The following is a 126,145-nucleotide window of genomic DNA, read 5'->3' on the forward strand; positions in this document are numbered from 1 at the left end:
GCAACAACATCATTCAGTATCTTCCCTTTCATTTTCTGGTCATTGATTTAGAATGTCTGACAGTACATAATTAGTCATTGGAGATAGTAAATCAGGGTGTGTGTATAAAGCAACAACAATCATATATGGAACTACAAAACAAACCATGAGGTCAGAGAATGAAAAAAATGTGACAAGGAGCACTTGTTGCCATACCTACCCCTGGTTTGGTGGGGTTGATAGGTGGAGTTTGTCCTACACCTGAAATATAAGCTGACCTACAGGTAGCCAAGAACTCATTGAAGGAGTTTTCTTCCTTCTCTCTCCTTTTCGTTCTCACAAACTGTTCTAAATATAATTATGCCAAAGTTCAATGTGCATAAGCAAGGGCAATAGAGGAGTAGTACATTATACAGCAGGTTCATGTTGCAGATTATAACTACTGAGAACAAGTGAAGCCACACACCTGAGAAGGCAATAACACTAAATGTGAGTATACACCTTCCTTCTATTTTTAAGATCTAGAGGGGTAAAAGTAATTTAATGACATAAGACATTCTACAAAAAGTGTTGCTGTCTGCTGAGTTAATTTACAACTTCACATAATTGCTTATTAACCCTGGAAAACAATAAGGAAAAGAATATTCCTAAACTTTCCGTCACAAGGAGCTCTATTTTTGCACTTGCGGTGTCATGCTAACTGGCAAATAAAGAATCTTAGATTTACAAAAATGTAATGGTTTTGCATATAATTTTAAAGAGACCCTGTTTGAATGTACAGTGGGGAATACATACAGTATTACACCATATTTAGACATTTGAGGAAATGTTTTTGGCTCAGTGATGTACTATACATATGTCAACATCAGATGGAGGACATATCTAAAAGGTTAGTCACATATGCTCGTTGTGAAATCTCCTAATTCCTGGATTAAACCAACTAACTACCGTAGCTCCAGTGAGAATGTTCTTGTTACTGACATTTGTCCAAATGCCAGTTAATGCTTGAACTATTCCTGAACTGTGTTACCTACTGTGTCCTAGTTTGTTGCCATTGACTAACATTGTTACTTCTTCTTTTTCAGCCTCACTGCTTGCCATGCAAATAGGGTGACAAACTACCAACCAAAGAGAACACACTTAAGACCAAGATGACCACCAAGAAGGCAGATTTCCAGCGGAGGATTGTCTCCAAGGATGGACACAACCAAGTGCGCATTGACAATGTGGAGGGCATGGTAAAGCTCTATCTCCACGACATCTGGACTACGGTGGTGGACATGAAGTGGCGCTACAAGCTCACACTGTTCTCCTCCACCTTCGTCATGACCTGGTTCCTCTTTGGCGTAATCTTCTACTTCATCTGCATGGGCAACGGTGACTTCAAGGGTGAGCTGCTGTCCAACCACACCCCGTGCATCATGAATGTTGAGACCCTTACTGGCGCCTTCCTCTTCTCCCTGGAGTCGCAGACCACCATTGGCTACGGTTTCCGCTACATTACCGACGAGTGTCCGCTGGCCATCTTTGTCCTGGTGGTCCAGCTGGTCACCACGGGCCTGGCTGAGATCTTCGTGACCGGGGCCTTCCTGGCCAAGCTGGCACGACCCAAGAAGCGGGCCGAGACTATCAAGTTCAGCCAGTCGGCGGTGATCTGCCGGCACGATGGCAAGCTATGTCTGATGGTGCGTGTGGCCAACATGAGGAAAAGCCTGCTGATCCAGTGCCAGCTGATTGGCAAGCTGCTTTCGCCCAACGTGACCGAGGAGGGTGAGAAGACTCTGATCCACCAGACAGCTGTGGACTTCTACATGGACTCATGCGGGGAGTGCCCCTTCCTAATCTTGCCCCTCACATTCTATCACGTGTTGGATGAGAGCAGCCCGCTGGCGGGGCTGACCGCTGAGAGGTTGCGGACACGCGACTTTGAGCTGCTGGTCACCCTCAATGCCACCATGGAGTCCACGGCAGCCACGTGTCAGAGCCGCACATCGTTCGTTCCCCAGGAGATCCTGTGGGGCTACGAGTTCAAGCCCGTGCTCTTCAGCACCCCCAGTGGCCGGTACGTGGCCGACTTTAACTTCTTTGACAAGGTGCAGTTAAGCAGTGACCCGACACTCCTCAGCAACAACACAGAGAAGCTGAAACTGGAGGAGGTGTACAAGAAGGAATAAGGGAGGACACACAAACATGTTGGACACACTGGTAACGAACATGATACACTTTAATTGTTGTTTTACCATAGTTACTGTCTAGAAACAATTTGGAAATATACCCAGCTAGCAAATTTGGTTCCTTAGAAGTTGTGGGAACGTATGTTTTTGGTTTCACATTGGTTATGGGAACGAAGCCATATGTTTCCATAAGTAAAACATTTGACCTGTTCTGGGAACATTTATTTTTAGGTTGCAGGAAGACCCTGAGAAAGTTTTACTCTGGTTCCTTTAAAGTTTTTCTGGGAGGTTTTATTAAACCTAAAACCTAAACCCTAGCTTATTTTGGGTTAATGTTTTTGAACTCCAAGCATTTCCTTAAGCATTAATCATGCAAACACATATTTTTTATTGTGACACAGCATCAGTGGGATTTGAACCTTTGATCTTCTGTTTTCTATCCATGGAATTAGTCCACTGCGCCATCAAGAAGGAGCTAACATGGCATATTTTTTACACATACATACAAAGCTGTTAATTTTAGTATGCTCATACACACCTAATTTCAAAGGAAACGAGAACTCATTAAGATCAGACGTGGCCAATTAGTGGCCGAGGCCAACACACCTGAACACACTTAACAAGATACAGGCTAGAGAGAGTTTTGTAGATGCTGAGAACAGAATGTATATGTTTTTAAATATCAATCTTAGAACATTCTCTAAACGTTACAAAAGTTTACTTGAGGATTTGGATAGAATGTATTCTTAACATTCTCTGGACATTTTGAGAACATGACTTTAAATATAACCATGAGGAAGCCTGTAGGAAACATTATACTGAAGTCCTGAAATTCCCACAGAGTAACATTGTTTCTTAATGTTCTTGGAAGAATTCGATAATGTGACTTTGAACATGACCATGACCACACATTGACTCTGTACCGGTACCCCCTGTATATAGTCTCGCTATTGTTATTTTACTGCTGCTCTTTAATTACGCCTTCCTTTTATTTGTTATTGTTATTCATATTTTTTTAAACTGCATTGTTGGTTAGGGGTTTGTAAGTAACCATTTCACTTTAAGGTCTACACCTGTTGTATTCGGCACATCTGACTAATACAATTTGATTTGATTTGAGGAACTGTAATGCTGAAGTACTGAAATTGCCACAGAAGATCGTTGTTTCTTAACATTCTCTGAACTATTTGAGAACATTCCCAATGTCAAACCAGTTGGAGAACGTTTCTAAAACATTACCACCATTAAAATGAAATGTAACCATGTTTGAACTTTTAGGAAACGTTCTGTTAAAGTAATGAAATACCAAGAAAATAAGTTCCTTAAATGTGCTGAGAATGTCCCAAAGAAACTATCTTGCATCAATCCCAGAAGGTTGTGGGAAGGTTGTTTCTAAAATAACCATAGGACAACCACACTCTCAACAAGCTCTAATAACCAATAATAAATAATTCTCTAATAATAAATAATTCTCAGAACGTTATGTGCTAGCTGGGCATAGTACAGAAATATATATGTTTGTATAACTCATAAACCTAATGAGTGAATGCTGACAAATTTACGCAAAATAAATAATGTACCTGATCAGTGTGCATCTGGTCAGAGTACATTCATGTGCTGTGTACCGTATATTTGGCATATTGTTTGTATTTACAAGCTTTATAATAGGAGTATATGGACATGCATTCAGAATAAGGACTGCGTCTCAGGTGCTGGTGTTTGTGTAATTGAATTTGTGGCAGTAACTGTATTAGAAAAAAAATATGGAGGATTCCAGGAAAACAGAACAAGATGTTGTTACTTTTTATCACCCAGGTTGTATATTTTAATGAATTATACATATTTCACTCAAAAGGTAGATGGGGATATAGCAAAACTAGTTTGAGATAATGGCTGTGTAATGCTTAAAAGCTGTGTTCCATCTGTATCTCTGAATAAACCATTGGCTTTCAAGAATATATGATCCATATACCATAATGAGATTGAAGGGATGTTTTATCTATAAAAAAGCTCTAGAAGATTCCATTACCCCCATCCCACACTGCTCTACTCCTCATCTCTTTTGTTGTGGCAACACTCAGGGTAGAGCCAAAGGAGGTTTGTCGTTTGGTTGTTGGAACACATCGACTGTGTTGGGTCAAAATAATGGGGGCAACTCCTCTTTATACTGCATGCAGACAGGGCACAATAACACACAATCTGTCACCTTCCGAGACAAGAGAAGACAGCACTTTGGTTGAAGATACTTTATTAGAAATGACACAGTATAAAATCTATCAAAGTATATCATTTTTATGGTCCCTTTAGTAAACAATCTCAGTATCTCAGTCCTGTTTCTCAGCTTACAAGGCTGGCAGCTTATAAGTGTTCTACCCAAGCCTGCATCCCATAAAATAATACTGAACAGGTCTGAAATGACTTGCCTGGCCGACACAATCAGTTTTATATTAGTATATATAGTTTATGTTGTAAACTGTTTACAGAGCATAAAGTTCAAAGGCCACAACTGCCTTCTTTAGTCTATTTCAATGACTTTTTTGTCACTATATCTATTATAAAAACATTGTCTGTGTCTTTGGCTGGCTGAGATCAACTCGTAGTGTATATATTGCATAAGTTATAAATGTATCATATAAAAAGAAATATAACACTGACTTGTATACTTCAATCTAACAAACGCACAGCGTTCGCGACTCAGAAAAACAATAATACAAAATTGGAACTTTGTAAAATCTCTTCAGCTGAACTGGGAGTTTCTGTGGTAAGTCACTGTGGTCAAGAAAACTCCTCCTTCCTTATAAAAAGATTTGAGGTCGCACACAACATTTTACGAATCGTGCTTAATTCCAGTTTTTCAAAATTTCCAAAACACAGATGAATTGATTTCAAGGCACTCTCTTTAAGAATAACAGTCAAGTAAATCAATCTTCCCTTTACGTTCAATAATGCCATATGCACTACTATGTAGTATAATAATACTGATAAGACATAAGGCAGTTTATATCCAAAGGAATAATACTTAATTTTTCACATATTTCAGTGTCTTTCATGATCCGCTGTCCTCTCTGATGTTGCCCCACCTTTGTTCACAAACAGTCTGTGAGTACATGCATGGTCATGTGACATGACCATCTAGCACACATCTACCTAAGGTGTTTCCTGCTGGTGCTTGTTTCACAGTTTACTAAAGCCAAGTTTAGTACTTCTCCCTACTTCCTCTGAAGTACACACTCATCTGCCACACCACACCCCTCTCCACACTTACATCTTACTTATCTTGCCTCATCATTACAGTCTTTGATATGTTTACTTCATTAAATAAGGTAGTTTAATAGTTTTAAAACATATATAATAAGTAACTGTTCATGCAGCTATTGTATTTTTGGGGTATATTTAGCGACCTTTATAAAAAGGACATGATCATGTTATATAATCCACTGATAACTCCCTTTTAATTCTACTCAAAGACTTATCTTTCACTGTTCTCAGAAGCTACATGTCTCACAAGGCCCTTGCTCATAGTAACGTCCACTATTGCCCTTTTTACATTTACAGTTTTCCCTCCTATCATCTTATAGCGACATGTCTGTAGCCCTCCTCTTAATCCTTTACAGAACCTTGAGTTTCCTCACCTGCTCATGCCCTAGACTTACACCAGTTACCCTACCTCTACCAAATTTCTTCATTATTGACCCTGCCCCTGTTATTGTTTGGTTCTGACACTATCCAAACAGAAACCCTTTGTGTTTTCCCCGTTTCTTCCTCCAGTTTTAGCATAGCAAGATGCCCTTCCCTTGGCAGGTCTAATAGTACGTGCCCAGGTGGGAGGGCATGTGAGCGCCTGGGTGCCGGGTGTTGGGGTAGATACCTCCAGTGGGAGAGTTCCAGTAGGGGTTGGGACCAGCAAAGAAGCTGGAGGAGTTGACGGGTAGCGCTTGGGGGTGGGGCGTGACGAAGTTGACCTTCTGCTGGTGTGTATGGTAGGTGCTCATGTAGGACAGATCGGAGGGGTACTTGTACATGGAGGACTCTGGCGGGTGGGGCTGCAGGGCCTGGGCGATGCCGTGGAAGTCAAACTTGTAGGCGTAGCGCTTGCCGTGCACCTTGGTCATGATGTTCTTGTCGTAGTAGTAGCGCAGGGCGCGGCTCAGCTTGTCGTAGTTCATGTTGGGCTTGCTCTTCCTCTCGCCCCAGCGCCTCGCCACCTCGTCAGGGTCGGTCATCTTGAACTCGCCATTGGTGCCCTCCCAGGTGATGCAGCCAGAGTTGGTGCTGTCTGACAGGAGCTCCAGCAGGAACTGCCACAACTGTATCTGTCCCGAGCCTGCAGGCAGAAAAGGTGTCAACACAGTTAAAATTACTAATACAGGCCGGGATTCAAACCGCACTATGTCGACATCGCACTGCACTTCACTTTCAAAGGCAATTTCCTTGATGTTCACGATCGCATTCAGGGTAAACGCTGCGGATGTCAGCTCAAGCGTAAATTACCTTTAAAGCTCAAGAGTAGTGCGATGTCGGCGGATTGCGGTTTGTTTGAGTCCCGGCCAACGTCTGGACAGAGACAGGAAGTCAACAGGTGTAACAGTTACTTATACAGTCGGGACAGAGTCAGGGAGTCAATATTGTAACAATTATAATACAGTCTGGACAGAGACAAGGAATCAGCACGTAATTATTTATAATACAGTCTGGACAGAGACAAGGAATCAGCACGTAATTATTTATAATACAGTCTGGACAGAGACAAGGAATCAGCACGTAATTATTTATAATACAGTCTGGACAGAGACAAGGAATCAGCACGTAATTATTTATAATACAGTCTGGACAGAGACAAGGAATCAGCACGTAATTATTTATAATACAGTCTGGAGAGAGACAGGTGGTCATCACCATAACAACTACATACAGACATGTTACAGTCAAGACCACAACAACAACTTATTGCAACAGTCACCACCATAACAGCTGCTCATATAAATGGTTCCTTTGTTAATTCATTTCTAAAATCGTACATTTTATCTAATGAAGTGATAATCACTCACACCATCCATAAAACTCACCGGGGTTTGCCAGCCTGCTGCTCGTGGGCCCCAGGATCTGGTAAGGATCTAAGAAGGGAAAAACATTCACATTAGAAGGAGAAAATATTTTATTCAGCTCAATCACCATCTATTTCAGAGTACTGTTCAAGCAAATATCTTACCTAGCTGAGGCCTCTGCTCCTCTGTTTTGGTGACAATGACTGGGGAGGGCTGGGAACCTTGAGGGATAAAGTTCCCAAAATATTAACAGGGGGTTGGTTTCCTTGAGGGCAATGTTCCAAGTGTATACAGTGGAGAAATATATTATTATCTTGAGGTATACAATTTCCTGTTCTCTGATTCTGCCCAGCCTGTTTTGTTTACGTCTAGTCCACAGGCTTGTAAAGATGTACCCTCTTAAATGAATTGTGATGTACGTTGACACATTTCCCAATAGATGAAAAGCAAAGAGAGTGCCATCTTTTGACAAACGACTGATGTACAGGACATTGTGACTCCTTACCTTTGGTGGAAGACACAGCTTGTGTAGGCCATCCAGCTCTTCTGGCTGCTTCATATGCCAGGTCTGTAAAATAACAGTAATGACAAGTCAACCTGCTGCCTGCAGTTATGAACCTTACCCCTAGATGGCCCTATGATAAAAACAAAAACATGATGTGAAAAAGGTGTGGAAAAGGTGTGTTGACACCTTTTCTGCCTGCAGGCTTGGGACAGATACAGTGCATTTCAGTGGGTCACCTCATCGGGTCACCTCTGAGGTGAGAGTGGTTGATTGCCAGAAACGTTCCATAATACAAGGGGCCTAAACACATAGGCACAACTACTGCAGTCTGGAGGATTCTTTTAAGGGCAGAGGATGCTTGTGTTGAATATAAACAAATTAAAGCACCTCTAAAATATTATTTTGATGAACGTCTTTTAAACACCTTTGTATATGAGTATTTTTGTACAATAATCCAAGTGTAGTACTTTGTCTGCAAGGTGTGCGATTCCTTGTTTCTCCTTTACCCATGTACTTTGCTCCTCTAAGTGTAATTGGATATGCTCACAGTAAGCTCTTATGCCTCATCTACATAAACTTGTAGGAGTGATGAATCACCCACCTGGCCTAGTGGAGACTCTGGGGGAGTTGTCAGTGGGATAAACGGGAGTGTTGGGGAAAATAAAACTTGCACCTCCTGTGGAGAGTGAAAGAGAGGATAATTAATGAATTACGTAAATTATTATGTAGCCGTAATGTCACAACTTTTCATGACACATTGACTGAACGTTCCATATCCATGTGGGGAGGGATTTCGTGCAGCAAATGGGTAATTACAGCACTATGCATCAACGTTAGACTTTAGCACATGCCTTCATCTACGCTCTACAGCCACAATGCATTACTGCACCAGCATACAGTAACTTCTGCACCACATAACAAAAACACATTAGAAATAATAACAACCAGTATCAGATTAGATGACTTGATGCATAATCTGATAATCATATGAATACAAAAAAAGCAGTGTGCATGTACAGTATATAAAAAGTGCACTGTATATACATAGGTGGGTACTGTGTGAGTGTGAGGATACTGTGGTGGCGGGAGCAAAGCCAGAGGTAGAGAAGGGGGGGCAGGGGTCTCCTTACCTGTGTTGCGAGCATGCATTAACCGCGGGGAGTTTTGTAAGGCTTTGTCAACATCATCGGAAGTCAAGTGAGGAAGTGGAGCTGAGAAATAAAACATTCTTTTGAAAAAGAGATGAACCAAAAAAAGAAAACAGCTCAAAACAACCTATGATGTGCAAGGAGTGATGCGTTGGGGGGCGTCAGCCATGATAAACACAGACCTTTAGCGATGCACTAAGGTAAGGGCTGCTCTCAGAACTGCCATAGAGGCAACATTCAACAGGCAAGGAGCAGTACAGGGAGATAGTGGGTAAGGAGAGTGGAAATGGAGTGGGAAAGAGAGAGCGAGAAAGAGAGAGAGCATGTAAGTGTGGAACACATCGCCATAGCGAGAGGGGAGACAATGGCAGGGAGGACCAACCCAAATAAACAGTTAATCACTCGTGCCCACATTCGTCTGTGAGAATCCATCGCTTTTCCCAATTTCCCCTCCTCCAGAGTAAATTTGGCGAGCGTGTGTACACACAAGGGGGAAAGAGGAGCAGAAACCATTACCAAAAACAAAAGGAGGAGAGGGCATTCTTCCTTTCCCTCCCATCACTAGTGTTTTTTCCCGTCGAAGAGACCTCAAATTCAAAGCCAGCCACCGTCAGGGTCTGTGAATAGTGTAGGTGTGCCTACCCACTCCCTTCAGACCATTTTACATCTAAAGCCAAACGAAAATAAGTAGGCCTATTGGCAATTCTCTCTTATCAATTTCAAACTGCCCACAGTATTTAAATGAGGGGGTGGGAACTGTTGATTGCACTAAAAGGAATGTATAAGAAAAGGTCATTCAAAAGATTTTGATGAGATGTGTTTCAAGAGAGCTTCAAGCACAGGATTGTGGAATAACACAAACAACAGCCCAGTTCAGAACGTGGTGGTACGCAAATCTAAACTCTGGACTCCTCCAGCTATCTGTCTGTCTGTGTGGTCTGTGTGTCTGGCTATCTTTCTGTTTTGTTCCTCTCTTTCTCCCATCACTTACCTCATCTGTACATCTGTGGCTAAACCCTACCAAAACCAACACTGATATCAAACAAACAAAACCATTAGCAGTCATCATGAGAAGAGTAATGGTTCATTGGAAAGTTGTCTGCACGATCAAATGGAACTTGGACTACCCTATTATTGGAGAGCAGAGAGAGACAGACTATCAAACATACACATAATCTCAAGAGTCTGACAAACCTTCTCCAATGACTATAAACAGATACTTATCTTAAGAGGGGTGTCAATTAGGACTTTGATGTAGTATATCTACTCCTCTTCAAAAACATCTTAATGATTTTATTATTGTTATACTACTGCCACCATTAATCCTAATACTACTATCCAACTACTACTACTGTCACATCTACTGCTAACAATTTAAAAACTGTGTGTGAGTGTGTGTGTGTGTGTGTGTGTGTGTGTGTGTGTGTGTGTGTGTGTGTGTGTGTGTGTGTGTGTGTGTGTGTGTGTGTGTGTGTGTGTGTGTGTGTGTGTGTGTGTGTGTGTGTGTGTGTGTGTGTGTGTGTGTGTGTGTGTGTGTGTGTGTGCGCGCAAGTGAACGAGCATGTGGATGACATGCACAAAAACGTGTGTGTGTAGAGGGGAGGTGAGGTGCAGTGGACAGGAAAGCAGGCCTTGGAGCAGTGAGTCATTCAGCCAAAGCAGCAGAAGCAGCAGCAACAGGGACTCCTTCACCAGGTTGCATTCTAATCTGTAGTCAAGCAAAATAGCTGAGGCCCTCTGGAGTACGTCAGTGAGAGCTAAGTTTGATTCACACAACACACAGACAGGACTACTGAGGCTCGCTACTGGAAGGCTACTGGACGGCTGCAGGATCTGCCCTTTCCCCTAACTTTAACAAGCAGACACTTTGTTAATGGAACAAGTGTATCATGTATCTCACACTCCCCTTTCTCCTTAATAATCTAGGCAAGTCTGGTTTTAGAGAGCCAGAGTGTGTACAGGCTTTGGTTTCAGGTCAAAATTTAAAGCACCTTATGCCTGCTTACCTTATAACCCCCCAGGACAAGTTTCCTACCTTACCCCTGGTATAGAGGTAAAGACTACAGACTACAGCAGCCCTTCAGTAGTACCCCTTTGTAGCATTTCTCTTTACCACCTGCCAACGCATTGTGTTGGTCAGCTGGGGAAAAAGGACAGAAGGCTGGAGCACGGAGAGGGAGGAGAGGAGAGAGGGATCATGAGGAGGAGAAGGAAGATACTAGACTCACTCTCTCTGAGGTAGTGCAGGTGGGAGAGCAGGATGTCTGCGTTGTAGCTGAGCGTGAGCCTCTGGAAGTCCTCCTTGCTCATCTTGCACAGGTCCTTGCCGTCCATGTTGTGGAAGAGAGCCACGTCCACGTCCAGCAGGCCATACTCTTTAACTGCCCACTCCAGCCACTGGCGCACATGCTCCGTGGACCAGAGTGTGGGATCTGCAAGGCCATGGACACAACATAGGAAGGGGGATGTGTTAACACTATAAAAGGGGTAAGATGCAGCGAGTCGCAATATTTAACTGGAGCAACTTATCCCACCACAGAGAAAAGAGAATGGAAACTCTCGAAGTAAACTCTCACGTTTATACTTACTTATTTTCTTACAGTTCATACTTACTCTCATTCTTTATATGATAATAGTTGAGAATACATTTGCAATTAAACTGGTTTTAACAACCAACATTTTATAAATAAATGTTCATTTGTGCAAATACAGTCCAATTACATGAGTACTGTATTTAGAATGATGACATTCTCTTTTCCAGAGATAAGACCACTGTTACCAAACACACACACACCTAACAAACTTAACAGGATCCAAAAAACAGCTGACAGGTACAGAAACAAACCACACTGTCGTCTGGTCCTCCGTTCCAGCGATATTTAACAATACCTGTAACTCTGTATCTGTGTCCCAAATGGCACCCTATTCCCTACATAGTGCACTACTTATGAGCAGAGCCTTATGTGCTCTGATCAAAAGTAGTGCATCATATATGGGACAGGGTGCTATTTAGAACACAGATGTAACCCTAGCTCTCTGAGAACGAGACTACGAGCCTCTAAATATTTTTTTTTGGGGGGGGGGGGCTGGAAGCCAGAGTACTTACACAGGCTCAGAGAGCAAGGGGCAATGGTAACTCATCCCGCGCAACAGAGACACGAGGCAATGATCAGTTGGGCGAAGGGGAGGCTGGCCAGCACTCGCTCTCCTCAGCCCTCAGGTCTGTCTCAGTGCAATATTGGAGGACTTAACCATCCAAACAATATAGTGGATGTGGCATTAAGCAGTGAATGCACTGTAATGCAGATGGAATTCAGATGGGACAGAAACTATAGAGGGGTGGACTCAAGTACTACATATTATAAACCGGTTGGTTAGAGCCCTGAATGCTGATTGGCTGACATCCGTGGTATATCAGACCGTATACCACGGGTATGACAAAATATTTATTTTTACTGCTCTAATTACGTTGATAACCAGTTTATAATAGCAATAAGGCACCTCAGAGGTTTGTGGTATATGGCCAATATACCATGGCTAAGGGCTGTGTCCAGGCACTCCGCGATGCATTGTGCCTAAGAACAGCTGTGGTATATTGGTCATCCAGTATACCACACCCCCTGTGCCTTATTGCTTAATTATATCATAGGCAATACACTTTTACATAACGTTTCTGTATTCTCTCCAACAATATATTATTCTATATGGCAGAGATGTTGGGTGGGGCTCTAGGGCCTCTTAAAATGCACTAAGCGGTGCATTGCGCATCATATTAGGAACATGTATTTGAAGTTGAAATGCCCTCCCCAAGTCCCTATACCAAAATATCAGGAATGTGTTTCCTATACGTAGAGCAGAGAAGCCAGTTTAATATTGACCTCCCATTACATTCCGTGGAGCAGTGTGTGGCTATTGTCCTCTAAATTAACAGCAAAAACAGGATGTTCTTAACATGTCGCGTCATTGTCCTTGTCAGCTTCAGTTGGAGAGGAAGTTGCACTATGCCAGAAAAACTGTGTTGCACAACCTCCAGATAGAGAGTACAGTGCCCCGGGCAGTCAATGGACAGGTTTGTCTTTGGGAAAATTACTCTAAACTACGTTTCTCTATGGTTATTTCCCATTGGATACATTACTGTGGGGCGGCATGAAGCCTAGTGGTTAGAGCATTGGGCCAGTAACCGAAAGGTTTCTGGATCAAATCCCAAAGCTGATAAGGAAAAAAATCTGTTGTTCTGCCACTGAACAAGGCAGTTAACCCACTGTTCCCCGGTTCGCCGTCATTGTAAATAAGAATTTGTTCTTAACTGACTTGCCTAGTTAAATAAAGGTTACACTGTGACAAAGGCTAACATAGTATCTAGTGTGACCTTTGGTTTGAGCTTCATGTACACTATGGGTCAAATGTTTAAGAATATAGGTTTTTCTTTATTTTTTACTATTTTCTATTTTCATCAAAACTATGAAATAACACATATGGAATCATGTAGTGAACAGAAAAGTGTTAAACAAATCAAAATATATTTTAGATTTGAGATTCTTCAAATAGCCACCCTTTGCCTTGATGACAGCCTTGCACACTCTTGAATTCTCTCAAACAGCTTCACGAGGTAGTCACCTGGAATGCATTTCAATTAACAGGTGTGCCCTCTTAAAAGTTAATTTGTGGAATTGATTTACTTCTTAATGCGTTTGAGCCAATCAGTAGTGGTGTGACAAGGTAGGGGGGTATACTGAAGATAGCCCTATTTGGTAAAAGACCAAGTCCATATTATGGCAAGAACAGCTAAAATAAGCAAAGATAAAAGACAGTCCATCATTACTTTAAGACATGAAGGTCAGTCAAACGGAAGATTTCAAGAACTTTGAACGTTTCTACAAGTGCAGTCGCAAAAACCATCAAGCGCTATGATGAAACTGGCTCTAATGAGGACCAACACAAGAATAGAAGACAGAGATACCTGTGCTGGAGAGGATAAGTTCATTAGAGTTACCAGCTTCAGAAATTGCAGCCCAAATAAATCCTTCACAGAGTTCAAGTAACAGACACATCTTAACAACAACTGTTCAGAGGAGACTGTGTGAATCAGGCCTTCATGGTCGAATTGCTGCAAAGAAACAACTACTTAAGGATACCAATAATAAGAAGAGACTTGCTTGGGCCAAGTAACACAAGCAATGGACATTAGACAGGTGGAAATGTGTCCTTTGGTCTGGAGTTCAAATTGGACATTTTTGGTTCCAACCGCTGTGTCTTTGTGAGACGCGGAGTAGGTGAACGGATGATCTCTGCATGTGTATTTCCCACCGTAAAGCATGGATGAGGAGGTGTGATGGTGTGGGGGGGCTTTGCTGGTGACACTGATGTTATGTTAAGGCACACAACCAGCATGGCTACCACAGCATTCTGCAGCGATATGCCATCCCATCTGGTTTGGGCTTAGTGGGAGTATCATTTGTTTTTCAACAGGACAACGACCCAACACACCTCCAGGCTGTGTAAGGGATATTTTACCAAGAAGGAGAGCGATGGAGTGCTGCATCAGATGACCTGACCTCCACAATCCTCCGACCTCAACCAAATTTAAATGGTTTGGGATGAATCGGACCGGAGAGTGAAGGAAACACAGCCAACATACGCTCAGCATATGTGGGAACTACTTCAAGACTGTTAGAAAGCATTCCAGGTGAAGTTGGTTAATAGAATGCCAAGAGTGTGCAAAGCTGTCATCAAGGAAAAGGGTGGCTATTTGAAGAATCTCAAATATAAAATATATTTTGATTTGTTTAACACTTTTTTGGTTACTACATGATTCCATATGTGTTATTTCATAGTTTTGATGTCTTCACTATTATTCTACAATGTAGAAAATAGTAAAAATAAATCAAAACCCTTGAATGAGTAGATGTTCTCAAACTTTTTTGTGTAGTTCACAAAAAGTGTATTCATTAAAACCCCTATGCACGGCCTCTTGGGATGCGCAGTGGTGAAGGGCGCTATACTTCAGCTGCGCCACCAGAGACTCTGGGTTCGCGCCCAGGCTCTGTCGTAACTGGCCCTGACCAGAAAGTCCGTGGGGCGATGCACAATTGGCCTAGCGTCGTCCGGGTTAGGGAGGGTTTGGCCGGTAGGGAAATCCTTGTTCTTGCATGACTTTCAACTTTCATCTCTCCCGAGCCCGTACGGGAGTTGTAGCGATGAGACAAGATAGTAGCTACTAAACAATTGGATACCATGAAATTGGGGAGAAAAAGGGGTAAAATTCACACAAAGAAAAAAAAAAAAACCTATGCACATAGGCCAGGAATGTATTTATTTTTGATACATCAAGAAGTGACTATCTAATGCAGATCTATGACTTTATATCAAAGAAAAAGGTGTAAATTCTGAAATATTTACGAAGTTAGCACCTAATTTCAAAGGTGCTTTATTTTGGCTATTCTGATACCTCTTTTTACCCAAAAAACACAGCACAGCCTCATGGATGTTCCAGTCAGGATTCAGTGCTGTATTCTAGGTGTGTGTCTTTGAATGGGGAACTGATAAGAATACTTTTCTCCCATTTGGCAGGGACTCACATCCCCCCTCCACCCTGCTCCTTACTCCACCCAGTTGGACTGACACCATAGGAAACCGTCTAGACAAGGAAAAGCACACTCTGCAGCAAAACGCTGGGGCTTCTGTGCTGCAGTTAACAGGAAGTCTCTCCTTGTGACAGATGAATGTATGTGAGAGACATGAGGTCCCCTAATCGAAAGCAGTGAGCGACTCACATGACTGATTGGGACTGGTATTGAAGGCTCCTTTAACCGCAGAGGGCAACGCCCTGCTTCTCATTCTAAAGCAGGTCCTCTTTAGCTATGTTTACATGTGTACATAGGACACATGAGCTCGTGAGCTAGTTCACATCAGACGAGATATCCATTTTTATTATCATCTCAACTGAAGACAGGTGAGTCGACCCAAGGTAAATGAGAAGATCTAACTAAGAGCTTCAGCTGTCTAAAGAAAAGTGTTCTGGTGTTCAAATCACTATGGTGTCATTTGATGTGTTAAGGTGCTCTGTTACCTGCGGGAACAATGACGCGGCGCTCATTGGTGGTCATGTTGGGGGGAGCGATGTGCTTGTCCTCCAGGTAACTGCTGTAAGTGACAGAGGTGCTGCCCTCTCCTCCAGTGGACAGCTTCCCGTTCTTCACCACGCTGCATTCGTCAGGAGAGTTTCTGTCAGGACAAAACACAGAGGGGAGGAGTTGGGTCAGTCACAGGAAGGCGCAGTCATCCACATATGGGTGGAGTCAATCCCAGAGGGGCGGAGTCAACCACACCTGCAATGCTCATCAAGACTATTGGTTTACCTAACTGGTAACAATACACTGGAACATCTGTTAAAAGACTGTTTATAAACCATTAGTCATTTGTTTGTAAACCGTTAGTAAAATGTTGGTTGGTGATTATCTATCTGAATCTATGTATTATCCCATGCATTCATGTTGACCCAAAAATCTCCCCATAACATTGCTAGTGTGTGCCTTGATGCTCAAACAGAGGAGACCGTGTAATTGTGATGTCAACTCTCTTCCCACCACAGATTGCGAAACAAAGTATTCTCAGATTTTTCATATCTATCATTCCAATCCATTATTCTTTCAAATATCCCAGCTATGGCTGCAACCTGTGCCCCACAGCTCTCCTGAAGCCACATTAAAAGACAAATCTCCACTAAAATAAAGTGGAGGGAGGGAGGCGTGCCAGGGGCCCTGGGCCCCATAAGTGACCCCATTCCAAATGACTCTTCTGCCATTATCATAGCTTCTGATTCCCCTGGGGTGCGGCCACCAGATGGGATGGATTACCCATGGAATGTCATATAAATTCATATCAACCTGTTGTGGCCAAGATATGAACCATTTTGGAACCATTTCTTGGAATCTAAGTCATGTGTCAACCAACTGTTGGCCTCTCCTGACCCAGCCTTGATGGAGAATATGTCCTTGCCACGGGTACAGCCCCCAGATGCATGTGATTTGGGAATAGCTGTTTCAAAGTAAAAACACATAGAAGTGATTTATTCTCAGATCTGCTGGAGGAGGGATTTTTTAATCCAGTCGTATTTCAATAATCTTAGTCCCAAAGATTACAGTAACTATTTTATGCCACTTTCATAAAGAGACATTTGTACTTCTTCTGTGAATTAATTGCCTATACTGCTGTTAGTCTCAGACTGTCCATTGACAAAATGTTGATGGCCATTTATTTTTCCTACAGGATTATTCTTATAACCGGAATGGTCCAGTTTCCAGATTGTAATGTTAACATGAGACTTTGAACTGAATTACCACATTGCTGCAAAGTGGACCACCTTAAATACCTTGTTTTTCACTTGGCAGAAATTCTGCCTCCCAAAGGCGGTCTCACTTGTGTCCATAAATGTTAGCAACTTGACTGCAGAAACTAGAGACCCCATTCAATGGGGTTCAGAAGGTCAACATAAAAAATCAGGTGAAAGCTTCACTACAAATATTTCTCGTGGAAGACAATAGCCGCTTTCAGCCAAACAGCATAACCTGAGTGATTACCTTCCTCTTCCCAGAAGATGGAACTCTCATCATTAGGGAATCCATCATTAAGCCATAAAGATATGGTATCTGGATCTACGAGTTGAGCAAGGGGTGAGAGATGTCCAAGGTGTGACTTGTACTGAAAAGTCCCTCGGAATTTGTCTGATTGAAAAACATTCTGCCAGTTTGAGTTTGACAAAAAAAATTGAAAAGAACGTCTGATACTAAGCCAAAATAAAACATTAAATATGAACAGGAAATTGGGGGGAATCAATGGTCTTATTTACTATCGCAACCCTGTTTTAAGGATCAAAACAAGCCTAGACCAATTAGTTTTATAGAACATTTGCTCATGCACAAATCATACTTTACATGCATTCCCAAAATGTAATGCACAACGCCCATACTTCTACAGTTTTTATCATATTTCATTTCAATCAATACAGAGAGAGCGAGAGAGAGAGAGAAAATAAGAATAGAATTCATCTTTGCTAATTCAAAATGCATGCTTTTTTCTTGCGTCCCAGTTTCAGAAGAAAAAACAAGTATCTTTTTCAACTGGAGAGGGAGACAACGAGATTTCCTTTATGTAAACAATTTAAGCATGATTGAGGTTAACAGTTTGGGCAGAAGATCATACTACTGCACCCTTCCAAAATGTTATTGTGAAAGTATCTGATGTTCATTTGACTATGGAGAGCAGCCATGTCACCACATGTGCTGTTCAAAAAATATCACAAGAACTGGGGATGTTATCTATTATTGTGAAATGAATTGAGATTGTATTCAAAGGGCGGCGACTGTGGTAAATTTGAGCTAATTAGCCAAAACAAATGAACTATGTTGGGTTAGAATGTCTGATTGAAGATGAACGCAATGGGATCGATGGAAAACTAGTATATCTGTGTGTCTACTGTGGAAGTCTCCTTGTCTGTGTGTAGACATATGCATTTGTATGTGATGCAGCGAAGTGCGCTGCAGTTCAGCCCTGATTAGTGTGTGTGTGTGTGTGTGTGTGTGTGTGTGTGTGTGTGTGTGTGTGTGTGTGTGTGTGTGTGTGTGTGTGTGTGTGTGTGTGTGTGTGTGTGTGTGTGTGTGTGTGTGTGTGTGTGTGTGTGTGTGTGTGTGTGTGTGTGTGTGTGTGTGTGTGTGTTACTCTATTGTCTCCCACCCAGTATGAGTCACCATCAGAGGCTTACGGAGGCCAAGCAACTATAAACTGCTCTCCACTGGGCCCAGACACATGCTAAAACACATTCAACCCTCTATCACTGTAGAGAGAAAGAAAGAGACAGATACAGAGAGGCAAAGACTGGAGACAGATATCAAGATAAGAATGAGCGAGAGAGAGAGACATAGAGAGGTAGACAGAAAGAACAAACAATCCAAGGGAATCCTAGCGTAGAGGAGTGCAGGCGTCTCGTCGACCTTGTCTTGAAGCTAACTTGTTCATTGTTCTCCAGTTTTGGGTCAGCTAATTAATCTGCCAAGAGGTTGGGCTCCCGGGCCCACTTCACTTCCCATAAACCCTGCTGCTGCTCACTAAGGGTACTGGGTGGGGGGTGATGGAGGGGGGCATGGGAGGGGAGGTCCACAAACCCATTAAATCCAGATAATGAGGGTAGCCTCAGGACCCATGCTAGCCCCCATGTCAACATTCCCCGTAATAATTTCCATCGCTGAGGCTATCTGTCACCCAGCTGTACCCTTACGCTACCTCCCTTTTCTAAAGCTTCAGCCATAAAACCCCCATTGCCATGCCATGTAACACAATCTTTAAGATTATCAACTCTGGAAACTAGGACCAAACTCCTGGGATGTCGGAGTGCTTTGGAACACTCCGGGTTGAGCTTTGGGTCCCCAGATGCTAGCATACACATGGTGTGCGCACACACAGACACACACACACACACACACACCTGTCTTCCCCCCTCCAAACACACACATACATTTATGTGGCAGTACAGTAGGCCTCCCTCTAGTAGCCTAGTGAATGGAGGGGAGGATGGTGGTGTATGCAGGAGCAGCAGTGCTGTCTGTGTTGATCTCCGCTGTAAATCTTCCTCTGCTCCCTGACTCGTCACTAATTGGAACAATCTTTCCCATGTCTCACCGCCAGCTAAATAAGGATGGAGGGGGGGTTCTTGCGCGTGCGAGATGTGTTAGAAATATGAATGCAGTGGCGGTCCTTCTATATTTTTTTGTGGTACAGCTGTTTTGAGTTTGGGTTTCCAACAGCAGCAACTCTGTCTTGGATTGGGTCTCAGGCAGCTTTGCCAGTTTTTTTTCACCCGCTGAAAACCTCAGTCAAGTTCCTCGTCTGTTTGGCAAGTAGCTTGGCTGCTGGCTGTTACTGTGTAAGCCAGGCGAGACTCTTTACTATTGATGGGCGTAAACAGCAGACGTCCCTTTAACTGACTCTATACCACCGCATTTAATTTTCTGGCCCCGTAATTCAAAATATTTACATTACGACGTTCGATTTCAGGCCGCATCGACCCACTTGTTTAAAGTACATTAATAGAAATGCAGACAATAGACAGGAAATCAGGGCCAAAGGCAGCCTGGCTGCAGCCCAGTGCACAGTGGACCCCAGGGTGTAAAGCACTGTGTCAATTCGCCCCTTATAATGCTAACACTCTCCAGAGTTCACACGATATGGGCCAGACATATGTAAAAGTGAAGCTAAAAGTGGACTGCTGTACCTGTTGCCGTTGACCTGTCCACTGTTGCACTCCATCTTGATGGTGACGCGGGCGGGCGGCTGGGACAGCCAGTCCTGCTGGTGCACCCTGGGGCTCATCTTGGCCGTCTGGCCGTACTCGCTGGCCGCCGCCGCCGCCATCTCAGCCTTGGCGTGGTGGGGCGTTCCGTAGGTGCACTCGAACAGCGACTGGTCCTCACTCACCACCGACAATGCTTCCTGTACGCAGAAAGAAAGAGCAAAGACATATCCCTCTTAGATTTCTATTACAATCAAAGCTCCATTCACTTGGTTTACAATCAACTGGTTCAGATTCATTAAGTGTGGATTTTGGCATGAACCGAGTATGATTGATTTGTGATCCTAGGGGCTCTGCTCAAATTGCAGGTAATTTGGGACCGGTCTGTGATTTAAACCCTAAGCTCTATGCACATATGTGGTGGATATAACATTAGATTGCAGTCTGATGAATACCTCCTTGTGAGATCATTGTTTTGTGGGTAAAATGGCAGACAGAATGACCCCTGGAAAACTCACCTGAAAACCAGGCCCCCTCATTATAGAGGGATTACCATGGCCAGTAAATGTGCTCCAGTTTCATTCACTTCTACCTGGGTTGAATTAGAGCACAGAAGTATATGCTATGATTAAACCAGCTGGGTGTCTACCAGGCTCTATATGATCGACAACATGGGCAAATAGTACCAATATTAACCAACCTGACCCTCTAAACTACCACATGCTAACCCTCTTGATCATTAACGTTTCACAGGCATTTTGTCCAACTTTTTGTCTTCCTCACAGGACAATTTCTACATCCTGGCATCACAGGTCTGAGGTAAGTTCACCCGGTGCCATCTAGATGGGATAGGCCTCCTAAAGAGTCTGGGTTACTTCCTGTAATTTTTGGGGATGTTTTCCCCTTTCTTTCCTTAGTTGTACCCTCTATTTATACAGGTTATTCATATTGAAATTAAATATATTTTACATCAGAAATCTGTTAGGTTCCCCTGCTAGCCACTGTCGCCCAAAGCCTGCTTTAGGGGGTTTACACTTTTGATTTCTAATTAAATACTCTGTGCCAATGGCATAAAAAAGTTCAAAATCAACAAACATTTTATTAAGTGTTTTATACTTTCTCAACTGTTCAGTTATTCCCTATCCCAAGACCCCCAATATAGCTGTAGAAAGACCTGATAGTTTAAAAAAAAAAATCCAGGTATTCTTTAGGTTATTGGGTTAGGTCAAGGCATTCTACGCATATTCAGCTATTCTTGGGGGAAATGTAAATTGAGACTCTACTTCAACTTTCATTCCAACATCCATTTGTTGTGATGTCAGGAGACCACAGTGCAGACCACACTCATGATTATCTCATCACTGGGTATACTCCCTCTAACCACAAGGCCTCAGTCAGGTCCCCATGTGTCCTTCATCCAAGAAAGATGGAATCATATGCAATACAAAACACTTTTAGGATTTGTACATTTAAAGATTACATGCATGTTCTAGCCAAGGAGTTAATTAAATCTTGATTAATCTAGTGTTTATCCTTCATTTATTTCAAAGCCATTCCTGTCTCCTCCCATCAACCTCAAATGAATGGGATCCAACGGTAAACATCCATTCAACACCAATGACTAACACAAACACATATTTTCCCACAAATGCCATGACATGGCAACCTGTCTCTAATTTTCCCAGTATTGTTCATAAAATCTCTTAGCCAAATCCTGTATTGCTACATATACCTCAGAGGGCTTCCATCTGAGTCAAACACCAACCCTTCTCTTCTTTTTTTCCTCTGAGCTCATCAGCCCTCCTCAACCTGCCCTCCTCTCTCTCTCTCGTGGAAGGAGTGCCCTTCCAACATCTCGGTGTAAGTGACCCACCCTGATCTCAAATCACTTAGGAGGAAAAGGAAGCTGTGTCGGAAAGCAGATTAATCTAGTGGGGACTGGTCCTCCCTGATATGTCAGCTGCAAACCACATTACAGAGCAGGCTCGGATCATTGACCGTCATCTGAGAGGGGGGTCCAGGGGTTAGAGATTGAGGAGAGCAGAGCATAATATACACGAGGTGACCCCAGCCAGCATGAATAAGGGGCACACACACACAGCTTTTGTTCACCCAATGCAAACAAAACAAAACCACATCCATTCACAGCTAATGTTCAGCCACACAGCTCCATACTTCCTGAGCTTTGATCCTATGGAAAAGACCATAACGCCAGGAACTGACCAAAAAACAACCAAAAGATAGGCCACAAAGAGATCCGTCATCAATCACAGCTGGGATTTCTGATAGATGTGTAGCCATCGAGTGCCATTTTAATGCAGTCTGTTTACATTGTGTCTGGGAACAATTTACAGATTTAGGACTTTAATGTGATCACCCTGTTGCACTGAGAACTTGCCTGAAATGTAGAAAATGCTAAACTTGTACTGTATTTGAGGTTTAAAAAGGCTTCAGAAGTTTGTAATTTCCACTATGAAAATTCAGAGTTGATTTACCCTTATAAAAAATGTATCAACCCCTACAAAAATGTCCACTAATTATAATCCACATAATAATTCACATTTCTTGTTGCTGTAGGACTAGTATTTTCCTGTAGTAGCAAACTGGATCAATTTAAGATCCTACAACTGTAAACACTGGAAACCAGTTATAAAATATTTGGCCATCCTGAAGACAACAGAAATATGTGACAAAATAACATGACACTAAATACTAGATTTGGCGATCACAACATAGAGAAGATTCAGATATTCCATAAACACCAAGACAAAATGAAGCAAACATAATTTGCCTTTAGATTTAAACTAAACTAGCTTAGATCACAAGAGTCTAGCCAGGTCTCCATCTTGCCCCAACTCAGTACAGTACATTCCTCTAAGGTCCATTATTCCTCTTCTATGGAAAGTGAGAGATAATTTCACAACCTTAGTGTCATGGTCAAAGAAAATGAACACAGAATTAGGCAGGGAAGAATGAGGCTGTGCTGAGCCCAGTTTTCCTACCGAACAGTGTCCACCATAGAATAAGTCATATAATGTACACATTCAGGGAGGTCCTCTATGGGAGCGTGTAGTGGAGTTCCAGGGGCTGCAGCATGGCCGTCTGGGTAGGGAAATGAACTGCTGACCAGAGGGCAGCTGGTTCAAATCAGAACTTGAGCCCCTCTGAGGCAGTATAGTAAATTACCCTCCATAAATATTGTGCTTTATAAGTGGAAATTGGTATAGTACACTTAATTTCACCTCATATAATGTTGTGTATATCACATTTAACAACAGTCAAAATCATGTTAGCCTGAGCTGGTTTACAGTACTTTATGGTGGACATTTTGTCCTAAAACAATTCTTCCTAAACATGCTCCAGTGTCTCCAGGGTCATTCTGACCTTATAAAGTGACATAGAGAGCCATATTCAGTGTATGAGTAGCTCTAGTCCTGTACTCCCTCTCAATGGAGCCATTGGACCTATTCATGGAGAATGTCCCAGGCAGCCTTCCCAATGAGACATGGTGTGGTGTGGCTGAAGACAGGAAGCTCCCCTTCTCCCAGCATTTCCTGTGTTTAAAGTTCCTTTTAGGGGGAGGGATATCGGGAGGTGGGGAGCGCATAACAGGAAGTGGTCATCGTTGTCATTTTGATTGTGGCTGAGATTTGGAACACTAATGGAGTTGATGGCCAGATGAAGAGAGGGAGAACTAGAAAGAGGGAGTGGGAGGGAGGGAGGGAGTTCGCCCTACAATTTCTACACAGCAGGCCATTGGGCAGTTCACCGCAGGTTGACGTTTATTTTAGTCTTGTCCTGGAGGCAGAACTGAGCAATTTCCCCTTAGATAGGCCAGCTGCAACATTGGCAATTGTAATAATTCACTTTTTGATCTAAAGGGTTAGGGTTAAGGTTAGGTTTGAAATCAGATGTCATGGCTTTGTGGCTATGAGAGCTAGTGACCACTTTGCAGGGCTGCATCCAGAACAAGATGCAATAACATCAGTAGTGCAGGTTATGGCCTTCAATCGGGGGCAGCCATTCTGGATGTTGTTTTAGCAGCTCCCTCCCTGATTCCACCAATTAAGACCACCTTAATTTTCATTTGGTCAGACAGGCAATATTGGGGTGTCCTAATATGAATTGACAGAGATTTTTCAAACGGGAAGAACCCCTGTGTTACATTTCCACGAAAGCCGTTTTGTTAGCATTGAAAAGCAGTCTGATTTGTACATGACTGCTGGAAAACATGTTTTGTTTCGCAATAGGATACCACAGAGAGAATGTTTTTGCCTAGTAGAGATCCTATGATGAATAACTTCCAGGGGCCTTGATTTGGCAGTAACATGTGTTATGGAGAAAGAGACGGAGCTTATGTGTGAAACTATAGTACAGGATGAAACGTGGAACGGCAAAAGCCTGGAGAGTTTCAATTTGAAAAATTATGGGTATTTTTATTTCCATAGGTCAGTGACAAAGGTTGGCCAGAGCCTCAAACCTCACAAAGACACAGAGGTTGGTTGGCCATAACTTCCTGGATCCCCCTCTGGTATGTGTATTACACACACATATACACACTATCTGCATGGTTTGCCTCAGTTCTGTCCATAGGCGGGCATGATAAACTGTTTTGTTTGTGTCCTGATATCCTGATGTGGTTGACTCACTGAACTGAATGCTACACTCTTCATTGTGTAATTAATTGTACATTGTATTAAGTGTATTTCTATTTTTTTTAACACATTTAGGACTAAATAAGTGGCTATGGACCAGCAAAGTTAACAGGTTGGTCTACCAAGAACATTTATGATTGGTAAGGGATGAGATCTGTTCTCTGATTTATTTCTCCCTTATGTTCTATGAACATTGCTTTCTAGGTGTGTACTAGATCACTGACCCCAGGTGAACTGTCTAAGATGATAGACTGTCCACTGGTGCCATAACGTGTCTTCAAGCTGAGAATAGTGTGACTAGTGTGACAATATCAAAACAACATGACGCAGCTTTTCAGTTGGTTGCCTTATGCTCATTTCAGCAAAACTATTCCCCAATCGTCTTGTGCTATTGTGACAGAGAGTATCTATGTCAGTTGTTCAGAATACTCTTATAGTCATCCATAATAATCTCAATCAGGTGCAATGAAGTTCGCCACCACCAAACCTGTTCCACAAAAAGCCAGCCAGTGCATTGAGAAGGTGTTTATAAACAGTAGTCACTCTCCTCTGCCTGGGACTTCAACTCAACCACGGTCCCAGTGCCACAATATCACGGGTCACAAAGGAGCAAGCTCCCTCGACAAACATTTGGGTTCTACTTCCAAACTGTACCTGTTTGCATTGAATACCAGCAAGACAGCTGATTATGTAATTATGGCTTCCCTGCTTTTGTTTTATTGCTCACACTGTGATTTGGCTGTAAACATCTTGTGCTGCCACTGGCAGACGCAGAGGGTGGAAATATTAGAGCACATGTTGAATTAGGTTTGCAGGTGACTGACTCCCAGGCAGGACTCTAAATTAAAATATGTAATGCGTAGCACTGGAGCTCCCAACTTTAAAGTTAGGAGCACAACATAAAATGTAGGAGCACCAGAAAAAATATTTTTGTTATATTGATTGAGATATAGCCTATGAGTTCCAGCTACTTATGAAGCATGTTGTGCCCTAGATTATTTGATTATTATAAAAAGCAAAACATGCTTTTGTCCTCTGTCCATTGTCTAATTGGTGTTGTTACAGTAACTACACAAGGGTAATTACTTGATAGACTAACACTAGGATAGCCATGTCAAAGTATTAACTATTTACTACTACTAGTTACCATTCATTTTGATTATGATGTTAACATAGGCAGTAATGCAACGATAACAGTAGCATGATAAAATGTCTTCAGAGAATTTAAACCTCCCATTATTTCAGTTCCTTCAGCACAGGATTGCATTTTTAATTTCAAAGTATAATTTTCGCAGATGGTTCTTTGACAAGACAAATACCTATGACCACCCCCCACAAAAAATACCAATACATAAGAATGCAAAACAACTGTCAATTTCTTTTTCTTATGCTTTTTTGTAAAGGTAAAAATATCAACATCAAAAACATAATAGACGTTAAAATTGGTGCCTCTCCATAATGGATCAAATGTTCAAGAAATGTAAATTCCGGTTTGTTTCATTTGTTTGTAAGACAAGCCAGGTCAAATCAATTCAGCGTCCGAAAGAACGAAATTTCAGATTTTGTCATTAACCCAAAGATTTTTGAAACCGTACAACCCATCCGCATAGGAAAAAGGAAATTTGCAAGGAAATCTTGTCGCACCTCTATGGCAGAAGGGTGTTACCCTTCGCTTGCTTGGTCAGTGTTTCTTTAAAGTGCCACGAAAACTAAAACAATGCCCAAGCACTACAGAAAATAACCAATAAATAGCCAAAACTTTGGCGAATAAAGAAAAAAAAATGTACTTACCTTAATGGTGCTGGCCATATTTGTTCAGGACCTCTCAGTCCTGGTAAAACACACTGGTATAAATTCTAATATTCTTTTTTTCTGGACAGCAAGCTAGTTGAGGTTCCACTAAGCGGTGTTTGGAGCGGATGAGATTGTGCTAACGTTGGGAAGTGAAGTCAGCCAATAGCAGGAAGAGGTTTCTATTGGTTCTGGCCACCGCAACTCGAAGAAACAGGATATTTGGGAGAGAGGAGATAAGAAGGGCTAAAAACAATGTTGTTATTCTTGATGTGTGTTAGTAGTTTTTATTTTTAAGTAAGGAGGGGTAAGGTTGTAGAGGGGAGACTAACTAAAGGCTGATCTAAGAGTAGGTTCTCTACTGAGGCAGGCAGATGTGATGTGTGTGTGTGTGTGTGTGTGTGTGTGTGTGTGTCACACACATAAACCGGTGACAGGATGCAAATGTCTGATCATACGATCCATACTTGATACGCTTGCCTGCCATGTGCCTTTATAGATGGCTACAGTGAGTACAGCACCAACCTCTCTTGCACACAGCACTCAACACTGTTAAGATAATTTCACCACTTTAGAAAAAGGGGCATTTCAACATTACTACACTTAAACCATTTTTAAAATCAGGTTTAAGTATATTCCAGTATAAATTAACCTTTCTAAACTCACTTAAATAACAGGTTACATGTATGCGTCAATTTAGTAGGCTACCTGCATAATAAACAGAAAAACTGAATGTCCACACAATGAATGAATATTAATTGAATGGAGAATGAGATGTGAGCAGCCCGGCCCTCCTTTCTTCGGGGGGTCTGGTTGGGTCTGGATACTAGAGGTGAGAAAGCAGCAAACCTGAGCAGGCCTGATAAGGAGGTGAAGTCAAGGAGAGAGTCAAAGAGAAAGTAAGAGAGGAAATCAGAGCGCAGCCTGACATCCTGCTGCCGACCTCTGTCAAAACACACCCGTGACTGACCACCCCTGGTCCTGTACGTTGATTACACACACACATACAAAACACACACACACAAACAGGCTGGGGCAGACCCACTGCACTGTGACCTCTGACCTGTGGCCACTCTCAGGTGTACAGTTGAACCACAGTTCAGACCAGAAAGCCCTCGAGGTAGTACTCCATTCAACTGACCACTGTGAGGCTCAGGGCCGTAGCCAGGGTCAAAAATTTGGTGTCCTTATATGTAGCTAAAGCCGTGAGGTTCACAGTGTTTGTAAACCAATCGTGGCGTGGCATCATATCATTTACACAGAGGAATTTTTTTCAAGATGGCGTAGTAGTAGGACGTGTGTGTTTGTCTTTGTCTTATCCCGTGTAAATAGCCAGTCTTTTTCGTATATATCTTCATCTCAATTTCTATCTACGAACTAAATATACTTTCCTGCAACCCGCCTCACCCAATGTGGTATGGATCAACCTCACCCAGAGCATATCAGACTGCTTCTCTCTACCACATCACCGGATTCCTGCAGCCCTGGATCATTACACCGGATTATCACAGCTAGCTAGCTGCAAACGAGTGGATACAGTTAGCTAACGCCTCTGTCCCGAAGCAAGCACCAGCTAGCCTTAATTTATTTATTTTTATTTCACCTTTATTTAACCTGGTAGGCAAGTCGAGAACAAGTTCTCATTTACAATTGCGACCTGGCCAAGATAAGTAAAACAAACAGTCAATAATACAGTAGAAAAATAAGTCTATATACAATGTGTGCAAATGAGGTGAGATAAGGGAGGTAAAGGCAAAAAAAGGCCATGGTGGCGAAGTAAATACAATATAGCAAGTAAAATACTGGAATGGTAGATTTGCAGTGGAAGAATGTGCAAAGTAGAGAGACATAATGGGGTACAAAGGAGCTAAATAAATAAATACAGTAGGGGGAGAGGTAGTTGTTTGGGCTAAATTATAGATGGGCTATGTACAGGTGCAGTAATCTGTGAACTGCTCTGACAGCTGGTGCTTAAAGCTAGTGAGGGAGATAAGTGTTTCCAGTTTCAGAGATTTTTGTAGTTCGTTCCAGTCATTGGTAGCAGAGAACTGGAAGAAGAGGCGGCCAAAGGAAGAATTGGTGTTGGGGGTGACCAGAGAGATATACCTGCTGGAGTGCGTGCTACAGGTGGGTGCTGCTATGGTGACCAGCAAGCTGAGATAAGGGGGGACTTGTAGATGACCTGGAGCCAGTGGGTTTGGCGTCGAGTATGAAGCGAGGGCCAGCCAACGAGAGCGTACAGGTCGCAGTGGTGGGTAGTATATGGGGCTTTGGTGACAAAACAGATGGCACTGTGATAAACTGCATCCAATTTATTGAGTAGGGTATTGGAGGTTATTTTGTAAATGACATCGCTGAAGTCGAGGATCGGTAGGATGGTTAGTTTTACAAGGGTATGTTTGGCAGCATGAGTGAAGGATGCTTTGTTGCGAAATAGGAAGCCAATTCTAGAAATAACTTTGGATTGGAGATGTTTGATGCGTGTCTGGAAGGAGAGTTTACAGTCTAACCAGACACCTAGGTATTTGTAGTTGTCCACATATTCTAAGTCAGAACCGTCCAGAGTAGTGATGTTGGACGGGCGGGCAGGGGCAGGCAGCGATCGGTTGAAGAGCATGCATTTAGTGTTACTTGTATTTAAGAGCAATTGGAGGCCACGAGAGTTGTATGGTATTGAAGCTTATCTGGAGGGTTGATAAGTGTCCAAAGGGACAGAAGTATACCGAATGGTATCGCCTGCGTAGAGGTGGATCAGACTCACCAGCAGCAAGAGCGATATCATTGATGTATACAGAGAAGAGAGTCGGTCCAAGAATTGAACCCTGTGGCACCCCCATAGAGACTGCCAGAGGCCCGGACAACAGGCCCTCCGATTTGACACACTGAACTCTCAGAGAAGTAGTTGGTGAACCAGGTACTACGCACGCCTGTGAAGAGGGAACGCAACACCCTGCTACAACTCAACTCCCCATGAAGTGAAAGAGGTATGGGACTGTAGGTGCGAGTAAAGATGACAAAGGCAGAGAGTGGTACCGTTTACAAGGAATTTATTCTGTCACACGGTAATAGGGGGGAAAGTGGCTGGACGGAACCAAAGCAAAGAAAGTAAATCTCAAAGCCCTTTCTCCTACCTAACCTGCCTACCCACTATTTACCTAATTTAGCACCACCTGGTGCCCTTACCAAAATACAGGGGGTGGTCCGCCTAGGTCTTACCTAGTGTGCCTAGACAGTGAATATACTACGGGTATATGTATATGTCCGCGGGCCTCTTGCCTAAGCACTCCCTAGTTACCTTCCCCTTCCCCCCTGGGAACAAATGAAACAGAATTTTACAAACAATTTCACAATCAAAAACAGTGCTTTTGTCACCTTAGTAGGACCGGCTACAAAATACTGGCAACAAATTATACCACTGCGCAACAACAAAAACAGGACATACTAATCATCTCCCTCTGAGAACAACCAACACATTATATAACCCACAGCCATCAGCCTCCTCTCTCAGCAATCATCTCTCTATAGCACAATCAAACTCTCTCCTGAGCAACAGAACACTTGCTTATATAGCTTCAGAAGGAATTGATAATTGGAGACAGCTGCGTCCTGACGAGGGGGCGGGGTCAGCTCTCCAATCAATGGGGGCCAACCAATCAGCTGCTTGGGGAGAATTCAGGAAGCCTAGGGAACGTAACACCAGGCGAGGCAATCATTTGAGAAACCAAGGCTATCAAGTCTGCCGATGAGGTTGTGGTGATTGACAGAGTCGAAAGCCTTGGCCAGGTCAATGAATATGGCTGCACTGTATTGTTTCTTATCGATGACGGTTAAGATATCGTTTAGGACCTTGAGCGTGGCTGAGGTGCACAAATGACCAGCTCTGAAAACCAGATTGCATAGCGGAGAAGGTATGGTGGGATCCGAAATGGTCGGTAATCTGTTTGTCGACTTGGCTTTCGAAGACCTTAGAAAGGCAGGGTAGGATAGATATAGGTCTGTAGCATATAGGTCTGTAGCAGTTTGGGTCAAAAGTGACCGCAGCTGCTTTCCAATCTTTGGGAATCTCAGACGAAAGAGAGGTTGAACAGACTAATAGGGGTTGCAACAATTTCGGCAGATCATTTTAGAATGAAAGGGTCCAGATTGTCTAGCCCAGCGGATTTGTAGGGGTCCAGATTTTGCAGCTCTTTCAGAACATCAGCTGACTGGATTTGGGAGAAGGAGAAATGGGGAAGGCTTGGGCGAGTTGCTGTGGGGTGTGCAGTGCTGTTGACCAGGGTAGGGGTAGCCAGGTGGAAAGCATGGCCAGCCGTAGAAAAATGCTTATTTAAATTCTCAATTATAGTGGATTTATCAGTGGTGACAGTATTTCCTATCCTCAGTGCAGTGGGCAGCTGGGAGGAGGTGTTTTTATCCTCCATGGACTTTACAGTGTCCCAGAACTTTTTTGAGTTTGTGTTGCAGGGAGCAAATTTCTGCTTGAAAAAGCTAGCCTTGGCTTTTCTAAATGCCTGTGTATATTAGTTTCTAGCTTCCCTGAAAAGTTGCATATCACGGGGGCTGTTCGATGCTAATGCAGAACGCCATAGGATGTTTTTGTGTTGGTTAAGGGCAGTCAGGTCTGTAGAGAAAAGGGCTATATCTAATGCTGGTTCTACATTTCTTGAATGGGGCATACTTATTTAAGATGGTGAGGAAGGCATTTTTTAAAAATAACCAGGCATCCTCTACTGATGGGATGAGATCAATATCCTTCCAGGATACCCCGGCCAGACCTTGAGCTAGCCTCGAGCTAGGCCCATATACCAGCTAATTCTTGGGCTACAATACCTTCTTTGCCAATTGGCCTGGACCCTTTATGTCGACACGGAACCCTGCAGATCCATCACGACTGGACTGCCGACGTGATCGCCCGATGTGGTCTTAACAGGCTAATCTGTTACGATGTTGCCGAAAAACCGTCTACTATCCCCGGCCCACTAGCTTTTCTGAACGCTGTGTCTCCTGCTTGCATAGTGTAGCAGTGACTACTGAACGGCACCCTGACTCACCTATTGCTGCTCTTTTGACCCTATGATCACTCGGCTACACAGCTGATGCCCCCTGGACTGTATCAATAACATGGTACCTCATTTTGTTTACCTGTCGGCCCCAGCCTCGAACTCAGGTCCTGTATGTACCTAACTGACCCGCTCTGCCCATTCATCGCCATTTACCCATTGTTGTCTTAGCTCTCCTGATCAACACCTGTGATTGCTTTATGCCTCTCTCTAATGTCAATATGTCTTGTCTACTGCTGTCTTGGCTAGTTCTTATTGTTTTATTTCACTGTAGAGCCCTCAGTCCCGCTCAAAATGCCTTAGATGGCTCTTTTGTCCCAACCCACACACATGCTGAGACCTCACCTGGCTTAACTGGTGCCTCTATCATCACTCAACGCCTAGGTTTACCTCCACTCTACTCACATCCTACCATACCATTGTCTGTACATTATGCCCTGAATCTATTCTACAACGCCCAGAAATCTGCTCCTTTTATTCTCTGTCCCCAACGCACTAGACGACCAGTCCTTATCCTACTCCTCCTCTGTTGTTCCTCTTGTGATGTAGAGGTTAACCCAGGCCCTGTAGCCCCCAGTTCCACTCCTATTCCCCAGGCGCTATCATTTGTTGACTTCTGTAACCGTAAAAGCCGTGGTTTCATGCATGTTAACATCAGAAGCCTCCCTAAGTTTGTTCTATTCACTGCTTTAGCATACTCCGCCAACCCTGATGTCCTAGCCATCTTTTCAGAGTTTGTACTGTTAGGTGACCTAAACTGGGATATGCTTATCACCCCAGCAGTCCTACAATCTAAGCTAGATGCCCTCAATCTCACCCAAATTATCAAGGAACCTACCAGGTACAACCCTAAATCCGTAAACACGGGCACCCTCATAGATATCATCCTGACCAACCTGCCCTCTACATACAAATACTGTCTTCAACTAGGATCTCAGCGATCACTGCCTCATTGCCTGAGTCCGTAATGGGTCCCCGGTCAAATGACCACCCCTCATCACTGTCAAACGCTCCCTAAAACACTTCAGAAGCAGGCCTTTCTAATCGACCTGTCCCGGGTATCCTGGAAGGATATTGACCTCATTCCATGAGTAGAGGATGCCTAGTTGTTCTTTAAAAGTGCTCACCATCTTAAATAAGCATGCCCCATTCAAAAAATGTGAATTAAGAACAGATATAGCCCTTGGTTCACTCCAGACTTGACTGCCCTTGACCAGCACAAAGACATCCTGTGGCGTACTGCATTAGCAGTGAATAGCTCCCGGGATATGCAACTTTTCAGGGAAGTCAGGAACCAACATACACAGGCAGTTAGGAAAGCAAAGGCTAGCTTTTTCAAACAAATTAGCATCCTGTAGCACAAACTCCAAAAAGTTATGGGACACTGTAAAGTCCATGGAGAATAAGAGCACCTCCTCCCAGATGCCCACTGCACTGAGGCTAGGAAACACTATCACCACCGATTAATCTACAATAATCGAGAATTTCAATAAGCATTTTCCTACGGCTGGCCATGCGTTCCACCTGGCTACGGTCTTCCACCCGCCCGCTCGTCTAGCATTACTCTGGACAGTCCTGACTTAGAATATGTGGACAATTACAAATACCTAGGTGTCTGGTTAGACTGTAAACTCTCCCTCCAACATCTCCAATCCAAAATTAAATCTAGAATCGGCTTCCTATTTCACAACAAAGCATCCTTCACTCACGCTGCCAAACATACCCTTGTAAAACTGACTATCCTACCGATCCTTGATTTCAGCGATGTAATTGACAAAATAGCCTCCAACACTCTACTCAGCAAATTGGATGTAGTCTATCACAGTTCCATCCGTTTTGTCACCAAAGTCCCATATACTACCCACCACTGCGACCTGTATGCTCTCATTGGCTGGCCCTTGCTTCATATTCATTGCCAAACCCACTGGCTCCAGGTCACCTATAAGGCAGGGCTTTACCTAGCAAAGACTTATCTCAGCTCACTGGCCACCATAGCAGCACCCACCTGTAGAACGTGCTCCAGCAGGTATATTTCACTGGTCATCCCCAAAGCCAACTCCTCCTTTGGCTGCCTTTCCTTCCAGTTCTCGCTGCCAATGACTGCCAATGACTGGAAATTGCAAAAATCACTGTAGCTGGAGTCTTATATCTCCCTCACTAACTTTAAGCATCAGCTGTCAGAGCAGCTTACACAGCCCATCTGTAAATAGCCCATCCAACTACCTCATCCCCATGTTGTTGTTCTTTTCTCCTTTGCACCCCAGTATCTCTACTTGCATATTCATCTTTTGCACATCTACCACTCCAGTGTTTAATTGATAAATTGTAAATATTTCACTACTATGGCCTATTTATTGCCTCACCTCCTAATCTTACTACATTTGCACACACTGTATATAGATTTTTCTATTGTGTTATTGACTGTACGTTTGTTAATCCCATGTGTAACTCTGTGTTGTTTGTGTCATACTGCTTTGCCTTATCTTGGCCAGGTCACAGTTGTAGTATTTTGTACCAAAACCAACAAACATATGATAGCACTTTTAACTTGTGTTACAAGTATTATTGGTGGGTGTGCATTTTTGGGAATTTCTTTTTTACGGTCTATGGGTGTACATTTTGTAAGACTGAAATGTTGCAATTATTTTGCGTATTGTCTTTCAACAGATGATCACAAGATGTACCCAAATAGCATTAAGTAAAACAGGAGGATGTTGTGTTGCTCAAATTGTGCTGGTTTTCACAAGTTTCTGCTGTTTGTTGTTGCATCACCAAATGAAGTAATACTATGAAGTGTGTGAGAATCTCCAACAGCCAAATTAGGCCTACATCTATAGTCTTTCATTTTATTTCAGTTTTCAGTCTCTTTCTCTCTCTTTCTCCCTCCTCCCCCATCCATATCTCCTGTTGTCTGACTGGTTTTATGGCCTCCTGCAGGAAGTCTGTAGGATGTGACCCCTGTTCTCCTCTCACACTAAATCTAGGCCACCCAACAATGCTGACACACACACATGTACACACGCACACACACACACACACGCACACACACACACACACACACACCTCAACCATCCCAACCCTCCACCTCACCAAATCCCACCCATCCTACCTCTAGTACCCGTCACCCAATACCACCATACCCCCTCCCTCCCCTCTTCCATATACATCTCCACCTTATCTCCCTCACCCCATCTCCAGCCTACTCTCCATCCAATCCATTTTCGGCATACCCCCAGTCACCCCCCTACTCTTGTACCCTCCACCCCATCACCAGCAGTCATGATCTGGACGTGCTAACTCCACAGGGGGCTGGGAAGCCATGCTTCTCCCTCTCATAAGAATGTCCTGTACTATATGCTCACAAACACCTTTCTCTGGGACCATCTATAAATACAGCAGCCTCCGACGGTGCTGGGCTTCACCCCCTCTAGCCCTGCTCCCCACAACACATCCTCTACTTCAGAAGATCCGGGGGAGGAAGCTTCAGTATAGACTTGTGTCCGTAAAGAGACATATTGATGGTCTTGGAAAAATGCTTGATGTCACAATTGAATGTCTTGTTGTATGGGGGTTAGTGTGGTGGCATCTGAACAATAGAGGAAGAGTGTGAGGTGCTTGGTCACATGCTGGGTATTTGTGGATTATGGAGCATTAGGGCACAAGGCTAATACATAATCCCCTATTAACGCCTCCATCTACAGGCAGCTTGGCGAAACAGCACCCAGTACACAGGCAGCGTTCCTAAGATGTGTCTCAATCACAGGAGGTTGGTGGCACCTTAATTGGGGAGGACGGGCTCATGGTAATGACAGGAGCAGAATCAGTGGAATAGTATCAAGCACATGGTTTCTATGTGTTGCTCTGTTTCAGCCATTATTATCAGCCGTCCTCCCCTCAGCAGCCTTCACTAGTCTCAATGGTATGCGTCTCTGAAAAGTCGTCCATGTAAGTAGGTGAGGTAAAAGTGTAGCCTGAGAGAAACATATTTACATTTCAGCCCGTGTTAAGGCTCTAACGATCTACCTTTCTCTCTTTCTCCCTCTATCAATGAATGATTCCCACTCTGAATCAAGCTACATAACTTATTCTCTGTTTACCTCCTACTGGAGCTTAATAGAGCTTCTCCTTTGAACTTCATCTGATGTAAACTACTGTAAACAGTGGAAGGTTGCTCTCTAACGTTCAACCTAATGGCCAGGTATGTGTGCCTCTTTTGGCACAGGGATCATAAACTCCATTAACAGTTGGCTGGCTCCTAGAGCGCCACCATCACTGTCTGGGAGCGAAGGGTTGAACAGATCTTAGTCTGTGTGCTGGTAGTCTGCCTGGTGGTCTAGCTGTAATAGCCCTGTGGGGAAGCAGGTTGGTCACGAGAGCGAGAGCAGGAAACCAGCATCCATCCCTCCACCCTCCGACGTACACTACATGCCCGGCGGCCACCGGCTTTTATGGAGATACCTACAGCATGGGTAGTAGTACACCTATTGTGATGCTTTATAAGCGTGTTTATGACCTGTCGTTAACATTAGTAAGGGCTCCTAAGTGGCGTAACAAATTGTGCATAAACAATGTGCAGGTTAGATTACAGTTCATGCCAAGTATTATAATTCTGGAACGGACGACAGAGTTAATGGTTATATCATGCTAGTCTGCATTGGTTTTCCTATTTACTGCAGCATTACTTCAGCAGCAATCACAATAAAAAGTAAAGAAGTTACCTCCCGGTTGGCACAGTGGTTAAGGGCGCTGTACTGCAGCACCAGCTGTGCCACCAGAGACTCTGGTTTCGCCCCCAGGCTCTGTCGTAACCGGCCGCGTCCAGGAGGTCCGTGGGGCGACGCACAATTGGCCTAGCATCGTCCGGGTTAGGGAGGGTTTGGCCGGTAGGAATATCCTTGTCTCATCGCGCACCAGCGACTCCTGTGGCGGGCCGGGCGCAGTGCACGCAAACCAAGGTTGCCAGGTGCACAGTGTTTCCTCCGACACATTGGTGAGGCTGGCTTCCGGATTGGATGTGCGCTGTGTTAAGAAGCAGTGCCGCTTGGTTGGGTTGTGTATCGGAGGACGCATGACTTTCGACCTTCGTCTCTCCCGAGCCCGTATGGGAGTTGTAGCGATGAGACAAGATAGTAGCTACTAACAATTGGATCCCACAAAATTGGGGAGAAAAAGGGGTAAAAAAAATCACACAAAAAAAAGTAAAGACGTAAAAAATACTTTCTGCCCCGGATCTAAATAAACAACCGCCCAGGATCTAAATAAACAACAGCCCAGGATCTAAATAAACAACAGCCCAGGATCTAAATAAACAACATTTCAGAGAATGTGCATCAAATTTAAGAGCAGCTTTTGACTCTCGAAAGCCAATGTGTGAGAGCTTTGAGCTCAATGCATGAAATGCACTGTAAGAAAAAAAAAGTTATCAACATGATTTGCTATTAATATATAAAACAAAACCGATGTGCATGTATCATTTCCATTTAAGAACAGTATCATATACACAATAAAATATGATGACAAATTAATTCTAACCATTAGTTTCCCTCAGGCCAGCTCTTTCTCGGTTCTTAACCTCAGTAAAACGCTGACTGAGCACGGTCATCCCGCCAGCCCAGAAGTGTTCCTTTTGAAGCTGAAGAAGTGAAAGGGGACATTTAAGGATCACTTACATCTAAACACAGCCTAGCAGTATCCTGCAGCAGCACTGCACAGATGCTCATTTAGCATTCCACAGCCTCCTGTAGCATTGCCTTCATACAGGGGGAGGGAGGGAGAGAGAGGAGAAAACACCATATGATTTGAATTAATCACCGTGGCCAGACAGTTATATTAAAAATAACATTTTTTCCCCCTGCTTTCGGTCACAATGGTTAGTCTGTTGCTTGACAAAACACTGGCCTGAAGCTGACGGTATAATGGGCTATGGGCGCTTTCTGTTTTTTTTTCTGGCAACTCACACAACCGTCATGCGTTTTCTATTTGACAGGATTGGACGACACAGGGAACCAGTCACAGCACAGGCTGTATGGACCCTGCCCCTGAAGTGATAGGATAAGGTTTTAGACACAATACCTTGCAACTTATTCCTAATACAAACAAGGTTTTGTACACAGTAGGTTTGATCGACTGATAATACAACCTTGCACGTGTCCTTCCACCTACATTGATTTAATAGGAGATATTAAGCCATGGCTATTTCAAAATAAGCACAGATCAGGCTTTTCTATGTATACCCCATAAAAAGTGTCCCAAATATGGCCTTGCAGGTCACAGTGTAGGCCTGATGTTTGCAGTCGAGAATAATAGAATAATAATAGTAATAATAGAAAAGGGCTCAAGTAAAAGTCAACCAGTATAAACCTACTTGAGAAAAAGTCAAAAAGTATTTGGTTTTAAATATACTTAAGTATCAAAAGTAAATGGAATTGCTAAAATATACTTAAGTATCAAAAGTAAAAGTATAAATAATTTAAATTCCTTATATTAAGCAAACCAGACGGCAAAATGTTTGTATTAAATATATTTTATTTTATTTACAAATAGCCAGGGGCACACTCCAACACTCAGACATTATTTACAAATAGCCAGGGGCACACTCCAACACTCAGACATTATTTACAAATAGCCAGGGGCACACTCCAACACTCAGACATTATTTACAAATAGCCAGGGGCACACTCCAACACTCAGACATTATTTACAAATAGCCAGGGGCACACTCCAACACTCAGACATTATTTACAAATAGCCAGGGGCACACTCCAACACTCAGACATTATTTACAAATAGCCAGGGGCACACTCCAACACTCAGACATTATTTACAAATGAGGCATTTGTGTTTAGTGATTCCGCCAGATCAGCGGCAGAAGTGATAACCAGGGATGTTCTGTTGAATTGGACCATTTTCCTGTCAAAATGTATGATGGAGGGAGCATCATGGTTTGGGGCTGCTTTGCTGACCCAGGGCGTGGACAGCTTGCTATCATCAACGCTCCGGCACCCTTTACTCTGGTGGCATTGTTTTGGTTCAAAAGCCCTGGGAGGTGCAGACAAAGGATCCGCTTTGGGAAAGTCGTATTCCTGGTCGTAGTGCTGGTTGTGCTGGTAAGTTGACGTCTCTCTGATATCCAATAGTTCTTCACGGTTGTATGTAATGACACTTAAGGTGTTCTGGGCTAACATGTTAATCATGTGCCTATGAACCTGAGTTGTGCCTATGAACCTGAGTTATACTGTTTTGCCCTAGTAGGAAGCCCACTGTGAGCAGTTCATCCTCAGCTCAAATATAAATATCGCTGTCCAGTTTACCTCTGATAAGCCTCCCAGTAAAGCAATAAAAACAATCAAGAATCCCAGGAAAACACTAAAAATAACCCACATTAACATGTGTAGCCTAAGAAACAAGGTTCATGAAATCAATAACTTGCTAGCAATATAAATCATTCATAAACTGGCTATCTCTGAACCTCACTTAGATCATTCCTTTGATTATAGTGGTTACAATACATCATTATAGCATCTATAGAAGAGACAGGAATGCCTGTGAAGAAGGTATTGCTGTTTATATTCAGAGTCATATTCCTGTAAAGCTTAGAGATAATATCATGTCAAATGCTGTTGAAGTAATGACTACAGGTTCACCTGCCTCACCTAAAGCCTATTCTTGTGGGAAGTTGCTATAGACCACCAAGTGATAACAGTATCTGGATAATATGTGTTAAGTGATTGAGAATGTATGTATCAACAGAGAGGTATATTTACTAGGTGACCTAAATATTGACTGGCTTTCATCAAGCTGTCCACTCAACGAAAAGCCTGCAACCTGGTTCAGGTTATCAGTCAACCTACCAGGGTATTTACAAACAGAGCATGAACTAAAATCATGCACTTGTATTGACTACATCTTTACTAATGCTGCAGAAATATGCTCTAAAGCAGTATCCACACCCATCGGATGTAGTGATCAAAACATAATAGCCATATCTAGGAAAAACAAAGTTCCAAAGACTGGAACTAAAAGAGTGTATAAGCGATCATAGAAGTGGTTTTGCAATTATTCCTATGTTGAAGATGTGAAAAATATTTGTTGGTCTGATGTGTGTAATGAGGAACATCCTGGCGCTGCACTTGAAGCATTTATGAAATTTCTTCTTCCGGTTACTGACAGGCATGCGCCCATAAAGAAACGGACTGTTAAAATGGCCAAATCTCCATGGATAGATGATGAATTGAAAAATGTAATGACTGAGAGGGATGAGGCTAAGGGAATGGCAAATAAGTCTGGCAACACAGCAGATTGGCAAACATACTGTGCAGTAAATTGATAAATCACGTAAGTTAACAAAAAGAAGAAGAAACTATACTATGGAGCAAAGATATGACATAAAAAATGATAGTGAAAAGCTCTGGCATACCTTAAATAACTCAGCTTCATCGAGGCTGTTGGCTCATTCATAACAAAGCCCTTTGATATGGTCAACTACTTTAATAACTTTTTTGTTGACAAGATTTTAAAAACTTAGGCATGAAATGCAGACAACAAATGCTGAGCCCTCGTGTTCATGCATAACGGACCAAAAAATGACTGACAAGCATTTGAATTATGCAAAGTTAGTGTGGAAGAGGTGAAAAAATTGCTATCTATAAATAAGGACAAACCACCTGGAACCGACAACCTGAATGGTAAATTACTGAGGTTGGTAGCGGAATAATTTGCGACTCCTATTTGCCACATCTTCGTTTCAAGCCTAGAAGACGAAGTATGCCCTCAGGCCTGGACGGAGGCAAAGGTCATTCCGCTGAACAAAAATAGCAAAGCACCCTTTAACGCAACAGACGTCATCAAAGTGCACAACAGAACAGTGTACTGTCTACACTCGGTTAGTTGTTTTTATGAAATAGTTTTCATTAAATCGTGTTTAATCATAGCTAAAGTTTGTATTGCTATGGGTTCAGCGATGCGGTCAGCCTTTACGGCTGGGACCGCAAGTTTGTGTCCCAGATTCCTGTTAAGTAACAGTTAGCTGCTGCCACCATGGAAACGGAGCAGGCTAACGCTAGCAGTGCTAGCCTAACGGTGTTTATATCCACGGCTGGGAACAAATGTTTCAGGTGTGAGATGATTTCCACACAATAAAAAAGATTAAGATAAGGTGGAACTGGAAAATGGACAGGGATTTGTCTGCCCTAAATCAGCTTGCATCACCATCAAGCAGCTTAGGGAAGAGATCCTCCGGCTGTTAGCTAGACTGGGAGAAAAGGATAAACTGCTTTCTAAATACACCGACCATGCTGTAACCCAGGCAAACCGAATCTCAGTTTTAAATGTCTTCTATAGCAAAGCTGTCGATCTGTTCCAATCCAACGGACCGATGTTAAGATCAACGCCGCGGCTCATGGGAGATTGGACACTCACAAGGTATAGGAGATCAGAGAGGAAGTCTGGCCAACCATCATCTAGCCAAGAAGATCCAATTCAGCTATCAAACAGTTTTTCCCCGCTTGAGACGGTCCTACCAGCCACGGGAGTTAGCATGGATCATGGGTGTATACAGTCCCTTCGGGAAGTGTTCAGACCCCTTGACTTTTTCCACATTTTGTTTAGTTACAGCCTTATTCTAAAATTGATTAAATAAATACATCCTCATCAATCTACACACAATACCCCATACATTTTTGCAAATGTACTAAATATAAAAAAACAGAAATACCTTTACATAAGTATTCAGACCCTTTGCTATGAGACTCGAAATTGAGCTCAGGTGCATCATGTTTCAATTGATCATCCTTGAGATGTTTCTACAACTTGACTGGAGTCCCCCTGTGGTAAATTAAATTAATTGGACATGATTTGGAAAGGCACACACCTGTCTATTTTAAATTTTATTTCACCTTTATTTAACAAGGTAGGCTAGTTGAGAACAAGTTCTCATTTGCGACCTGGCCAAGATAAAGCAAAGCAGGTCGACACATACAACAACACATGGAATAAACAAACATACAGTCAATAATACAGTAGAAAAAGTCCATATACAGTATGTGCAAATGAGGTAGGATAAGGGAGGTACGGCAATAAATAGGCCATGGTGGAGAAGTAATTACAATATAGCAATTAAACACTGGAATGTTAGATGTGCAGAATATATGTATATATATATATATATATGAAGACTCAGGCTGTAACGTAACAAAATGTGGAAAAGGGGAAAGGGGCTGAATACTTTCCGAATGCACTGTACCAACAGCTGGCGGCCGCCCAGTGGCACCCTCCCCCACGGTCACCGCAGTTCAGCAGGTAGCTTCCTCATCGGATTCCATCATGACCACCACCATTGTGGGCAACTGGTGAGAGATTTTGGCCTGCCTACGATCTGTGGACCAATCAAGGTCCACTGTCAACCAGGAGCCCGTGTCCATGACATCAACTCTCTCCTGCCCACGGTTCTGGCCAACTACTCCAATATTGACCTTCGTTTTAGGAAATCTGAGGAACTGAGGGAGGACTACAAAAAAAATGTAAACACCCTCGCTAGCACAGGAAAGAGAATAATTTTCTCTGGCCTCCTCCCGTGCTACCGAAGGGGTTCCGAACGTTTTATCAGACTCTTTGCCCCGAACGAGTACCTGAAGAAATGACAGGAATGTCTCTTTTTGTGACAACTTTGATTTGCTGTGGGAGCAACCAGCACTTTTTTAAAAGAGACGGGATTCACCCTAATCACAGGGGTTCCAGGATTATTTCCAGCCACATCGCAAACTGTTTTCGAGACTGACAGACAGGGTCTGGTTGTGCTAGTCTAGTTCTCCCTGTCAGAAAAAGTAACAGAAGACTTGGAAAGCATATCAACTCCTGTAGAAATGGCACTACGGTTATTGTGAGTAACCTAATTTATGTTTCTTTAACTCCGACCTCTAGTGAGTTTATACAAACTGTCATCTCCTACCATTCTGTTAGATTGGAGACATGAAAACATGGTTGTAACATTAATAATTTGGTTGTTATTCCATTGGTTACCTCGAGGCAGATGCCCCAGGGGAAGAGTGGCCACACTCATTGAATATGCCGATTTTAAATGTTAGCGCAATCACTAGTAAAACTGTTCTCATGAACGACCTCATTACTGAGCGCAAAGTTGATTGTATGTTTCTCACTGAAACATGGCTGTCATCAGACTGTAGTGCGACTCTTATTGAAGCCTCCCCCCGGACTACAGCTTTTCATACTAACTGAGAGCATTTTTACTAATGCTCTCAACTGTAAGGAGATTTCGTATGGCGACTTTGGGTCTTTTGGGCATCATGCTATACTGTTTAAATGTCAGGCACCAGTGCTGGCCATAACCCTGTATAGGCCACCAAAGCACTGCCCCACTTTTTTTTACTGATTTATCTTAACTATTGTCTATTGTCCTTGAGAACTATAATAAAATCATTGTGTTGGGTGATTTTAATATTCATGTTGACAAGAGACTGACTCCAAGGCCATTGAATTTATGAATCTTTTGAGCTCTATAGACTCTATCCAACACTTTACTGGGCCCACCCATAACCACGGCCATTCTCTGGACCTGGTTATTACCAAGGGATTTTCTAGTGACATATCCTTTATTGTTGGTGTAGCTTTTTCTGATCACCACTGTCTATTTTATACTACCTTGCTACCCATAGCACAGGGTAATACTGAACGCATTATTAAGAAATGCTATCTTACCTCTGAAGTTGCTACAGATTTCATTGAGTGTATGAACAATACTCCACCACCTATGCTGCCTTACTCTTGTATTGATTTAATTGATAACTTTAATAGCAAATTACGGTCAACCATTGATGCCATAGCTCCAGTAAAGTTGTAAAAGGCCACATCCAAATGGAGGATGTGGCTGAAATAGCCAAATCCACTAATTTGAAGGGGTGTCCACATACTTTTGTAGAGTAGATTATTGAAAGGGAAACATTCTTCTCTACTGGCCAGTCTGGAGTAGATACCTATGAGTCTACCTGTGTTATCACAAGGGCAGAGACCCAGGCAGACTGCCTGCCACGCTGTGATAGATTTCATTTGGCCACACCCAGACCACTGGCACGCTAGCCCTCCATGAGTCACGCCACAAGACTTTCGGGGTCAAGCCACAGAGCAGGAAATCACCGCCAGAAAGAATGTCCATGGCCAGGAGGGGAGAGGGACAGGATTCCTGCCTTCTCGCGTCACTGTGCCAATTTATACTACATACTCAGCCAGGACCAAGTCAACAATAAACAACAGATTTAGTCCTGTATTGCTCTGAGCAGGTTGTGAAGTATGATATTATAAATATGGTATGATGATGAAAGCATCAATGGTCCATTGTCATGTGTCCATAGATACTTTTATATTTGGTGGCAACCTACGCATAAGCCAAATGTGCAAACAGACAATCAAGTCACCAATACCAAAAGGTTCAATACATTTGAGTTCATGTCAGACATTATTTCTTTATAATTGTGATTTATTATTTTAAGAAATACAATTCCTAAAGACTATACATGTTTATTAATTACTTATAACACCTTTATAAACCCAATATAGACCATACCTGAACAGTAAATGTAACCAAGACATAAGTATTGAGGGAATGATTTGACATTGAAGATCACACTGTAAAAATCTCCAACATAGGGTGGTGAGCCCTCAAACAAACAATCCTTGCTAGAAGACAAGCAGCAACATAGTGTATCAGCCACAACAAAAAGCCCTTCTTCCCAACCCCAACCAAACCCAACCAGTGGGATTTCCCAGAACCTCCAGTCCAGTCTATCCCTCTAGCTGTCTGCCGGGACACTACCAGAAACTCCAATAGTAATTTGGAGTGCTGCAACAAGTGGTGCCTTTGAGTGCAACCTGCTTCAGGCTGGCTTCTAGACAGGGCCTCTGCCTTGGTCCATCGCGCCATGCCAGGAATGAAGCACTTAATGGTTTTTAGCTGATTGGGGCCGGCGGGGCCCTGAGACACTACACACAGTGTGCTGAGCACTTGGAACCCTAAGTGGGACAGCATCAGTCATCCTGATTGTGGAAATAAACAATAATTCCTGACTGCTGCTGTTGTTGCTTCTGGTCCTAACAGACTGGCCCAGCCTGTGCTTGTGCCTGTGCCTGAGCCTGGACCCAGAGCCTGCACACTGACCCTAGAGAGACTCTGAGGTTTAATTATGCTCTTCGCATCCATGAAACCAGAAGTTTGTGCTGCCAATTAGGTAGAAAATGACTGGGAAATACTATTGTATGGAGGATGGAATAGCTACATCTAGTTGTTAACGTATAGGATTGTAGTTTATGGTCTAGTTATTCCACTGTGATTGGACAGGACTACGTAATAAATTGAGAATCCTAACTTGAGGCTCACAACTCTCCCATTGACATCAATGAATAATATCCACAAAATGTGAGTTACTCAAGCATATCTGACACTAGGATTTATCCCTGTCTACATTTATTATCATGATAACTTTTTCCATCCATTGACACAAAAACATTCACAGCTACACTGCCTATGCATGCATGGCAGTACAGGCTACATGATAGGATCTATTTCAGAGAAAAAATAATTAGCTCACTGAAAAACTGTGGCATTCATTTGCGACCTTTTATATAGGTGACTGAAAATAGCACAGGAAGCCAGAGATCTGTCTAACAGACCAGAGACTACCTTCCAGGTCTCCCTCTGTCTCACACAGGAACAGATAAAGCAACCTGTGTTCTCTAACCCAGTGCCTTACACAGGACACACAGACTGAGAACCTTCCATGCTTGTATTGATAATGGAGAAGCAAAAGAGTGAGAGAAACAGACAGGGTGAGAGACAAAAGATGAGAGAAGAATAAAAAGAAAGATCAGAGAGGAGAAACTGGGAAGCAACTGGGAAGAGGACATGAGGAACAGGACAAGACATGAGAGAAGAAGAAGGAAAAGACAATGAGAGAGGGAATAATGAAAGAGTGGGAACAACAAAGTAAACAGGGGAGATTAGTCGAGAGCAGAGAAGAGATAAAGAACAGAATCTAAGAGAGGAGGAGTGTGGGATCGGTTACCTCTGTGCTCTGCGAAGCCCTGTCTGTTTCTCTCTCTGTCTCCAGCTGCCAAGCTGAGCAGCACATCTGGCCTGGCTGCCTTGCTGCCTGCAGCCGGGGCTGTGCACACATGTGAGTGCGTGTGTCAGCGCCTCTGTCACAACTTGGCAACCACTCCGGCCCCGCGCCGAGGCTGCCGGGTAACAAATGACTGAAATATCTACCCAGCTTTGCTCCACATGCCTGGCCTGCACAGAATTTAAACGAACGTGACCAGACCACAAGTTTGCTTCTACCCTATACTCCCCCTCCTCAGACTTAAAAAACACACACGAACGAAAAATCCAAATACAGAAAAAAAGAGAGAAAGAGAAAGAGAAAAGGGCTATGGTCGGATCTCCCACAAATACAATTCCTGAATGCCAGATTTCTTGGACCGGTTGGTGTGGCTTCTGGCCCGCTCCTCTTTGTCGGAGTGTCTGAGTCCCCGCAAAACACAGGATCAACCTTGTAGAAAAAGCCCATGGAGTTGGTGGAATAATCCTTTAATTCATGGCCACTTACTCAGCTGGGCCAGGGGTACTTTAATTAGGTCAGGTGGAAATGTCCGACAGATCTCATCCCCATAAAAGGAGGAAAACGCCATCGCCCGATCTCGCTGCTTTCTATTCCTTAACTCTGTCTGCTCCAGAAGTTCTCGAAATTGAGCCTAATACAGTGGCCTGAAACGCATAGTTTACAGGGCACATCAGGCCTGCAAGTCACATTATATGCTGGCTTGCAAAGTCATGTGTAATTCCTATTGGATTTCAACAAGAGTGAGGATACCCAACGATTAGAAATTGTATTCACTCACAACCTTAATTCAGAATGACTGCCAGGGTTGGGAAGTCTTAAGATATCAAATTGAATCAAAGGGTATTTGGTCACATACAGTTTACCAGCTGTTATAGCGGTGCAGCAAAATGCTTTGTTACTAGCGCCTAACAACGCAGTCAAATGTCAAACAATAACAATTTTAAGAAAAATACAACACAGAGGCAAGAAATCAATGACGGAGAGACTAATCCAATTAACAACCCAAATAACACTGTGGTAGTATCAAAATGCAATCAATACGTACAGTACCAGTCAAAGGTTTGGACACCTACTCACTCAAGGGTTTTTCTTTATTTTTTTACTATTTTCTACATTGTAGAATAACAGTTAAGACATCAAAACTATGAAATAACACATATGGAATAATGTAGTAACCAAAAAAGTATATTTTAGATGTTTCAAAGTAGCCACTTTGCACGCTCTTGGCATTCTTTCAACCAGCTTCACCTGGAATGCTTTTCCATCAGTCTTGAAGGAGTTCCCACATACGCTGAGCACTTGTCGGCTGCTTTTCCTTTACTCTGCAGTTCAACTCATCCCAAACCATCTCAATTAGCTTGAGGTCGGGTGATTGTGGAGGCCAGGTCATCTGATGCAGCACTCTCCTTCATGGTAAAATAGCCCTTACAAAGCCTTGAGGTGTGTTAGGTCATGTCCTGTTGAAAAACAAATGATAGTCCCACTAAGCGCAAATCAGATGGGATGGCGTATCACTGCAGAATACTGTGGTAGCCATGCTGGTTAAGTGTGAATTGAAGCACCCCCACACCTCCTCCTCCATGCTTCACGGTGGGAATCACACATGCGGAGATCATCTGTTCACCTACTCTGCATCTTACAAAGACACGGCGGTTGGACAGGCTGACCAAAGGACAGATTTCCACCGGTCTAATGTCCATTGCTCATGTTTCTTGGCCCAAGCAAGTGTCTTCTTCTTGATGTCCTTTAGTAGTGGTTTCTTTGCAGCAATTCAACCATAATTCACTGAGGCCTGATTAACACAGTCTCCTCTGAACAGTTGATATTGAGGTGCGTCTGTTACTTGAACTCTGTGAAGCATTGATTTGGGCTGCAATTTCTGAAACTGGTAACTAACTTATCCTCTGCAGAGGTAACACTGGGTCTTCCTTTCCTTTGGCAGTGACTGCCTCATGAGACAGTTTCATCATAGCGCTTGATGGTTTTAGCGACTGCACATGAAGAAACTTTCAAAGTTCTTGACATTTTCCAGATTGACTAACCTTCATGTCTTAAAGTAATGGAATGTCATTTCTCTTTGCTTATTTGTGCTGTTCTTGCCATAATATGGACTTGGGTCTTTTACTAAATAGGACCATCTTCTGTATACCAACCCTACCTTGTCACAACACAACTGATTGGCTCAAATGCATTGAGGAAAGAAATTCCACAAACTAACTTTTAACAAGGCACACCTGTTAATTTAAATGCATTCCAGGTGACTACCTCATGAAGCTGGTTGAGAGAGTGCTAACAGTGTGCAAAGCTGTCAAGGCAATGGGTGGCTACTTTGAAGAATCTCATATTTGGATTTGTTTAACACTTTTTTAGCTACTACTGTACGTGATTCCATATGTGTTATTTCACTACGCAGACGACACCATTCTATATACTTTCGGCCCGTCATTGGACACTGTGCTATCCAACCTCCAAACGAGCTTCAATGCCATACAGCACTCCTTCCGTGGCCTCCAACTGCTCTTAAACGCGAGTAAAACCAAATGCATGCTTTTCAACCGATCGCTGCCTGCACCCGCATGCCCGACTAGCATCACCACCCTGGATGGTTCCAACCTTGAATATGTGGACATCTATAAGTACCTAGGTGTCTGGCTAGACTGCAAACTCTCCTTCCAGACTCACATCAAACATCTCAATCAAAAATCAAATCCAGAGTCGGCTTTCTATTCCGCAACAAAGCCTCCTTCACCCACGCTGCCAAGCTTACCCTAGTAAAACTGACTATCCTACCGATCCTCGACTTCGGCGATGTCATCTACAAAATGGCTTCCAACACTCTACTCAGCAAACTGGATGCAGTCTATCACAGTGCCATCCGTTTTGTCACTAAAGCACCTTATACCACCCACCACTGCGACTTGTATGCTCTAGTCGGCTGGCCCTCACTACATATTCGTCGCCAGACCCACTGGCTCCAGGTCATCTACAAGTCCATGCTAGGTAAAGCTCCGCCTTATCTCAGTTCACTGGTCACGATGGCAACACCCATCCGTAGCACGCGCTCCAGCAGGTGTATCTCACTGATCATCCCTAAAGCCAACACCTCATTTGGCCGCCTTTCGTTCAGTACTCTGCTGCCTGTGACTGGAACGAATTGCAAAATCGCTGAAGTTGGAGACTTTTATCTCCCTCACCAACTTCAAACATCAGCTATCCGAGCAGCTAACCGATCGCTGCAGCTGTACATAGTCTATTGGTAAATAGCTCACCCTTTTCACCTACCTCATTCCCATACTGTTTTTATACTGTTTTTATTTATTTACTTTTCTGCTCTTTTGCACACCAATATCTCTACCTGTACATGCCCATCTGATCATTTATCACTCCAGTGTTAATCTGCAAAATTGTATTATTCGCCTACCTCCTCATGCCTTTTGCACACATTGTATATAGACTGCCCATTTTTTTCTACTGTGTTATTGACTTGCTAATTGTTTACTCCATGTGTAACTCTGTGTTGTCTGTTCACACTGCTATGCTTTATCTTGGCCAGGTCGCAGTTGCAAATGAGAACTTGTTCTCAACTAGCCTACCTGGTTAAATAAAGGTGAAATAAAAAAATAAAAATAAAAATGTCTTCACTATTATTCTACAATGCAGAAAATAGTAAAAGAAAAACCCTGGAATGAGTTGGTGTGTCTAAACTTTGAGTAGATACAGTGCCTTCAGAAAGTTTTCACACCTTAACTTTTGCCCCATTTTGTTGATACACAGCCTGAATTTAAAATTGATTCAATTGATATTTTTGTTGTCACTGGCCTACACACAATACCCCATAATGTCAAAGTGGAATAATGTTTTTTGAAATGTTCAAATTAATTAAAAATTCAAAGCTGGCTTGAGTCAATAAGTATTCAACACCTTTGTTATGAATAAGTTCAGGAGTAAACATTTGCTTAACAAGTCACATAATAAGTTAATATAATAAATAATGTATTCACTCTGTGTGCAATAATAGTGTTTAACATGATTTTTGAATGACTACCTCATCTCTGTACCCCACACATACAATTATCTGTGATATGTAAGGTTGGACCCAGGTGTAGAGATGAGACCAGACGAGGAATCAGTGGTTAAAGATAAACATAATAATTTACTGAGCTACAGTAGCCGCATGATCACAGTACACTTTAAAAAAATTAAATAAACACTAAATCTCAGCCAGCCAGGATCATTGTTATTCTAACTTCCGCAACGCATATAAGGCCCTCCCCCGCCCTCCTTTCGGAAAAGCTGACCACGGCTCCATTTTGTTGCTCCCAGCCTATAGACAGAAACTAAAACAGGAAGCACCCGTGCTCAGGTCTGTTCAACGCTGGTCCGACCAATCGGATTCAACACTTCAAGATTGCTTCGATCACGTGGACTGGGATATGTTCCGCATAGCTTCGAACAACAACATTGATGCATACCCTGATTCGGTGAGCGAGTTTATTAGCAAGTGCATCGGTGATGTTGTACAAACAGAGTCTATTAAAACATTCCCCAACCAGAAACCGTGGATTGATGGCTGCATTCGCACAAAACTGAAAGCACGAACCACTGCTTTTAATCAGGGCAAGGTGACCAGAAACATGACCGAATACAAACAGTGTAGCTATTCCCTCCGCAAGGCAATCAAACAAGCTAAGCGTCAGTATAGAGACAAAGTAGAGTCACAATTCAAGGGCTCAGACACGAGAGGTATGTGGCAGGGTCTACAGTCAATCACGTACTACAAAATAAAAACCAGCCCCTTTGCGAACCACGATGTCTTGCTCCCAGACAAACTAAACAACTTCTTTGCTCGCTTTGAGGACAATACAGTGCCATTGACACGGCCCGCTACCAAAACCTGCGGGCTCTCCTTCACTGCAGCCAAAGTGAGTAAAACATTTAAATGTGTTAACCCTTGCAAGGCTGCAGGCCCAGACGGCATCGCAGCCGCACCCTCAGAGCATGTGCAGACCAGCTGGCTGGTGTGTTTAAGGACATATTCAATCTATCCTTATCCGGGTCTGCTGTTCCCACATGCTTCAAGTGGGACACCATTGTTCCTGTTCCCAAGAAAGCTAAGGTAACTGAGCTTAATGACTACCGCCCCGTAGCACTCACTTCCGTCAACATGCAGTGCTTTGAGAGACCAGTCAAGGACCATATCACCTCCACCCTACCTGACACCCTAGACCCACTCCAATTTGCTTACCACCCCAATAGGTCCACAGACGATGCACTCGCAATCACACTGCACACTGCCATAACCCATCTGGACAAGAGGAATACCTATGTAAGAATGCTGTTCATCGACTACAGCTCAGCATTTAACACCATAGTACCCTCCAAACTCATCATTAAGCTCGAGACCCTGGGTCTCGACCCCGCCCTGTGCAACTGGGTCCTGGACTTCCTGACAGGCCGCGCCCCAGGTGGTGAGGGTAGGTAACAACATTTCCACCGCGCTGATCCTCAACACTGGGGCACCACAAGGGTGCGTTCTCAGCCCTCTCCTGTACTCCCTGTTCACCCATGACTGCGTGGCCATGCAGGCCTCCAACTCAAAGATCAAGTTTGCAGATGACACTTTTTAATTACCGTTCATATATTTATTTATTTTTTCCTCAACTTTTTCACTCCGGACGCTTTATCTGGACACGATTCGTCAGGACCTCCAACAGCCGAAGCTAAGTAGTAACATTAACATGATGCCTTCTAATTGCAGTCGCTGTACTCGCCTTACGGCGAGCTGTGCTACAAGCCCAGCTTCAGACGCAATCATTAGGCAAGGGTAATTTCAGTGTAGGAAAGGATGAAACAGCGTCTGTGCCACCAGTAAGTACAGATAGTAGTATACATCCCCTGGCACAGTCCCCGCAGCCGGACAACTTTCTCACGGTTTCTGGAAGGAAATGCTGTAAGAACGCTCAACCGGTGTCGCTCATTCAGCCGCCAGAAACTTTCAACCGGTTTTCCCCATTAAGCAGCGGGTCGGAGTCAGAGGCCGAGTCTTCTCTGGTCTCTACTCCTCCCGTTACGGGGTCTGAGACGCCGAAGCTTCCCACCATTAGCTCTGACAAATTGAAAACTCTAGTCATTGGCGACTCCATTACCCGCAGTATTAGACTTAAAACGAATCATCCAGCGTCATTACACTGTTTACCAGGGGCAGGGCTACAGACGTTAAGGCTAATCTGAAGATTGTGCTGGCTAAAGCTAAAACTGGCGAGTGTAGAGAGTATAGAGATATTGTTATCCACGTCGGCACCAACGATGTTAAGATGAAACAGTCAGAGATCACCAAGCGCAACATAGCTTCTGCGTGCATATCAGCTAGAAAGATGTGTCGGCATCGAGTAATTGTCTCTGGCCCCCTCCCAGTTAGGGGGAGTGATGAGCTCTACAGCAGAGTCTCACAACTCAATCGCTGGTTGAAAACTGTTTTCTGCCCCTCCCAAAGATAGAATTTGTAGATAATTGGCCCTCTTTCTGGGACTCACAAACAGGACCAAGCCTGACCTGCTGAGGAGTGACGGACTCCATCCTAGCTGGAGGGGTGCTCTCATCTTATCTACCAACATAGACAGGGCTCTAACTCCTCTAGCTACACAATGAAATAGGGTGCAGGCCAGGCAGCAGGCTGTTAGCCAGCCTGCCAGCATAGTGGAGTCTGCCACTAGCACAGTCAGTGTAGTCAGCTCAGCTATCACCATTGAGACCGTGTCTGTGCCTCGACCTAGGTTGGGCAAAACTAAACATGGCGGTGTTCGCCTTAGCAATCTCACTAGGATAAAGACCACCTCCATTCCTGTCATTACTGAAAGAGATCATGAAACCTCACATCTCAAAATAGGGCTACTTAATGTTAGATCCCTTACTTCAAAGGCAATTATAGTCAATGAACTAATCACTGATCATAATATTGATGTGATTGGCCTGACTGAAACATGGCTTAAGCCTGATGAATTTACTGTTTTAAATGAGGCCTCACCTCCTGGCTACACGAGTGACCATATCCCCCGTGCATCCCGCAAAGGCGGAGGTGTTGCTAACATTTACGATAGCAAATTTCAATTTACAAAAATAAAATGACGTTTTCGTCTTTTGAGCTACTAGTCATGAAATCTATGCAGCCTAATCAATCACTTTTTATAGCTACTGTTTACAGGCCTCCTGGGCCATATACAGCGTTTCTCACTGAGTTCCCTGAATTCCTATCGGACCTTGTAGTCATAGCAGATAATATTCTAATCTTTGGTGACTTTAATATTCACATGGAAAAGTCCACAGACCCACTCCAAAAGGCTTTCGGAGCCATCATCGACTCAGTGGGTTTTGTCCAACATGTCTCTGGACCCACTCACTGTCACAGTCATACGCTGGACCTAGTTTTGTCCCATGGAATAAATGTTGTGGATCTTAATGTTTTTCCTCATAATCCTGGACAATCGGACCACCATTTTATTACGTTTGCAATTGCAAAAAATAATCTGCTCAGACCCCAACCAAGGAGCATCAAAAGTCGTGCTATAAATTCACAGACAACACAAAGATTCCTTGATGCCCTTCCAGACTCCCTCTGCCTACCCAAGGACGCCAGAGGACAATAATCAGTTAACCACCTAACTGAGGATCTCAATTTAACCTTGCGCAATACCCTAGATGCAGTTGCAACCCTAAAAACTAAAAACATTTCTCATAAGAAACTAGCTCCCTGGTACACAGAAAATACCCGAGCTCTGAAGCAAGCTTCCAGAAAATTGGAACGGAAATGGCGCCACACCAAACTGGAGTACCTGAAGAGCCCTTACTGCTGCTCGATCATCCTATTTTTCTAACTTAATTGCGCAAAATAAGAACAATCCGAAATTCCTTTTTGATACTGTCGCAAAGCTAACTAAAAAGCAGCATTCCCCAAGAGAGGATGACTTTCACTTTAGCAGTGATAAATTCATGAACTTCTTTGAGGAAAAGATTATGATTATTAGAAAGCAAATTACGGACTCCTCTTTAAACCTGCGTATTCCTCCAAACCTCAGTTGTCCTGAGTCTGCACAACTCTGCCAGGACCTAGGATCAAGAGAGATAATTATTATTATTCAACCATGCTGGTCATTTATGAACATTTGAACATCTTGGCCATGTTCTGTTATAATCTCCACCCGGCACAGCCAGAAGAGGACTGGCCACCCCACATAGCCTGGTTCCTCTCTAGGTTTCTTCCTAGGTTTTGGCCTTTCTAGGGAGTTTTTCCTAGCCACCGTGCTTCTACACCTGCATTGCTTGCTGTTTGGGGTTTTAGGCTTGGTTTCTGTACAGCACTTTGAGATATCAGCTGATGTACGAAGGGCTATATAAATACATTTGATTTGATTTGATTTGACACTACAGTGGTAGGCTTGATTACCAACAACAACGAGACGGCCTACAGGGAGGAGGTGAGGGACCTCGGAGTGTGGTGTCAGGAAAATAACCTCACACTCAATGTCAACAAAAAAAAGGAGATGATCGTGGACTTCAGGAAACAGCAGAGGGAGCAGCCTCCTATCCACATCGATGGGACAGTAGTGGAGAGGGTAGAAAGTTTTAAATTCCTTGGCGTACACATCACAGACAAACTGAAATGGTCCACCCACACAGACAGCGTGGTGAAGAAGGCGCAGCAGCGCCTCTTCAACCTCAGGAGGCTGAAGAAATTCGGCTTGTCACCAAAAACACTCACAAACTTCTACAGATGCACAATCGAGAGCATCCTGTCGAGCTGTATCACCGCCTGGTACGGCAACTGCTCCGCCCACAACCGTAAGGCTCTCAAGAGGAAAGTGAGGTCTGCACAACTCATCACCGGGGGCAAACTACCGGCCCTCCTTGACACCTACACCATCCGATGTCACAGGAAGGCCAAAAAGATAATCCAGGACAACAACCACCCGAGCCACTGCCTGTTCACCCCGCTATCATCCATAAGGCGAGGTCAGTACAGGTGCATCAAAGCGGGGACCTAGAGACTGAAAAACAGCTTCCATCTCAAGACCATTAGACTTTTAAACAGCCATCACTAACATTGAGTGGCTGCTGACAACATACTGACTCAACTCTAGCCACTTTAATAATGGAAAAATTGATGTAATAAATGTATCACTAGCCACTTTAAACAATGGCGCTTTATCTAATGTTTACATACCCTACATTACTCATCTCATATGTATATACTGTACTCTATACCATCTACTGCATCTTGCCTATGCCGTTTGGCCATCGCTCATCCATATATTTTTATGTACATATTCTTATTCATTCCTTTACACTTGTGTGTATAAGGTAGTTGTTGTGGAATTCTTAGATTAGATTACGTGTTAGATATTACTGCATGGTGGGAACTAGAACTAGAAGCACAAGCATTTCGCAACACTCGCATTGTAACGGTTTTCTAGGTGTGGTGAAGGAGAGTCGGACCAAACTGCAGCGTGTAGATTGCGATCCATGTTTAATGAACAAAAAAAACGTAACACGAATCTAAAACACAAACACAACAAAGAACGTAATGAAAACCAAAAACAGCCTATACTAGTGAAAACTAATACATACAGGAACAAGGACACTAAGGACAATCACCCACGACAAACTCAAAGAATATGGCTGCCTAAATATGGTTCCCAATCAGAGACAACGATAAACACCTGCCTCTGATTGAGAACCACTCCAGACAGCCATAGACCTTGCTAGATCACCCCACTAGCTACAATCCCCATACATACACACCAAAACCCCAAGACAAAACACACCACAATACAAAAACCCCATGCCACACCCTGGCCTGACCCAATACATGTAGATAAACACAAAATACTTCGACCAGGGCGTGACAGCATTAACATTTGCTAACCATGTGTATGTGACAAATACAATTTTATTTGATTTGATTTGAAAAGAAGGAAGCCTGTAAAGAAAAAAAAATATTCCAAAATATGCATCCTGTATGCAACAATGCAAAACATGTGTCAAAGCAATTCACTTTTTGTCCTGAATACCAAGTGTTAATGTTGGGGCAAATTCAATCCAAAACATAACGAGTTACAGTTTTGACTTAAATCTACTTTAAATCTCCTGACCCCTCCCGTCTCAGCCTCCAGTATTTATGCTGCAGTAGTTCATGTGTCGGGGGGCTAGGGTCACTTTGTTATATCTGGAGTACTTCTCATGTCCTATCCGGTGTCCTGTGTGAATTTAAGTATGTTCTCTCTAATTCTCTCTTTCTTTCTCTCTCTCGGAGGACCTGAGCCCTAGGACCATGCCTCAGGACTAACTGACATGATAACTCCTTGCTGCCCCCAGTCCACCTGGCAGTGCTGATGACCAGTTTCAACTGTTCTGCCTGTGATTATTATTATTTGACCATGCTGGTCATTTATGAACATTTGAACATCTTGGCCATGTTCTGTTATAATCTCCACCCAGCACAGCCAGAAGAGGACTGGCCACCCCACATAGCCTGGTTCCTCTCTAGGTTTCTTCCTAGGTTTTGGCCTTTCTATTGAGTTTTTCCTAGCCACCATGCTTCTACACCTGCATTGCTTGCTGTTTGGGGTTTTAGGCTGGGTTTCTGTACATCACTTTGAGATATCAGGTGATGTACGAAGGGCTATATAAATACATTTGATTTAATGATTTGATTTACCACTCTCCATATTTTCAAGAACAGTCGTGACTACATCATGTTATAGGTACAGTATGCTTGTAATCGTTAAGGACTGGGGAGTTTTTCAGGATAATAAAGACACGGAATGGAGCTAAGCACTGGCAAAATCCTAGAGGAAAACTTGGTTCAATGTGCTTTCTACCAGACACTGAGAAATGAATCACCATTCAGCAGGACAATAACCTAAAACACAAAGCCAAATCTACACTGGAGATGCTTACCAAGAAGACAATGAATGTTCCTGAGTAAACGAGTTACAGTTTTGACTTAAATCTACTTGAAAATCTATGGTAAGACCTGATAATGGTTGTGTAACAATTTCCAACAACAAATTTGACAGAGCTTGAATTATTTTGAAAATAATTATGGGCAAACGTTGCACAATCCAGGTGTGGAAGGCTCTTAGAGACTTACCCAGAAAGACTCACAGCTCTAATCGTTACCAAAGGTTCTTAACAAAGTATTGACTCAGGGGTGTGAAGACTTAAGTAAATAAGATATTTCTGTATTTTATTTTCAAGAAATTAGCAAAAAAAAGTTTTTACATGTTTTCACTTTGTCATTATGGGGTATTTTGGGTCAATGGGTGAGAAAAATAATATTGATTTAATCCATGGCATTGCTGTAACACAACAAAATGTGGAATAAGTTAAGGGGTATGAATACTTTCTGATTTCACTGCATACCTGCATACCCGGGGTCCTGGGTGGCGCAGCAATAGAAATGTTACACTGAAATGGAGACATCTGCAGGTTTCCATACATTTCAATAAACTTTTAGAATTCTGAAGAAGCGTAGATGCCACATCAAGAAGCCCACATTTAATTCAAAGATACTTTATTGGGCATGAATTCTTCCAGGAACCTTAAGAGATAAGGAATAACCATTTAATAACCTTCATTTATTTCAGTGTACTGTCATTCAGCACCATAATGAGGCACAGACCTATGAAGGACATCAAATCACACATAACTTATACTTATTCATGTCTTCATGTCATTAAGTTGTTACTTGTTATGACCAAATGCTAGGTCATGTATGACAGACTTGTTAAGAGTGTATCAGTGAGGTACAGTACATGTAGATAACGTCGTAGACTGCAATCTGCAGACTCAACGGTCCCGGGCCTGCAGCCAAACCAAACAAATGAAATTCTGCTCTAGACCTTTATGACAATGAATAAGTACTCCACCCTCGGGACCACCCTCATAATCACATTGGCGCAATCCACAATGGCCCTATTGCTTCCCCTAAAGACATCTCCTTGTCATCCACTGCAACACCCTCTATGGATAGCATAATATTGACTCAACGCAATGCATTCACAGATCTAACCTAAAACGGCAAAAGGTGTTGAAATACCTCTACAATAACGTCACAATAGCGTTACACACAGGTGCGAGGGTAATAGGGAGCCCACACCTGCAGACTTTAACACAAAATAAACATTAACCTCAGGCTTCATTGTCTAATACTGGACCATGAAAAGCTATAATTCTGGACTATTTCCTTTTGGAGCAGTACTCTCTAGGCTGATATGAAACCCTATCCTGTGAAAAAGATCCTTGGGGGACCCCCATCTGGCAGTCCTCTGTTTTATTGAGGAGAGAAGAGGAATTTAAGGAGATAAAAAAGCGTCTCTGCAGCCAGCTACCACGTAGCAGTAAAATTAACGCCCAGCAGTCACACAGTACACTGTCATGGCTTTACCAGAAGCAGACATAACACTGGTGGAGACAGTTGGCCCACTCTAATCCACTGGTATGGAGAGAGAGGAGGAGGATTGGAAAAGCAGTCCAGGTCAATTATTCCCAGAAGAGGCCATGGAGTTACTCACTCATACACATACTGTACATGCATGCACACACACACACACACACACACACACACACACACACACACACACACACACACACACACACACACACACACACACACACACACACACACACACACACACACACACACACACACACACACAGTGTAGGTACTGCTTACACACTCTACTTCTCTGCTTTGATACACTTGTGTATATCCTCCATTCACAGTATCGAAATGAATGGAAGAGACTCAGATTCAGTCACAGCATATGTCCAATATGGTTCGGCAAGTACTCTCTACTAATAAATGAAAAGCAATATTTTCATGGTACAGCTGATCCAATGCAGTATGGCCATGGTTTAGTGTAGAGATGTTGTCTGGACTAGTGGACTTACTTTGGTGGGGCCTGCAGGGTCTGTTCCAGTCTGAATCATGACCCCCGGCTGACATCAGAGACACGAGCAGCACACACAGCCTTCTACCTGAGAGAGGGAGAGGTGGGAGAGTGAGAAAGAGATGGGTATATTGTCATTCATTACACATATCTTTGTGGATGTACTGTATTATTGTGTATTATAGGGACTCTTCTAATCATGATGGTAATGGCTTGCATCCCCTAGCTACTGGGGGACAGAACACCCATCGGTTAAAAAGGGTGTCAAGCCTTGGCAGGACCCTCATAGTCGACACACTGCTGAGACCCTGCATGAACGCTAATCCAGGCTTGGGGAAACGACTCTCGACAGAGACCTCCATTTAGAGCGATTTGGCTATCCCCTCAGTTCCAGAAATAAACAGCTTGTACGGTCACGACTGACTGTCGCTGTGAATGTCAGGCCTGTAAAGACCTATTGTGTCATAATATGTGGCCCATTAGGGTTAAGCAGTAGGGCTGGAGAGTTAGGCACGTCTCCCACTCTCTATGGGCTCTCCTCACCTCTCCTCCGTCCTACAGGACACATCTGGGAGCCATCAGGGAACAGACAGCGAGCGGCCCCGTGGCCACTGGGAGCTGAGCTGGTTGTAATTACTTATTAATCATAGGCTGTGTGTGTGTGTGTGTGTGTGTGTGTGTGTGTGTGTGTGTGTGTGTGTGTGTGTGTGTGTGTGTGTGTGTGTGTGTGTGCGTGCGTGCGTGCGTGTGCGTGTGCGTGTGCGCGTGTGTGTGCGTGTGCGCGCGTGTGTGGGAGAAGGAGGTAGCTCCTGGACAGCTCACACACAATTAATCAAATTCACATAATAATTGCAATATTCACATGTGTAATATTCATATCGCAAGAGATCCATACTGTATCGGATGTAATATTTTGAAACGACACTGCGTGTAACATCCATTTTTATAGATTACTCCGTTTATCGTCTCTCTCGGCATGGACACAACTGGACACAACTGGACCGATTTCAGTATTTCCCCGCTACTGGTAGTGTTTGTAACACAAGATGGAGGAGAGCCTGTCTCTCATCAGAGATTGCATTTATTTTGTGATATTGCAAATTTGCACAAAAAAAATGTTTAACTCAAGAAAGGAGAAGCATACTGTTTCAGGTGATAATAAAACATGTTTTATTTTAGTTTCTTTTTCCTCAACTTGTTTCTTTTACTATCTTTTACTTTCTAGCAAGTCAAGCTAGCTTACACAGAGCAGCTAACCTTAGCACTAGCTAGCTAAATGTTGAAGATACTGTTGCTATTATTCAACATTATTATTAAAATGGTAATAATTTCTAGTACCTAATCATTTCTAGAACTTACTGTTCTATTTTCAGACTGAAGACCAAGCAGAGTTTGAAAAAAATCAAAGTATACGCCATCTATTTCCTATGGAGCCTCAGACACAAGGGGGCACTGAGATGCCACTCTTTTGCGGACAGACCCCATTGAAACTAATGACATCCAGAGCAACACAACAAACTGCAAATTTGAGATGTGTAAGGGCGTCCCACTCTCCTCGTGCGGCTTCTCACTCCATACACCAAGCCCTGCCCCCGTAAATCAAGCAGTTCAGTTCCTCCTCCACGCTGTTAGATTCACTTTATGTTTGCATGCTGTTCTGTTAGGTCAAATGCAAGAACAATGTTGCTTTGTTCTTTGCTTCTTAATATAAATCATTCTATTTGAATGATTTCAACATTTCAACCAAGTTTTTTGATCTACAATGAGTGTAAAAATCATTAGGAACACCTTCCTAATATTGAGTTTCACCCCCATTTACCCTCAGAACAGCCTCAATTCCTTGGGGTACGGACTCTACAAGATGTCTAAAGCTTTCCACAGGGATGGTGGCCCATGTTGACTCCAATGCTTCCCACAAGCTGGCTGGAGGTCCTTTGGATGGTGGACCATTCTTGATACACATGGGAAACTTTTGAGCATGAAAAACACTGCAGCGTTGCAGTACTTGACACACTCAAGATCTAGTGGGGATAAACAACTCACGTCTTGTTGTAAATCAACGGAGAAGATCCAGGCTTTCCCTCTCCAAATTCACCAATGGAATGTCTTTGTCTCAACATACCTTTTTCTCGCTAACACTTTAAAAGCTAATACTGGAGAAATATTTTGAACTTAGAACGTGGGGAATGGTCTGAGGCAACCTATAGAACACTAATGTAATTTTGTTTGTTATTTTGTGATGTCATTAAAAATGTTATAGAGGAAATAATGTAACTTGGAAAGTATACCCACTCCATATATACAGTTTCCATATTATATGTTCTGCATGTAATATGTAAAATTAGTAAAGTGTTTTTTTAAGAGAGGGATGTGATGTGAGAAGCTATAAGAGATAATTGTTTTCAATAACTTTGCACAGTAAGTAGTCACCGCCCCGGAGTGAGATCAGGGAGCGTGCCAGCCTGCTGGAACCAACCCTTTCAAGAAAAGGTATAAAGGATGGGTTAAGAAAAAACAACATTTGACTAGAAAAATGTGAAGTTATAGCTGCACGTTTATAATGGTTGGAACTTTGAATCTCAACATGAGGTGGAGAAGATAAACACACCTCATGGACAATCACTGGTACGGCTGATTGGCTGTCCTAAGTAAAGTATCTTCAAAAGCAAATTTAGGACCATCCTGTTATTCTGCTTAAACCACCGTATTACGCTACATTCATCACCCCACTGGGGAACCATCGATACGGCTGGCTAGCCTATCTTCAAAGAAGCATCTTCAAGAGCAAATGGAAAATCAACTGAACAGAACTACACGACAAGTCACCGAATACCAGCCAACTACAAAGAAGGACAACAGTAGAAGACTTGTTGGAACCATTTCGGACAATCAGAGCCTCACAAGCGTGCTGCGAAAAGGCCCAACCCTCTTTCCAAGGCTGCCCTATTCACCGAGAAATCCCCGGTGAACCCAGGCATTTCACATAAATACATTCATGATTTCTTACTCAAAGCGGGCGGCAGTTCGTGTGCAAAGTATATGGTTACTGTAGATGAAAATAGTTTCTGAATGTACTAATGTTAAGCATCTCTGTCCCTCTCTCTTTCCCTCTCCATCTCTTCTTTAAAACCTGTTTGGGATAGGGGGCAGCATTGGGAAGTTTGCATGAAAAGCATGCCCAGAGTAAACTGCCTGTTACTCAAGCCCAGAAGCTTGGATATGCATATACAGTGGGGCAAAAAGTATTTAGTCAGCCACCAATTGTGCAAGTTCTCCCACTTAAAAATATGAGAGAGGCCTGTAATTTTCATCATAGGTACACTTCAACTATGACAGACAAAATGATAAAAAAAATCCAGAAAATCACATTGTAGGATTTGTTATGAATTTATTTGTAAATTATGGTGGAAAATAAGTATTTGGTCACCTACAAACAAGCTAGATTTCTGGCTCTCACAGACCTGTAACTTCTTCTTTAAGAGGCTCCTCTGTCATCCACTCGTTACCCGTATTAATGGCACCTGTTTGAACTTGTTATCAGTATAAAAGACACCTGTCCACAACCTCAAACAGTCACACTCCAAACTCCACTATGGCCAAGGCCAAAGAGCTGTCAAAGGACACCAGCAACAAAATTGTAGACCTGCACCAGGCTGGGAAGACTGAATCTGCAATAGGTAAGCAGCTTGGTTTGAAGAAATCAACTGTGGGAGCAATTATTAGGAAATGGAAGACATACAAGACCACTGATAATCTCCCTCGATCTGGGGCTCCACGCAAGATCTCACCCCGTGGGGTCAAAATTATCACAAGAACGGTGAGCAAAAATCCCAGAACCACACGGGGGGATCTAGTGAATGACCTGCAGAGAGCTGGGACCAAATTAACAAAGCCTACCATCAGTAACAAACTACGCCGCCAGGGACTCAAATCCTGCAGTGTCAGACGTGTCCCCCTGCTTAAGCCAGTACATGTCCAGGCCCGTCTGAAGTTTGCTAGAGAGCATTTGGATGACCCAGAAGAAGATTGGGAGAATGTCATATGGTCAGATGAAACCAAAATATAACTTTTTGGTAAAAACTCAACTCGTCGTGTTTGGAGGACAAAGAATGCTGAGTTGCATCCAAAGAACACCATACCTACTGTGAAGCATGAGGGTGGAAACATCATGCTTTGGGGCTGTTTTTCTGCAAAGGGACCAGGACGACTGATCCGTGTAAAGGAAAGAATGAATGGGGCCATGTATCGTGAGATTTTGAGTGAAAACCTCCTTCCATCAGCAAAGGCATTGAAGATGAAACGTGGCTGGATCTTTCAGCATGACAATGATCCCAAACACACCGCCTGGGCAACGAAGGAGTGGCTTCGTAAGAAGCATTTCAAGGTCCTGGAGTGGCCTAGCCAGTGGAGTCCTGTGAGTGCCACAAGATGAAGATCATCAAAGATGAAGATCATCAAAGGTAAGTAATTCATTTTAAAGCTATTTCTGACTTTGTGACGCCTCCCCTTGCCTGGAAAATGTCTGTATGGTTTTGTGGCTAGGCGCTGTCCTAACATAATCGCATGGTGTGCTTTTGCCATAAAGCTTTTTTGAAATCTGACACAGCGGCTGGATTAACAAGAAGTTAATCTTTAAGCCTATGTATAACACTTGTATCTATCATCAATGTTTATGATGAGTATTTCTGTCATTTGATTTGGCTCTCTGCAATTTCACTGGATTTTTGTTTGAGACAATGCATTACTGAACATAACGCGCCAATTTAAACAGGGGTTTTTGGACATAAAGATTAACTTTATCGAACAAAACAAACATTTATTGTGTAATATGAAGTCCTGGGAGTGCTACCAGATGAGATCATCAAAGGTTAGTGATTAATTTTAACACTATTTCTGACTTTTGTGACGCCTCTCCTTGGCTGGAAAATGTCTGTATGGTTTTTGTGGCTAGGCGCTGTCCTAACATAATCGCATGGAGTGCTTTCGCCGTAAAGCCTTTTTGAAATCAGACACTGTGGTTGGATTAACAAGAAGTTTAGGAATTTTAATTCTGAGATTTCTGTTGTTTGAATTTGGCACCCTGCAATTTCACTGGCTGTAGGCCAGGTGTTCCGCTAGGGCTAGCACCGTTCCCAGAAAGGTTAACAAGAAGCCACGTTGTTGTCATTCTGCTAGGGACCTGTTTTTATAGTATTACATCTCCAATCAATAAATAGTGCAGAGTGTGTATGTTTATCCTGAGTTCCCATTTAATTAGCTAATAAATAAATAATTAAACCAATTTGTGTAGTACTGTTGTGTAGTACGCACAATTGGCCTAGCGTCGTCCGGGTTAGGGAGGGCTTGGTCGGTAGGGATGTCCTTGTCTCATTGCGCACCTGTGACTCCTGTGGCGGGCCGGGCGCAGTGCGCGCTAACCAAGGTTGCCAGGTGCACGGTGTTTCCTCTGACACATTGGTGCGGCTGGCTTCCGGGTTGGATGCACGCTGTGTTAAGAAGCAGTACGGCTGGTTGGGTTGTGTATCGGAGGACGCATGACTTTCAACCTTCGTCTCTCCCGAGCCCGTACGGGAGTTGTAGCGATGAGACAAGATAGTAGCTACTACAACAATTGGATACCACGAAATTGGGGAGAAAAAGAGGTTAAAAAAATTGACTGTGATAGGTTTTAGAGTTTAATTAGGGAGATGGTAACTCTTTAAGATCTGTTCTCGTGGTGCCACAGATCCTAATGAGTTAATTGTTACTTGATTAATTGAATTGAATTGTTGAATTGTTAGTTAATTAGATATATAATTCTTCAAATAAATGTTAAAATCAAGTCACGACAGTGTTCAAAGACACTTAAATATTTTGTCTTGCCCCTCTTTTATCTTGCCCCTCACCCTATGAAGGCTTAAAAATCCTTCTTTAACCTGTCTCTGATTGAAGTAGATTTAACAAGTGACATCAATAAGGGATCATAGCTTTCATCTGGATTCACCTGGTCAGTCTATGTCATAGAAAGAGCAGGTTTTCCTAATGTTTTATACACTCAGTGTATATCACAAGTCAAATCGCAATCACAGCATATTGTGCTACCCTAATGCCACTTACCTCCAACAATTACACTACATGTAGATTATTTATAGAAAAAACATCTCGCCCCAAGAGTGAGTGTGTGTGTTTGTGTGGGTGGGGGGGTGGGGGGGGGCAGACAGTTTAAGCAGCTCCTAGGTTATTATTTATATAAAAAAACATCTTACCCAAAGAGTGTGTGCATCTTTCTTTTTCTGAGGCACACTGGTACAGGCACCAGTGGATTAAAGGTAGGTGTTGCTACGACGATGGTCTAGAGGCCTGGTGACATCATACCCATTTCGTCCAACCATAGTGGCCTCCCACTCACTCTGTTGCCCTACTGTCTGTAGTACTTTGATACCCTGTGGGGAACCAAAGGCAACCGGAGTGCCGATTTATCATCACACACATATATGCCAAAGCACACACACTTATCATAACAGCACATACTGAGCATGGAGCCACGGCACACAGAGAACACAGAGAACACTCCAACACATTCCAGAACACCCACGAGGACAGCCACCACAGCAAATGTAGCACACACATACACACACATACACACTTACACAATTATATAGTTGGTGATGGCCTATAAGAAACATGATATTGGTATCAGCCAATAATCTTTTTCATAGCAAGTTTTCTGGGCAGAAACTGTAAAGACCTAGTGTTACATTCGACCCAACATTATCTGTCTCTAGTATCGCCCAGAACCGTGCTTAATGATATATTAGCAATGACCATTCAGCCATCATTACAATAGACTCTCGCAATTTTCCTCAAATCTTTCACAGTTTCTCATCTGAACATCTAGGTATTTTGCTCATGATTAGGACGTCTCAATAGACCATGGCACTAAGATTAAAACACATAGTGCCTCTCATTGACTGAGCCTCTAACCCCTTACCCCTCTCATTCTGGTGATGTTTCTAGTGGGGACCCCCAACTGAGAGACACACACACACACTCCCCCCCCCAGCACATGTGGCCCTAGGTTTAGTGAGTGACAGGCAGACCCAGGGGAAAAGTACTGCTGTGCTGCTACTGCAGCGAGTGGCATGTCATTTCAGCCAGAGCACTTATAATTATCCCGTTTTCTTTGACCAAAATAAAACTTTCCAGAGATTTAAAAATGCCCCAGGCGAGGAAAAGAGTGGCGAGTGACATCACGGCCGAGTAATGGATTTTAAAGTGGCTCAGGTTTAGATTTCTGAGTAAGCACTAAATTGAAAAGGTATGGGGGTAAGAAACGTAACAAGCGTACACTCAATACCATACGGACACTATATGTGCAAACGGGGGACTACTTGGTCAACAAATTGACTTGGTTAGTATGGCCTATTTTCCTTAATTTAATACAAATTAAAGGCCGGCCTGACTCTAACCAATATATTATCGCTGCTATCTAAATCCATATCAATGTCCACAATTGAGTATGACAACAGCTTTGATAACTAATTTGTCCTTGACGTCGACGGACATGATAAATCAGCAATGTGGATTAAAAATTCCCAAATTCCCTGAAATGGAGTACCTTATAATATAATTGGTATATATTTTGATTAGCTGTGGTGCTGCTGATGACACTGTGTGTTGTAAATACAACCTCAGAATCAGCCTGTTATATTAACAACCAAAGCTAAAGGACATGGAGAGCTGGCCATACTGACATCAACTGTCCCAATCCATCTCAGTGGTGCCATCATTAGGTTACAGAGACCACAAACTCCACCATTTAATGTCACATCAGTTGGAAAACAACAGAATGTGCCCAATCACCTCTCCCAGACTCCCACGCAACCTATCTTTGGCTATTTTAAAACCCATTTAAAGGCATTTAGTGAGGAACCCACCCACACTCACATAAAATGCAATTTGCACAACCTAAATCATTTATACTTCCTCTGAAAGAAAGGGAAAAAAGCACAGATCTGGATCAGCGACCTCAAGCATTTTCAGTCATCTGTATCTAATTAATATTTTATCTCATCATACTTCTCTATAATGGCCACAACACCTCAGTGTGTGGCTGTGCTGCATGGCTTACTGACTGTGTTGGTTTACAGTTAAACAAAACTAAATAATGCATTTCAAACAATGAGATATTGGAGAGTGTGTTGTGAACTATGTCTTTGTGAGGTGAACTGTGTCTTTGCATTGAGTACTGGAATAAAACAATACTTATTGAAGGAATACTGTTTCAGCATACTCCAGCACTGCAGGGTAAAGCCACCCAAAGCAGTAGAGTGGGTGGTCTTAACAGCCTTGCTCAAATAGTCCTTAAAGAATTACACTACTTAGCATATTTTCAGCAAATTAGGCACATATGGTTGTGGAGAAAGGTTGGCTCGCACACACAGAGACACAGACAGACACAGACGCAGACACACACACACACACACACACACAGACACACTTTTGTCTAGCGATTTGCCTGTCAGAAATGTTGCCTCATTGCTCACTGTTGTGCTGTTGTTTTTACCACATGATGAAGGTGCAAAGCTATAAGTGCAAGGCATCAACATAACTTACTTACAAGCGCTATATGAGCACTGTCTAGGAAAAGACACCACCCTAAATGTTTGCTGACAAAATACTACTACAATATTCTTTCGAAAGATACTAGGGCTGGGAATTGCCAGGGACATCATGATACGATATTATTACGATACTTAGATGCCGATACGATATGCATTGCGATTCAATACTGTGATTTACATTTATTGCAATTACATGTTCTAAACATATTGCTCACCATGTGTCTGCTGCAGAGGGACAAGAGAGAGCTATGAGAAAACAACTTTTGATCAGTCATGGAAATAAAAGTTCTGCAATAATTGCAGGTACAGCCAACTGCTGTAGTCAAAACGGTAAGATAAATCGTATTTTTTTTTTATCCCCATATGTAACTGTATCGATATTTTCATGTCACTAAAATATACAGTATATTATTATATAGTATGCCTGTTGATGTCTATATCTGCAGATATGGTCCATGTCATCTATCTCACTTTCCTCAAGGATGGTCTGTCTCCACTTCTATGCTTAGAATAGCACAGGCCTATCTGGTGAACACAACATCTAAACAAATGTATAATGAGCACCAATAACTTTGGGTTCTTTTAACTTTTCACAGTGCATGGTGAGTGTCATCTCATCTGGCTGCCTGGAGCCATAAAGCATAGCATTCTAACCCCATACATGCCTGTGGCCCTCATGGTCTCTGTGGTACTCTCCACATATAGGCTAAAAACAGAAGGGTAATCCAGTCTTCTCACTCCCTGTGGACCGCTAACACTACGATAAGTTTCACTTAACAAACTAATTCTCTCTTTCAACTATAGGAAAACGACTGCTTGGTAGAACTTTTTCAATGATTGGCTTTGTATACATTTCTAATAGAGCTCACCATGAATCCATCCAACCATCTGGCCAGCTTGCTGGCTCTTTGTCTTTGTGTCTGTGTGGTTGTCAGCCTCGGTGTGCATAGCTTCACAGAAATTAAAACCAATACACAGACAATCTGGTCATGTACAGAGAATCTGTATCAATTCTATGAGTATAGCTGGGATGGTGGAATTTAAGCCTGGGGTAAAATAACTTAATTCAAGGCTTCATGTAAAGCTGTAACAATATCAGTGCTTTGAGTCCACCTATGCATGCGTTGGATATTTCTAGATCAGTGCGGCAAATTATTCAGCCTTCCCAACTAACCACAAACCTCTTTCATTTTAAATGTAACAGTGTCAGTATGCTGCTGAGAGGGAGAAACAAGAAAACAGCATAAATACTTAATACCACGAAAGAGGTATTAAGGTATTATATGTCACATGAAGAAAAGGGTGAACACTGTGACACTTTACATTGAAAAATGGGCTTTGGGAAAACTAATGCAATGTGAATGAATGGCTGATTGAAAATAAGTGCACACACAAATCCACATGCTTTTTGCCATCACATGTCAAATCAAATCTGTGTTTTGAATACAAGAGTCAAGGAGCCTTATGCAGAGTAAAATTAAGCCAAATAAATATACACACATAACCCCAATACAATGACTCATATTGAAGTAAGTTGAGAACATAAACGCTAGGGCTTGGCATTACCAGGGACCTCACGATACAATATCATCACGATACTTAGGTGCCAATTCTATATGTATTGCCACTCAATTCCAAACATATTGCTCACCATATGTCTGCTGCAGAGGGACAAGAGAGAGCCATGAAAAAAAATAGTTTTAATCAGTCATAGAAATAAAAGTGCTGAAAAAATAGTTATGATGGAAAAATACTATAGTTTTGGTGCAGGTACAACCAAATAGTGCAATATTGTGCTTTTGTCAAAACGACACGATTGATATATCGTCAAAAATACTTTCCCGATATGTAACGGTATCGATTTGTCCCTCATTACTAATAAACACATGTTTATTAATATGCATGTATGCATGTGTATATTTATGTGTATATTTATATATTTATTTCTATGGGACAATCAAAAAATTGTACATGTGAAGCACCAACCTAGTTACGGCTACAATATCATATGGGATATTCTCTGGCATCATCTGACATAGCTGGTATCATTCCCCTTAAGAAACGTGGTTCTCGGGTAGTAGCAGGCGGCTTGATGACAGGCGGCATGTCTTTGTACTTCCCTACCGATCCAATAGAACATGTCCACTACAGAGGAGGGAGAGAGAGAAAGAGAGAGACCCTGCTGTGAAAGGAGGTGATTACTTGCAGGTGCGGTGAGCACTCCTCCTCTCTCTCACTCACTCACTCAGTATATTCCAGCAAAGTAGATTACTCATATCTGACTGAACTTTCACTTCTACAGTAAATCAGCTCTGTACATTTCCATGTACTACATTCTCTTCGCTGCCAAATTGTATTTTCCATATGAGTGGAAACCAACTTAATCTCCATGTTGTGATATACCGTACAGTATATGAACTTGTCTGAATAGCGCTGAGTAGGCTGAATAGTCTACATCACATATGTCAGAGTCAAGGCCCGCGGGCCACATCCGGCCCGCGAGAAGGTTTTTTACGGCCCCTGGGATGATCTTGATTTATTATTAGAACCGGCCCGCAGACCGCAGCAAGCCGGCAGCCCGCAGATCTTTTACACGCACCAATACTACATTTCCCACAATGCAACGGTGACGCACCGAGCAGTAGGCTGCTTCATTTCAATATTTATTGGCACAGCAGTTGTCAGCATCACAGTAAAATTAACTTTCAGATACCCATCAAAAATGGCAAAACGGAAGGTGGACACTGAGAACCGGGGTTTCAAACAAGGTGGGAGTCGGAGTATTTGTTCACGGAGGTAGCTGGAAAACCTGTGTGTCTTCTGTGTGGAGAAAGTGTGGCGGTACTGAAAGAGTATAATCTGAGACGACATTATGAAACGAAACACGCGGACAAAAACAAGAATATGGACATGGAACAAAGGCTACAAAAGGCAGAGGAATTAAAACGAGGCCTCAAATCTCGACAGGCTCTGTTCAAAAGCCAAATCACATGGCCAGGCTGCTGTCAAGGCCAGTTTTATTTTGGCAGAAGAGATCGCTAAATCAGCCCGGCCATTTACGGAGGGGGATTTCATCAAAAACTGCATGATTAAAGTTTGTGACGAAGTTTGCCCAGAAAAAAGGCAACTCTTTTTAAATGTGAGTCTGAGCAGAAACACCATTGCCGAGAGAGTAGACCAGTTGTCCATCAATCTAAAAGAGCAGCTTGTGAAAAAGGGAAAAGATTTCATTGCATATTCCTTGGCTGTGGATGAGAGCACCGACATTTCTGACATTGCCCAGTTGTCAATTTTCATCCGCGGAGTGGACTCCAGCCTAAGCGTGACAGAGGAGTTTTTGGCTTTACGTCCTATGCATGGCACAACTACGGGGCATGATTTGTATGAAGAGGTGTCAAGATGTGTAAATGAGATGGAGCTGCCTTGGGAAAAACTCGTGGGTTTGACAACCGACGGAGCACCTGCGATGTGTGGACACAGGAGCGGACTGGTGGCGAAGATACGGGAAAAGATGCAAGAGGAAAACGCGACAGGTGAGCTGACAGCTTATCATTGTATCATACACCAGGAAGCGTTGTGCGGTAAAGCCTTGAAAATGGAGCATGTAATGAGCATCATCACGCGCACAGTTAACTTTATCAGAGCCAAAGGTTTGAATCACCGCCAGTTCAAGGCATTTCTGACGGAGTTAGAAACGGAGCATGGTGATTTGCCTTATCACACAGAGGTGCGATGGCTAAGCCAGGGAAAGGTGCTTCAAAGATGTTTCGAGCTTCGTGAGGAGATTTGTCTGTTCTTGGACAGCAAAGGGAAAGACACAACACAACTCCGAGACGAAATGTTTCTGTGTGAAATGGCTTTTCTGTGTGACATTACGAGTCATCTGAATGCAATGAACTTGCAGCTGCAGGGTCGGGATCGTGTCATCTCTGATATGTACAGTACAGTGAAGGCATTTAAAACCAAACTGACTCTGTGGGAGACGCAGATGCGGAAAGAAAATTTGAGCCACTTTCCCAGCTGCCAGACCATGAAAGAGAAGCTCTCTACCAGTGCGTTCCCGAGCGCACAGTTGGCTGATAAAATAGGTATGCTTGCCGCTGACTTTCGACGCCGATTTGCTGACTTTGAAGCACAACAAAGCAGGTTGGAACTGCTCGGTAACCCATTTGCTGTTGACGTGGAAAGCTCACCACCAAACCTCCAAATGGAGTTGATTGACCTCCAATGCAATGATGCACTGAGGGCAAAATATGCGGCAGTGGGTGCTGCGGAGTTCGCCCGTTTCCTCCCCGACACAATGCCCCAGCTGCGCATCCAGGCTGCTCAAACGTTGTCTATGTTTGGCAGCACATACCTGTGTGAACAACTGTTTTCTTTGATGAACTTGAACAAAACATCACACAGAAGTCGACTTACTGCTGAACACCTCCACTCAATTCTGAGGATTTCCTCAGCTCAGAGCCTTACCCCGAACATTGATGAACTTGTGGAAAAGATGGGACACCACCAAGTATCACCCTCAACCTCAAACAAGTGAACATTACTGTGCAATCACATATTTAGAGTTTTTACTCAGTTCAAGTTTAAAAGTTAAAGTTTAATATTTGTTTTCACTGCATGTTACTTCTCCTTAAACAAAGTGTTGTTTTTGATTAATAGATTTTTGCACTTTATTTTATTGTATTTCAATCCAATTATATTTAAAAAATATTTCAGTTGAGTGGATGATAGAAAATTGCTATTATTGTTTTTTTCTTTGAAGTAAATTTAGCCCACTTTTGCTAAAATAGAAAATATAGGCTACTGATGGTGCCTTGAATACCGGTTTCTTTCATTTAATGTTCATGTTATGGGGATTTTTATATAAAGGAAATTTGTCTTTTGTGTCTGTTGAAAATTAAAGATTACTGACAGAGCCATAAGAAAATATTGCTTTATTTATCTGATCATATTGGAATATATTTGTTAGGTTTTCAGTAGGTTCAATTAGGTTCACTAGACTATATGCGTCATTTAAAAATTTTCAATGAACATTCGAACAGTCCGGCCCTCGGCTTGTAGCTAAATTTTTTATTTGGCCCTCCGTCCATTTGACTTTGACACCCCTGGTCTACATCATTGCAAGCCATTCATCGTTTTGTCTGTGGTGCCAACATTGATTTATTTTACTTGTTTGGCCACCCCACATATGCACTCTCTAATTCTCTCTTTCTTTCTCTCTCTCGGAGGACCTGAGCCCAAGGACCATGCCCCAGGACGACCTAACATGATGACTCCCCAGTCCCCAGTCCACCTGACTGTGCTGCTGCTCCAGTTTCAACTGTTCTGCCTTGTTATTATTCGACCATGCTGGTCATTTATGAACATTTGAACATCTTGGCCATGTTCTGTTATAATCTCCACCCGGCACAGCCAGAAGAGGACTGGCCACCCCACATAGCCTGGTTCCTCTCTAGGGTTCTTCCTAGGTTTTGGCCTTTCTAGGGAGTTTTTCCTAGCCACCGTGCTTCTACACCTGCATTGCTTGCTGTTTGGGGTTTTAGGCTGGGTTTCTGTACAGCACTTTGAGATATCAGCTGATGTACGAAGGGCTATATAAATCCATTTGATTTGATTTGATTTGTTTGTCTAGTGGAGACTATATATACTTCCACTATGAGAATGGTGATGATTGTGCTAACAAAGTGTTTCGAATCACAAACTCAAATCCCCATCTACACCATACCACTGCTGAAAAACAGGGCCAAAGTAACAATACCTTTATGGCAACTCATTCAGGATGACTCAATGGTCTTCTATGGTTTTGGGGTCTAAACTATTGACATCAACCGCTCATTAAAATGACAGTCAGTGCTGTCATTAAGGTGACCCCCTTGTTTTGCTCCTGCTTTGCCAAACCACATCTCTGTTCACAGTGGGAAAACGTCACACTTCCGCGTTGTCGTGCTGCTGTGCTGTTTGTTGCAACTTGGCTACCTGCCAAACTTTTAGTTTTTTACTTTTAATAACCATTTGGTTTTTTTCCTCGCTCAACTTCTTTCATTCAACTTTTTCACCCCGGATGCTTTAGTACCTGAATACCAAGAGCTCAACTCATACAACGCTCTTTATAAAACTACTAAAGGAAAGTGCTTATTTCCAGCGTGTGAGTGTGACTCCAGTTGTTGGCCAGTACATGATGTAACTGTATGTTTTGTATCCCCCACGACTACAGACACCGGGGACATGCCCGACATAACTCTGAGAGGCTAGGAACGCTAACACGCAGACGGGCCAGTGCGTAGCTAGGAACAGCCGGCGACCTGCCACGGACAACAGACCCAGCCATCACCCACCCCCCTGCACTTCTCTCTCGCGCTTCACATTCAATGAGAGACAGACACCAACACAGTTGTAGGGGCGCTGGTAAGGGCAATAAAAAATGGTAAGGGCAATAAAATGCAAATGAATTACTTAAAAATCAATGTGATTTTCTGGATTTTTGTTTTAGATTCCGTCTCTCACAGTTGAAGTGTACCTATGATAAAAAAATTACAGACCTCTACATGCTTTGTAAGTAGGAAAACCTGCAAAATCGGCAGTGTATCAAATACTTGTTCTCCCCACTGTATCTATACCTGGGGCAAACACTTTTTGTTTTCCTGGGGCAAAAGTTCAGGATATCACCAAGTTTCTCTCCGGGGCTGTGTGTCAGTCACCGGGGGCTGATACTGTCATGGTTCATGTGGGGTTGAATGACATTATGAATGGCAGCTCAGAACATCTGAAGATGGATTTTAAAGAAATTATTGGGTCACTACTTGACACCAACAAACGCCCCATAATATCTGGCCCCCATCTGCCCTTGTGGCATTGAACGGTTCAGCAGAAATGTATCCCTCTATAACTGGCTATGAGACTATTGCAGCTCTGTGGGTGTAACATTTATTGACCATTTTGATACCTTCTGGAAACAAAGCTTGTATTATAAGGAGGATGGGATCCACCCAAATCGTGTAAGGCTGTGTTGAGACAATGACTTATTAATGACCCAAGCCCAGCTCATTTAATCGCTACCATTGTGTCGCTGAGTTGTAAGAATGCTTCAGCAAATGTACATTATCCCAGGTGTTGGAAGACACCATGTAAGTAACCTAATTGATGTCCCTCTTACTGCCTCTGCTGATCCTACACCTATTGTATGCAGTAATCATATGCCTATTAACCAAGGTTATACTGTTAGAACTGAGGTGGTGTGCCCTAGCAGGAAGTTCACTGTGTGCATAAATAACCCGAGCATGTCTACCTCTGCTAAGCTTCCCTGTAAAGAAAGAAAAACAATCAAGCATCCCAGAAAAGTGTTAAAAATAGCCCACGTTAACATTTGTAGCTTAAGAAACAAGGTTCATGAAATCAATAATTTGCTAGTAACAGATGACAATCATATTCTGACCATCTCTGAAACTCACTTTGATCTACAGAAATGACCGAAATGCCAAAGGTGGAGGTGTAGCTGTTTAAATTACTGATGATTGGCTGAGAGAAATTGATGATAAAATGATTGTGGGGAGTGTTTTGTTAGACTTCAGTGCTGCTGTTGACATTATCGATCTGTTGCTGGAAAAACACGTGTTATGGCTTTTTCACCCCCTGCTATATTGTGGATAAAGAGTTAATTGTCTAACAGAACACAGAGGGTGTTGTTTAATGGAAATCCAGGTAGGATCAGGAATTCCCCAGGGCAGCTGTCTAGGCCCCTTAATTTTTCAATCTTTACTAACGACGTGCCAGTAAAGCATCTATGTGTCTATGTATGCAGATGACTCAACACTATACACGTCAGCTACCACAGCGACTGCAACACTTAACAAAGAGCTGCAGTAAGTTTCAGAATGGGTGGCAAGGAATAAGTTAGTCCTAAATATTTCAAAAACTAAAAGCATTGTATTTCAGACAAATCATTCACTAAACCATAAACCTCAACTAAATATTGTAATAAATAATGTAGAAATTGAGCTGTTGAGATGAAGATACTGCTTGGAGTAACCCTGGATTGTAAACTGTCATGGTCAAAAGATGTTGATACAACAGTAGCTAAGATTGGCAGAAGTCTGTCCATTATAAAGCGATGCTCTGCCTTTTTATCAACAAGGCAGGTCCTACAGGCCCTAGTTTTGTCGCACCTGGACTGCTGTTCAGTCATGTGATCAGGTGCCACAAAGAGGGACTTAGGAAAATTGCAATTGGCTCAGAACAGGGAAGCACGGCTGGCATTTTGATGTACACAGAGAGGTAACATTAATAATATGCATGCTAATCTCTCCTGGCTCAAAGTGGAGGAGAGATTGACTTCATCACTACTTGTATTTGTGAGAGGTATTGTGCTGGTATTGACATGTTGAATGCACCGAGCTGTCTGTTTAGACTACTAGGGAGTTTTTCCTAGCCACCATGCTTCTGCACCTGCATTGCTTGCTGTTTGGGGTTTTAAGCTGGGTTTCTGTACAGCACTTTGAGATATCAGCTGATGTACGAAGGGCTATATAAATCAATTTGATTTGATTTGGTTTGACTACTAGCACACAGCTAGGACACCCATGTATACCCCACAAGACATGCCACCAGAGGTCTCTTAACAGTCCCCAAGTCCAGAACAGACTATGGGAGGCGCACAGTACTAGATAGAGCCATGACTACATGGAACTATTCCACATCAAGTAACTCATGCAAGTAGTAAACTTAGATTTAAAAAACAGATACAAATATGGAACAGCAGGGACTGTGAAGCAACACAAACCTAAACACAGACACATGCATACAAACACACAATACAATACACACTATACACACATGTACACATGGATTTTGTGTTGTCGATATGTGAGTAGGGGCCTGAGGGCACACACTTAATATGTTGTGAAATCTGTTGTGAATTTATTGTATTGTTGTAAAACATGTGTAACTGCCTTTATTTTGCTGGACCCCAGGAAGAGTAGCTGCTGCCTTGGCATAATAAATAAAAACACAAATACATATTAAGATGACCATCAGTCCTGTGGTTACTGAGTTGACCGGTAAGCTCAGTGTACAGTCGTGTGGTCCAGCGAGTTTACCACGTGATAAAAGGTTTTTAACGGGCGAGGGGCAGCCCATAAAGCACCTCTTTACCATGGTTTACCATGGCCCCCGAGCACGTCACACCCTCGGCACAGCCACTGCCCTCGTAATGGCTCGGGCCCCCTCTTGCAAGTATGCTAGTAATTAGCCACGATGATGTGCTGAGCAGGATATCTAAAATGAGGTTATACTACCTATAATGGAAGATTTGCGGGATGGTTTCATTTGCAGTCTCTGGGTGAAGAAATTGCAGCTTGCTGAACAAAAACAAAAGCACTGGCCCTGGTTCATGTGGATGGTGAAGCTGGGGTTGAGGGGTACAGGATAAGGGACATTGGTGTTGCAAAACAACTGGTGAACATATCGCCATGAGCACAGACAGACTCATACTTGTGCGATGTCTCGCTCACACTTATGCACATACAGGATCACACTGCACTCACACTCAATCATACACACACACGTCACACACACACACGTTTTCAATTAGGCAACCATGCCTGTGCTGTGTCTGTGCAGGGGCAAGTCATTCCTTCCTAGTGGTTCAGCCAGGCCTGGCCTTTATGGTCGTGTACAGAGTCATTCCTCCTCTTTTATACTGTAGCTGCCTGCAATGTGTCACAGTGGCCGGCTGCGACACTGCTGCTCTTTATTTCACACATAAATATACGTGCACGTTCACATTCAAACAGCTACACTGATACACAGATAGATATTCACATTGTACTACTGTATGGCTGTGACTCTGAAGATTCTACTGCTCTTTTTCTCTAACACAGCCGTACCTCAATTCACTCTCTTTTGCACACACACACACACACACACACACACACACACACACACACACACACACACACACACACACACACACACCCACACACACACACCCACACACACACACACACACACACACACACACACACACACACACACACACACACACACACACACTTGCATGCATGCACACACACAGTACAGACACACACACAGTACAGGATGTGGTGTCAGTGAGGACTAGAAGGCCTTAGACTGCCTTTACTCTGATAAGCTCAAAGATGTGGCGAAGACCCAGCCCACAACACTTCAGCAGAAGAGGACACTTCAAGCTATATTTCTATTCTGACAAAAAAAGCTATAATTCACGTAAGAAACATTAAACATCAACAAGTTTGGCTCCTTCTTTAGCCCAATGAAAACGGCCATTACAGTATTTGTTCTGGTCTTCGTCATTTAACATTGGCTGCTAAGGCCTGTCTATCCTATTAACCAATTGTTAATCTATACCAGTGATAGAGGACAATAACATCTCCTCTGTACAATGATAGAAAGTGGGTCTCTCTTTCTCTCCCGCTTCTCTCTTTCTCTCTCTCTCTCCCTGTGACATTGAACCTACAACCCTGACAGTAAATGCATTCCCATAACCAGACAGACTCAATCCTTTTACACACACTATCATTACTGTATTTCTACTGTATGAGGACCATCCTGGGCCCCTCTCATGTCCTCTGCACCCTTCCTTTCCACTACTGTGCCACAGCTTGTGGGTGACCAGACAGGCCTGTGGCTGAGGTGAGGAAAGAGCTAGGCTAGACTAAATGATAGAGGGTGTGTTGGGGGGCCAATACGAGTCAAAGCAGCCCCACAGGCAAAGAGGACTAAATATGACCACAGCCACACCACACCTCTCAACACTTGCATCACACCTTCCTCACCATCACCAGCCCAACCACTCACTCATATGTTACTCAATATCGAGGTTGGGGCGGCTGGAGCATAACAGGGGTTAGATTGGTTAAGCTGTCTGCCAGATACCCTGACAGTGGTGAGTTCTTGGAGTGATTTTTACCTAATTCCACCCCTGGATGGTACACATACATGTAGTATTATGTGTGAAGCTTAACTCACTAATAACCATTGACTGGCTATAACAATTTACATAAACATTTATAACATTTTTAAAAATGCATCGATATGACATTAACCGCAAATTATGATGTATTTTGTGAATGCTGATGGCTCTGCTTCAACGGATTTTCCATTTGAAGTGGAGGAAATATTTTGGCAGATAAAAGATATCAACACCTCTCACAATGAGTTATTTTAGTGGCAGGTAAGAAAAGTAACGTATTTGGAATTAGGTGTAAATGAAAAAACGACATTGAATATTTTCCCAACATGTGCACTTTGTTGGATTATTGGATCAGTTCTTTCACACAAAAACAAAGAGTATGCTGGGTAAATGTTCAGCCAAAATCGAACTCAGAAGATGTGACAAATGGGCTGGAAAAGACCTGGCAACCCAATGTTAAATGTTGCCTTTGGAATGGTGATCTAAATTTTGATACGATAGAGGAGCAAACCAGATGTTGCAAAAATGATCCCCACCACATAAATCACCAAGACATAAGCTTACAAAACAGCAGTAAATGATTTAATTATGCATAATGGTCAGGTGTGTGTGTGTGTGTGTGTGTGTGTGTGTGTGTGTGTGTGTGTGTGTGTGTGTGTGTGTGTGTGTGTGTGTGTGTGTGTGTGTGTGTGTGTGTGTGTGTGTGTGTGTGTGTGTGTGTGTGTGTGTGTGTGTGTGTGTGTGTGTGTGTGTGTGTGTGTGTGTGTGTGCGTGCGTGTTGTCAAATGGGCTTGAAAGAGCGGCTGATTCCGCATGTGTTTTTCTGCTGCTCATTATGAAAAAATGTATGAGTCTTCGGGGTGTGGTTCAATGTGGGTGTGTTATGTTCACTTTATCATATCCTGGCAGTTACTGTTGTTTGTCCCTCTTGAGTCACGGTAGCAACAATATAGCCACTACCACTTCCTCAAAATAGTCCAAATTAATCTAAGATAAATCAAGAAATCTGTAATGAATTTTGCCGAGGAGGTCTTAGTCTCACAATTTTACATCTAGCTGAGGTGTTTGGTGCGGTTTTCTGAAGTAAAAAAATGTGCATGAAAAAGTCAGTGCACTGCAGACAGTATCAAGTCAACAGTATCAAGTCAACTGCTGCTGGCTGCACTCAGGACTGATTTCTAAGAACGTCCAAAATGTAATCATCAGCAAGCTGTCAAACTATCGTAAATGAAGCACAAGCTGCTACACACTGTTTATCAGTGCCCAAAATCACTAGCTAGCTGTTCCATCTCTGTGTTTGTCAATGAAGCTATCTACTACTAGCTAGCATGCACATTGAGCAGGCAGGCCGGCCACATTAGCTAAATCATCTAATCAAGTCCCTGGCAAGTGGTGACGTGTGCTTCAGTGAGATTTTGTTGTTACAACTTTCTCATTATCTATTACCAGAGTGTGTGTCTGTCTGGCAGTGTTTCATAGGGAATCATGTTACAAAACAGGTCGCAGCGGGTCACAAGATGCTCGCGAATGGTTTTTGAAATTTGGAATATTGACAAGTGGCAGTTGGGATGCAAGTGCGCATAGTGTCAATTCTCATTTTGCCCAAAACAGTGGCTTAGGAGCCAAGTGTTCTTTCCAGGGGTGGATTGGCCATCTGGCAATTCTGGTAAATGCTAGATGGGCTGGACCATTTTTTTGTTGGGTGGGCTGTTTGAAATTGACACACACAAAAATATGTTATATTTAAAATTAAAACATTGAAAAAGTGACATGGCCGGCAGCCCATGGGCCTGTTAGGATTTTTTAAAAGATTTTGAGCAATTCTCTGTTATACTAATCTATAATTAGCCTTTGGCTGATCAGTGGACAATGGCTGGCTCACCTACCGTTTTCTGATAGGCTGAGCTGATGTCACGCAAACTCACATTCAAATTCAAATGCAGCATCAGCAAAGAGACCTAGTCCGTCTCTGTCATCAGTTAGACAGCCAAAATCATAGATCGTAAAAAACTGAATGTGTGTCTATAACGTAGAAAGAGCACATTCTACATTGTCACCTCACTCCAAACTTCAAATGTTTTGGGCAGATAAAACCATGATTTGGTCAAACAGTAAAGTGCAATATCCTCCTGTAATGAAGGTGTATGCTCTGCCCCTGATCCTGTGCCCTTGCTGGGACCTGCTGCTGTGATGAGCTTTGGAAGCTTCATCCCTTATCCCTGCAGATGAGAGGAGGGTCTCGGCTTTCTGTGGGTATAATTTATATTTCTTAACTCTCAATATTCAGTTCAATAGCAACTATTTTACACCCAAGCAATTTGATATGGCTTTGAGATATGGAGCGGCACGTGTGTGAAATGCACACCAGCCATTGTGAGGGTATAGGTCTCGTGGGTAGTAGCCTACAACTGAAAAAAATATTTTTATGACATTACGTTTACTGTTGGATGAATACTTGGCTACGCGCAGTGGGTTTTATATTTAGAGTTAGCAGTCTATTTAAAGTGTTTTGAGTTGTTGAAACCAAAATGAATTAGCCTATGATATTAGTTAGTGCGCATAAAGATGTATGTAATTCATCTATATTGAACAAAACAAAACATTCTGGAAAATCTGGAGTTCTATTTTGACAGTAAAATATAGCAACTATAGTCTAATTGTCAACCCAAAATTCATGACAATCCCTGGATTAGGTTGCACATCAAAAAATCTTGAATAATTTATTCCTGCTTGGACGTATTAGATGAAACAACTTGTTTCTTGAATATCTCAGCAGTCAATTTATCATACTTATAATACTTAAGAAAGACTATGAATGACTTTATAAGATGATTAGTCATGATTTGGGATCCGTCCATGATTACTCCTGATTTGGGGGGTGAGTTGGCGGAGCGCACAGTGGGCTGGTGTGAATAAAATGTCTGGGGTGTAATTATTCAGCATAAAATGCTGAATTCTTGTCCGCCTCTTGTTCTTTCAACATAACATTGGGCATGTACAGTGCCGCCTCTGCCTATAGGGCCCCTCGGACGCTAGGGGGCCTGACCTAAAAAAGGAACTCAGGGGTCTCAACTTACTGTTGAGAGTTATACAAGTAGAATAGCCAAGGTGCAATTTTTTAGATAGCTAGGTAAGGTAGTCTAGCATTGACCACCAGGGGCCCCCATTGATTTTGTTAGTCACTCACTCAGATATCATATGAACATGGCATAAGTCATGGTAAAATGTGTAGAATTGCAGGAAATTTGTTTTAAAACTGGAAAAGTTTCTCACCACGCCAAAGCAAAATGTGTAGAACGGCAGGAAATGAGCTTTAAACCTGAAAATATTTATCCTCCTCATGGCAAAATGTGTAGAATTGTAGGAAATTATCTTTACCATTGCAAAACAAATGATGCACTGCCAAGAGGGGGGGCACTAAAATGTTTTGCCTGAGAGGTGGGGGAGCCTCCCAACCAAATCTTGCTTAGTGCACCCTAAAGCCTATGGGCTCCCTGGCGATATGTTGTCTTATGTAAACAAGTCAGAGTCAGAGGTACTGCGTATTGGGCAGGTCTGTCTCACTGTCTGGAGGTTCGCTGATATGATTGGATAGAGCGCAATCCTCGCAGCTGTACAATGCCGTGTTATTGGGCAAGTGAGCATGATTGTAATTCAAGCCCAACCCTCATGTAAGTCATGACAACATCAGTCAGAACTCTGTTTTGGAATATACTGACTTTATTACCAAAATTAACCTACTTATACTGTTTAGTCAATTTTGGCACTGGAATAAATGTTTCTGACAAATATCAATGTTTTCAACCAGAGAAGTTGCTTTTTGGGTCGTTCCATGAAAAGAGTGCCTTTTGCGTCCCTTTGATATTGTAGAAATTGTGTACCAATATTGCATTTGAAAAGCCTGTTATATTAAATGAAGTGCCTTTTACTATAGACCACATGGAGAATTCAATAAATCAGATTTTTTTTATATGAATAAAGACTTGCTTAGGTGCTAAAATTCAGCATTTTGACATGTCCCTCTGTGCACCCTCTGTGACTAGGAAGATTCACTTAACCCAAAAGTTTTAACCCACTTAATCCCAAAATCACCATCATTGTAAAGCCCAAGTTATTTTGTTGCATTGACAAAGTAATTTCAGAAGATTATTACTTATTTAATATATTAATTTATTTACATTTGTCCCTCATTTTAAGGTCAACTCTCTTACATGACCTGAACTCTCATTTTAATATGGTGAAACGATTCCTTTTTAAATATGTTTTGCAAAAGAACATTGAACATGTAGTAGTCAAATCATAGAGTAAAAGCAGGTGAGCTAGTTCTACCTTTTTTGGTCGTTTATAAGCGGTTGATAACATTTTTAAATCACTGTGTAGATGTAATTCTAAATTGATTTAATTATTTGTGATTCGGCACTGAAAGCTTAGTTACAAAAGGTATGTCAATACTATATTGTGTTCATTATAAAAGTAGCTGATTAACTTAACTCATTATTGAACAGGTAAATGAAAGATTTAATTCTTAATGTGTAATGTCTATGGTTGGATCAAGCCCATTCCAAGATTAAGCAAGGCCCTTTCCTTCAATCCAGGAGAAATATAGATCAATTAACAGAGAGCATGAGACTAATATTTAAGAGTCTCAGCCTATCACTAAAGAAAAGTATTATTATTCATTTATCCTGGTAGATTATTGAGAACATTGTCTTTTACAATAATGACCTGGCCAAGAGTGTGCAGTGATATACTGAATCAATGTCAATAGCGACAGTGGTTTAAGTCGCTTTGGAGAAAAGTGTCAGCAAAATGACAATAGTTTCTGTATAGTAGGCCACAGCATACTTATAAAGTCAGCAGAAAACAACAGTAGAAAATTATACAAAATAGAAGTAAAAAAAGATAGGGCCTACACATGTAAACACAGAGGTAAGGCAAAACAACAAAAAGGACGGAGTGGTGAACAATCATTCATATTGTTGATACAAATTATACACTATTAGCTCACAATTACCATAACCACAACACAACAACTTTTGTCAGTATTGCATCACCCATTTCTATAATTTCTTTCCTTCTTTCCTGTGCTTTGTAATGGTTTGATTGAAAGGTCTGCCATAAATGTAGCCTTCTCATCGGCGAGTGACCAAAATATCCTACCTGTCAACTGTCACTCACGGACCATCACTTCAGAGCATCATGCATCATCATTGAGAATACTCAATGCAACCCCTTCCTTAAGTTCACAAAAACTTTTCATAAAAAAATTGTGATAGCAAACATAATAATTTAATCATTGATATTAAACAGCTAGCTTCTAGCTCAGCTTCGGCGCAAAGCGACATGTCCTAATACATCAACTTTCTTTGTAAAAGCATTCATAATAAGGCTTGGACTTACGGTTTGGTCGTGAAACGTCGAATCGTTGTCGGTGAGAAAAACTAAAGCTGCCACGATGTTTCAATGAACTGCTCTTCAATGCGACCAAACTGCATCTACTACTAAGTATTGGAGAATAGAGGCAAGTCACACAAAACACAACTGCGCACGAGAGAGAAAGAGAGAGAGCGAGAGAGAGAGAAAGAGACAGAGAGAGAGAATGGATGGATGGATGGATGGGGGAGGGAGAGAGTTGGTCGGCAGCTAGAGTCGTAACTGAGGAGTAAAATACATGTGACAGAGCTAATTGACTTTAATGATAAAGTAATTGTGTCAAATTGCTAACTCTCCAGGCTTAAAGAATCCCCCTCACGATGTGAGGTCAAGCATCAGGTTCCTGGTGAGAGGTCTCCTTTATTAAAACAGTAGTGTCTCTTAGAGCAGAGATGTGGTAGAAATGATAATCAGCAGTAATAAGCAAGATATATTCAAAGGCCCAATGATAAAACATGACCACAAAATGATTTGTAATAATTTATGTAAATGTCAGTGACTTACATATAAAAAAAAAAACATTTTAATGCATTTTTTTGTTGCATACTGACATGCATGGCTTTTGTCATTGAAATAACCACAATTATTGATAGGCCTACAAATAATGATTTGTCACACATTGAAAAACATGGTAATAATGGTAGTAATCACAAATCTTACATTATGCAAGAACACACTATAATAATAATAATTGTTGTAATATCCACTTCAGCGCTCTGTTTTCAAGGTTTAAGGTTTCAAAGTGAAAATACTTTGTGTTTTTATTTGCAAAACAATACCATTCTGCAGAACAAACTGCCCTTTGGTGACAGTTTTGGACAGGGTCTAGCATACAGAAGTCTGCTTGTGACAGAGGGGTGTTTTCAATGAAAGCTAAGTTATTTTAGCTCCAGACATGTTTACATTTCTGTGGTTTAGTCTCTAACTTTCCCTCTTTCCCTCTTTTTTCCCTCTCTCATTTCAGAATGGTGCACCACGAGTGAAGGCTCAATCCCCTCTGCACCCAGACATTCCTTCAGTCTGCCAGAAAATGAAGAGGAGGAGGGAGAAAAAGGTAGAATATGAAAGAAACACACGCACGCACACACACACACACACACACACACATGGACCCCCAGGTCTGGGTCAGGGGAGATGCAATGGGCACTAAGGGCCCCGTCCTCCCCCTCTTCCCCTCACCCCACCTCTGTTTGAACACCCTGAATCATTCTGATCCCTATACTTGTTGCTTGTGCAAAAACAACTTATGGCAATTGTCTATATTTTCTTAGATGCTCTATAATCATTTGCATTATCAAAATGGGAGACACCAGAGGAATCTAATGGTCATCTAAAGAGCACTTTTACTCCGAAAAGATCCACCCACCAATAATGTACCAGTAGATGGATAGTTCAATATTGAATCATGTGGTACACTTAGTGTACAAAACATTAGGAACATATTGCTAATATTGAGTTGCACCCCCATTTGCCCTCAGAACAGCCTCCATTTGTCAGGGCATGGACTCTACAAGGTATAGAAAGCGTTCCACAGGGGTGCTTGCCCATGTTGACTCCAATGCTTCCCACAGTTGTGTCATGTTGGCTGGATGTCCACCATTGGGTGGTGGACCATTCTTGATACACATGGGAATCTGTTGAGCGTGAAAAACCCAGCCTCATTGCAGTTCTTAGTACACTCAAAACAGTGCGGCTGGCACCTACTACCATACCTCGTTCAAAGGCATTTACATATTTTGTCTTGCCCATTCACCCTCTAAATGGCACACATTCACAATCCATGTCTCAATTTTCTCAAGGCTTAAAAATCCTTATTTTTAAATCCTTCATCTACACTTATTGAAGTGGAGAGGTGACATCAATAAGGGATCATAGCTTTCACCTGGATTCACTTGGTCAGGCTACAAAATATCATGGAAAGAGCAGGTTTTGTACACTCAGTGTATATTGTAATCTGAAATTAGGGCATGACTGCACATTTTTTAAATACAGTACTTTCAATTACTTGTGGTGCATTTGTTTTAGCTTGACCGGCAGACTATTCTATTGGTTCCATTGTGCTGAGAAAGCTAAATCAAGTGCACCTGACATATTTAAAAGCATTTTACATCAATTTGCCCCAGGCCTGCAATGCATCCAGGTAAGGTGTGCTTGATACACTTATGTGCCCTTCCTTCAAGTATCTATTGTCCCAGTAAGTCAGTAAACAGAATATTGTCAGACTGAGCCAGGATTTACTTTCTTATGACAGCCAAGCAGAGGTCGTTCCACTTTAGTCAAATCATGGAAGCAAACATCAATCCTTATGTACAGTACACAAAGAATGCAGACATAGAATTCTTCCCTCTAAACAAACAGAATTGAAATATTTAGAGGAATTAAAATCCTCCCCTAGATAGCTTGAGGCACACAGAGCACAGTGGTGCAGAATTGACAACTACCAGATGGCAAAATGAACACTGGCTATCTGAAAAAGTACCCAGATGGCTCAATGGCACTTTGCTGTCTGAGATAGTTTTGCTGTACCTGTGTAGAAAAGTTAGTTCACAGAGCTAGCCTACTGTGATGTGTAATCTTGCCTGCAACTTATAGGCTTTACCATAGAGAGCTAACAGTGCTGATTGACAATGACAACCCATGTACAATGTCTTATTGGATAAACCAGCAGGACCCTTGATCTGAGCTCTTTTGGGTTGAATGAAGACAATCAAATGATCTGTTGAATGAGAAAAAAAACAGTTGATCTGTTGTCATTCATCATCATATCTGCTTCATCCCCACATTAAACATCTATGCTCAATGGAATATTAACCATTGTCTTGTCATCAGGAAAAGTTTAAATAAACCAAGCATGAATGTTGCTGACATTTTTGCACTTTCTGTCATTTTTCAGTAGCTATGTCATCTGTAGATACTTTGAGGTTGTAGAGCCTAATGGTCCAGTGGTTAGTGTTGAGTGATAGGGACCTGGGCGAAACTGTCCCGTGTAAAAGGGGGTCTGTGTGACCCCGCCATGGCACCCAAGACACGCCACTCTCGCCGCTCCTAGATGACACGTGTGGTGTGTGAGGAGAGAGCGACAACACTGCCACATCTGGCCTGCCACAATGTGTTTCACATCCCTCTCTCCCCCCAAATAGGGAGAGGGAGAGGGCGAGAGAAGGAGTGGGGGGCAGAGAACCGAACCTCCCGGCTTCTTGGTGTTTTGTGTAGTCTGTTCTGTGTAGAATCTGTTTTCAACAGGGAGGGAGGGAGGGGGGGAGGGAGGGAGGGAGAAAAAGAGCAACGTTGAGTCTAGACAGTGGAGGTTGGGATTGAAATCTGGAAGCCATTGACTCCAGCTCGGTGCTCGGGGTTGCCTCTCTCTCTCTGCAGAAAGGGATCGCATTTCACTGCCTAATTACACATGAAAAATGGTCACATTATTTTTTTCACTTTGCTTCTTGTTTTTTTTACACACAAAACTGGGTGGGGAGGCTGGCTCTGAATAAGCTGTTGTGCCCAGATCATGTTTTGGGATATCAGTATTAGTATAGTTAGAGGCTGAATTGTGTGCCCATTGTCAATAGCCTTTTTAAAAATAACTGTTTATGCTGTATGGATATATTGTTATCTCTGGATACATTTAATGTAAATGTTTAATGTACACTCCAGTGTGTCAAATCATACAAGCCCCTAGACAAGGCCATCTAAACTATAATGTGGTATTTTTGTAATTGAAGACTAGTTCAGTATTATGATTTTAGCAAATTATAATCAAATTATTGCATAAATAAGTATGAATAAATCTGTGAACCGGTATGTACATTTCAGCCATAAAATGAACTGAAAACCTCAGCTCATTTAAAAAAAATTCTGGTATACATTTGCAAAGTCTATTTTTAGTTGATTTCGACCAACAGAGGGAGGTATAGCCAAGCAAATAAACCCCAGCCAATAAAAACAAATGGCTGCATGTACTTTTCACAGAACTGTCAATCGAATGGAGATGTAGAAATGGGTCATTCTATCACAGACTGATGATGTCAGTCATAACAAAAGTTTTATATGGACAGATGACCAGGTAGATTTAGTGTCAAGATTCAAATGTATTTGGTACTCTACCTTTTACAATGCCCATTAGGCTTACATTCATTCCACAGATTGAGCCTTGGGTTCAGGTGAGTCTCTGTGTTTCTGTGGACCAGTGGATCTTAAAGAGAACTAGGCTAGTGCTTGTCAGGGGAGATATTTAGTAAGGAGAGGAACATTTGATTCCAACATACAGTAGCTAAGTCATGACCACATGTAATACACAATGGTTTTAATGGTACACAGTGGCACCAATCCTTCCAGGAGTCGATATGGTAACAGTGACTGCCTCTTAAGTGTGAAACGCTTCAGTAAAACTTCAAAAAAAGGGGAAACGTTACTATACAATGAGTATCAGCTTCAACATGTGCCGTTCTCTATGGAAAAGCCATCATGCACTCAGGACTGAAAAAAGACTCCAGTGAAAATACAAATATGCAAACTCCTATTTTGGTATGCCGCGCAGTCATCTGCTGAGAGACTCTCTGTCGGTGAGTGGCAGTGTTCTGAGCGAAGCAGCAGAACGACTCTGGGAGATGATTTTATGGAGGACTTTCTCATGGTGGGTTCACTCCAGGGGGGCCTGACGGTGGGGCAGGGATCTGTCCATCCAGATGCCTGAGCACATTTCACTGCTGTGTGTGCACTGTACTCAGCTTTTATTTCTGTTGAACTTGGATGCTCAATCGTTCAGGCCTTTGCGAATACTCCAAGAAAAGAAAAGAAGAAAACTTGATGAGTCATGCAAAATAAAATGGTGAGGCCAAAACAAAGCCGTGAAAAAGAAAAACACTGAAAAGAAAGTACCATCACTCAGGGTGTGATATGTTGGTCATGTTAGAACGTGTCATGATTTTGTAGGATAAGCTTATCTGGGAAACACATAGAATGTCTTATGGGGAGTAGTTTGAGAGGTCTTCTGTGTAGGCGACCATTAAATACATTGCCCTCTTTTTAGACATTATGTGTACCAAACAATGAAGATGAGTGATGGGTCGTGATGGTTGGTCGTGAGTATGAGAAACCTTTCATTGCCACTGTTTTTGTAGTCTTTCCCAACATCCATAACTGACCAGGGCGGAGGCCAGCGTTCACAAGATAATTTGATTCACGGTTCCAAGATAACTGTTTCCACATGCTGCTCTTTATATCAATCAGTGATAGGCTCCAGATCTGCAGTAGATTAATTGGCAGCCAGGTATCAACATCCTTAAACAAACTATTTTCAAAGCAGGTCTATGTCCTGTCAGCAGTCAGCACACACCCATCCCTAGTTTTTTCTCCATCTCATTTCCCTCCTCCATACCTTTCTCTCCTTCATCTCTCTTTCCCCCTTATCTCTATCTCCCTCATTGCACTCTCTTTCATCTCTCTCCCTCTCTTTTCACATTTAGCACTGAAACAGACAGAGAAGGAGTTGGGAGTTGCTTAGCAACAGTAGATGCAATGAGTGCAATGAAAAGCTAAATCATGTTTTGCAGACCCGGGCAACTTGCCCTGCTACCCAACAATGTTTTCAATAGGGCAGATTAATATTTTCATTGGTTGAATGATGTTACATAAAAATGAGTGCTTTACATAATTTCTCATTGTCATCTGACCTCTCATGGCTGTTTCAATACAGGGCTGCTGTCCATTGAAATTAAGCAATAGTCATTGGAATCATCATCTTCATCATACTGCATGTATGAATTAACAGGTTGATTTCAATACAAGCGAAAAGGGGAAACGGAGCATGGCGTCCTTCAGTGAGGTTTTATGTCTATAATATAAGCAGTGGTAGGTAGTCTAGTGGTTAAGAGTATTGGACCAGTAACCGAAAGGTTGCTGGTTTGAATCCCAAACTGACTAGGTGAAAGGTCTGTCATTCTGCCCTTGAACAAGGCAGTTAATCCCTAACAACTGCACTGTGGATGTTGATTAAGACAGCCCCAATGCATTTTTCTAAGTCAGATGGGTTGGGTTAAATGCGGTAGACACATTTTGGATAAATACATTCAGTTGTGCAACTGGTATCCCCTTTCCCTAATTGCTCTAGATAAGAGTGTCTGCTAAATGGCGTAAATGTGATATCAAGGTAGACATGCTAAGGGTTAGTACTGTGCTCCACAACTTTTGTAGATCAGCAATTAATTTCAAGGCTAAGTGCCAGCATTCTGAAATGATTTCCTTTTATTCTTTCCTGGTTTTTATGTAAGTGTGATTTTTAAAGGTGGTCACTGCAGGCTTACAGACCTCATAATAAGAAGAAATACCTCAATCTCACTAAGACACAAATGGCAACACTTTATTTGAGCCCTCTGTTATGTTCAATGAAGGCTACCAAAGTCTGGCCCTCTACTATTCTACTACCTGAAACTTGGGTACAATTCCAAAGATGAACCCCATCCTCCAAATGGATTGAAATATGTCAAAGCATTCCACACATAGAGGTAGAACTGACTAAACACCTGATATACTTTATGTTGATGAAAATGGTCCATGGCCTGTAGAACTATGCTAGATACTGCATGTGTCCAACAGACTGGCATGTACAAATACTACATGATTCAAAATAATTACAGCAAATTTTGAGGTTAATTGTTACAAATCAAAACACAACCTTCTAAACCAAGCTTGGACATTGAAACTTTACTAATCTAAAACTTCTCTCCCAAAGGTTTCATTTAAAGACATCCTCCAGTGATTTTTAAACGTTTATTGTTGAAAAGCGATATCCCAAGTGTAAATACAGTAAATTACACACACTAAAGGGTAAAAAAACATGTTATCATCAAAAAACTTCAAGGTGAAGTGCATTCAAAGAGTTGGTCTGATGGGAATTTCTGATGTCATCGGTCTCCCCTTTGCTTGAGGAACAATAGAGGAGCAATAGAGAACATAAGAGCAAAGCCCCACCAATCACAACGAGGTTTACCGAATTCCACACCTCTGGAAGAGTTCTCAATTACATTTGACTGAAAGTAGTGGGGAGGGCACTTTTTACAATACGGATACACCCTATTCACTGATTCACTTGTAACAGGGGGTCTATACCTACTGTCTTTCTCGTGGTCGAGGTGAGAATAAAGGGTGACACTTCATCACACACTGTACATTTCTCTATTGTCCAGGCATTGTCCCCCACAGTTGTGTGTCTGGGAGGATGTGTCAACAGTCAATATCAATATCATTTACACTGTATCATTTAGGGATGGAGGTATCCACTCATGCAGACATGATGGAAAATGCTGTGACATACAGATGTTAAAACTTCTTATGGCTGCAAGGGGCAGTATTGAATAGCTTGGATGAAAGGTGCCCAAAGTAAACTGCCTGCTCCTCAGTCCCAGTTGCTAATATATGCATAGTATTATTAGTATTGGATATAAAACACTCTGAAGTTTCTAAAACTTTTTCAATGATGTCTGTGAGTATAACAGAACTCACATGGCAGGCAAAAACCTGAGAAGAAATCCAAACAGTAAGTGGGAAATCTGAGGTTGATCGAGTTTCAACCCAGCCCTATTGAATACACAGTGGGATATGGATAAAGTTGCACTTCCTAGGGCTTCCACTAGATGTCAACCGTCTTTAGAAACTTGAATGAGGCTTCTACTGTGTTGTGGAGCCGGATGGGAGCTCTGTGAGTCAGTGGTCTGGCAGAGAGCCAGGTCCTGGTCATGCGCATTTGACATGATAGCGACCTGCGTTCCATGGCTTCTCTACAGACATAGGAATTCTCCGGTTGGAACTTTATTGAAGATTTATGATAACAACATCCTAAAGATTGATTCTATACTTAGTTTAACAAGTTTCTTCAACCTGTAATATAACTTTTTGAAGTTTTCGTCCGACGTTCAGATGGACCTACATGAGCGTTTGGATTTGTGTACTAAACGTGCTAACAAAAGTAGCTACTTGGACATAAATAATGGACATTATCGAACAAATCAAGCATTTATTGTGGAACTAGGATTCCTGGGAGTGCATTCTGATGAAGATTGTCAAAGGTAAGGGAATATTTATAATGTGATTTCTGATTTCTGTTGACTCCAACATGGTGGATAATTGTATTTATTTTCTGAGCATCGTCTCAGATCATTGCATGGTTTGCTTTTTCCGTAAAGTTTTTTTTTAAATCTGACACAGCGGTTGCATTAAGGAGAGGTATATGTATATATCCATGTCTAACAATTGTATTTATCGACATTTATAATGAGTATTTCTGTCAAATTATGTGGCTCTCTGCAATATCACCGGATGTTTTTGGAACTAGTGAACGTAACGCGCCAATGTATACAGAGATTTTTTTTATATACATATGAACTTTATCAAACAAAACATACATGTATTTTGTAACATGAAGTCCTATGAGTGTCATCTGATGAAGATCATCAAAGGTTAGTGATTCATTTTATCTCTATTTGTGCTTTTTGTGACTCCTCTCTTTGGCTGGAAAAATGGCTGTGCTTTTCTGTGAGTTGGTGGTCACCTAACATAATCATTTGTGGTGCTTTCGCTGTAAAGCCTATTTGAAATCGGACAATGTGATGGGATTAACAACAAGATTACCTTTAAAATGGTATAAGATACATGTATGTTTGAGGAATTTTAATTATGAGATTTCTGTTGTTTTGAATTTGGCGCCCTGCACTTTCACTGACTATTGTCATATCGATCCTGTTAACGGATTGCAGCCCTAAGACGTTTTAAATAGACCAACACAAAATAATCAGGCCATACTTAATGTTCTTGTTCTATAACTTCCTGATCTTTCTTTGGCCCATGTTTTGGATCTAGGCTGAAACATATCAGTGAACAAAAATATTACTGTTGGTTAATTGATTGAGGAAACATTTCTCATATGTTTTATTTATTCTCAAGTGGCACTGCCTTTGAAACCTCAAAGTATAAGATTGACAGGGCCATTTCACAATTGGCTAATATGAATTACTGAGCTGAGTGTGTTTTCGATCAGCATTCATCCCTGACAATATTTCTGGATAAGTGCGTCAGAGTTGCTTGGCTTCTGCACGTTTTCAACGTTAATAAATGTTTTATTTTTGACAGAACTGCAACACTGTTTACATCCGGTAAAGCGCGTTGAATATGTTCCACTATGATCATTTTCCATTGCTTATTACACGCTCCTCCCACTGAGCTACGAAAACAGCAAAAAAAAGATGCACTTCCTCATTACCGAGATACACTCGTCAAGCACACACGAAGAAACAAGGCTGTGCATTGTTTTGATTTTATACTGGTCAGTGTATCTGGGAGTTACAAAAACTCAAATACAGCATAGGCTTGCGCACATACAACACTGAATTGGATAAATATTCAATATCGAAAAGGAATACAATTTAACGTTACACTGTTGCTGTTTTGAAGAACAGCGGATCAATTCAACAGGTAGGTAGGTCCCTGATTTGTGTCTCTTCTCTCGTTCTTTGATCTATTCCTAGACAATGTGCCATTTGACTCTGTACTGCTTTCCTGAATAGTTTGTTTCTGTTCTACATGACATTTGCGATAATTGTTTCTGGTGGAATAATAACCAACGGTAAATCCCATTCCATGCCTTGTGGTCTATGCAACATATTATTTAAATTAGGGTAATGATTAATTTATCACTGATATTAAATATATCTTTACGAATTATTCAACATGGCTATGTCAATAGAATCACTATTGAATGTGTGGCCGCTAATCTAATATGAAGGACCCCCCCACCATGAGGGGCCTTGAGTCATTTCGGGACCGATTAAACTTGTGACCAATGAGAGAATTATGCAATAGTTCTGTCTCAGACATTCGTGATGTCATAATGATAGTGTGTGTGTAATTGTTGGCCTAATGTAAAACAGGTATATTTTTAACATGTTTAAGTAATTCCCCAAGCTAGCCAAATCAATAGCCTATTTATTCAATTGTGTTCAGGTTGCTTTGGAAAGTGTACCAATGCATTAGGATATTGAATTAAATGTGCAGGCTTTATTTATATAATGTACTAACACAATCTAGGCACTATTAAGCCATTATGTGCTCGGTATAAAATAAGACATTGTAATATACTCATATTTATACATTGCATATTTTGTTGTTGCTATTTAGGAGAACAGTTGATCTATAGGTTGCATGTGAATTCATTGTCATTGTAGAGAAATGTATTACAACCCTCAGAGACAGATACAGTATCATACAAATTTCCATTCAGTGTGATGTCATTACTGATGTGTATTAGTGTTTCTCATAAAGTTTCTCTCTGTAATTTACCTGAAGATTACTGATGTGTGACCTCAGCATGGACAAAGTGGCCCCCTTGTCCACTGGCTATCGCTCCAGCCTCAAGGTGAGACTTCACAAGGCTGTGCCACTAATATAGTAGATAGGTAGGAAAATCACATACATCGTAGTGCTGGAGATGTGTATAGTAGATATAGGACCACTGTATCACAACTGATTCTGCAAGGCTGGATCAAAATCCTGCACACCCAATAGCTCTCCAGGACTGGAATTGGAGCACCCTTCACTCAAGGGTATTGGGGAGTTAAGAAAGCACGGATTCCAAATATCAAATATCAGCAGAGATTTATTTTTAAATCCTGTGTGTTGCAGCACACTTGAGTCTGCTATTCTTCTCCCCATAACTTTAACCATAAAATAATAAATGAAAAGAAAGAGGACAAAGTCAGGCATATTAAATGTGAAGATAATTGGGGAGCTGATGGAGGAGAGGCTCCCAATCTTTCCACCTTCTCTACGGCCACTAACTCAATTGGTCCCCTTGGTAACTAGCAAGAAAAAAGGCTCTCAAGACATTGAGGGACCTGTTTGTGCCAGCCTATTAAACAGTTTATGGATAAAAAAGGATGATGTTTTGTGGGGAGTTATTTGAATAAAAAATAATTGTGCCTTCAAGTATTAGACAGGCGCACAAATGGCACTTTAGCGTACATCTTTACTATAGATGTCCTAATGATTTGTTAAGGTTTCATGTGCGGCTTGGTTGTATAACATCATAAGAAGTCTCATCAGCATCTGTAACATGCTGAGATGGGTACAGTGCAGATTCAAGCAGAGCTCATCTTAAAAGGGCTTGTTTTTACCTAATAGAATTGTGAAGAAGAGCCTGGTTTGTCTAACCTGATTTGAAGAGGGGGAACGAGAGAGAGTGAAAAGGGAGAGTGAAGGATAGAGGGAGGAGGGGGTAGAGTTTTTTTCTCTCAAAAAGCAACAGCCTATGCTGGGTAATAAACCCTCAGAGTTGAACGGCTCCCAGCTGCATCAAGGGGAGTTTCTAGTTCTGCTACGGAACAGGAAGACTATGTATGGTCATCCTCTCCCAGCGGTTCAGGGCCAGGCTTAGCTGGGAGAATGAGAAAGGCCTGATGTGTTTGACTAATGATGACAGATTGGCTCTACTGAAAGGGAGTGCCCACATACAGAGTTGTTTCTGTCAATACTTTTGCCTGCTCTGTTATCTTTTGTCTTTTATCTCACTTTGTGACTCCGTCTGAAGAAGTGAATAAGGTATTTCCTAAATCATTCACAGTATCTGTGAGTGATCAGGTGTTGGTCATCCGTTCAGGACGATGCTTGTCTCACTTAATATATCCAATTATGTAGACATACAGTAGAATGGGGCTTTCTCAAATCATCAGGCAAAATACATGTTTTGTGTCTTTTAATTTAAACTAACAGTATGTTGTTTATTATGTGTTTGTCCTCCACAGCGGCAGGCAGCGTTTGACCTTTTTGAAGATCCCATGTCTCTGTTCTCGGGATACTTCCTCCCCTCAGACGATGAGCAGTCTTTTCAGGAGGTGCCCTCTGGCCTCAACTGTGTCTCACATGGTACGCCACCACCACAACCTACCAATGAGTGCCACATCACTCTAGCCCTCTACTTTACACCAAAACACTTTCATAACACCAATACCAACTAATTACCCCAGGCCAAAGTTAGACCAAGCTCTATTAGGAATATTATTTGCGAGACATGAGGTGACAAAGTTAACCATGTAGTGATTGCTGGCATACAAACTACTTTAATTCATGATTAACAGAAAAACAGGTGTTTATTTGTGGTTAACAATTATCCATAACCCAAACGTTGTTAATCAATCTCATCCGGTTGCATGGCAGCTAGCCCACTTAAATTGTCTGAACCCTATTTATATATTTTTTGAAGGCCCAATGCAGCTGGGGTTTTTTTCAATCTCAATATTAAATCATTACTGGGTAACAATTAGGTACCTTACTGTAATTGTTTTGAATTAAAATGAAACAAAAATAGTAGCTTCTTTGCAAAGAGCAATTTCTCAAGCAAGAATTTAGCTGGGAGTGGTCTGAGTGGGGAGGGGGAAACTGAAAACTAGCTTTTATTGGCAGAGTGGTCTGGACCTCTTTCTTATTGGTCTATTAACTAATTAAACACCTGGTGATGTCACCAGGCATGCCAAAACTCCATCCTACCTAAACAGACTGACATTTTAGGCAATCTTTTCAAATAGCTCTTTCACTAAAAGGGCATCGTCATAATTTTCAAAATTGCACAGTATTATTCTAACCTCATAGTGTGTAAATGTATATAAAACACAGGGAAATAATAGTTTTGGCTGCACTGGGCCTTTAAATGGAACTTTATTTCTGAGTTTGTGTACGAGTAGTGTTTTTAAGGCTGTTGTTAGTGTGCACAAAACAGAGTAGTGTACAACCAATTTGGAGCTGAATCAACTATGAACAGTATTAGGATGTGGCATACTGTACAGTGTTCATTCTTGTTTGCATTGACAGACCTGCCTATTGTGTTGAGATCACACCAACTTGTGGTTTGTGATGCGCAATGGAGGTTATTATACAGATCACTATGCTGAGAGCTTTGCCATTTCTAAAAGGCCATTGTTCTTATAGCATTGACAGTAAACCCTGCTCATATGTGTGTAATCACATACGCAGGCACAAAGGAAATGTGCATTTTTTACTGATTTGGGTCTTTAAACAATTATCACACTGTTAAAGCAATGTTATTACATAAGAAAGGTCTAGAAAGGTTGATTAATAGAGTAATCAAACATTTGTTTTTGTAAACTCTCCAGAGATGGGCCCTTGCTCTGTTCCACTTTTGACCCCGTGCAGTAAGGCAGTGATGAGTCAGGCCTTGAAGGACAGCTTCAGTGGCTTCTCCAAGGTCCAACGCTGCTGTGGCATCTCCAACAGTGAGTCACTTTCTACACCTGCTCAGTCTCATTGTCCTCCCTTTTTCTTCATTTCTATTTAAATGTTTTCTACAAGGATGACAATTTGCTAATTTCCTAGCTAATTTTGAACTGGTTTGGAAGTCAGTCATTTTGGGCTCATTTCGAAAGCTTTGCACTCACTCCAGCTTCCACAATAGATTAACTCCTGATTCTTACTCGTTAACACCATGTTTGTATGACATTTTCCCACTTGTTGAGTGTTTAAGTATTTTTCTTTTCTTCCCCTCTTTAAAGGACAGGTGCACCTTTTTTAACCAAATCTCTATTTTTGATGTAAATAGCATGTTATAGAAGTATCCAGACACTTTCTTTGCGATTTCACTTGGTTTGGAGAAAGAGATCTCCCCACCAGCAATAGACTTCCTCATTGCTCACTCTGCAATATGGGGGCCACAGATAAACATGAACAAAGGCTCCAAAAACACCCAAATATCTCCTTTTAGAAATGGCAAAGCTCTCAGCATAGTGATGCAGGTCTTTAGATGTTATACACATGAAATTGTGTAATTCCAAACTTTATACACAACTTTATATTCCATTTTATTGGACTCGGGCGATACTTTTCCATGTGCGAGCATGCACATGCTTTCTCATTTCTCGTGTCACCACAATGGGAACCAAAAAATACATAAATGCTCGCACACAGAAAAGTATCGCCCGTTTCGGAAATGACTTATTTGTTCATGTTTATCCATACTGCAGAACAAGCAATAATTAAGTATATTGCTGGTGGGGTAAGTTTCTCAAAACCAAGTGAAATCGGGGAAAAAACTGTGTCTGGACTCTTCTATAACATGCCATTTACATCAAAAATTGAGATTTGGTAAAACATTTTGCCTGTCCCTTAATCATTAAAAAGTAAGCCAAGTTAAGTAAAATCAAGTCAAAGACTGGTGGATTTTGGTGACGTTTCCATGGAATTGTGAATGAACTTTTTAGTAATTTAAAATGGCTGTATATTAAGCCATATCTTTTTTCTTTCTTGCTTTCACAGACCCCCATAAGTGGACCAAGCAGCATGTGATGCAGTGGCTCCACTGGGCAGCCAGTGAGTTCAGCCTGGCTAACATCCACTTCTTTAAGTTTGACATGAACGGCCAGGAGCTGTGTGACCTGGGCAAGGAGAGCTTCCTGGACCTGGCCCCAGACTTTGTGGGCGACATCCTGTGGGAGCACCTGGACCAGATGATGAAAGGTAACAGTGGAATTTTTTAGTCAGATGGTATTTGTGTGGAAGGAAGATGGGGGAAAGAATAGGTGGGGTCGTCAGTTTTTTTGTATTCAGGTGGAAAGGGTTTCTTTATTCTATAGAATTACTGTACCCTTTGGCTAAATGATACACTCTAAAATCAAATAACAGTATTTCTGATGGTTCCTGACTTGATCCTCCGTTTTCTTCCAGAATGTCGAGAGAGAGAAGAATCCAAAAGCCTCAGCAGTGTTGTGCCCTCAGTAACCAACTGGATGAGCTCTGTCGGTGAGTGTCCATTAGAAAAACATACTGAGCACCAGAGGGTTCAAATCCAAGTAAACATCAGATAGACAAAACAGTTTGGCTTCAGCTTCATTTGAACAGAAGCCTTAAAGGCCCAATTCAGCCATTTAAACAAATCTCAATATCAAATCATTTCTGGCTAACAAATAAGTACTTTACTGTGATTGTTTTAAATTAAAATGGTCAAAAATAAACTGTCTGGGAATGGTCTGAGTTGGGAGGGGAAAGAGAGAGAGGTTAGAAACGTTCTTATTGGCCTATTAACTAATTTACTGTCTAGTGATATCGCTATTCCAAACTCAGTGTGGAAATATATCTAAAACATAGAAAAATCACGCTTTTGACCGCACTGGGCCTTTAAGCTGTCCAAAGAGGTCTCTGAGGTCTCTGATGAGATGAGGTGAGCTAAGTGGGCATATGTTCTTCTTTACAGGCTTCAGTCTGGAGGAGACCCAGTGTGCCCTGCAGGTGCCTGACAACAGCGGTAGTCTGCTGAGAGAACTGTTTGAGACTGCAGACAAGACTACCCTGCTGACCCGAGATCAGGAGTTCTCCGTGTTCTCTAAGCCCCAACTGAGCACGGTCAATGTCAGCTACATCAGGAGCAACCCAGACGCAGGGCAACTCTGCAAAGCCTGTGAGTAGGCCAACTCACTGTTGTCTAGAAGCTATTAATCAATGTTAATTCATTCGTGTTCTTTTTCCAAGGGAACACATGTAAGCGATTCCCAACAGATATTTGAATTCAGTGATATTTCCTTAACTTGATTCAGTTTCAGTTGAACTAACCATCTCTGTGCTTTGTTTATCTACAGTCTCGTCCCAGGACCAGAGTTTGTGTTCATTGGAGAGCATGGACAGCTTTGAGGGGCCAGAGTCCATGCTGCAATCCTGGGGTAGCCAGTCTTCCCTGGCGGACAACCAGAGGGTGCCGTCACACGACAGCTTTGAGGACGAGTGCAACAGCAGCACCCTGATCCTGGGGAATCAGGGCCTATCCTTCAAGGACTACGTCCAGGAGAGGAACGAGCCTGTGGAACTGGGAAAGCCTGTCATACCTGCTGCCGTGCTGGCTGGCTTCACTGGTGAGTTTATGAATCCGCTGGCACAGTCAAACCCAGCTCATCTTGTATGAAATACTATCTATCTCTCTGTCAACCCCAGTTTCAACTCCAGTTCAAAACAGTACACTACAGTTGTGTATACACAAACTATGCCTTTTGATCGCCGTCTGACTCCTATGCTTTTTTTTTCTCCTCTCAACAGGAAGCGGTCCTATCCAGCTGTGGCAGTTCCTGCTGGAGCTCCTGACTGATAAGAGTTGTCAGGCCATCATCAGCTGGACCGGAGACGGCTGGGAGTTCAAACTCACTGACCCAGATGAGGTGAGTGTCAATTGGCCTCATACAATATGTGTATATCAGGTTGTGGAGGAGATATCCACAAGGGTTTACAGTAGGGGTGTACCGAGTACTCTGACAAAAAGAGTATCGCAATGGATATGGAGAATTTTCGGAATGCGATTATGTATTTTTTGTAATTAAAATAGTAATTGTCAGCTGCCAGCACGCATCTCTCTGTCCCTCAAAAAGTGTGAAGCCCTTTATGCTCTAAATAACTATTGGCTAGTTCTTCCATCTGTAAGAAACAAGCAGGATATCGTTTGAGCCTGCTGCAACGATTGGATTAGAAAAAGCCGTTCTCCCTCTGCACTTATTTCCCCAGACAGACATACGGGGCGCTCCGTCTCTCTCACTCATCTCAGGGCACATTACACCACTTCTACAAACATTGTGTGTGAATCAGAATTGTTAGTGATTGTTGTTCTAGCTATCAATCTAGTTATATTAGTTATACTTTGCTGAGGACATATGTTTGTTTTTGTTTGTGTACTTACTGAGTAGCTTAAAATATATAAATATAAATATATAAATATTAATACAATTACAAATACGAGTATGACGAGATTGGCTACACCGCTAGTTTACAGGACTAAAAAAGTCTTCAACATAAGAGCCATCAGAAGACATCAAGATGTAGTGTAAGACTCTGTTTTCCATTGGTGTTTATCATTCTCTCCTTCCTCTTCCAGGTGGCTAGACGCTGGGGCCGCAGGAAGAACAAGCCCAAGATGAACTACGAGAAGCTGAGCCGTGGCCTGCGATACTACTACGACAAGAACATCATCCACAAGACCTCGGGCAAGCGATACGTCTACCGCTTCGTCTGTGACCTGCAGAATCTTCTGGGCTACTCGGCCGAAGAGCTCCACATCATGCTAGGGGTCCAGCCTGACACTGAGGATTGAACCAACTGGTGTTTTATCGAAAGGAGAGGGGTTGGAGATGTAGCCAGTGGGGCTTCACTACCCCAACTTAGCAAAAGTTGCTAATGTTACAGGCCATCTGAAAGTAATTTCTGGTCATTGAACAGGTGGCACTGATTGATGTCCACTGATAGTGGCTACACTGGTGGGCAGACAGTGAGCATCTCTAATTTGGAGAGGCAGCTCATGTCTCGGCTCTTGCGCCATCAATGTGCATCGTTGTGCAAGCTTTGGTTGAGAGGGGTGCCAGTATTTAAATCAAGCATTCCCTCTGGGTGAAAGTGTTATTGTGAAAGTTGTAATGGATCAGCTCTGTATCCATCTGCAAAGTGGAGAGCTGTTAATTGCTCAGATGACAATGGTGATCAATGTAACATAGCTGATTTTTTCATTCTTGCTTTATACTCAGCAAGTATGGTGTTTACGGAGTCTGAGCAGTGGACATTTAGACTAACTGTTAAAGATCTTGAGGTTACCAAACAAGAATGCTTTTGAGGTGGAGGATCCAGCGCATTAAATAGGAGTTTTGATGGAGAATGTATTCATGATTTTATGGAATAGCTAAGATTGCCTTTACTGTTGTGCTTTTACTAATGCATTGTCCTGCTACCAGTCATTGTGGCTATTGCATTTCTCTTCTATCAAAAAGGATATCATTTAATTATTGTTCTATAAATATGAATATTTTGTCATGTTTGGCGAGTTATACACAATTCACATGTGAATATGGCTTTAAAGGTTGAATGTAACGGTGTAGCAGCTATCAGAATTTATTTTTGTAGCAGGTTTATCAGGGATAAATTTGTGAATTGATTGTTTATTTATTTTTATGTGACCAAAGCGACATGTGGATGTATATGGTTTATTCTAAACTATAGTTGCATTTTGTTGTATGTTTTTATATTCTGCACCAAAGTCCCTGTGTATATATTATATTGGTACTACTGTACCTGTTATAAATACAATGAATATTCACTGTGTATTTTACTGAAGAAGATAAAGCAGCCTTTTTGAAGTTCTTGTACAGATGACAGACACACAAAAAAAGGGCATCATTTTGGCATGGGTACGATCTTATTCCTTCCTAGCCCATGTGTGTTTATGCTGTTCTCTTAATCATTTTAGTCGTCTTCTATTCATTGATATTGTATAACACAATGAAAAGTAAGATCATCTTAAGAATTCTGTTGTTGAAATCTTCATAAAATAGGACATTTTGAACTGACATGTGAAGCAACAGGGTTATTGTATATTGTTTTATAATAGAATGCTGGTCTTGCTACAACATCTAAGCTCTGAATATATAATTGGCAGCGTGACATGTTGTGCTGTTTGCTGTAACTAAAGATGCGCATGTCATCGGCATGCCAAAGACCAGTGTAACTTATTCATCAGAATGACTTTACTTAAATTACTTTGTCAGCATTTCAGTGGTCTTTAAATGGAAAATGGCTTTGACATTTTAATAAAAGCTTTATTTTTATATGGTATTATGTTTCTTTTATTGACTTTTGGTAGCTTAATATAAGGAGGGGTAGCTAATTAAAGAACCATGGTTTTTAAAGTACCAAAATGTGTGGGAGTTTCTTAAGCCCTTAGGATAAAAATCGGTCACACCAAGAATTAAGAAGTGATTTTTTTTAATTGCCAAAGTACTGGGTTTTTTATTTGTTTCTCTGTGTTAAATCTATTGTCAATCCACAGCTAGTCTCAATGCACATTAGACCATTGAACATTTTATCTTACCGGATACTACTTCCATCTCCAGCATATGGGACTCCCAATCATGTCCAGTTGTGATACAGCCTGGATTCAAACCAGAGTGTCTGTAGTGACGCCTCTAGCACTGAGATGCAGTGCCTTAGACCACTGTGCCACTCAGGAGCCCAACAATGATCAAACACCTACTGTATGTAAGCCCATGGATCAGCTTAGGAAATTTAGACTTTTCGTTGTGAAGCTCGCAATGTTCAAGGTTGGGGAATGACGCACTTTATTATATTTATGCACTATAATCATGTTGTCTTTTGTATATCATTATCAGTCATTTATAGCTAATGATCAATATGTGTAGTTTTAGGGCTGGTGCAATGTATAACCGTGCAACCAACGGTTATGGATGAAGACCATCATAAATAACCGCCATAACCGTTTAGAATTATAGAAGAAAAAACGTGTGGAACTGTTGACTGAAGACGGGACGATATTTGTGAATTTGAGTCCGTTTCTGCCGTAACATGGACTCTTAATAATTCCTGAAACAAAGCAAAGGAATCTTCAGTTGCCTAAGCAACGCACCCCACAATGCAGCAGCAGCTCACTATTTATATGGCTTCAATAGCTGCAGGAGTGGAGGAGAGGAGAAAATGTGCACAAAAAAAAATTTGAACAGTTATTAGTAACGGTGACCGTGGTCATTTGGCTGGCCAATTACCGTCATCCAAAATTCCTTAATCATCACAGCCCTATGCGTTGATTGACCCAGGCAAAAACACCCATGTAAAAGGATACATTCCAAAGGGAAGGTGCATAACGATGGAGGAATTCAGATATGATGTAATTGTTTTAAGTACTACCCACAGAGTTCTTAAACTACGGTGTGCGACATGTTCAATGTGCCAATAAATCATCAATGTTCCAGTTAATCAACACAATCTCCTTTTTTGGTTTTTCAAATTGCTGCGTCTTGGAGCTAGAATTTGGATCATGTAATAGAGAGCAATGTACAATACGGTGAACTTAGCAAACGATGCCTTTTTGGTAAGTACATGGGGGTCGACATCTTTATGCACTTTCGGCGTTCTATTTACTAAGTAGTTGAGGCTGGCGAGGAGAGAACGGCTCATAATAATGGCTGGAACATAATAATCTCATGATCATTAATAGAAATATGAAATAGTCACGTGATGCTCTAGCTACATGAGACGTGCTGCCTCTTTCCTTTTGAGAGCATGTGGAGTGAGATCTCTCACATATCTGATATGTCCAGACAGCTCCCCAGTCCCGGCTCTGTACACAACTGTACACAACACACTCTCCACACACAGCCCAGCGAGTCTCCGACAGCTGTGTCAACATGGCCTACACTGGGCCCTGTCGTAGTCCAGGTTATTCACCTACATGACTCAAAGACTCACTGTCAACATCTGTCTCCGCAATAAAGTGTGTGTGTCTGTGCCTGTGTGCGTGCGTGATTACACATATATGAGTAGGGTTTACTGTCAATGCTATAAGAACAATGAGTTCTATCTGTATAATAACCTCTATTGAGCAACACAAACCACAAGTTGGTGTGATCGCAACACAATAGGCAGGTCTGTCAATGCAAACAAGAATGAACACTGTACAGTATGCCACTGCCTAATACTGTTCATAGTTGATCCAGCTCCAAATTGATTGTAGACTACTCTGTTTTGTGCACATTAACAACAGCCTTAAAACACTACTCATACATATTCAAACTCAGGAACAAAGTTCAATTTAAAGGCCCAGTGCAGCCAAAACTGTGATTTTCCTGTGTTTTATATATATTTCCACACTGAGGTTGGGATAATACTGTGAAATGATAATGATGCCCTTTTAGTGTAAGAGCTGTTTGAAAAGATTGCCTGATAGTTCAGCCTGTTTTGGTGGGATGGAATTTTGGCATTCTTGGTGATATTAGACAGTCGTAGATAGTCATAGCAAAATTCTTGCTTGAGAAATTGCTTTTTGTTAAGAAGCTATTTTGGTTTATTTTTTTACCATTTTAATTGAAAACAATCACAGTAAGGTACTAAATTGTAACCCAGAAATGTTTTGGTTTTGAGATATAAACGGCTGCAATGGAGTGTTGCAAAATAAGTGTTGCAAAATACATTTAGAAATCTATGTTATTCAATTATTGCACCCACACTGCTTGCGCGCGCCAACAAGCATCTGCGACGCCAAGGGCTAAAATATTTCTGACGCAGATCGCGCTGCATTCCTGCCTCCCTCATCTCCTCATTGGTTTATAGAAGCAGGTACACACGTGCCATCTCCTCATTGGTTATACCCACGTGGGTGACTGAAAGACTAATGAGGTCAGTGCGGTAATGCACCTAATTTATGAAAGTTGCCATTCGCAATATAAAGTCAAGAGAAGAAAAAGCCTGGATGGAAGAGAGATGACTAGAAACGATTCGGTTGACCGTTTTATGTGTGGATTAATTGGCGGAGTAGAGGACCTTGTGCATTTCAGGTACAATAACAACTCAATGTTTATATCCCAGGACAAATTAGCTAGCAACAGCAAGCTAGCTAAATAGGACAAATTAGCTAGCAAGTGCAAGCTAACTAGCTAAATTGCCATGAATGTTTAATGCTTTTCGACCTGTCCCCAAATGAATGTAATTGGTTCAGAGTTTGTTTTGATATTTTAACCTGCATGTTGTGATCGCGTTTGGTGTGGGGGCACAAATTTAATTTATGCACGATGGCACAAGTTGCTGCACGAGCGCAGCCATTTGGGTTCCGTGTTTAAGAACAGTAACTAAAGGACAGTAACTAAACGTACATTTGCTTGACTGATCATACCTCTTAGGATTTTTATGTTGAGTTAACAAAATACATGCCATAAGAATTACAATACTATATTTCTGATCATTTCCACAAACTCTCCCACATCTTATAGTCTTACAAATAATATTGGTAAAAGATAGTGAGATAATACTGCTAAGGAAATGAAAAGTGAACATAGTGTTTACTGGAAGCAGTAACCTTCATATGACAGACTCAACTCAAGTGCTGCTACAGTAGCAGCACCCACACACAACCTTAACCTAACATGCTTCAGCTATTGTGTTGATCCTGCAGTCTAAGACGAACACATGACTTTCTCTCTGCATTGTGTGCCTGACATAACAAATAATACACACTCATCTTTTGTGGAACATGGTGTTCTACAGTGAAGGGCAACACTGAAGTGTACAGAACATGGTTTCTCAGGAATGAGTGGAGGAAGCAGAGTATGTGAGTGCAGTTGAGTGTTTAGAAAATCCTGCTCATCGCTCACAGCGGGCGCTCCATGTCCTTTCCAACCTCTCTGGTAAAAACGGCTCCTCACTGCTCCATGATGGCAACGGTGTTAGGCCTGATTACCAACAACTATGAGACAGCCTATAGGGAGGAGGTCAGAGACCTGACAGCCAGGAAAACAACCCCTTCCTCAAGACAAAGGTGATCGTGGCCTACATGAAAAGGAGGGCCAAAAACGCCCCCATTCACAATAACAGGGCTGTAGTGGAGCAGGTCGAGAGCTTCAAGTTCCTTGGTGTCCACATCACCAACAAACTATCATGGTCCAAACTAGAGGTCGACCGATTAATCGGAATGGCCGATTATTTAGGGCCGATTTCAAGTTTTCATAACAACCGGAAATCTGAATTTTTGGGCGCCGATTTGCCGATTTTAAGAAACAAACAATGTTATACCTTTATTTAACTCGGCAAGTCAGTTAAGAACACATTCTTATTTTCAATGATGGCCTAGGAACGGTGGGTTAACTGCCTTGTTCAGGGGCAGAACGACAGATTTTCACCATGTCAGCTCGGGGGAACCAATCTTGCAGCCTTACAGTGAACTAGTCCAACGCAATAACGACCTGCCTCTCTCTCGTTGCACTCCACAAGGAGACTGCCTGTTAAGCGAATGCAGTAAGCCAAGGTAAGTTGCTAGCTAGCATTACACGTATCTTATAAAAAAACAATCATAATCATAATCACTAGTTAACTACACATGGTTGATGATATTATCTAGCGTGTCCTGCGTTGCATATAATCTGACTGAGCGGTGGTAGGCAGAAGCAGGCGTGTAAACATTCATTCAAACAGCACTTTAGTGCGTTTTGCCAGCAACTCTTCCTTGTGCGTCAAGCATTGGGCTGTTTATGACTTCAAGCCTACCAACTCCCGAGATGAGGCTGGTGTAACCGAAGTGAAATGGCTAGCTAGTTAGCGCGCGCTAATTGTCGTTGGGTTGCTGGTTCGAGCCCAGGGAGGAGCGAGGTTAATCAAAGGTTAGTCAAAGGTTAATGAAATACAAATGGTATAGAAGGAAATAGTCCTATAATTCATATAATAACTACAACCTAAAACTTCTTACCTGCGAATATTGAAGACTCGTGTTAAAAGGAACCAGCAGCTTTCATATGTTCATGTTCTGAGCAAGGAACTGAAATGTTAGCTTTCTTACATAGCACATATTGCACTTTTACTTTCTTCTCCAACACATTGTTTTTGCATTATTTAAGCCAAATTGAACATGTTTTCTTGTTTACTTGAGGCTTAATTGATTTTATTGATGTATTATATTAAGTGAAAATAAGTGTTCATTCAGTATTGTTGTAATTGTCATTATTACAAATCAATTTTAAAAAATCATCCGATTAATTGTTATCGGCTTTTTTTGTCCTCCAATAATCGGTATCCGTATTGGCATTGAAAAATCATAATCGGTCGACCTCTAGTCCAAACACACCAAGACAGTTGTGAAGAGGGCACAACAATGCCTATTCCCCCTCAGGAGACTGAAAAGATTTGGCATTGGTCCTCAGATCCTCAAAAGTTCTACAGCTGCACCATCAAGAGCATCCTGACTGGTTCCATCACCGCCTGCTATGGCAACTGCATCTGACTGCAAGGCGCTACAGAGGGAACGGCCCAGCGTACGGCCCAGTACATCACTGAGGCCAAGCTTCCTGCCATCCAGGACCTCTATACCCGGCGGTGTCAGAGGAAGGCCCTAAAAATGGTCAAAGAATCTTAGGGGCCTTCCTCGGGAGCCTATAGCAGTACACAAATATACTACAATTGCATGCTGGGCTGGGCATGCCATGAGCTCGTGACTTGGAGTGCTACTGGAGCGAAATTGGATCAAGCGAGAAGGCTCACATTCCAACATTTAGGAAACTCGCTCTGAGCTCCAGTGAAATCGGACATGGTCCACTCCTAGCTCCGCTCCAGCTCCGCTCACATACTCTGGAAGGAAGTAGTATGGTTTGAAGGAGTACAGGTCTGTCATCTACAAGCAATTATTACTGAAGCAACTGCTGCTTCACCCTCTGTAATGTGATTCATGCTCATGTTCAGATAGTGAACTGTCAATTGAAATTGGCTGATGCCTGCAGCTCTGAGTATGTCCTCAAGTAAGTATACAGTGCATTCGGGAAAGTATTCAGACCCCTTGAATTTTCTACATCTTGTTATGTTGCAGCCTTCTTCTGAAATGGATTAAATAGTTTTTTTCCCCCTCAATCTACACACCATACCCCACAATGACAAAGCAAAAACAGGTTAAGACATTTTTGCAGATTTGTTAAAAATAAGTAACTGAAATATCACATTTACATAAGTATTCAGACCCTTTAGTCAGTACTTAGTTGAAGCACCTTTGGCAGCGATTACAGACTCGAGTCTTCTTGGGTATGACGCTACAAGCTTGGTACACCTGTATTTGGGGAGTTTATCCCATTATTCTCTGCAGATCCTCTCAAGCTCTGTCAGGTTGGATGGGGAGTGTGGCTGCACAGCTATTTTCAGGTCTCTCCAGAGATGTTTGATCGGGTTCAAGTCCGGGCTCTGGCTAGGCCACTCAAGGACATTCAGAGACTTGTCCCGAAGCCACTCCTGCGTTGTCTTGGCTGTGTGCTTAGGGTTGAACCTTTGCCCCAGTCTGAGGTCCTAAGCGCTTTGGAACACGTTTTCATGAAGGATCTCTGTACTTTGCTCTGTTCATCTTTCCCTAAATCCTGACTAGTCTCCCAGTCCCTGCCTCTGAAAAACATCCCCACAGCATGATTGTATTCAGGCCAAAGAGTTCAATCTTGGTTTCATCAGACCTTAGAATCTTGTTTCTCATGGTTTGAGAGTCTTTAGGTGCCTTTTGGCAAACTCCAAGCTGGCTGTCATGTGCCTTTTACTGAGGAGTGGCTTCCGTCTGGCCACTCTACCATAAAGGCCTGATTGGTGGAGTGCTGCAGAGATGGTTGTCCTTCTAGAAGGTTCTCAAATCTCCATAGAGGAACTCTGGAGCTTTGTCAGAGGGACCATCGGGTTCTTGGTCACCTCCCTGACCAAGTCCCTTCTCCCTTCGCCCTTCTCCCCCGATTGCTGTTATTATATAACAGTGTTAGTTAACATTTGACAAATGCTCGGACAGTATGCTTTTTAAAAAGGGGTGTTTTTGAGTTTCTACCTCATGTCTCAATTGCTCTACAAAGATGAATGGAACCAGCATGCCTGTTTCTACCACATGGCAAATTCAAACAAGCAACCGGAGGATTCCACTGCGTACTCCAATAACACTGTCATAGCCTTTTTCTGGAAACTCCTTTTCATATCTGGACTGTTACCATCAATGGGCAGCACAACTGATTATTCATGGACTGTGACAATAGGCTTTACAACACACCAGATAGCACAATCTTAAATATCCCTTTATTACCCTCTACTATCTTTGATAACGGATTCTTAGGAAACATTGACACAATGAGTAAGCCTACTTACAATGAGCATATGGAATTGTCAGACGTTTACTCACGGACTATGTTTTTGCCTCAGGGAGAGATGACAGACAGATAATACAACACACGCATACCATGTAATGAAAGGTGCGTTACTGTACACTACAGTAAGACACTTCATCACCTTCATTACGCACAGCTACAATTCTCATGCAAAACATGTTATGGCATGGCAGACATGCTACAACATAATATGCTAGTTCGACAAAGTAAAATGCTCACAAACACAGTAAAAACTCCCTCTGATCAAACAGTGCTGTGTACTGTACTGAACTGTGTGCTGTGTTGTTTTCAGGGAACCCGGCGGCTGTTCAGTTCCAGGAACAGAGTTATGGGAGGCCCAGCTAGCCAGTTGCATCTGCAAGTCGTTTCCTGAGAAACTGCCTCTGGCACTGCCATGGACGTCACACCCTAAACGAGAATAAGACAATGTGCTGCTGGCCTCCAATCAATAGAGGTTGGAGCAGATCCCCAGCCACACACCACCCGCTTGCGCTTGTTCACTCATGTACAATCAGAGATTCCTCAAACATTCAAAGATTTACATACAGACAAAATACTCTGCCCCACTCCAATGCACACTTTGGTACTAAAAAACACAGAGAAATATATACACATACGTCAGGGTTTCCTAAACTTTTTTGGCCCACGACCCCATTTTGATATCTGAAAATTTGTGCGGACCCAACCATGTAAACAAAAAATGGTGTAATTTAACAGCCAATGTTTAATTTTTTTTCGTTGGGGCTATGGCAGTCAATTGCAAAACATTCTAACAGAATTTCTGATTGTAATCTCAACTCACCATCATCTGACATCATTTATTTTATCTCACAACCACTAATGAGATGGGTGTGCTTGATGCATTTTGAAGTTACCTGCTGCACATCTCAAAGTTCTGCGCTCAGCTCTTTTGCTACCAGTTGTTCTCGGTGTATCAAATAAACTTTATTGGTCACATGCGCCGAATACAGCAAGTGTAGACCTTACTGTGAAATGCGTACTTACAAGCCCTTAACCAACAGTGCCGTTCAAGGAGAGTTATGAAAATATTTACCAAATAAACTAAACTATAAAATAACAAAAAGTAACACAATAGCATAACAATAACGAGGCTATATACAGGGGGTACCATTCCCGAGTCAGTGTGCGGAGGTACAGGTTAGTTAAGGTAATTTGTACATGTAGGTAGGGGTGAAGTGACTATGCATAGATAATAAACAGCGAGTAACAGCAGTGTCCAAAACAAATGGAAACAAATGGTATCCATAATAGCTCAGTGCGTTCATACAATGTGTTCATCTGGCAGAGGGAGACACATTCATAACTTGAGTGCATAAATGTGATAAATGGAGCCCCATCTGTGCAAAAGCCCACCATTCGATCCCATGGAATCTGTTTATCGTCAATATAGCCACGCAGCGTACTGAACATCCCCTGTCCCGATTCATGCTCGGGAATCGTGAGACTGAACAATATGTCTTTGTGAATTGCATTCCCCGACATGTAACGAACAAAAGTCAATGCATCTCGGGCCTCACAACTAATGTCCAATTGGAGAGCATAAGGTGGGGAGTTTTTGAGTTGTTCGGTCAGTTTCCTCTTGATACCTAGCTATAGCACCAATTCTTAGTTTCACAGTGTTATCTGACAAAGGTATTTCAAGTTTCAAGCTTTAATGTCACATACACAAGTACAGTGAAATGCCTTTCTCGCAAACTCAAAACCCAACAGTAGCAATGTATTACTGGGAAAAAACACACGAGAAATAAGATGAGAAAATATGAAATACTGTGTTGATGGATGTAGATACTGTATGTACTAGAGGTTGACCGATTAATCGGAATGGCCGATTAATTAGGGCCGATTTCAAGTTTTCATAAAAATCGGAAATCGGTATTTTTGGGTGCCCGATTTGCCGATTTTATACCTTCACTTAACTCGGCAAGTCAGTTAAGAACACATTCTTATTTTCAATAACGGCCTAGGAACGGTGGGTTAACTGCCTTGTTCAGGGGCAGAACAACAGATTTTCACCTTGTCAGCTCGGGGGATCCAATCTTGCAGACTTACAGTTGCACTCCACAAGGAGACTGCCTGTTACGCAAATGCAGTAAGCCAAGGTAAGTTGTGAGCTAGCATGAAACTTATCTTATAAAAAAACAATCAATCATAATCACTAGTTAACTATACATGGTTGATGATATTACTAGATATTATCTAGCGTGTCCTGCGTTGCATATAATCTGACTGAGCATACAAGTATCTAAGTATCTGACTGAGTGTTAAAAGGAACCACCAGCTTATGGTCTCATGTGGTCTCGTGTTCTGAGCAAGGAACTGAAACAATAGGTTTTTTACATAGCACATATTGCACTTTTACTTTCTTCTCCAACACTTTGTTTTTGCATTATTTAAACCAAATTGAACATGTTTACTTATTTACTTGAGGCTAAATTGATTTTATTGATGTATTATATTAAGTGAAAATAAGTGTTCATTCAGTATTGTTGTAATCGGCCGATTAAACGGTATCGGCTTTTAAGGTCCCCCAATAATCGGTATCGGCGTTGAAAAATCATAATCGGTCGACCTCTAGTATGTACACACGGCCACTAGAGGTATGGGGAAGTGCCATATATTGTAGTTGTAGATTACGTTCAGACCACAACTTCCACAAAGCAAAACCCACTGCTTTCAGTTGTTTACGTTGTTATGGAGTGGGCTGGCATGTTGGTTGGGTAGGTGTGCTTTATCTTAGAATATGGAATGCAGCAGTAACTGAGGACATCTGGAAGAACATTACATAAGTCAGCACTGTCTTTACAGAGAGCTACACATTATGGGGGAAAACGGCACTACATTGCAGCCTGAGTCAGAGGTACTGTTACACAAGTGCTTTCCCTGGACTGGAGCTCTCTGGAGGCTGGTTGGAGGAGCTATAGGATGGGATTGTTGTAATGATTGGAATGGAATAAACAGAACGGTGTCAAATATGTGGTTTCCATACGTTTGATACTGTTCCATTTATTCCATTCCATCCATTACAATGATCCTGTCCTCCTATAGCTCCTCCCACCAGCCTCTTCGGATGCAGACATTTAAAAAAATGAAAAAGAATGTATTATTTATGTGAACTTCAACAGAAGGTCTCCCAGTGTCACCCTTTAGGCCATCCTTACCACGTATCAGCATTGAAGTAAATATGAAAATGTCCAATTTAGTGCTCAGAAAAATTAGCTGCTTGAAAGTGGTTTCTTAAAAACTTGACAAGAAACATATACCCTAATATTTACAAAATGTATAATTTTCATGGATCTTAAAATGTCTCTTCATGTCTATTCAAGTTTAAGTTGGCTGTGCTTAAAATCATTGTGACACTACATCGTAGCCTACACAGTAGCTCTAACCAAAACACTATGAGTAGTCAGGTTGTCAGAAACCAAAAACCTCTCCCTATCATCAGACTGGGCTGTGACGTCTGGCTTCTATGGTAACCATCCCCAGTGTTAATTTAGAGGTTCATTAAAATGCTCAAGCGAATCATTGCAACATGGTTTTATTCCACAGGTGAAGCATGGCCTACAAACAAGAGGAAATTGGCTTTAGGCTTACCCTGGGAAACATACTGTACCTTTCATAGACTCATCAGTCACCATACTCATCATCATATCTCTCTCATTAGTTGAATAGTATGATAGTAGAGCATTAGGTGATGACATGTTTACACAGTGCCTGCCAAACATACCACGCTGTCAGTTTCATGTGTCATTACAGATTTATGTGGTCATTAGAGAATGATGGGTAGTCATTGTAGCTGTCACGGTCAGCCTCATGTCACTCTTACAATGAAGGCACTGTAAAGGAGTTGATATGGCAGCACACAGCACACTTCAAACTGAATGATAAATACATATCACATGTTGCGTTCCACAAGGTTTGATTTTGGAAGACCGTGACACCGAGGTACTTGTTGGAGCCAAAGCACAGGGAGAGAATCTGGCCGCACATATTAATTCACGGGCAATAAAGATAAAACACCAGGTAAAAAACCTAGGTGTTATTTTAGATTATGAATTCAATTTGGCATCACACACTAGGAATGTGACCAAAATAGCTTTATACCACCCGAGGAACATTGCCAAGGTGTGGCCGTTTCTCTCTCAGGCTGATACAGAGCGACTCATCCATGCTTTTATTACTATCAGGCTTGCATAATGCGCTCCTGTCTGGCCTACCCAAGAAAGCCATTGGTCAACTGCAAAACATACAGAATGCTACAGCGCGAGTACTGGCTAGCACCCCCCTCGGGTTCATGCCGTGGGGGAGATATTCGTGGGCTATACTCAGCTTTGTCTCAGGGTAGTAAGTTGGTGGTTTGAAGATATCCCTCTAGTCGTGTGGGGGCTGTGCTTTGGCAAAGTGGGTGGGGTTATATCCTGCCTGGTTGGCCCTGTCCGGCGGTATCATAGGACAGGGCCACAGTGTCTCCTGACCCCTACTGTCTCAGCCTCCAGTATTTATTCTGCAATAGTTTATGTGTCGGGGGGCTAGGGTCAGTCTGTTATATCTGGAGTATTTATCCTGTCTTATCCAGTGTCCTGTGTGAATGTAAGTATGCTCCCTCTAATTCTCTCCCTCCCCTCCCGGAGGACCTCTCTCCCCTCTAGGACTTCCTGGCCTGATGACATCTTGCTGTCCCCAATCCACCTGGTCGTGCTGCTGCTCCAGTTTCAACTGTTCCGCCTGCAGCTATGGAACCCTGACTTGATACACCGGACGAGCTACATTGTCCCAGGCTTGCTGTTTTTGACTCTCTCTCTCTACTGCACCTGCTGTCTCTAACTCTGAATGCTCGGCTATGAAAAGCCAATTGACATTTACTCCTGAGGTGCTGACCTGTTGCACCCACTACAACCACTGTGATTATTATTATTATTTGACCATGCTGGTCATCTATGAACGTTTGAACATCTTGGCCATGTACTGTTATAATCTCAACCCGGCACAGCCAGACGAGGACTGACCGCCCCTCAGAGCCTGGTTCCTCTCTAGGTTTCTTCCTAGGTTCCTGCCTTTCTCTGGAGTTTTTCCTAGCCACCGTGCTTCTACACCTGCATTGCTTGGTGTTTGGGGTTTTAGGCTGGGTTTCTGTATAGCACTTTGTGATATCGGCTGATGTAAAAAGGGCTTTATAAATACATTTGATTGGTGGTAGTAGAGGGAAGGGGGCAGAGGAGAGTGGAAGATGGTAGAGGGAAGGGACAGAGGAGCAAGGTAGATGGAGGGAAGGGGACAGAGGAGAGGGGGAGGTGGTCGAGGGAAGGGGACAGAGGAGAGTGAGGTGGTAGAGGGAAGGGGACAGAGGAGAGTGAGGTGGTAGAGGGATGGGGACAGAGGAGAGTGAGGTGGTAGAGGGATGGGGACAGAGGAGAGTGGGAGATGGTAGAGGGATGGGGACAGAGGAGAGATGGAGGTGGTAGAGGGATGGGGACAGAGGAGAGTGGGAGATGGTAGAGGGATGGGGACAGAGGAGAGTGGGAGATGGTAGAGGGATGGGGACAGAGGAGAGATGGAGGTGGTAGAGGGATGGGGACAGAGGAGAGTGGGAGATGGTAGAGGGATGGGGGCAGAGGAGAGTGGAAGATGGTAGAGGGAAGGGACAGAGGAGCAAGGTAGATGGAGGGAAGGGGACAGAGGAGAGGGGGAGGTGGTCGAGGGAAGGGGACAGAGGAGCAAGGGAGATGGAGTAAAAAGGATATAGAGGAGAGTGGGAGGTGGTAGACAGAGGGAAGGGGACAGAGGAGAGTGAGGTGGTAGAGGGAAGGGGACAGAGGAGAGTGAGGTGGTAGAGGGATGGGGACAGAGGAGAGTGGGAGATGGTAGAGGGATGGGGACAGAGGAGAGTGGGAGATGGTAGAGGGATGGGGACAGAGGAGAGATGGTAGAGGGATGGGGACAGAGGAGAGAGGGAGGTGGTAGAGGGAAGGGGACAGACGAGAGTGGGAGGTGGTCGAGGGATGGGGACAGAGGAGCAAGGGAGGTGGAGGAAAAGGGACAGAGGAGAGTGGGAGGTGGTAGACAGAGGGAAGGAGACAGAGGAGAGGGAGGTGGTAGAGGGATGGGGACAGAGAAGAGTGGGAGGTGGTAGAGCGATGGGGACAGAGGAGAGGGGGAGGTGGTAGAGGGATGGGGAAAGGGAGAGTGGGAGATGGTAGAGGGATGGGGACAGAGGAGAGTGGTAGAGGGAAGGGGACAGAGGAGAGTGGAAGGTGGTAGACAGAGGGAAGGAGACAGAGGAGAGTGGGAGGTGGTAGAGGGAAGGGGACAGAGGAGAGTGGGAGGTGGTAGAGGGAAGGGGACAGAGGAGAGTGGGAGGTGGTAGAGGGAAGGGGACAGAGGAGAGTGGGAGGTGGTAGAGAGAAGGTGACAGAGGAGAGTGGGAGGTAGTAGAGGGAAGGTGGACAGAGGAGAGGTAGGTGGTAGATATAGGGAAGGAGACAGAGGCGAGGGGTTGGTTTGGGGGTGGCGGTGGTGGAACCGCATTAGATCTGTCAAATCCACAAGCTGCTCCTGGCATTACACTTAAAGCAGACACTGCCATTGGCTATATGGAGTCGCGTAAAAGAGAAATCCCATGCAGCCTTTTTTAGAAGTTTGAACACTGGAATGTGAGATGTAATCTTCACCTCTATTAGGCTGATATAAATGCTCATTATTAAGTTTAATTATTTTTTATTTGAGTGTCATTATTTCTATTTATAAACTGGGTGTTTTGAGGCCTGAATGCTGATTGGTGGTTTGAGGCCTGATGCTGATAGGCTGACAGCCATGGTATATCAGACCGTTTTCCACGGTTATGACAAAACAGCTATTTTTCTGTTCTAATCACGTTGGTAAACAGTTTATAATAGCAATAAGGCACCTCGGGGTTGTGATATATGGCCAGTATACCACAGCTAAGGGGAGTGTCCAGGCACTCCATGTTGCGTCATGCGTAAGAACAGCCCTTAGCCATGGTACATTGGCCATTTACCACACCCCCTCGGGCCATATTGCATAGATAGCCTACCTTTTCTTGTTCTATACTTCTAACTCGACTGAGACCGATGTGGCTTCGTGGCAATGATCAAGAGCAGCTGCTCAACTATTTGACACCTCCAATGCAGTTACACCTCCCACAGTGGAAAAACATCAGCTATGCAGATTTCGGCTGTCGGCGGTTAGCACTTGATCTGATTGAATCTATGCCCTAGTCAAAGTGAAAGGAGAGAGGCCCTAAATTTCTTAGGTATTTGGAACCTTGGGCAGACTATGCATGCTGCCCACACACTGACGCCTCCGCCAGTGCTAACTTGTGGGAAGTTTATCGCCCCATATCTGATCAGAGCAAATTAGGCTTGGCTGTTTGTTTAAAGTGGCAGGCTGCCAGCTGTCTTTGACAGTAGAGGCCAAGACAAAACAGTAGTGCAAAGGCTTCTCTGTGTCAAGGTAGGTCTGTGCCTGGAAGTGGGAAGTATTCCACCCACTTCCACTTCCAGTAAGTGAGCCCTCCACCCTAAGGCTGGAGGCGGAGTCTGCATCAACACTCCAATCACACTGCAGGCTTTCAAACACAATGTATTCAGGGGGCTCAAACAGAGAGGATACAAATCAAATCAAATGTATTTATATAGCCCTTCGTACATCAGCTGATATCTCAAAGTGCTGTACAGAAACCCAGCCTAAAACCCCAAACAGCAAGCAATGCAGGTGTAGAAGCACGGTGGCTAGGAAAAACTCCCTAGAAAGGCCAAAACCTAGGAAGAAACCTAGAGAGGAACCAGGCTATGTGGGGTGGCCAGTCCTCTTCTGGCTGTGCCGGGTGGAGATTATAACAGAACATGGCCAAGATGTTCAAATGTTCATAAATGACCAGCATGGTCGAATAATAATAAGGCAGAACAGTTGAAACTGGAGCAGCAGCACAGTCAGGTGGACTGGGGACAGCAAGGAGTCATCATGTCAGGTAGTCCTGGGGCATGGTCCTTGGGCTCAGGTCCTCCGAGAGAGAGAAAGAAAGAGAGAATTAGAGAGAGCATATGTGGGGTGGCCAGTCCTCTTCTGGCAGTGCCAGGTGGAGATTATAACAGAACATGGCCAAGATGTTCAAATGTTCATAAATGACCAGCATGGTCAAATAATAGTAAGGCAGAACAGTTGAAACTGGCAGCAGCATGGCCAGGTGGACTGGGGACAGCAAGGAGTCATCATGTCAGGCAGTCCTGGGGCATGGTCCTAGGGCTCAGGTCCTCCGAGAGAGAGAAAGAAAGAAGGAGAGAATTAGAGAACGCACACTTAGATTCACACAGGACACCGAATAGGACAGGAGAAGTACTCCAGATATAACAAACTGACCCTAGCCCCCCGACACAAACTACTGCAGCATAAATACTGGAGGCTGAGACAGGAGGGGTCAGGAGACACTGTGGCGCCATCCGAGGACACCCCCGGACAGGGCCAAACAGGAAGGATATAACCCCACCCACTTTGCCAAAGCACAGCCCCCACACCACTAGAGGGATATCTTCAACCACCAACTTACCATCCTGAGACAAGGCTGAGTATAGCCCACAAAGATCTCCGCCACGGCACAACCCAAGGGGGGCGCCAACCCAAACAGGAATGGTTTATTCCAGGTTTATTCCATAACATGTTAACTCCAACATTTCACCAACTTGCTTTTCTCTAATTCAAGGCATCTGTAATGACCCATGACACTGTGGAATGTTTGTTTCTACATTAACCACACAGGAGTGGTAAAATTCAGGCAAGCTGAATCATGGACTCATGATGAGGATACGAGAGCAGACGTCCTTTTCAGATGATGAAAAGAGCTTAATGATCTGGGTAAATATATTAACGGGATGTGGCGACACTTCAGGTAGAGGGACATCACACCTTCTGGAACAGGCAGACCTACACCCTTGTAGGCCTGAGCGATGTCATCCACAACCCATAGCGTTTGAGGGAACGGACTGAGGAGATTTTCTCACTCCTCAGCACTCTGGAAAAGAGGGGGCAGTAAGTTGCCAGCTTGATGGCTTGGTTGATGTGAAGGGGGGATAAAACCTTAGGCAAAAAAGCTGGAATGGGTCATAAGGTCACACCTAGGTCGTCTGTTTCTAGGCAGACAGGACTCATAGACAGTGTGTGGAGATCACTTACACATTTCGCTGACGAAAGAGCTAAGAGGAAATATATAAGCAATGTATAAGCCACCAACACTAGTGGCAGATCCCAGGATGTCGTGCGGGCGGCCCTGGGGGGATGCAGCCGCTGGACACCTTGTAAGAATTGGCAGATGAGGTAGTAGGCCGCTGACGATTTACAATCGATGTGGAAATTTGCCGATATGGCTGAGGCATCCACCTGTCTAATAGTGACTGAAGGAAGCTCAGTATGACAGGCATGGAGAAAGACAAAGGGTCTTCTGCCCTGGTAAAGCACCATTCAGTAAACACTTTCCAGTGATCCGCATACATCATCAATCAATCAAATGTTATTTATATAGCCCTTCGTACATCAGCTGATATCTCAAAGTGCTGTACAGAAATCATCCTGGTTGATGGGGTCTGGCGTTCAGTAACGTCTCGATAATAGCATGATCGCATCGCATCCGACCGGTAAAGGGTCTGGCTCTTCAGAGGCCACACCTTTAGCCGTAGTTGGTCTGGACTTGGATGCCATATCCTGCCGTCCAACTGTGAGAGCAGGTCCTATCTGTGAGGGAGCTGCCATGTTTCTCCCTCCAGAAGACTGAGAAGGGTTGGAAACCAGGGTCTCGCTGGCCATCTGGGGGCTACAAGCAGCAGCCTGTGCTGAGCCTGAGCGACACTATGCAGCGTTGCTAAGATAAGGGCGGTTGGGAGATAAGCATATAGTAGGCCCCCTGGCCATGTGTGGGCTAAGGCATCCATGCCCAGGGGGCTGTTTGTCTCTGCCAGAGAGAACCAGAGGGAGCAGTGGGATGTTTGCTCTGAGGCAAACAGGTCCACATGTGCTGTTCCAAACCGCTGCCATATCAATAAATCTGCTACCTCGTTCCCCTTGCCTGGGCGATGAATGGCTCTTAGGAAGGCCAGATGTGGTAGGGCCCATGTCCGAAGTAATTGGGCCACCTGTAGGGACCGTAAAGACCTCATTCCCCCTTGATGGTTGATGTAGAACACGGTCAATTTATTGTCTGATTGTATCAGGACGTGTTTGTTTGAGAACAGGCAGACAGTGTTTCAGGGCTAGGTAAACTGTTGATGTGTTCATTCCTCCAGCTGGGGCACCACTCTCCACATACAGTCCCGTATTGTCACACTGCTCTTCAACCTGTTAGTGAAACATTGCTTGTCACTACTTCCTGCCTTGACAGACAGCAAGGACACTTGTAGTCAGGTAGGTTCTCTTCCTCCACAGGTTGCAGTGTCACGACTTCCGGCGAAGTCGGTTCCTCTCCTTGTTCGGGTGGCGGTCGACGTCACCGGCTATCTAGCCATCGCCGATCCACCTTTCATTTTTCCATTTGTTTTCATACACACCTGGTTTCAATTCCCCCGGTATTAGACGTGTATATAACCCTCTGTTCCCCCCCATGTCTGCGTGTGGAATTGTTTGTTGTTTCGTGTATGTGCATGCTAGACTGGTTTGCGCTGGGTTATGTCAACCCATATTGTGCTTAGTGTTCTTAGTGCCGTGTGTTTTTGTTCGCAGAAATAAAATGCACCTTTGGCTACCCAACTTTGGCTCTCCTGCGCCTTACTCCCTTACAGCCAGTTAAGCATACCTAACAGAATTCCACACCCGGCCCTGGAGTCAGCAGTAGCAGGTACCCCGTTAACACGTTGCGATTCTACAACATCTCGGCGTCGCGATGGACCGTGTCGTTCAGACCATGGACCGCTGGGAGAGACAGAGACTCCATCCAGCGCCTCCACCAGCACAACTGGGGTTACCACGACTCGTCCATCCTGTACCCGGTCCCAGTCGGATGCGTCTCGCCCTTTCCAGGGAGTATGATGGGACGGCGGCACGGTGCCAGGGTTTCCTGCTACAGCTGGACATAAACCTGGGTAACGTTTACTCTGCTCCCTCAGGAAGGGAGGGGGGTCACGAGGAGAGAATCAGTCTCTTCCTCATTGACTCTCCTGCAATTCCCGTGGTACTAGGCCTTCCCTGGTTAGCTCGTCATGATCCCACCATTTCATGGCAACAGAGGGCTCTCACGGGGTGGTCGCGAGAGTGCTCAGGGAGGTGTTTAGGGGTTTCCGTTGGTGCTACTACGGTGGAAAGTCCAGACCAGGTCTCATTCCCCCCGAATATGCCGATTTGGCTCTCGCCTTCTCCAAAAAGATGGCGACTCAATTACCACCCCATCGACGGGGATATTGTGCGATAAATCTCCTGGTAGACGCCGCACTTCCCAGGAGTCACATGTATCCCCTTGCACAGGCGGAGACTGCGGCAATGGAAACATGTCTCCAAATCCCTGCGTCAGGGGTACATTCGGTCCTCCACTTCACCTGCTGCTGAGTTAATTTTTTGTGAAGGAAGGAGGGAGGTCTGCACCCGTGTATTGACTATAGAGGTCTAAATCAGATCACGGTGAGGTACAGTTTGTGGGGCCATTCTTATCGACACTGCGATTGAGTCGATGCACAGGGGGCGCTTCTTCACCAAACTACATCTCAGGGGCACTTACAACCTGGTGCGTATCCGGGAGGGAGACGAGTGGAAGACGGCGTTCAGTACAACCTCAGGGCATTATGAGTCATGCCGTATGGGTTGATTAATGTTCCATCAGTCTGACAAGCCTTTTGTAGACAAGATTTTCAGAGACCTGCACGGGCAGGGTGTAGTGGGGTTGATGACATTCTGATATACTCCGCTACACTCGCATGTGTCCCTGGTGCGCAGGGTGCTTGGTCAACTGTTGGAGCATGACCTGTACGTCAAGGCTGAGAAATGACTGTTCTTCCAACAGTCCGCCTCCTTCCTAGGGTATCGCATTTCCACCTCGGTGGTGGAGATGGAGAGTGACCGCATTTCAGCCATACGTAATTTGCAGACTCCTACCATGGTAAAGGAGGTGCAGCAGTTGCTAGGGTTTGCCAATTACTACCGGAGGGTTATCCGGGGTTTTGGTCAGGTAGCGGCTCCCATTACCTCACTGCTGAAGGGGGGACTGGTGCGTTTGCAGTGGTCGGCTGAGGCGGACAGGGCTTTTGGTCACCTGAGGGCTCTATTTACATCAGCTCCCGGGCAGGCACATCCGGATCCCTCTTTGGCATTCATAGTGGAGGTGGACGCGTCCGAGGCTGGGATAGGAGCCGTGCTCTCTCAGTGCTCGGGTACGCCACCGAAGCTCTGCCCCTGTGCCTTCTTCTCGAGGACGCTCAGCCCGACAGAGCGAAACCATGACTTGGGGGACTGGGAGCTGTTGGCTGTCATCAATGCTCTGAAGGAGTGGAGATATTGGCTTGAGGGGGCTAAACACATTTTCTCATCTGGACTGACCACCGCAATCTGGAGTAAATCCGGGCAGCGAGGAGACTGAACCCTCGCCAGGCAAGGTGGGCCATGTTTTTCACCCGTTTTGTTTTCACCCTTTCGTACAGACCAGGTTCCCAGAACGTGAAGGCAGACGCACTATCCCGGCTGTATGACACAGAGGAGCGGCCCATAGATCCCACCCCATACTCCCGGCCTCCTGCTTGGTAGCACCGGTAATGCGGGAGTTGGATGTAGACATTGAGCAGGCGTTACGTGCAGAGCCCACTCCCCTCCAGTGTCCCGCTGGGCGTCTATACGTTCCGTCTGCTGTCCGTGAGCGGCTGATCTATTGGGCCCACACGTCACCTTCCTCTGGTTATCCAGGCATCGGTCGGACGGTGCGCTGTCTAAGTGGGAAGTACTGGTGGCCCACTTTGGCTAAGGACGTGAGGGTTTATGTTTCCTCTTGCTCGGTGTGCACGCAGAGTAAGGCTCCTAGGCACCTGCCCAGAGGTAAGTTACACCCCTTACCCATTCCACAACGGCCATGGTCACACCTGTCGATCGATTTCCTGACCGATCTCCCCCATCACAGGGAAACACCACGATCCTGGTTGTTGTGGATCGTTTCTCTATGTCCTGCCGTCTCCTTCCTCTGCCCGGTCTCCCTACGGCCCTACAGACTACGGAGGCCTTGTTTACGCACGTCTTCCGGCACTACGGGGTGCCTGAGGACATAGTGTCTGATTGGGGGCCCCAGTTCACTTAGAGCGTCTGGAGGGCATTCATGGAACATCTGGGGGTCTTGATCAGCCTTACCTCGGGTTTTCACCCTGAGAGTGACGTGCAGGTGGAGAAAGTTAACCAGGATGTGGGTAGGTTTCTGCGGTCTTATTGCCATGACCGGGGAGTGGGCAGCATTCGTGCCCTGGCAGCAATGGCCAGGAACTCGTTTCCCCACTCCTCCACTAAACCCTCCCCCTTCCAGTGCGTACTGGGGTACCAGCCAGTTCTGGCTCCTTGGCATCAGAGTCAGACCGAAGCTCCTGCGGTGGACGACTGATTGCGGCGTATGGAGGAGACGTGGGACGCCGCCCATGTTCACCTTCAGTGCGCCATGCTGCGCCAGAAAGCCAGTGCAGACCGTCACTGCAGTGAGGCCCCGGTGTTCGCACTGGGGGACCAGGTCTGGCTCTCGACCCGAAACCTGCCCCTCCGCCTGCCCTGCTGGTCCGCGGTTTGTGGGGCCATTCAAAGTCCTGACGAGACTAAACAAGGTGTGTTACAGGTTACAGCTCCCCCCGATTACCGTATTAACCCCTCGTTCCATGTGTCTCTCCTCAGGCCGGTGGTGGCTGGTCCTCTCCAGGAGTCTGAGGTGCGGAAGGTTCTTCCGCCCCCCCTCTGGACATCGAGGGGGCCCCGGCGTACGCTGTTCGCTCCATACTGGATTTGAGGCATCGGGCGAGGGGTCTTCAGTACCTCGTGGAGTGGGAGGGGTACGGTCCAGAGGAGAGATGCTGGGTTCCGGTGGAGGACGTGTTGAACCCTTCAATGCTGCGGGAGTTCCACCTTCTCCATCTGGACCGCACTGCACCTCGCCCTCCGGGTCGTCCCAGAGGCCGGTGTAGGCATGCGGTGTAGGCGCAATTCTTTGGTTTGCAAACCCACAGTTTCATTTGCTATCCGGGTGGCTCGTGTCAGACGATCCCGCAGGTGAAGTAGCCGGATGTGAAAGTCCTGGGCTGGCATGGTTACACATGGTTTGGGTTGTGAGGCCGGTTGGACATACTGCCAAATTCTCTAAAACAACGTTGGAGGTGGCTTATGGTAGAGAAATTAACATGAAATTATTTGGCAACAGCTCTGGTGTACATTCCCGCAGTCAGCATGCGAATTGAATGCTCCCTCAAAACTTGAGACATCTATGGCATTGTGTTGTGTGAGAACTGCTTCTTCGGCTTCTTGATGTGCCCCACCTGTCAGGTGGATGGATTATCTTGGCAAATGAGAAATGCTCAAGAACAGGGGGCGGCAGGGTAGCCTGGTGGTTAGAGCATTGGACTAGTAACCGAAAGGTTGCAAGTTCAAACCCCCGAGCTGACAATCTGTCGTTCTGCCCCTAAACAGGCAGTTAACCCACTGTTCCCAGGCCGTCATTGAAAATAAGAATTTGTTCTTAACTGACTTGCCTGGTTAAATAAAGGTAAAAAATAATAATTTTAAAAAATGTAATAAATTGTGCACAACATTTGAGAGAAATAAGCTTTTTGTGCTTATGGAAAATTTCTGGGACCTTTTATTTCAGCTCATGAAACATGGGACCAACCCTTTACATGTTGCGTTTATATTTTTGTTCAGTACAGTACATCATACATACACAGCATACAGAGCCGATATTGAGCGATATTTATTCTGCAGCTCCTCAGCTGGTTGCTGCTGGAGCAAAACATGCTTTTATAAGCCCATTCATTGCGCAACAATTCTAAATGCAATCCGTGTTAAAAATAGTTTTGGTGCATAGTTAAAATTAGCTACTATTTCTATTTCTCAACTGGTAATTGAAGCGCCTCCCATTTGGTATTTGGTATTTTATTAGGATCCCCATCAGCTGTTGCAAAAGCAGTAGCTACTCTTCCTGGGGTCCACACAAAACATGAAATATGACATAATACAGAACCTTGATAGACAAGAACAGCTCAAGGACAGAACTACATCAATAAATAAGTACATTTAAAAAAGGCACACGGAGCCTACATATCAATACCAATACATACACACAAACTATCTAGGTCAAATAGGGGAGAGGCGTTGTGCCGTGAGGTGTTGCTTTATCTGTTTTTTTTACATCCGGTTTGCTGTTTATTTGAGCAATATGAGATGGAACAGAGTTCCATGCAATAATGGCTCTATGTAATACTGTACGCTTTCTTGAATTTGTTTTGGATTTGGGGACTGTAAAAAGACCCCTGGTGGCATGTCTGGTAGGGTAAGTGTGTGTGTAAGAGCTGTGTGTAAGTTGACTATGCAAACAACTTGGGATGTTCAACAAATGAATGTTTCGTATAAAAATAATAAGTGATGCAGTCAGTCTCTCCTCAACTCAAAGCCAAGAGAGACTGGCATGCATAGTATTTATATCAGTCCTCTGATTACAATGAAGAGCAAGATGTGCTGCTCTGTTCTGGGCCAGCTGCAGCTTAACTAGGTTTTTCCTTGCAGCACTTGACCACACGACTGGACAATCAAAATAAGACAAAATTAGAGCCTGCAGGACTTGCTTCTAAGAATGTGGTGTCAAAAAAGCAGAGCATCTCTTAATTACGGACAGACCTCTCCCCATCTTTAGAACCATTGAATCTATATGTTTCGACCATGACAGTTTACAATCCAAGTTAACACCAAGTAATTTAGTCTCCTCAACTTGTTCAACAGCCACACCATTCATTACCAGATTCAGCTGATGTCTAGAACTTTGAGAATTATTTGTGCCAAATACAATGCTCGTAGTTTTAGAGATGTTCAGGACCACTCTTTGTTAAGTGTTTCAGTGACTTCATTAGCTGTGGCTGCAGATGTGTATATGGTTGAATCATCAGCATACATGGACATACAAGCTTTGTTTAGTGCCAGTGGTCATTGGTAAAAAAAAATAGAAAAGAGTAGAGGGCCTGGAGAGCTACCCTGTGGAACCACCACACTTTACATGTTTGATATTGGGGAAGCTTCCCAAAAAAGAAAACCCTTTGAGTCCTATTAGATAGATAGCTCTGAATCCATGATATGGCAGAGGTTGAAAAGAAGTTTGGACACACCTACCCATTCAAGCGTTTTTTCTTTATTTTGACTATTTTCTACATTGTAGAGTAATAGTGAAGACATCAAAACTATGAAATAACACCTGGAATAATGTAGTAACTAAAAAAGTGTTAAACAAATCAAAATATATTTTATATTTGAGATTCTTCAAAGTAGCCACCCTTTGCCTTGATGACAGCTTTGCACACGCTTGGCATTGTCCTTCTGTAGCTCAGTTGGTAGAGCATGGCGCTTGTAACGCCAGGGTAGTGGGTTCGATTCCCGGGACCACCCATACGTAGAATGTATGCACACATGACTGTAAGTCGCTTTGGATAAAAGCGTCTGCTAAATGGCATTTATTATTATTATTATAACCAGCTTCATGAGGTAGTCACCTGGAATGCATTTAAATTAACAGGTGTGCCTTTTTTTAAGTTAATTTGTG

The 126,145-nt window shown here is 42.9% G+C and overlaps 3 protein-coding genes and 1 long non-coding RNA gene across 11 annotated transcripts; 3 read left to right on the forward strand and 1 right to left on the reverse strand.

Moving 5' to 3' along the window:
* Positions 1–248: 248 nt before the first annotated feature.
* kcnj15 (potassium inwardly rectifying channel subfamily J member 15) lies at positions 249–4,109 on the forward strand. Its single transcript, XM_035780115.2, has 2 exons — positions 249–468; positions 1,065–4,109. The coding sequence occupies exon 2, from the start codon at positions 1,131–1,133 to the stop codon at positions 2,151–2,153; it is 1,023 nt and encodes a 340-aa protein (XP_035636008.1). The 5' UTR covers positions 249–468; positions 1,065–1,130; the 3' UTR covers positions 2,154–4,109.
* Positions 4,110–4,384: 275 nt separating this feature from the next.
* Positions 4,385–83,831, reverse strand: LOC118383424 (transcriptional regulator Erg). Of its 7 annotated transcripts, XM_052529837.1 has the most exons (13): positions 83,666–83,831; positions 64,960–65,136; positions 58,716–58,802; positions 20,118–20,335; positions 15,921–16,075; positions 11,080–11,283; positions 8,834–8,914; positions 8,305–8,379; positions 7,704–7,766; positions 7,363–7,419; positions 7,220–7,267; positions 6,645–6,707; positions 4,385–6,477 (listed from the first exon to the last, which is right to left on the reverse strand). In XM_052529837.1, the coding sequence occupies exons 3-13, from the start codon at positions 58,752–58,754 to the stop codon at positions 5,957–5,959; spliced, it is 1,524 nt and encodes a 507-aa protein (XP_052385797.1). In that variant the 5' UTR covers positions 58,755–58,802; positions 64,960–65,136; positions 83,666–83,831; the 3' UTR covers positions 4,385–5,956. The 7 variants fall into 7 exon arrangements, with proteins under 7 accessions (XP_052385797.1, XP_052385796.1, XP_052385800.1 ...); XM_052529836.1 differs by lacking the exon at positions 64,960–65,136; XM_052529840.1 differs by lacking the exons at positions 8,834–8,914; positions 64,960–65,136.
* On the forward strand, positions 21,044–24,931 carry LOC118390009 (uncharacterized). The gene is made up of 3 exons (XR_004826894.2): positions 21,044–21,995; positions 24,584–24,666; positions 24,866–24,931. It is a non-coding gene; the product is annotated as an uncharacterized LOC118390009 (long non-coding RNA).
* A 9,105-nt stretch (positions 83,832–92,936) lies between the features above and the next one.
* ets2 (v-ets avian erythroblastosis virus E26 oncogene homolog 2) lies at positions 92,937–102,318 on the forward strand. 2 transcript variants are annotated; one of them, XM_035780119.2, is made up of 10 exons: positions 92,937–93,167; positions 94,034–94,103; positions 95,488–95,608; positions 96,853–96,972; positions 98,009–98,209; positions 98,417–98,491; positions 98,943–99,146; positions 99,325–99,594; positions 99,776–99,894; positions 100,602–102,318. In XM_035780119.2, exons 2-10 carry the CDS (start codon positions 94,041–94,043, stop codon positions 100,815–100,817), a joined length of 1,389 nt encoding a protein of 462 aa, XP_035636012.1. In that variant the 5' UTR covers positions 92,937–93,167; positions 94,034–94,040; the 3' UTR covers positions 100,818–102,318. The 2 variants fall into 2 exon arrangements, with proteins under 2 accessions (XP_035636012.1, XP_035636011.1); XM_035780118.2 differs by having other exon boundaries at positions 92,937–93,163.
* The last annotated feature ends 23,827 nt before the right edge of the window (positions 102,319–126,145 follow it).

The sequence above is a fragment of the Oncorhynchus keta genome, chromosome 11 (assembly GCF_023373465.1).
Source record: "Oncorhynchus keta strain PuntledgeMale-10-30-2019 chromosome 11, Oket_V2, whole genome shotgun sequence".
In the NCBI taxonomy this organism is placed as follows: Eukaryota; Metazoa; Chordata; class Actinopteri; order Salmoniformes; family Salmonidae; genus Oncorhynchus; species Oncorhynchus keta.

Coding starts and splice junctions, on each gene's coding strand:
- LOC118383424 (XM_052529836.1), bottom strand. CDS start 58,754: ATGATTCAGACTGGAACAGACCCTGCAGGCCCCACCAAA. Junction 11,284..15,920: donor CCGCGTCATTGTTCCCGCAG/GTAACAGAGCAC, acceptor ATGGCCTTGCAG/ATCCCACACTCTGGTCCACG. Junction 7,420..7,703: donor AGCTGTGTCTTCCACCAAAG/GTAAGGAGTCAC, acceptor TTATCCCTCAAG/GTTCCCAGCCCTCCCCAGTC.
- ets2 (XM_035780119.2), top strand. CDS start 94,041: ATGTGTGACCTCAGCATGGACAAAGTGGCCCCCTTGTCCACTGGCTAT. Junction 96,973..98,008: donor CTGCTGTGGCATCTCCAACA/GTGAGTCACTTT, acceptor TTGCTTTCACAG/ACCCCCATAAGTGGACCAAG. Junction 99,895..100,601: donor AACTCACTGACCCAGATGAG/GTGAGTGTCAAT, acceptor TTCCTCTTCCAG/GTGGCTAGACGCTGGGGCCG.
- kcnj15 (XM_035780115.2), top strand. CDS start 1,131: ATGACCACCAAGAAGGCAGATTTCCAGCGGAGGATTGTCTCCAAGGAT.